The sequence below is a fragment of the Mytilus edulis genome, chromosome 4 (assembly GCF_963676685.1).
Source record: "Mytilus edulis chromosome 4, xbMytEdul2.2, whole genome shotgun sequence".
NCBI lineage: Eukaryota > Metazoa > Mollusca > Bivalvia > Mytilida > Mytilidae > Mytilus > Mytilus edulis.
The window spans coordinates 69,971,325-70,115,503 of record NC_092347.1 but is presented as its reverse complement, the minus strand read 5'-3'; the positions used below and the strand labels follow the sequence as shown (position 1 = coordinate 70,115,503).

The 144,179-nt window shown below is 31.6% G+C and overlaps 4 protein-coding genes across 7 annotated transcripts; 2 read left to right on the top strand and 2 right to left on the bottom strand.

Moving 5' to 3' along the window:
* Positions 1-2,232: 2,232 nt before the first annotated feature.
* LOC139520374 (cartilage matrix protein-like) lies at positions 2,233-27,640 on the bottom strand. Of its 3 annotated transcripts, none has more exons than XM_071312960.1 (7): positions 26,659-27,270; positions 24,543-24,600; positions 12,060-12,635; positions 11,702-11,716; positions 7,150-7,803; positions 5,862-6,455; positions 2,233-3,837 (listed from the first exon to the last, which is right to left on the bottom strand). In XM_071312960.1, exons 1-7 carry the CDS (start codon positions 26,704-26,706, stop codon positions 3,296-3,298), a joined length of 2,487 nt encoding a protein of 828 aa, XP_071169061.1. In that variant the 5' UTR covers positions 26,707-27,270; the 3' UTR covers positions 2,233-3,295. The 3 variants fall into 3 exon arrangements, with proteins under 3 accessions (XP_071169061.1, XP_071169060.1, XP_071169062.1); XM_071312959.1 differs by having other exon boundaries at positions 11,702-11,719; positions 26,659-26,955; XM_071312961.1 differs by lacking the exon at positions 11,702-11,716 and having other exon boundaries at positions 26,659-27,640.
* An 18,795-nt stretch (positions 27,641-46,435) lies between these two features.
* Positions 46,436-58,359, top strand: LOC139520372 (cartilage matrix protein-like). Its single transcript, XM_071312958.1, has 8 exons — positions 46,436-46,701; positions 47,146-47,185; positions 47,387-47,962; positions 54,520-54,702; positions 55,348-55,389; positions 55,705-56,304; positions 56,659-57,174; positions 58,134-58,359. The coding sequence occupies exons 1-8, from the start codon at positions 46,663-46,665 to the stop codon at positions 58,139-58,141; spliced, it is 2,004 nt and encodes a 667-aa protein (XP_071169059.1). The 5' UTR covers positions 46,436-46,662; the 3' UTR covers positions 58,142-58,359.
* Positions 58,360-63,255: 4,896 nt separating this feature from the next.
* Positions 63,256-87,786, bottom strand: LOC139520351 (tetraspanin-36-like). Its single transcript, XM_071312920.1, has 7 exons — positions 87,628-87,786; positions 84,495-84,686; positions 83,737-83,811; positions 82,941-83,030; positions 79,082-79,228; positions 69,703-69,786; positions 63,256-65,954 (listed from the first exon to the last, which is right to left on the bottom strand). The coding sequence occupies exons 1-7, from the start codon at positions 87,685-87,687 to the stop codon at positions 65,859-65,861; spliced, it is 744 nt and encodes a 247-aa protein (XP_071169021.1). The 5' UTR covers positions 87,688-87,786; the 3' UTR covers positions 63,256-65,858.
* A 3,738-nt stretch (positions 87,787-91,524) lies between these two features.
* LOC139520349 (ATP synthase subunit alpha, mitochondrial) lies at positions 91,525-104,043 on the top strand. Of its 2 annotated transcripts, none has more exons than XM_071312918.1 (10): positions 91,525-91,682; positions 92,686-92,761; positions 93,564-93,730; positions 96,677-96,850; positions 97,697-97,863; positions 98,298-98,446; positions 100,283-100,434; positions 101,989-102,321; positions 102,984-103,128; positions 103,636-104,043. In XM_071312918.1, the coding sequence occupies exons 1-10, from the start codon at positions 91,623-91,625 to the stop codon at positions 103,866-103,868; spliced, it is 1,656 nt and encodes a 551-aa protein (XP_071169019.1). In that variant the 5' UTR covers positions 91,525-91,622; the 3' UTR covers positions 103,869-104,043. The 2 variants fall into 2 exon arrangements, with proteins under 2 accessions (XP_071169019.1, XP_071169020.1); XM_071312919.1 differs by having other exon boundaries at positions 91,584-91,682; positions 92,686-92,831; positions 93,345-93,730.
* The last annotated feature ends 40,136 nt before the right edge of the window (positions 104,044-144,179 follow it).

Sequence of the window (144,179 nt, the reverse complement as noted above, 5' to 3'; positions counted from 1 at the left end):
AGATTTATGGTATGATTGCAAATAGATTTCTCTCCATCCTAGTCACAATATGATGCTCCGTGTTTAAGACCCTACCTTGACCTTAAATTATTAACTTTTTATATATTGATCGGTATATGATATTTTTGCAGGATTTGGTTTACGAGCTTGTGTTGTATACTTCCGTAAGCGTTTGCCAGGTCTAAATAAGGATAGTCAAATCGACTGTTTTCTCTTTTGGTTCCTTCATAATCTTTGTTAAATCGCTTGTATGTTCAAAACACCCTGGTAATCCTTGTACTCTACCTTTCTTAACTGAGGTATCAATATAGTTGTATAGTTGTAAATATGTGTAGCCCGCTTTGTCGAGATTGTCAGACAAACCTTTCCATCAATGTTGAGAAGTGATATGGTTCTAAACTGTTTAAGCTGTTAAGAATCTTCCTCTTATGTAATAAAAAAACACCATCTGATTTTACAACTCATATAGTCACAGATTTCTACTCCTTATCACTTTGAAAAGTCTCTATAGTTGTTTTGCGAGGTTTTGGCAGTTCTGATAAACTTTGTATGGAATACCGTGTGGTCTTGGTGCCGATGCTGCTGTCGTTTTCTTTCAAGTTGACATCATTTTATGAACTTTGTGTTCCGACATTTCATACTCTACTGTTGGCTCATCTGGACTTATCAATCTTTGTCGGTCTCCAAGATCTTGCTCTTTGTCTTTCGGCATCGCTGTGGGTATCTCCTAAATAATGTCCAACCTCTTCTTTTTGGGCAATCGAATTGGCCTGATCTTTCATCTCCAACATCTGTCTTTACAAAGCCAAATGGATTTATAGCTGTAAATTGAGTTCTCTTTTGTGCTCCTTCCTTAAGTTCTCTGTTCTTCCCAGCGTTTGTACTCTTTCCTTGTTGACATCTCTTAGTTCTTTTAATACCTCTCGTTCATGTATCTGCTTATTGTAGGACTTTGTTAAATTGCGTTGGTCTCTCCTCAGTTTGGCATTTCGCTTTTCTGTTCTCTTTCATTGCTTGACGTTTACCTTTTTCTATTCTTCTATTCTAAACATAACTTTCACCATTGCAAAGATTAAATGGACAACAACTGTCATACTCTTGACTTTGTACCGAAATTTTCTTAAGTAGAAAATGATGGATTAAATCTGATTTTATAGCTAGCTAAACTTCTCACCTGTACGGCAGTCGCATAAAATTCCTTTATATTGACAACGATGTGTGAACAAAACAAACAGACATACAGAAAGAATTGTCAAAAATAGAGGAACAGCAGTCAACATTGTGGAATCTTAATCATTTTAAAAACAAGAAACACAAAAAGGCATATAGATAAAACATATTAGCCAAAATGAAAGATAAGACTACAAAAATTGTCATAGAACAATAAAACAATGACAGGATGTATAAGTACAGAAACATTACAGTGGTTGTTGTTTGTTGCTGTATGCCATATCCATTTAGCGTTTGTTGTTTGGTATATAAATCAGGCCGTTGGTTTTCTCGTATGACTTGTTAAACGTTTTATCATATCAAGCTTTATATAACTTGCAGTATGGATTTTGTTTTGTTATGGAAAGACTTACAATGTTTAACATTTGCATCATTTGTCTCTGGTAAATAGTAGTTTCATTGACAATTATACCACATTTCCCTTTTTATATTGAGTATACTTAACCGATTGTTTTAGGTCTGCAATGTGTAAACGTCTCTGTACCAAGTCAGGAACATCGCCATTCGTCGTCTTTGTTCATAACTTAGTGTGTTGACCTTTGATGACCTTAATTGGTATTGAAGTCACCTACTTGGTAGTCTCTGTTATTTTTATTCCCGACTCAGGACAATTTAGAGTTTGACATTTGAAATAGAAAATTTTCTGTGGTCGAGGACAAATGTAAACCTTTATTTCGTTTTATTGTTTAACAAGTTGTTGTGGTCTCATTTTTTCTCTCTTAGATTTTGAACATTTTACGATAAAAAATAGCAATATATATTTTTACTTGAAGTTCATATAAAAATGATTTAAAATTTTACATCAATTAAACATACAAAATCGTTTACAACATAGTTAGATATTTTGATTGATAAATTTTATTCATAGCAAGATACAGTAAGTGAAACTAAATCATTTGTCAAAGCTGTATTGATGTGTTGTGTTTAACACTCGTAAAGTGTATAAGGGCAAAACATTAAAGTAAGATTCAGCTATCACTCGAAAAAGATTAACTTAAAAGATTTAACATAAGATTTTTAATACTGAAAATCTGTATTGTCATCATATTTCACAATGATGGTTTAGTCAATTAAAACAAATCGTTATACAAAAATAAACACAGCGTCCTATATATACATAAAACTAAAAAGTACAATTATGGATCAAGTATAATACACCAAATAAATACTCGTATTACCAAACTAATTTTACCTGCTTGGGCGTTTTCTAGACAAGGCCTTAATATAATTATATTTGTTAAGATAAAAGGCGATTTGCCATTGGGATATGAATTGTTAGATTCACAATCATCGGTAATACAAAATTAAAAATTTTTCAGTACTGGTATGTTACATGTAACAACTAGTACACGGTCTGGAAAATACCTGTTACGTCATTTCAGTAGGATTTCAAATTGATGTACGATTGCATAAGTTTATATTTTATTATCTCATCAAGTACAGATATAATGTAATTGTACCAAAATACTATATTCAAAAGAGAGCTATCACGCATATCAAAACAGTTAGAAAATCAAAATTGGTTGTTATGATTAGAAGAATATTGGGGGGGGGGGGGGGGGGTTGCCTCCCTTTTTTCCACACGAATACACTTTCCTGGATAAGAAAAAAGAATACTAAAAATAAACACTTACATTTAAAAGGGTTAAAGAAAGTTAAGAATATGGATGGTCTGTATCCTTAAAACTGAGTTTATTCACACCATGTTTGAACGTTAACAATGTTAACAATGACTTGTGTTTTGTCTATTATAGGATCTCTCTTTGCTGTGTTGAGAGAAAGTCCCAACTGCACAGTTATTTGCATTTTTTTTAAACTTGAAGGAATCATCTAATACATCAATGACTGCCCTTTATAATTAATATATAAATATGTACATCAACGTAGAAACCATATAATGTTTACATCTTTGATTGTCATGTTGGTAGATATCTTTATCTTACTATTGCGTCTTACGTTAAAAAATATCGAATAAAACAAACTATTTACATTTATTTTTTTACAAAAATAGATAAAATTACTATAAAATCACATGTTTGCTTCTACAAATAAAACACCTGTTAACTTATCCAGCTGCAATCATCGTTGTGCATAGTTTGTCAAGCAACTTTGATCTAGCTCGTAACAAGTTCGAGTATCTCGGTACTTGTAAAAAGTAGTCATGTTTCGGATACGAACACAGATCTCCAGCTGTATCTGTAACCTGCTTGTCTCCGATTCCAATTACCATAAGCTTATAATCAATTCCGTCTTTTATCACACGAACTGCATTTTCAATACTCTCTGTACTGTCATCGACAAACAAAACTCCTAATTTCTTGGCACCTTCTCGGTTCGAAAAGCCCGACTTCATCTTCCTCAGCAAGTTTGGTACTCCCGGATAACTAATGCTTGCAAATGCGGATAAGTTTCTTGTTGCAGAAATTGGAATATCTGTAATCTCTGGACAGTTATCCGTCAATCGCCCGATCTGTAAATTTCCGTTTGAGAAATTGAGGCTGTTCAAAACATCATGGATGAAAAAGTTGATCATTTGAGACTTTCTACTTCCGAGGGCAAAGGCATCATAAGAAAACAAAACATCCAAAGGACCAAGGTCGTTACACACTGAAAGTAAAAATAAGTAATGTTAATCAAATAACAAATACTAATCGATTTTATGATATAATAATTTTTATTTTAACTTAGCCGAGTATGAATTCAAAAACTGTCGATCCGCTTCCAATTAATGATTATCAAAGCAAAGCAAAATTAGACATTTTTTACAAAGCAAACAAATACTTCCAACAATTCTTATTTTTAGGCGGGTATCTTCGGAGACATTTTACAAGGTGAATTTTACTCGATTTTGTTAATTTTTTCGGGTTATCATCAAGTCACTGAATCAACTCCTACAATACAAAATCTGGGCTAAAAATGTTTCAAAGACGACGGTCATATTGATCATAAAATTTAATAAGTGATTCTAAAAGAAACCACATGATACCATCAAGAGGTTGACTATGCTGACATTTACAGGAACAGGACCTAGATATCTTTTGGTTATTTTGTCGTTGGGATGCTGTATATGTATGTCCAACATTTTCTTTTATGTTCCCAGTCATTTTTTGTTTATCCAATTTAGAAAGAAAAAAATGCTACACAACCATAACATATTATTTTTTCATGAGGTAACAATTTGCTTTAATCCTATCATCCTCTCGGCAATGTGTTATCTAATTTAACTTTTTTACATTGAACGCTCTGCTATTAATTGGTTTTAAATAGAGGATAGCATTAAAAAATGTAACCCGCTTATTCATGTGCGAGTAGATTATTACCCTCGTATTAACAAATAAATGACTGGCATATGAATCAAGTTTATATGAAGTCTTTAATCAAAGAATAGTAAACTTTACGTAAGTTTTAAGGTTTATCAATTATGATTGAAGAAATAATAATGAGAGACTTAGCTAAGTGATAAATACTTCCATCGGTCGATATGGTTCATTATGCCATAATTAATTTCCAACATTTAACATTCTGATGTAATATGAATGATTATATTGAAAATAAAGATGAATAAACTTTATGAAGATGTTTATGCCATAGTTACTGCAATTCTGAGTGGCGAGGTCAAGAAGTAGCAAAACAAAATTCTAATCTTTTTACCTTTCTGTTAACACGTAACTTCCGCGTACACAGGTGTTCGAGAAATGAACGCATTTCGAAGATTTTTTATTGTGTATTTCCAACACTTTTTATACCGAAAATTCGTAAATGTCCAGCATAATATTCATGTCTAATTTAAGCTATGGAAAAAGGAAAATGTTATAAGTTGTATTTAGCTCATCATTTCATATATCATGATGTCATGAAAAATCCGAAATGTTTTAGAATCTGTTTTTGACTGATGGACTGTGTTTCACAAGTTGCGATCTATCTGAGTGGTTGAAAATATCGCATTATTTGATTGATTTGATTGATTGAAAGATTTTAAGTGTTACTTTGGTCCTTTAAACTACCAGTTTTAGAAATATAATTTCTTCAAAATTACCCGTTTTATTCTATATACGTATAGCATTCTAAACTTTTTTTTAAATTACAAATTAAAACAAAAATCAGTATGTAAAGCGATCATTATCTCTATTTGATACTGTAACATCATTACTTTGCATATCCTTAGTGGTACAAGATTTTCTGCAAGCCCCCACATTTGTTTTCTAACGTCCTAGCCTCTTTGTTATGACATTATCTGACGCGTGCAATGTTTGATGAGTGTAATGATTACTCTACTCATTTATCTTATGTTTTGTTTTGATTCCTTTACACAGAACAGAAAGGCAAAACCGCGCATGGGGATTGGGTAATACTGTCCATTGAGATAATCCAGAAGAGCAAAAAAATCAGAATCTAAAATTTTACATTAGAATAAAAAATATCAGCACAAACGCTAAGTGTAAAAATTTGATATAAAAGAAACAGCATCGTTTGACGAATGTGTGCTACAATTATAATTTCAAACAAACTCTTTTTTGTGATTATGAAAAAACCTAGTATGTCAACTTAGAAACTACTAGTACTCTTAAACTATTTTTGTTTAACTTAACTAATTTAGACATTGAAACAATTCGGCTATGTTTGAGTCTTACCTGGTATATTGCTAGGCTGGTCAGGAGCAACACTACAAGCTGTGATTGCCAAGAAATCTTTAATAGTACCAAGAGCTGCATGCGAATCTACATGGAACATGAACTTCTGATCAGGATCATTGGCTATTCTTTTAAGTTCAGTCTGGTCCACCTTTTTACCGATTCCTACAGCAAAAAGATGTATTCCAGCATCTCGGCATAGATTTGATTCTTTTTTAGTCTGAAGAGGCCTTCTGGATACACCATCTGTCAACACAATGGCTAATTTTACCGCTCCTTCTCTAGTAAGTCCAGGCCCGAAGCCATATTGTCGTATATAACGTAGAGAGTCAGATGTATTGGTTCGTCCACTGACGTATTGAATTGCGTTTACTTGACGTTTAATTTGCGATTTTGAAAATCCAGAATTGATCATGACTATTGGATGAACCTGGGTACTATATACGACCACACCAACTCTTGTGTTTCCGTGGGTGACATCTAAAATGTCTATAACACTGTTGACAAAAGCCAATTGCTGTTTGAAATCTTCAGGCCAGATGCTATTAGAAGCATCCAACACAAAATAGATGTCGGCGTCCTTGCCATCGCAATCTAATGGATAGAAAAAATAATTCATTGTATTAAAAAAAAGACCCAATATGTGCCATCGTTTATTGCATGCTAGTATTTCTTATCACATTGATTTTCTATCATTAAAAATTATTATGGACCACAGAGTAGAATGCATGACTGTCTAAATGCTTCTGAAATATTCGAATACTATTGGTAGTTTGTTTTTTTTATCTTTAAAGTATATCGGCAGCTTTTTTTAATTTTTTTTAATTTTCTAAAAAGTAAGATAATTGTAAGAAACTGTCATAATTTTTATGAAAAGGATGAAGCAAATATGTTTCTGAAGGTTATCATGGATGTTAATTTCCTCTCTAGATTTAATTATATTAACTGAAACTCAATCTTAAATTTGTATATTTTTCGTCTATCAAAATTTGTAAATGTAAACTTGATCTGACATCTTAATAAAACGTTCTTACTGCTTTTAATAACATTAACGGTACCAATTTGTCTGTACCAGATGCATATTTCAACAATAAATGTCTCCTCAGTGATCATCGAGGACAAAATATTTGAAAATTTTAAACATATTTAAAGAAGAAAGAGCTTATAGCCCTAAAACGACAAAAAAAGTATTTTAATAAGACGGAAACAATATTTATCATAAAATGAATTTTCTAATAAAAACTACGCAGTTTAATGTGTTTTAATTCTTTGTGTCGTAGAAACTTACATGATTGTGCGGGTACATCTCTAAGCACGTAGTTTGACATAATTTGAGCTTGATCTTCAGTTATAGGTTTTAATGAGTATGCTGCTAAACCTCTTTGAATATCAATAGGTAATGGCGTTGTCTGTCTTTGTCCCTGAAAAGGACCTTCTTCATTTCCATTCCACTGCACTGCACTGTTATTGCTATTTTCTCCAAATCGTACTGAAATTTGCTGATGTATATTATCAGGAGTTGTGCTTAAACCATTTAACGTTGGTAATGTAGCAAAGGCGTGCTCTGGATTTTCATTTGATAGTAATATTGTTCTTTGGTGATCTTGTGAATCAGGTTGAATATTGATTTGGATAATATTTTCGTCTTCGTCATTGGTAGTACTATTTGTCGCTTTTGGTATCGTCTCATCATTTACATTGGAAGAAGTTGTAGTAAGATACCTCTCTACTTGAGGCGACCGAGTTAATATATCCCATAACACTTTGGGAGATTCGGTAATGTTTTGCCCTTGACCTTTCTGCGATGTAGGGGATGCTCGATTCGTCTCCTGTAGAGTCAAATAGGTCAAAGGCTGTAGCAATAAAACAGATGGAAGTGTAGTTGCGGGGGTTGTTGTTGATGTTGTAGGCGGTTGAGTAGTCTTTGGTGTGATTGCACCAGCTGTAAAAAAAAAAGATATTATAATACAATAAAACATATCACAAACTGATATAATTTTAAATAACCCAGACAAGAACAATAGAGCATGCTATTATAAAATAAGAATGATTTATTATTGAAGTTTCATCAAACTTCTTTGAATTTCAGACATTCTCTCGATTTTACAGCAGCTGTAATTACTATTTGATGTAATAAATAGCCAAAAATGTGTCATGACGTCATAAATTGAAATAAGATGTCTGACGTCTGACATATATTGCATCAATACATTCTTTAAATATTTTTAATAAAGTATTTGGTCAGATTTAAATAATTTGTCTACGAACTCCTACTTACTGAAATATATATAACTTTTTGTGATGTTTTTGTACAACTGCAGCCTTGATCGTGTCTATTTATATCGCAAATCTCATTCATTCATTTAGAAGATACACATACAGGTAAAAATAAACAAAATTGGGGGAATAGCATGAGCTCCAAAAGGAGCAAGACAGGATAAGCGTCTCCTAATATGCAAGCGACAAACTCACTCTTTGTATAAATGTCTAAATAAGAGATAAGACACAACCAGTTGATTAACAGCTCAGGCTGGCGAATCTTCTTGTTTCTAAAGATATAATTAATGCGACAAAGGTCTACCGATATTCAAATATTGTAAATCTTTTAGGAAGAGAAAAATCAAGATACCAGATGTCAGGGAATTGCATGAACTTCATACGGAGCGAGACAGTGTGTTTTGATATTGTAAGCGTCTCCTGCTATTCGAACATCACCCGCTATGCGTATTCACATTCAATCGAAATGTCACAATCGGCAAAGTTACAAATCAAGCGACCTTATTGGTATCAAAATATCTAAAACACGAATACATGTCGCTTGACAGTTGAAACACAGACACATCTATTGGGGAAACAATTCATGATGTTTTTCGTAAAATTTATGTAGTTTTACTTCATAACTCTGTTGGAACAGTTTTTGTGTAAGGAACACACCTCTTTTGATGTAGTCCGAAAATTTTAACAATACACACGCGTAATGTATAAATTGAGATACGAAAACGGCATATAATAGGGCAGATTAAATATTACTACTGAGAAATGGGAGATTGACAATTGGGGAAAACTCATTAAAGATACCCTGTTGGAAAGTTGAACCATTACGTCTGTAATAAAATTTTGTGTGAATTCGTTTACATGTGGCAATATTTAGGAAAAGATAACGATATAATGCAGACCTTCTTTCATGGTATCAGCTATAACCCCAACTGCATTCAGATTTATGAGGTACAGGCTCTCACTGTGATATGGATTAATGAGTAACAGGACATCATCATTATATCTGATTGTGAAATTAAAGAACTTAGCGAGACGATTTTTCTGTTTGTCTTTGAAAAGGTTCTGTGTAAATTGTGCCTCGTACTATGAGTATAAAAAGTAGGAACCCATAATTGATATCCATAGAAATACTGACTAGCTGTTAAAGTTTCAATCCCCAAACAATACAAATTTGTTTTCGATAAACAAATCCAACGTTTTGATGATATGATCTTCGAATAATTTGCTGTAGGAATCAGTTTGGTTCTACTAAAAGTGATATTTTTGATAATAAGAAATTGGAATTTTTATCTACAATTTCCATTTATGTATAGAACGAGCTATAATAGTATAATAAGAAGATGTGTTCGATCATTGAAGTAGTATTGTAAAGCGGGGGGAAATTCAAAGTTTTGATATACATTTTTGCACTGTAAAAATGTAAAGGTTGTGATTAAACATTGTGGATAACTTCTTTTAATTCTGTTTTGTCTGTGACCAAGTCTATACTGTACTTGCATTACAAACAATGTATATAATAAGAGTCCAATCTAAATGTCTAGATACGGAAACTATACTGGGATGATGAAGATCGAAGTAATAACAACTCAGTTTTCAAAGAAAATTGTATATCAATCTGGTTTTCATCTAAGCCAAACAGCAAACAATTAGAATACATGCATGTTTAAAAAAAATTAAACTAAATGAAAAACATGCATCAAATGCCCCTACTTAAGTTGCAGATTATCTTCAAAGACTTCAATGTTATTCAATTTACATTAAATGTTTTCTTTAAATTAAAATATTTATTTTGTAGATTGTTGTCAGTGGAATACGTAGGCGAGTTTACTGCATTAGATTTCGGTAATGCATGCTACTTTAAAAAAACAAGATCAAAAGTAGACACTAACGGATAGTGCATATCCCCTTCTCCAAAACTAAACTAGAGGCTCAAATTATCCTGAATTGCTCGCCTACATTGCTTTGGTTGTAAAGAAAAATAACACCGTTATCAGCTGTGCTACGACTTAGAGGTTTTCCCAATCAAATATTCTGGAAAATTATTTGCCTTTAAGTTTCGAATGACATTATTTCGATGGCCACATAGTCTTTTTATAGTTGAAGATATGATTACACATCGAGATTCGATGGAAACTAAGTACCAGTGATCAACTTTAAATATGAATTATTTAATATTAGTTTGCTTTTGACGGGCATGTTTTTTTCTGATTGAAACCAAATTAGGATTGCGTTTAGAGGACTGTCCATGTATCATTCTTGTGTGTTTTGAATTTACTGCATGTTTTAGAGAAGAAAACGTACGTGGAAAACATTACGAACGATGTAGAATTCGGACGGCAGTGATAATTAAAGTTCGCATGGTCTTTTATTAGGCCAGGTGAGCTAAAAAAAATACAACATGCTTTATATCATGCTCAATTAAACAGTTTTAACAAAATAGTTTTTGTCTTCTTTTTCCGCCAGTATACTTTAGATACCTACACGTATTTGATCTAGACAAATGCAAAAGGGGAGTGTTATGCGCACATATAACTTTTTTTTTCGCATAACACATTTTTAAACCAGTGAAACAGAATGTTATAACAACTGATAAGTCATTGCCATGTGTAGTAATTTGATCATGTTTTTTTATGTATTTCTCGAATTCGTTTTGTGAGCATCTAGATTTTTCTTACGGATTTCATTTTACTTAAAGTCATAAGAAACGAGTGACCAGTGAAAAATAATGTTCTTCCAATTCTTGAACCAATGCATACAAACATCATAAACTTAGTCTTCTGTGCACGAATTTATCATTTTTTTCGTGTAAATTTCGTATAATCATTAAATATTTTTCAATCGGTCAGTGTTGTTGTGAAAATATGACAGGTAATTAAAGTTCGTGTTTTGAAGCCGAAGTTTAACGATTGTCACCTGTTTGTCAACAATCGACAAAAAATCAACAAAAAAGCATGGAAATTGAGCACGTGTTTAACAAGTAAGTTCAGATAATAGTTCATTTTAAGGATATCCATGCGTATTGTGATCACCGGATTTTTACGAGATGGGTCACACTGAGGTCACTTTGCATACGGAAAATAAGTCGGGGGAATTGCTTCCTGGAAGGAAGCAATTAAAATAAAGTAAACTTCTTCTAAATATGAATAAATTAAAGAATTTTCTTCAGAAAAAAGTATATGTACATAAGTTTTACAATGAAAACTATCCATTGAGTTATAAAAAAACGTATGCATTATTTTTTTTTATTTGAGGTTTCTTATGACTTTAAGATAACCATGAAAATCTTTGTTTCAACAAATGAAACTAGCTAAAGTTTCAGAAATGCTTCCATTTGAACCCCTTCTTTTGACGAAAAATCAACAGATTGAGCAGATATTCATTAATTTAAACGTATGTATCAAGTGGTCTTTCTAAAAAAAAGCTACAAAAAATAAATAAAAATTGGATGCGTAAAAATAAAAATAAACAAATTAAGCAACCAAACAGCAAAAGAGGTCTATAAATAATAAGTTATGAAACTAACTATAAAAAGAATACTGGTACGTTAAATGAATTTTACTCACCTTGTTCAAGAATTTCTACTTGAAGATAGATGGAAGTATGATTAATAGAAGATACCCAAATTTGAGTAGAAACGTTAAATAGACAAAAATAAAGTAGAATTTTATGTATGTGACTTGACACACTAACATTCTGTATTTTTAAACCAAATTTAATCTTGATGAAATATGAAAAATGTTGATGTTATGAGTTTCATTTATAAGACAATTATAAACGCTATCAAAGTAGAAATGGACTCATGAAATATATGAATACTAGAATTGCACTCAAGCTGCAAATAGCTTATGCAAATAATAGAATTTAATGGAAAAATAAAGTAAACTGTAAGTCTAAGCAGCTCATATATTAAAGTTTCCTTACCAACGCACGTGCTTGTAGGAAGTTTGTAGTTAAGTCCATCCAGTGCTTTAAAATCCCCGACTTGGAATACAAAATGTTCGTCTGGATCACTTGCTACTTCTTTAAGTTCTTCGATATCTGCTCGTTTTCCCACACCTATTGTAAAAAGTTTAACCCCTGCTGCTTTCACTTTTGTTGCTTCTTTTCGAGTTGCCCTTTTGTCTTGAGATCTACCATCACTGATGATAATGGCCACGTGAGTTGTGTTGCTTCTTCCTCCATACCATTTTTTGAACATATGAGTTCGTAAAAACCTCAAAGCTTTTTCTGTTCTCGTTTTCGATCCATGTTTATGGGGTATCCTTCTTATTGCTATCCTTAAAGATGGAAGATCCATATGCGAACGCAAGTAAAAACGTACCCAAAATGTTTGTGCATACAGTATCACTCCAACTCTTGTCTGTTTCGGTCCAGGTCCAATGTCGAACTTGCCAACAACTTTTTCTATAAAGTCCAACTGACGTGTAAAGTCCTGATCCCAAATACTTCTAGAAGTATCTACGAGGAAAACCAGATCAACCCCTCCACATGCTAGTGCTGAAAATATATCGAAAGAAACATTAGTTTATAAAATAAAATAAACGTTGTTGAGTATGATCTAAGAATTAATTGATAAATAAAAATCATAAAAATTAGATTTAGTTATATTTAAAAAAAAAAAAGAATGGTCGTATTGTTTGTATCGGTTAGACATTTCATATGCAGTTAACATGAATTTTTCAGTCAGATGTTTTCCGATGATTCTGTTTTTTTGTCTTTGCAGACGTTCATGTAACTTCATAATATTCTGAAAAGAGACTTGATAGGTTGTAATTGACCGTAAGCAAATGGTAATGAATTTTAACGAACTGGGTATTCTGAAAATTCACTGAAAATCTGAATATGACTTTCTTAATTTCCCTCAAAGAAAAACTGCCTACCCTTTAAAAGCACCTGAATTCAACTAGATATTCAGTGAAGCTCATGTGTTGGTTAATAGTTGTTTTGTGTTTGCAAACATTACTTGTGTTTCATCTTGATTAAAGTATGGCCATGGTCTTGTTTGTTATTTTATTTCATTTGGGGTTTTTTATCATCTTAAATGTTGTCAGTAAACTTCCATCATTATAATCGTTTATTGGTTAAAACATCACGTTCATCATTGTCTGTATGCCCTTTTGTGTTTCTTTGATGAATATGGCGTGACTCTGTGCTTGTTCATCACGTCGTTGTGTTGTGTTTGTTAGCATGTTTGGTTGTTTTAATAGTGATTGGGTTGATGATAGTGTTGGTTGCTGTGCCCCTGTTTTTAACATGTTTGCATTTTGTGTTTTGTTTTGTTCACACAAGTTTATATGTTTAAATTGCTGTAGCAAGTCAGGAATATGTTGTCCATTTGTTGTTGTGTTTGAGCTTGTGGTTTTGCCAATTGATGAGGGACTTTCCGTTTTGCGTTTTCCTCGGACTTCAGCATTTTTTGTGATTTTACTTTTTTCCAATAATACCGGGTACACACAAAAAAAGTCTTTACATGGAATATAATTTAAACTGATTTTCAACAAAATTAGCTTACGTTTAGTTTGTCACTATTCTACAGAGAAACTGAGACATTGTTTATAAATAAACACTTAAAGCATTTATAGAATGACACATTAATTGATATTTGTTTTATAAGGGGAACATATATAGTTGTTGTATTAAAGGGGTATATTAAGATGTTTGTACTTTACGGAAAGGTTTGTAAAGCAAAATGAGACAACATTGATTACTAAACAATATGCCTCATTACATAGATCAAATCAACAGAAAGTACTTTTCGATTAATTTTAGCAGTAAAACAATTACATTGTTTATTTCTAGTTATCTGATGGAGACGCCAGAAGAAACATTTGGTAATTTTCAACGAGAGTTGCGTAATCTTTGTATATACCATTACCCCTGACTATCAAAGAAAATATGTAGATTTGCTTCTATTTTTATTTTTTATAACTATTATTACTTATACCATATTGTTTCAACAATAAACACATTTCATTATAAAATCGGATAATTTATTAAGCATAAGAATTATTAAATCCACTTCTTCGTCATCTGGTAATGTATGCCGTCATTATATGCCTATTGATCTATTCCTATAAATTCCCCTTTAGTAATGCAAACACGTAAAGTAGAGGGGGATTAGTTTACATTTTCAAAGATTTCCATGTAATCATTTTTCAATAAAAATATATGAATGGTTCGTTCAAAGTTCGCGGAAATATCGAATTCAAGTATAAATCCACTTAAACACTTCTTCATTATGGCAATGCATCACGTTACCTTAAAAAAATCTGAAGTACATGCTTAACTCTAACAATAATACGACTAAATGATGAGGAAGGCAGTTGGTTAAAATCATATATTATAGAATTCCTCTTACTTGTTTACATATAAAAGTAGTACTTTGCTCTTGAAAAGGGTATGTAAACCTTGAACTCCTGAACTTTTAATGACTTCCCTATTGCTATTGTGATTGAAGAAGATAATTAGTATCAGTAAAATCCATTTCAATACTTGACATCTCTAGTAAATACACTAAAAACATCCTTCTTTGCTGTGTATCTATTTTCAAAAACTTAGCTTCAAATTTTTCAGCATGCATGGCTGATCATGTCTCTATGTGTGCTTATTATTTTCATTATCAATTGGGGCCTCGGTGGCCAAGTGGTTTAAGTAGTTCTACTACTGTTTTCACTAGCTAGGAAACACTGGGGTTGTGAGTTCGAACCCCGCTCCTGCGGATGCACTCGAATCTTAATTGACTAGGATTGTCAGTTTTCCAATCGAAGGTCGGTGATTTTCTCCGGGAACTCCTGTCTCTTTCACCCATAAAATCTGACCGCCACGAAATAGCCTAAAAGTGGCGCTGAAAAAGGGGCGGGGCCGGTAAAACACCAACAATCAGTCAATCAATCATTATTAATTTATAAGTGTTATCTTTTTTATTATCCTTATTATTATGATCATTATTTTTTTTCTATTAGCTTCTTATTCGGTTTCCCGTGCATGCATCAAATGGTTATTGACATATTACCTCATTAAACTGTTGGTGTTTTTTTTATGTAGCATGCACTATGAAATTTCGCTCGTCGTTCTTTGCATAAAAAAATGACCGTTTCTATATATTTCAACAGGCTTTTGGTCATGTAATTCTTGCTGTGATATTAATTAATTGGTATGTATTAGTTTTCAAATTTCTGTTCTCGATCGAACTTGATAAAATTCATTCAAGAAACTCTACTAATTATACGTTTTATAACTGGCTTGGTGGGTTCTACCCTGTAGTTAAAGTCATAAAAATGGAATCTATCTGTTAATCTTAAAGTCATAAGAAACCTCAAATTAAAAAAAAATAATGCATATGTTTTTTTTATTACTCAGTGAATAGTTTTCATTATAAAAATTATGTACATATACTTTTTTATCAAGAAAATTCTTTAATTTGTTCATATTTAGAAGAAGTTTACTTCCAGGAAGCAATTCGCGACATATTTTCCGTATGCAAAGTGAACGGAAGCGTATTAGGGACATAGTAAAAATAAAATTGGCAGTGAAATTTTTTTTCAAAGTCGAAATTTTGACATTTCAAATCTTAAAATTTCGACTTTAACTCGAAATTTTAACTTTCCTTATCTCGAAATTTTGACTTTCTAACATCTTGAAATTTCTACTTTTTAAAAAGTCGAATTTTGACTTTTTTAAAACTCGAAATTTTGACTTTAGAAAAAGTCGTAATTTCGACTTTCTTAAAACTCAAAAAGTAAGTGTTATTTAAATATGATTTGCAATTTTCTTGTTAGCACTGTATTTAGAGCAACAGATGTTAAACGTGTAAAGCCAGATTGAACGAACAGTTATAAGCAGAAACATACTAAACTTTGAAGTTTGTTGATGTTTATATGTTGGTCTTATTCCTCATGCGAAATTATGTAATAAATAGGCAAAGTCGTTTGAAGCTTTAAATGTTTGAAGTTTCGAATTTCTTTAAAATATTGTACCGTTGTACAAATATTTACAATACACAAATGATGGTATATTTTATTTTATCATCTTGGCTTCCACAAACAAAACATTATATATCCTGAGCTCTTTTATGAAATGTTTCATACAGAATATGTGATTTAATAAATAAAAGTAACAATGGAACTTGCCAATAAAATAAAAAACCTAAGCCTTTTTAATATATTTTTTTTCAATTAGGATTAAGAACAAGAATGATGATAACATGTTTTTCTAATACTTGCAACAGGATGTTGAAAAGGCAATCATCCATTGCAGATACTCCCTGTCATATATATATTGTATTTGTTCTATTTGTATGTTATTAGAAATAGTCAGTTGCTTCCTGAAGATTTACTCCGAGCATCTCGGTTTCCTTTGCCGATTTCAAAGAAATAAGGCGAATAAAAACTAAAAATTGATGTTAAAGAACAAAAGAAAAAAACTTGAATGTTGATTATTTGTGGATGACCCAGTAAAACACTAATTATTGGCAATTTTGTATGGGTATATTTTGTACTAGATTCTATAGATATCGTGAAACTTTGTAAATCTAAGTTTTTTATCAATTACTTTGAACATTAAAAAAATCATTTTTCGAAAAATATAACGGTTGAGGTTTAAAGGAACCATTAGGACATAGTAATTCAAAATTTTAATTCTCAGATGTAATTTTTTTTTTAAATTCCTACGGTCAAATTAACGTCAAGAAAACATCCGTATGTTTCATGCTTTGACTTTGAATCTTCATTTATATAGAAACAATTGAAATTAATTATCTTTATTCAAATTCCTGGCCAATAATAAGTGTGTTTCAAATATGAACGAAGTGGACACTCATCACTTCTTCAATACTCTCAAGTGTGAAAGTATAGTAATCATTGTCAATGAATCATTGTCTGTTCACTAACTTATGTCTGACAAAATGTTCTTGAATCATAAGAAAATTTGTTATCAACACTATATTGTCTATAAATTGGTCACTATGACTTGTTCGTTTTCGCAATCTAATTACTTTTACACTCATCTTGGAAAACCGTAATCACTAAAAACTAGAATAAACTAGTGGGTTTGATAAATAATTTAGAAAATTAGCTTAGTTTAAAATTTCTTTCTTTTTATTCTCAAATAAATCATAAACATGTTGAAACCTACTTGTAATTCTATTATTTGATGTATTGTTGATAGTTAGATTTAAGAACATTTTGATGTAACATAGTTAATGTTTTACATTATTTCAATTTAAGATATATATAAATATAAGTGTTTATTGCAGAAATATATTAGATTTAAGAAATTTCACAGTTTGACATTGTAAAAGATACAAACAGTTTTACCAGGGTAACCACAAAATATTAAGTTTTGAATCGGATTTTTTATTTTTGAAATAATGTCCTTGCACTTGAAACATTCTTTGCTCAACGAAAATAACATTGAAGGTTAAAGCTTTACTATTTATACGGAAAACAAAAAGTTAGTCATATGAAATAAATTTCTAGCGATTATAAAGTTATAGAATTTTTTAAGCCAATGCATGCATGTAAACTAAACAAGTCGTTTGTGTGCGATTTTATATTTATTACGACTCCTTCACGTTTAATCTAAAACTAATATTTCATTTCTCTTCTTGATTTGTATTTGAAAACTTTGGCTGCTAACTGTTGTTAAATTATATGGTGTATTCAATTTTCATTCACAATTGATTCATAATATATTCTTACCACGTGTGTTTACCTAAGCTTTTATTACGGTATATACCCTTCGCTCTTGCGATTTAAGTTGCCGAATTTCCAACGAATGGCGTAAGAATGGTTGAGGTAACTGCATACGAAAAGGGTGTGTGTAAATTATAGTATGGGAAGACAATAATTCAAAAAACAGATAATTTTCCAAGCTTTAGATCAAATAAAGGATATTCTTTTTACAGAAGTCTATGTATAATTGTTTGATAGTAAAAACAGAGCTATTTAAGAATATAAAACCTATTCAACTTTTTGTTTAATTTCAAATATCATGTGACATAAAGTATTTTAAATCAATTTAATGTCGTGTCTCAACATCAAAATATATTTTACGGCTTGTGGAAGTCTGTCTGTCTGACAGTAATCAGTGGCGGATCCAGAACTTTTCCTAAGGGGGTCCGCTGACTGACCTAAGCTCCAGTCATGCTTCAATGATTCCCTATATAATCAATATAAATAAATTTTTCCCACGAAAGGGGGGCCCGGGCCCCCCAGGCCCCCCTGGATCCGCTTATGGAAGACAAAATAACTCAATGTTGTCACACAATCGCTATATGCGAATCATTTTCTTATTCACATATAATCTTTTTGTGTTCGATATCCTTGATAGAATTTAGAGAAACAGCGTATCAAATTATTATGAGGGCATCCAAACCTAAAACTAAATTTCAGAACTTTTTAACTTATAACGAATATATATTATCTTACCAAGACCGGATGAAAATATATCGTCTACACCCAAAAACTGAAGGATTCACAGTGAAAAGACCGAAAGGAATAAAATCAGTCGTAGCAACAGATAACAATGAATACCCCCTCAAAACTCATACAATCTAAATATTTTTCCCAAACTGCAGAGTTGCAATCAGGTGCTAATTTGCGATTCAGATTTTTTCATTGGATTTTAAGACATTTGTTATTTCCTTTACTTCAGCAAAAGATTTTTTTTATGGTTTTACAATAGTTTCTTTATAAGAGCTAGTTTATCATTATTAACGCATGCTTTCTGAATCGTGCACTATCAAGATTGCATTATAATGAAGGATAATAGAATATGTCTACACAAGACAATCAGATGGATATAAAAAAGAAAATTATAACCTGGATCTTATTCCCCCTTTTGATATTAAAGCTGTCTATAATTGAAATCCGTATCTATATTTGATTTCCAATGATTGAGACTTTGTTTGATATGTTTGTGTGGGTGCTGGATGATTAAGATTATAAAACTTATCTTTGTTTTTCACTCTTTTCTAATAATATTTTCATTTGATTTACCTACAGATTAAACGCTTATTTACTCCGTTGATAGATATAAATATTGATAACTGATTTCTGGTTTATAGACAGACACTTTGTTGTTCTATCCTTGAACGTTCCTGAAAGGTTATAACATGCCAGATGTATGTTAAAAGTTGAAGAGGTATTCAAAGTATTGAGGTATTTTCCGCACAAATAGTTTCCGTATTCTTTTACGTTAAAATCACCTGATTTTTTTTTTTGCACAGTGTTTTCAAAATAAGTGTTTTTCATATTCAAAATGACGTAAATCTCATTAAAACTGTTAACTGTTTTGTATGAGTCTTAGAAACACTGGAAGGATAAGGTTGAGGTATATCGAACACTTTAACTTACATCTAGAAATTGACAATGAGGGTCGGTTGAAAACAAAACTTTACGACAAAAGAGATGATTTCAGCTTTCCAATTGTGAACTTTTCATTTCTAAGTAGCAACATTCCAGCAGCACCTGCATACGGGGTATATATCTCCCAATTGATACGATATTCCCGTGCTTGCATTTCCTATCATGATTTTCTTGATAGAGGGTTACTGCTCACAAGAAAGCTATTAAACCAAGAGTTCCAAATGGTGAAGTTGAAATCATCCCTTCGTAAATTTTACGGACGCCATCACGAGTTGGTTGACCGTTATGGAATAACCGTTTCACAAATGATATCGGATATGTTCCTTACGTCGTAACTACAATCCCCTTCCCTTTCATGAATGTGACCTACCGAATTAGACTATTTACCGGATTTGTAATCACATAAGCAACACGACGGGTGCCACATGTGGAGCAGGATCTGCTTACCCTTCCGGAGCACCTGAGATCACCCCTAGTTTTTGGTGGGGTTCGTGTTGTTTATTCTTTAGTTTTCTATGTTGTGTCGTGTGTGCTATTGTTTTTCTGTTTGTCTTTTTCATTTTTAGCCATGGCGTTGTCAGTTTGTTTTAGATTTATGAGTTTGACTGTCCCTTTGGTATCTTTCGTCCCTCTTTCTTTAACAGTTGCGTACCAAATACAAAGCAGTTTACATTTAAGAGTCTTTTGGTTTATACTAGCGCTACAAATGGCTAAAATACTACAATTATAGTTACCAATATTATTAATACCAAACTAGAGGCTCTAAAGAGCCTGTGTCGCTCACCTTGATTCATTACAAAATTGTGTTTTGGTGTTAGTGATATGTTTGTTGATCTTACTTTATTGAAAAATCTTGCTGCTTGCAATTATCTCTATCTATAATGAAATTTGCCCAAAAGTGACAGTGGAAATTTACAAAATTTATGAAAATTGTTAAAATATGACTACAAAGGACAATAACTCCTTAAGGGGTCAAATGACCACTTTGGTCAAGTTGACCTTTTTGTAGCTCTTGTTTTGCTGTACATTATTACTATTTATAGTTTGCCTCTATCTATAATAATATTCAAGATAATAAACAAAAGCTGCAAAATTTTCTTAAAATTACCAATTCAGGGGCAGCAGCCCAACAACAAGTTGCCCAATTGGTCTGAAAATTTCAGGGCAGATAGATCTTGACCTAATGAACTATTTTATTCACAGCAGATTTTCTCTAAATGCTTTGGTTTCAGAGATATGAGCAAAAAATTGCATTTTAACCTATGTACTATTTTTAGCCATGGCGGCCATCTTGGTTCACGGGCGGGGTCATCGGACACATTTTTTAAACTAGATATCCTAAGGATGATTGTGGACAAGTTTGGTTAAATTTGTCTAAGTATCTATAGAGAAGATTTTTGTAAAAGATTACAAAAATTTACAAAAAAAACTGTTAAAAATTGACTGTAAAGGGCAATTACTGATTAAGGGATCAACTGACCATTTTGATCCTGTTGACTTATTTGTAGATCTTACTTTGCTGAACTTTATTGCTGTTTACAGTATATCTCTATCTATAATAATATTCAAGATAATAACCAAAAACGGCAAAATGTCCTTAAAAATACCAATTTAGGGGTTTCAGGGGAGAAGATTTTTTTAAAAGTTAACGACGACGGACGCAAAGTGATGAGAAAAACTCACTTGGGGCTTCGGGCCAGGTGAGCTAAAAAACACTTTTTTCCTATCCTAAAACGAGCTTTGAAAGTAAAGAAAAATGATCGACGTGACATGAAATATATTGCACGAAATTTAACAGGAAATATGCTTCAGTATAAATATATACAATATTAGGTCAATGTCAGAAAAATATCATACTTTTTTTGTACGCATCTTAGAAATTGGGGATTTTTTTAAGTCGAGGTTTACCGCGCCCTTTTCTGTTTAGTGCCGAATATATAAACAAATGATATTTTTCTGACATTGATCTTATATTGTTTTTATAAGGGCAGCTGAAAAATATCTACAAAAATTCATGAAAATGTTAACTTAAAAAACTAGAACGTATTTTTTTTTATCCTTAAATGAATCTTAAATTGCGAAGAAATGTGAAGTGATATGAAATGGACATTGTACGAAATATCCCTTTGTTACTATATTTGGTAGATGAAGACAACAGGAAGTTTTCTAGTTGCAGACGTCATTCAATTCTAAGGACGGACAAGTTCGCAGTATTTTTTTCTATTATCTCAATTCGGTCAAGTGTTAATTGTTAATTGTACATTTACTGATAAGAATTGAAGCATTTGTTCATGAATCAGAAAAATCAAGGAAGTTTATGTAATGTGCATCAATAATTTTAAGGACGGACAAGTTCGCAGTATTTTTTTCTATTATCTCAATTTGGTCAAGTGTGAATTGTTAATTGTACATTTACTGATAAGAATTGAAGCATTTGTTCATGAATCAGAAAAATCAAGGAAGTTTATGTAATGTGTATCAATAATTCCCGTTTCATAAGTTTTCTCTGAAATTGTAAATTTATACACATACTTAATATCTAATAAGTGATGTTTTAAGTGATAGAAAAGGGAAAGTCCAAAACACGATCGCTTTTGATAAATCACAAGTGAATTAGTTATTTGCAATTCACTTGAAAATCCAACGCACACTTCCACGACACAAAATAAAAGGGCATTCCTGAACAATCATAAGTCTGTTATTTTCCGTCAGAGGTTCAACCTGAACAAAAATGACGAAATAGACCTTGCTTCAATCTTATTGATATCAGAAATTAATTAAGTATCGATACAACCAACCGTTTATTTTCAAGTCTGCCAAACAATCCACGAAACCGCTACCAAAATTATTTACTCCTATTTGTATCAGCACACAGGTTTCGAGGTTCCTGTGAAACTAACTACTCAAGAGGCTGTGTGAATTTAACCGATTGTAGAGATATGAAAAAAATGGAAAGACTGTTAAGAGTAGATACACCATGCGGTCATTGTCTCGTAAAGTAGTAAAGACACATTTGGCTTTTTGCATTTCACACTATTATTCTTAATTTTAAACTTTAACAGATGAATATTGCGTCATAATTAAAGAATGGTCAAAGCAGATACAACAAAGACTTTACTGATTCAGAGTTGCAGCTTACAAGAAAGGTATTCATCATAGGTTCTTTATAATTCAATTCAATTTATGCTTTTATAAAATTGATTGAACGTTATGGACTAACTGGTTACAGATTAGGTGCTCCCTTTCCCTCGTTTGTGGCATCACCGAGTTCAACATCATACCTATTGTTACTTGCAGTGAGCAATACGTAGAATGCCACTAACAGAGCAAAAATTGCATGTCCTTCCGAAATACCTGCGTTCATCCCATTTAATTTCTTTTTTTGTGGGGGGATTCACATTTCTCGGACTTAAGTGTTTTGGGTTCAGTTTTATGAAATGTGGATTCTTGTTTGTGGTTTCATCATCTCAGTAGTCAGTTTATAAGTCCTGGCCTAATTTATAACTTGTACAGTTTTCGTTATTAAGTATTTATTAAGTAGCTAAGGTTTAAACATTCCTAGTATTATAATGTTAGATTTAAAATTTGGATAAGTTATAAATTATAATGATAGGTTAATTTGGATATTGTATTAGATGCATTTTGATCGTATAGCTCTTTATGTATTTTATATGTCTTCTTCATCGGTGGCTTTCAAATGGTTTGAACATTTCTGATGAAGGTAAATCACGACAAGCATTTCGGACGCACGTAATGCAAAGGTATATTTATTTAACAAGCAAGAATCCGAAAGTGTACATGAATATGTGCAGCAGCCTCGTTTGACTTTATACCTAGTAGCATATGATAGAGAAATTAAGTAAATCAACATGATAAGAGACACTTTAATCAACAACTATGGTTATAAATGTCTCATTTTAAAACTTTAGTTTCTATTACTATGTTCTTGTGTAAAACTGTATTAAAAAAAGTTTCAGTACATCTGTTCTATTTAAAGTCCCGTTTCATTTTATATTTATAGACATATATTACATTTTCTCTTTTGTTATCTGTTCCTTCTGATGCATATACTAATTGTATTGCACTTTAAAGATAAGTGTTTTACAAATTGATGATAATCGTAACAGGAAAACCAATTTGATAGCAATTGAAAATAACAATTGTCAAAAAGTGTTATGTAATTATGGTAATGATATCAACTTCACGAAATTTGTTTACTTACTTTAAATAGCCTTGACCTTCAACCATGAGCTTGTAACTTTTTTTCTTAATTTTATTGCATTTGATAAAAATGGAAAAGCTATAAACGTTTTATGCCAGTGGGGTGCATTCAGTTAATGATTTAAATGTTCTTTCATTTAACCGCTGTACAAGGTTTTTCAGTATAGCAGACAAGCATGAAATTGAGAATAAAAAAGGGGAATGTGTCAAAGAGACAACAACCCAACCAAAGAGTAGAAAATTGTCCAAGGCCACACATGTTCTTTCAACATAGCGGGAAAAACACAGTCGGATGCATGCTTCAGCTGGTCCCTAACAAACGGTCTTCAAAAATAAAAATGTTCATTTAGTAGTAAATTGTGTATTCACCGAAGAAGACATTACTCACTTGTTGTTTTTTTTTGTGTACTAATTTTGTGACTATTTGTTTTAAACTATCAACGAACACTCGTCTCTACAGTTTTACAGTTTCAAAAACATCTTTATCGCATCGAGTCTTCGCAAGCTGTAAATAAATTGAAGAAGTCCAACAAAGATCAGGCCAACAAAACAGTGTCGCTTTTTAAAAACCACATAGTATTTTTAATGTTTTTACCACTCAAGAGAGTTTTGAAATAGACATTAAATGTGGGGTTTTTCTTTCTAATACTTGACTATTTATAACATATGGGGATTTTCTAAATACTTAGTGATTTAGATATTTTCGAAATGGCCCGTATATGTTTCCAAGAAATTGAGGTAATACTGTATGCATGCGATGAATTGATATACGCTTTGATATTAATGAATGACTTATATTGTTGAAAATTATACTTACTTGGAGGTATTTTTGATTCTGGTCCTCTTAACAATAGCATTTGTTCTCCATTAACGCTCTGTAACATAAACATATACTTTGAAATGGACATAGAAACTATCAGTATAAAAACATAACATTTTTTACTTGCCTTTTGAAGTTTGAATAGACAATTTTGTGCAGGGGAAAAACATAAATCATATATAATACCGATTCCATGCGCTCAACAAATATTTCTAAATAACCAAATAGGAACGAAAATCCAACAATATAAAAATACGAAATGTTTTAAATCTTCAACAGTGTTTTAAAATCTTTGCTTTAAAATATAATTATATATAGTTTACGACATATGATTTGATCCTAGCTTTACGAGTATGGATATCATTGAAATATAGTCATTAAGAAATGTCCATTTCTTTATTGACAACTAAGATCACTCTGTTGAAAAGTTTGTTTTTTAATAATACTTCAGCTGATCAAATAAGTAAGTTTTGATGTGTTGTGGTAACTGTGGTGTTGTCTTGAAACTGCATTAGAACTGTTTCATTTGCATTAAAGAGCATATTATAAAGGATATCTGGCGCTGATTAACAATGCATCAGCGGTAAGGTGTAAACCTATGGTAAGCCACAGTCAAATTCTATAACAGACATCTCTGTTTTCATACCAATTAACACATTCACATTTTTAACCAGATTTTCACAGGTGTTTTTACAAATGTTATAATAGTGGTAATTTGAAAACTGTTCATTAGACATGATATAACTACACTGATATCTATAGCTATGAATACGCTAAGTCATCTTATAATGTAACCCAGAAAAGATATTAAGTAGGTTGATGATGTTTCCTTTTGTCAGCAACAAAGGGTTTCTGAATGATACAGATAGTATTGCTAATTCGTTTATTCGATTCTGGGTTTTTTTACAAAAAAATATGTGCCTTAAACATGAACTCCGCCAATGTCTGCTCTTTAACATGCTTATAAATGAATGCATAATAAATACCAGGGGGAAAATGTACGCCAGACGCGTTTTCGTCTACAAAAGACTCATTAATGCCACTCGAATCCAAAAAAGTTAAAAGGACAAATGATGCACTAAGTAGGAGAGCATTTCGAGCATATGTTATCTGTCCCAATTTTTACATTCACGGTATTTATCTGACAAAATGTTTCAATGTTGTTTGGGAAACAAACAAATTAATAGTTTACAAAATTGAGAATGGAAATGGGGAATGTGCCAAAGAGACAACAACCCGACCATAGAAAAAAAAAACAAAAAACAAAAAACAAAAACAGCAGAAGGTCACCAACAGATCTTCAATGTAGCGAGAAATTCCCGCACCCGGAGGCGTCCTTCAACTGGCCCCTACGCCATACTAATTTCCAAATTTACACGTAAGAAATACTTCCGTATTTGGTTTGATTGTAGATGACTGACAGCGGCACATGTTTCTTGCGTTTTAAGTTTTAAAATAATTAAAAATTCTATAAATCAGCTTTAGATTGGGGAAAGCGAAAAGGAATTGTGGAATTGGAAAAAGAATTCTGACTGCTCCTTCAGGAGAAGAAAATTTTTCGTGCAGATCTTAAAATGAAATTTTTTCAATGCTGTAGTATTTTCCTACTTTCTAAAGAAGCTAACCGCATAGGTTCCCACAGTGTTCATTTTATTTCTATATAATCCTACCATTAATGACGTCGAAAATAAGATATTATAACCAAATCGTTGTGCATTAACATAATATCGTTTTCTCATGATTAACAGCATGCTTCATTTATTGATAATAATAACATAGGTCAAAAACGAAAACACCCTTTGTTACAATTCTATTATCATTTTAAATTGGTTTGTATATTGAATAACATCTTTACTATGAAGATGTATTTTTGTTGCTCTCTCTGTTTCCCTTTTTATTGAACTATTAACAAGATTGCACTGGGTCATTCGAAAGAAAAAAAATAGTTTTGTTTTCAGTAGTAAATGCAAACTATAATATAAGTTCCCCATTTCCTTTTTCAATTTTATGTTCACAGAAAGTCAAATACGCAATTAAACTGTAAAATAACAAACTTTAATCGATGGTAATTTTGAAACGAAATAAATTATCAAAGAATTACTGTGATACTTACGAAAAAATATAAAAATACAATACATGTTGACCACACTTTAACATCCATTTCGGTGCAAAAGTTATATAAGTAATTGTCAATTGTATATAATCCAAATATACATGTATCTTCACGTTGTCATCCGTATATCTAGTTTTTACGTTAGCCAATGAAAGCAGAGCTTATTTTTCCTTTTTTTCAAATATCTGATGAAGAAAATATACTTTTCCTACAATTCAAATATTGTATTTATCCATTCGTATTAAACTTGTATCTGATAATTATCATATAGTATGGGTGTAGTACCTCTTTATATTTAAGAGGCAGGTGTCGATTTCCTTCCGGTAAATATTATTTTAATACGGAAAATCATTACTGTTCTAGAATCATTACGAAATTCTGGAATTTGATTCGCCTACGTCAACCAATTTGTCCGTTGTCGTGGCTGATGATACACCCTTTCCTCGGAATTCAAACTTTAACACTTTACAAATTATTATAAAAAAAAGAAATATTGCACAAATCGCACAAGTGCAATTATGGTGTCAGTAAAATAAATAAAATCTCAAAAAATTCACTTCCAAGCGCAATATTCAAACTATCCTATCTTAAGCAATTTGAATAGATAACAATAACTAAAAATTATCTTTTCTTTTGTAATTTGCTCAGTCGTAAGATGCACTGGATCATTTAAAGTTCTATAGCTTTATCTATCTTTATCTTATTATATAGTATGATAGAGTACCACCAGTCAATACATTGGCTTAATAACAAAACAAGTTCAGACGCGGTTTCTATAAACAAATGTAAACATACAACATTTGAGAATCCGATGTATGACATATAAATCTGCACGGATTATATAACGGGAAGGACTATGATACCTTTTGTTTTAAAACTCGGTTAAGGTGCAGCTACTTGTTTAAGTTAAGGCTACAACAATCGTATGTTGACATCCTGGTATCTTTTGGTTTTTGCTTTGTCTCGTAGAGTTGATGTCTCAAAGCTGATATTTTTATGATAATGTAATTGATAGTGATTTGGTCTTCTGGCTTGCTTTTCTCTCTCATTTGAATTTTATTTTGTTGTTGACTTCAAATTCGTCGCCTTTTTCATGTTGTTGAGATCCTGAATCTTTAGTTTTCTATGTTCGTCATTTTTCTTTTTGTTCGTGTTTTTCTAATTTCAATTCTATATTGTCCCCCTTTTTCTAAAAACCTAAAACCCTATCACTCTTAAAATATCGAACATCTCCAGATAGAATCATAACTACTTGGTTGCGTCTTAATCTGTTTTAATCTCATTTTGGAATAACAGCATAGCATTAATCTCTTTACGTGATATTACAAAATTTGACAGAAATACAGCTTTCCTAGTGTTTAATGTAGATATAATTATGAACATACTTTAAATATAGGAATTTAGATTAAGTTTTAATAACATTGTTAGGGATTTTAAGTGCAAAGCTAAGATTATTAAAGTCAAGGTGTTTTAACGCAAAGTCTGAGTAACTTTTAAATAGAACGGAAAAAAAAGAATAATAATTCACAAATTATCACGTTTGTGAACTGACCTTGCAGATTTATTGCTTTGCTCGTATTAAGTAGAATTAATCATTGGATATTATAAGAAGTATAAATAAAGAGAGACAAGGGAAATGAAGGAATCAAAGGTTGAGAAATAGTATCATTCTGTGATGATGGCTTAGTTTTTTAAAGTAATGGTCCGTGCCGGTATCAGTAATAATTTATTAAGGTACTAGAAATCTGTTTGACCTTTTAGTAGAATCTTGAACATTTGTTTTTAGGACATTTTATTCATTCCAGAGATCAAAGTCTTCATATCTAAGAGTAGCACCTAGCAATAGTCACCAACAGAACTTTATGAGAAGCTTGATAATTGTAATTTTCTGATATGAGTTTTCCTTTTCTGTGAAACATAATATCTGCGTATGGTGACCTTGTATACATTTCACAGTTTTTTTCGTTTCTCATAAAGCGCTTCTATTGGTCTATCTTATAAATGCTTTGCCGGGATTACTAGTATATAAAACATAAACGGATACAATCACTGCAAGAGGTTTATAGTCGAAAACTAAGAATTACTCGATTTTACTGTTTTTAAAAATTGATTGTAGTCATTTTCCGATGTTAACTCTTTAATATAGTCTAAGAATTTGGCTTACAAATAAAGACTGCAACAAATGAACATATCCATGGTAATTTTTTACATCCATGCAACTTAGTGGTCGATGATAATAACAATTAACGGCTATAACTTTTACTACATTTGTAATTTGAACCCTTAGTACAGTATTTTATGTCCTCATCGACCCATCGTAGACAAATTGGCAATAGGACACATTAATTCTATTAATCAGACTCTAGTATACATTGTCATCTCCTTCATAGACACTTTGTTATTCTGTATTTGTCAGACTTTTGATAAATTACCTGTTCAACACAGTGTACTTCTATTCGACCTTCTCACATACCTTGCATGTTCATCGAATTACCTAAGTACATAAAGTCTTAGATTCACAATTCGGATATGCATTACCCATATTGTACCGAGTTCCCAAACTGCACCGAGTTCTCAAATTGCACTGAGTACACAAACTGCACCGAGTACCAAAAATTGCACCGAGTACCAAAATTTCTATCGAGTACCCAAATTGCCCACATTGAACAAACATAGCAGCAGAAATCTTGCTAAGTTTTCTGAGAGACTAAACAATTTGAAATTTTGTAAAAAAGTAAAATCTAAGGAAAAGTCACCATGCCAGTTCAACAAAAGTTCTTCTTTTATAAAAGGGAAAATAATATATGTCACATTCATCCATTTAAAAAAGGAATAGTAAGAATAGACTCATGTCACATTATTCGAAATCTTTGAATAGTGTGTGTGACTTTGTTACCCGGAATCAACAACTACCTGCAAGTGATCAGTGTGCTTGAGTTTCTTATTTATAATATATTTGTTGATTCTAAAAGTAGACCTTTTCAACACTTTGTCGGCATTCGTATTGGAACTAGCTGTGCGCTTCTCCTACCCGACCTCTTTTTTCTTTTCGTGCGAGTCAGAGTTCCTTCAAACACTTGTAGAAAACAAGAACATCAAAGAAGCCAGATCGTTTAATTTCACAATGATATTTTTTCCATTAACATTCTAAACTTGATTCTGATTGAGTTCCATTAATATATTCGTTAGAACTATAGATTAAAGAACCAGCAGAAACGGCTTCTTTCGCCTAATTTTTAAACGTATACCTCGTTTAAAACATAAGCGACCAACTTAGTACCAGAATATATTACAAACGATTTTAATTTTGAAATTATCAATAATTCTTACCTACATATGGGATATGAATTTACCAACTCATTCGGTATTCAAGAACTTGCAGTTGCTACTCAGACTTTATAAATCGTCAGCTGTGTTTGAGCAAAAAGTTGACGAATCAGAGTTATGTCACAGAACGTCTCGTCCTGTTTAAAGTTCATTAAAAGATACCAAGACCATGTTGATAAATATTCCGTATCAACTTTACAAAGTCTTTGTCTTGAAGTATAGTTTCTAGGTACTGATGTTGTCTGTCATCCTAATTACGTGCTATATAGTGATCTATTATTTGTTTTTGTAAACTTTTACTTGTACTGTTTCATCTTTTTTGGTATCCATTTGACGTGGCTCGGTACTTATATATCCCATCATTGTGTGATTATGCTCTGGAAAATAAATGTATTCTCGTCTTTCGTTTTTGTCTATGTGCTTTGTCTATATATGTCCTTTCGCTTTTCTTTGTTGACATATTTGTTTGTTTTATAGTGATTAAGGCTATATCATAATGCTCTTTGCTGTACATACCTATTGTGGACATTTTTATCCAATTATGTCTGTTTGTTTTGTACATACACTGTTGTCAATATAATAGCATTGTTTGCGACTGTCATACAAGTGAAAGGTTAAGCCACCTATAAAACAAAGTTAAATCAACCATTTTCTACATCAGAAAATTCCTGTACCATTTTGGAATATGTCAGTAGTAATTGTTTAAGCTTTTGATTCTGTCATTGGATGAGGGACTTTCAGTTTTGAATTTTTCTCGGATTTCGATACTTTTGTAAATTTACTTCTGACACACATATTCCATAAGTATAAAATCCTCCGAACATTCATCAAAGTTTCCAAGATGGATAAACTTTTGTTATGATATACAATTGGTAAATTCTTACACTCATTATTTGAAAACATTAAATATTCATTTAAAAAAATGAAAACACGTTAAATAATTCCATGAGTCCGACGCACTTTTTGAGATTTTCTTTCATTTGGAACGATCAAAGCCCCTTAACAGCACGAACCAACTAACGACAAAAACGAAACAGAAGGTTCTCTTGAAGGTCAACTTTGCCATTGGGAGTTGAAACCTGAGTTCTTTATAACTTCAAAATTTATAACGGCCATTTATTATAATTTATGTCTAAGATTTTACTACTAAGATAATGATACCTTCAGGGACTGATAGTCCACCGACAGCGATATCGACTAGTGTCTTTTCTTATTATCCTAAATGATCATTAGATCCTTTAGTGAAGATTTCATTTTGGTATCTGTTTCATTGAAACTCCTTCACATATAGATTGAATTATTGATTCAGAATATCAAATACATTTTATTAAGGTTATCCAACCATAAATAGATTGCCTTATGTAGATTTAGCAACACATTTCGGAATTTTGAGTTCACAATGCTCTCCGACTACGTACTTAATAATGCATTTTACCCCTTTTGATTCTAGTGTCACTGATGTGTCTTTTGTAGATAAACTCGCGTCTGAAATACAAGATTTTAATCCTGGTACATTAGATGACAATTTTTATAGAACTGCAATTATATTAAGTGTTCAACGATTAGGAACGAAAAATAGCCACATCTTCTTTTGAGTGTGCTTATAAGATGTGCTAATAATCAAGACATACCACGTATGTGCATAAATTCAAATACATGTATATCCTGCAATTATGCTTAAATACCTATCGGTTGTAGTCTATCAAAATCATCATATTTTGTTATTATGTAAGTTTGATTGAAATGCAGTCAAGTTCGTCAATGTGTAAAAAATACATCATAGATATATCTGGTTCATCATAGATGTACATCTATGGGTTCATAAAGCAGATAATATATCGAAGTTTTTGCTTGTTTAAAATGCATATGCTGTCTGAAATATTGGCTTCTGCTTTGATGCATTAGTAACAGACTGATATCCTTAGATAGGTATGAAGTGAAACATGTTTATTTGTTGTTGTTTTTTTCCTCAAGGATTGTAGTTCTGATAAGAAGCAATGTTCTTGTATACAATGTGTATTTAAAAAAATTAATTACAGTTACATACCTCAGATTTAGATTAGGACAGAAAATTAACATTTAAAAGGTGCACCAAACTTAATTACTTTGGAATTAACCATAACATTAACTAAAATGGTACCAAAATAAAAGTTCCATGACTGACAACAGTAGTTTACCGATGTCCAAATTTTATAAATTCGTCAAGAGAATACAAACCAAGGTATAAACAAGAATATGTCCCAAGTACACGGATGCCCCCACTCGCACTATCATTTTCTATGTTTAGTGGACCGTGAAATTGGAGTAAAAACTCGAATTTGGCATTTAAATTAGAAAGATCATATCATAGGGAACATGTATACTAAGTTTCAAGTTGATTGGACTTCAACATCATCAAAAACTACCTCGACAAAAAACCTTTACCTGAAGCGGGACAGACGGACGAACGGACGGAAGGACGGAAGGACGAACAGACCCACAGACCGGAAAACATAATTCCCCTCTACTATCGTTGGTGAGGCATACAAACCTGAGGGAATCGCATTAACTCCAAATGGTGTGTGACCGGCCTTGTCGCCATGCCAATCAACGTTCAGTAAAAATGTCTATCAGGGAATGTATATAATTGATTATTTACAATATTTGAGTGCAGATACAAGCTCATCGTAACGGTGATCCTATTTGTGATGACAACCGGAAAACCTATGTATTGTCTATAGGAGCAGTTTTGTGGGGAAGGAACAAACCCAACTCAAAGATGTATAATATCATCAGTTAGGTCTAAGGATAGCAAGACTATGTAGTTCAATATTCATTCAACCCAGTATGAGCTACAAAAATATAATGCTTTAAAGGTTGAATTAGAAAAATTCTTTACAACCACTGGGTCGATGCCACTGCTGGTGGATATTTATTTCGCCGAGGGTATCACCAGCCCAGTAGTCAGCACTTTTGTGTTGACTTCAGCTATCATTGGTATGTTCATAATTATGATTTAGAATTTTTGAAATACTAAGGCTTTTCTACCTCAGGAATAGATTACCTTAGATGTATTTGGCAAAACTTTTAGGAATTTTTGGTCCTCAATGCTCTTCAACTTCAGACTTTATTTGGCATTTTAACATTTATTTATTCGAGCGTCACTGATGAGTCTTTTGTAGACGAAACGCGCGTCTGGCGTAAAATAAAATTTCGATCCTGGAATCTATAATGAGTGTATTTATCTTGTTCTAATAGTCAAATACATGATTCAACAAACTGATAAATTTTGTAATTCTTGTCAGACAAGTCTGTTTTTATTCAGATTAAAAGGAAAAGATTATTTCGAGACCCTACACATTGGTTTTTAGCAAACTGTTGCTTTCAATTTTTTTGGTTTGTGCGTTCTCGATGAAGATAGATCTAAAAAAGCTCTCAATACATACGAAATTTATAAAGTGTTATTTTCATTAATATGCAATGCAAACATCCTTTGTATATATTTGATTGCCATTTTGAATAATGGAACAATGCACAAACATAAGACACAGTAGCAAATGTTGGCGCATCAAACACTTTTAAGAACATATTTGATGTGTATCATTTATCAAATCGTTTAAAACATGATCTATATATGATTGGTGATATGAATGAATGACAGGAGCGTTTGTTTGGAAGCTCGTATGCAATTGCTTTGTATATAGATATAGGAAGATGTGGTATGTCTGCATGCTCTTGTACAATTATGCATTTATCTATTTCATAACAAAACAAATGAACAGATTTTTTTCTCAGAATAAACGGAATCACACAAGAGAATTAAAAAGTCAAGGAGACTGTTACAAAATGATTCATCAATATTTGGACTCATGATTTAACTAGTTTTTAGTTTGTATATTTACGAGAAACACTTCAGGGAAGTTGTCTGTGGTTTTCTCATAAATTTATGACGACTCCTGATTTAGTTAGTTTTTAGTTTGTATATTTACGAGAAACACTTCCGGGAAGTCGTCTGTGGTGTTCTCATAAATTTGTGACACAAAACATATTATGAAAAACCCAAGATTTAAAGGTAATTAACGAATTGATGAAATCGGATTTAAGTGAACAGAATATTTTGTCAATCTGAAGCATAACACTCTCCTGTTTTCCAAATATAAAATTGCAAGCATAAAATTTTAATTCAGGATTTAATATATACAAACATGTTTCCTTTAAAGTCATAAGAAACCTCAAATTAAAACAAAATATGCATATGTTTTTTTATAACTAAATGAATAGTTTTCATTATACAACTTATGTACATAAACTTTTTTCTGAGGAAAATTCTTTAATTTGTCAACATTTAAAAGAAGTTTACTTATTTTTAATTGCTTGTTTCCAGGCAGCAATTCGCCAACATATTTCCGTATGCAAGTGACCTGAGCGTGAACCTCCTCGTAAAAATCCGGTGATCGCAATACACATGGATCTGTCATTAAAATAAACAATTATCTGATTATACATGTTAAACACGTGCTAAATACCCATGCTTTTTGTTATTTGTTTACTATAAGGTGACAATTGGTAAACTTCGGCTTCAAAACACGGCATTTATGAGCAGCCATATTTGTTAAATCATAACAGACAGAGAAAAAAAATGACGATTATACGATACATTTGAGTAAAAAATGATAAAATCCTGCACAGAAGACTAAGTTTATGATATATACATGCATTGGTTCAAGAATTGGATAATCATTATTTTTCACCACCCACTCACTCGTTTCATATGACTTTAAGCATAAGTGGAATATACATGTATGAAAGATCAAAAAGTACTACATTAATTGACAACATGAAGTTGTCCGTTACATTAGGAAGTGCGGGGATAATCATTCAATGTCTCTGAACAAACCAATTGAAAACACCAACCAGTGCAATTAAAACATTAGTTTTTGACAGAAGCAGTAACGAATATTATATCAGATGTTTTTGCAATTGATAATGCAGATCTTAATGCAATTCAATTTGACAGGTACTATCATTGTTAAATAATACGAAATGGAATGTGATGAAATAGTTAAAGTTAACTATTATTTCAAAGAAAAATATTATTTTCAAGTAACGAGTATGAATTTGAGATTGAAGCGGTTAAATAAGGTAACCCACCTATTTCTCATTAACATGTTGCTTTTGATCATGTTAGTTTTAATCTGGAAGATTTTAGACTGTCATTTATATTTTCGGCTAGATCTTATTGACCGATACGATACATGTAATAACTAATCACTTTAACAATGTTACTGTGAAGACATTTTTATGAATAGTCAAATGTTTGGTGGAAAGTACACTAATGGCAAAATTGTATTTTCATATTTTCTATTTTCTGAGTAATTCAGATCAATTGTTACAGTTACTTTTTTATGTTTCTATTTGGAAATTTAGGCAAAGACGAGGAACTGGATTTCCTTCAAGCTGCTAGTTTACCAAAATTATATAACAACTTTATATTGATGTATCTATCAAATATGTTCTATAAATATCCTTACAAATGATTACTTTCTACTTTATTATCAGCTACAACCAGGCTTCAGACTTACGTAACCTAAGGGCGGTATAAGTCACTGGATGTTGATACTAAAAACTTCCAAAGATGATAAGAGTACATACAAAGCAAGCTCCTATAATTATATTTAGAAAAAAAAAGTTTAATTTCCTCGCCCTTTTCTGTATTATTCATCGTTTAATTTATCATCAGATTGTAGCCTTATTTATTACGTTTAGTTCAACAGATAAAGCCGCATCCAAGATTGGAACTAAATAAATACTTCTCTACTATATCATTTTAAGCAGGGCTTCTCAACGAGAATGTTGAAGCTAACCAATTTTTGATTTCAACTTCACGTTCCGCTGAAAAGTTCAAAGTATAATAACTCTGTTGAATGTATCTATCGCATTAACCTACATGTATGGTTGAATCTGGTTCATATCTTGACCATATATAAATATTTATACTGTTGGTCAGTTGAGAACTAAACTCAACGACAAAAAATTACAAATTCTATTTTCCCGTTATAAATTTTTCTATTTAGATTATACAGAAACATTCCAATAGTAATTGCATTTGTAGTATATTTCTCTCAGTTGAAATGATATCCATGAGCTTCTTATCATGAATTACTTATAAGAAAGTAGCTGATGACAATGACGTTTATTGATCCAAAGATTCTTTAAATAATGGTAAAGGAAGAAATACATTGTTAGGGGGAAATAAAAATGACCCTAATAAGTTTTACCATCATCTTTCCCCACCTGCATTACAAATTAGGCTTACTGTTTGTGCAATATAATATGTATGTAACTACTATATTTCATATATATTTCATTTTATTTTGGTGAATCAAAGGCAACAATCTGCATTTCTTTGCTAAAAGATATTGCAAATAGGGATTTGAAGATGTCGGAAATTTCCCAAAATTTATGGCAAAAGAAATTTTTTAATTTCTTAGGAAAAAGTAAAATAACTTAAATACCGAACTCCGAGGAAAATTCTAAACAGAAAGTCCATAAGCAAATGGCAAAATGAAAAGCTCAAACACATCAAACGAATGGATAAAAACTTTCATATTCCCGACTTGGTACATACATTTTCTAATGTAGAAAATGGTGGAGTAAACCTGGGTTTATAGCTAGCTAAATCTCTCACTTGTATGACAGTCGCATAAAATTCCATTATATTGACAATGATTTGTGAACAAAACAAACAGACATAATAGGTAAAAATGTGAACAATAGGGGTACAGCAGTCAACTGTGTTATAGTCTTAATCACTAGAGTGATACCTTTTATGAAACCATTCACATGTATTTATCACAAAATCAAATAAAAGTCATTGTCTTTTTGTATTCGTTAAATTGCATCGAAAAGTTCGTGAGAAAAAGTATATGTTATCATTAAAATAATTTATGGATTTATGACCGGTATGGATATTACAAAATAGACTGTCACACTGAAAATAACCCGTGCATTATACAAAACCTATCTTAATGTTCATACAAACCAACTTTGAAGGCAATATAATTGTTTAGCTTACTAAAAATAAATTAATTCCATTGCATAATATTTTTGGAAAACAACTGTCATATACCTGACTTGGTACAAGCATTTCTTTAAGTAGAAATGTAGAACACGCACTATTCTTGTTTATGTTTAGTTACCAAAGGACAATGGCTTCACATTGTATCTAATATATGAAAGGAAGAACGTCACTGCATCTAATACGTTTTACTTTCATCATCTCAAACCTTTTTTTTCTTTTGATTTATCATTTGTGTGCCTTTGATTGTCTTAAATTAACTTGAGATGAATGCCAGCACTAAATCACCCTCAGTTTTTGTTGATTAATTATAACCGGTGCAGTTCAAGGTAAAGTTTAAAACTTTCTTTGAAGAAAACTTATAAAAGAATATAAAACTGAGTAACTTCGTTTTACGGGATCTCCTACCGAACAATAAATTTTAATTGTTTTTAACATTTGCATCATTGGTGTATCGTACGTTCATCGTCTACAATTAATAAGTTAATTATTATCTTTTCATCTTAAACTTCCTCATTGGAACTTTCAAAAGGGAAGAATCAAATTGAATATGCTTTATATAAATGCAGCTTCATCTGTGTATGCTACAGCCCAACCACCTTGATTATTCCAATACTATTTGATCTAGTGTAAGTTATAAACATCTGATCTGTTTCGGAGCCTAGAAGCTGTTGACTGCATAGTTTGCTTAAGGCGCGACCTGTCTTTGTCTTTATCAGAAAAAGAGTAAAATAACAAAAACACCGAACTCAGGGGAAAATTCTAAACGGAAAGTTCCTAAGCAAATGGCAAAAGCAAAAGCTGAAACGCATCAGACGAATGGATAACAACTGTCATATTCCTGACTTGGTACAGACATTTCAGAATTACAATTTATCATTATTATTGTGTAATCATTTCTAAGGGAAACACCATAATTCCCTTAAATTGGTATAATTTATGAACTAACAGTGGGTTCAAAGAAACATCTTAAATCGTTTTCTCACGTTTTGTATAGGATTTGGCTAATAGTCATGTCTTGGTTTGATCATTTCTTCACCAAAATTGTACCAAGTTAGGAATATGCAGTTGTTTTCACCCATTTCGTTGATTAATAACGTTTGATTTAGTAAGTTTTAATGTACTTCACTTATTGGATTTACCTTGTTCGGTACTTTTTTTCTTCTTCAACGTTTGTATTAGATTTTGGATTTTCAAATATTTTGGCCTCGACCAACACTAAGAGACATGCGTATCTAGTACAAATGTAAAGTAAAATGTGTGCCATTAATGTAAGTACTACCACTGGTTCGATACCTCTATTGCTGGAATGTCTGTCGCCGAGGATATCACCAGCCCATGATCCGGTACTTCTGTACTGGCATGAAAATACTGATTTTTATTCATTGAAATTTTATGTTATAATATTTTTGAAATTGTTTTAAATTAAAGAATATATCTTCTTCATGCAAAGCTATGATTCCTTGTGTAGATTTGGTGTATGTTATGTCTTTTTTTTATTGAAATTTGCTGATATAACAATTTAGAAGTCATTTTCAATTATGGAACATACCCTATTGGTTTGATCAGCCCTTCGACGTTTGTATAAATTTTAGATTTTCAAATATTTTCGCCTCCAGCATTACTGCAGAGCCATAAATTGTAAAAATGCACATCTGGTGCTGTAATATTGATAATGTTAATTTTATTATAAGATATATTAAGAATATTAATGTTCTGGGTGTTTTGTTTTCTTTTCTACAGATTTTAAAATATAAATATTTATAAAAACTTGTAAGGCGTGGTAGTTGTAGTTCTATATCTAAGCGTTTAAGTATCGATACATGTTATAGATTTGGGATATTATTACATCTCTAAGTGAATTAAGTAAAGATATTTGAAAATTTCACATTTATGAATAAAAAAAACTATTTTTGCCTCCGATTTTGTAACTCCGTCTTTTAACTGTTGTATCATTCAGTGGTTTGAGATATTAAAATTGAATTAAACCTTTCTAATTACTTGAGAAGTATAGGGTTTAATTAGGTCTCTGTATAGAATATATATAATCTGTGGTATCCCGATTCAATTGTGTCCCACATTCAGGGATTGTGTTATCTTAAAGCTGGTTTTAATTGTTGTATGTTTAAAGTCAACATATAACAGCATGTCAATTGCTAGCTGAAAACCTGACAGAACTTTTATTATGATAATCTCGTGCATCTCTTTTGATTACATAGTTTTAGACATTTAATAAAACAGGTTTTTGTGATAATCTTCACCAGTTACTGCCAAGATATGTGAACAATCTTCATGATACGTTAATAAAGAATTTAATAGTAGCTTTACTTATAACTAAGTAAACTTAAATAAATAGATATGAATGAAAATACATTTATTGATATATTTCTGGATATAAAAATCGCCTTTTACATAATTTACGTATTTTTCATGTAGTGTTCAGTCCTTTTTTGTTGTTGACTAAATTATACTCTTTATATATGTATACCATATCAGTTGTTTAACTTGATTGTCAATGAGTGACTTGGCACATTCTCTTTCAAAATTTCTTCTAAAATCGAACAAAAAGTAACTTTTTAGAAGCTAGTACTTCGGTAATGTCTTTCTTTTTTTTTTTTTTTATCAAAATGACATATTGACTCTAAACTTTCTGTTCATAGATAATGTAAAAGTTCTGAATTAAAGTTTCAAATTCATAGAACAATTTTAACACGTCAATCTGTCTTAGAATGCTATTGGTTGTTTTATTTAGGCTCTTTTGATTTGTATAAACCACGTCAATTTAGCATAGTAGTCTTTATATATATTCATGTTCTAATTAGATTATAGAAGACATTTATGTGAATTTTTTACAAAAACCAAAAAAAAACAAAAGAAAACAATTGCTTATACAATATATGAAATAGACAAATACCTGTGTAGATATTCCACGGGAAATGTTTTTCAAAGCACTAGTGTTAACCTACGTATTTTCGTTCTAGACAATCTTTCTTCATTCTCTATTTTTTATCACACAAACTTTCAAACCGTTTGATTTCGTACTATCTAAACGAATATCATTTCAAAAAGATGTGTCGTGTGCGCACTTAAATCGATATGATATGTTTACATTTCCACATGTATTGTCAAGAATTTCAATAACGGCCGGGAAATAGACTATCAGGCCATAGACATAATTTAGTCATGTGACCGTGACGTCATCAACGTTTTTCATGGTAAATTTCTACAGTTTAAAATGGAATTTAGAATTAAATTATAAGAAATGACTCTAATATTTTTTTCTTTCTATTCGAACTAACATAAAAAATGTGGTGCACACTGTAAAATATCCCGCTACGCGCGTTATTCAGTGTGCACCAAATTTTTATGTTATTTCTTCATAGACAGAAATATATATATTATATATTAACTACTTGATTTGATATGCATGATTATTACTAATACAAGACATTACAATCCTATTGTTCATATGAAAATTATATATGGAAGTTATTGAAGTTACATAACTTGGTTTTTTCTTTCAAAGTAAATGAATCATGGTTATCTTGATAACATTTTGCAATACTTTTTTTGATAAGATATTTTGGCGCATTGATGAGTTTATCGAAGACATGCAGGGCTGCATCTTTTTACTGTATTGTTGCAACTTAAAGATTTCTTCGACATTTATTCTAATTTATAGCCATCTTGTGTTTGTTAATTGTGTATGTTTCGTATGTTTTTTGAATAAACTGGATAAACTCATAAAGGTATAACTACAGATATTTCTATAAGTTTTTTACTGTTTTTTCTGATAAATACATATAAAAAACAATGTCTGCATCAAAACAAAGAGTATATTATAATGACGATCTTGACAAACATGGGATTCTAATCATTAAAGTTCATATGGTTGCATACCGGATTTTTAATAAATTCATGATTTCACTGTATGTTTTAAAATATTTTTTTATTAAAAACTTTTTATTTGTTGATTATTGAATATTTGTTATGAAAGGAAAGAAAAGTGTATGATACAGTTTCAGAGCGCACGGCACGTGTTTATGGAATATCATATATCGGATACACTCGAGACCAAACGACACGGTAAGTCAATAGGGACAAAAATGTCCGGCCGCGGCTCGACAGCGGAGAATGTCAGATAGTCGTCCCTCCGACCAATTGCAGAGAAAAAAATAACGGAAAACAAAAACAAATTAAATTGAGAATGGAAATGGGGAATGTGCCAAAGAGACAACAACCCGACCATAGAAAAAAAACCAAAAAAAAAAAAACAGCAGAAGGTCACCGGTTAGTTACATTTGTTTGTTTTTATAGTGATTAAGATGATAAGACAATGTTGACTGCTGTACCCCTATTTTTTACATTTTTACCTATTGTGTCCGTTTGTTTTGTTCACGCATCGTTGTCAATATAATGAAATTTGATGCGACTGTCATGCAAGTGAGAGGTTTAGCTAGCTATAAAACCAGGTTCAATCCACCATTTTCTACATAAGGAAATGCTTGTACCAAGTCAGGAATATGACAGTTGTTGTCGTTTGATGTGTTTGAGCTTTTGATTTTGCCATTTGGTTAGGGACTATCCTTTTTGAATTTTCCTCGGAGTTCAGTATTTTTGTGATTTTACTTTTTTTTTAATAAAACATAACTAAAAAAAATCTGTTAAAAAACTATAAGTAAGTCGATGAAATTTGTTTTTGTTTTTTTATAATGTTTCTCTATTTCCGTTAGTTTTGATAGTATCGCAAATTACGCAACATCCTTTTAGAATCACGATAAAATAGAAATAAAAATCTAATTGGAGATTAATTTAATATTAATATTCATTTTAATGGATTTTTTATAAAATTCTGTTCACAATCAAGTAAATCGATGCCTATCATAATTATAACTGCACTTTTATTGCATGCAATTTGTAATAAGCTTCGATCGAAGTCGAATTCTGTGAAAGTAAAAACTATATGAATTTACTACTCAATCAAGAACGTGCATGGTGTTTGTCAAATTCAAAATTTGAAAAACAAAGACTGCCCGAACTTCAATAGTCAACAAATTCTTTAATTATCAATTTCATACTTTGAAGCTCTCAGACTATTGAATGTTAACTTACTCAATTATGACAAACTACATATAGAAACTCTGTGTTTGAATTGCTCTGTATTATTTTATGACCAAAGAGAGGTAAGTAGACCAAGAACTGCGGTTTAAATGCAAAGTTTACTGTGTAGCATCCTACTTTACATTCGATCGACCATTTTGTGCTTGAGTCGAATGAATTTGTACACCATTATTGGAAGAGTTATTCTGCTAAAAGTTTGTGTGTGTGCGGGGTGGGATGATTTTTTCCATTTATTAACAACTATCTTTCAAGATTTCAAAACAAAAAGACGAATACAATTATTGGCGTTACTTTTATAATTATGTTGTACAGTAATTGTAGGAATTATGTTTGTTTTATGGAATGATATGTTATGAATATAACGTAAACGTAATTTACCGATTTCAGTGCACACGACATGTCGTCTGCTGAGACCTGTACTTATAATACGTCCATCATTTTGTTCAAGTCTAAGACCAAGGCGCTTGGGTATTCGGTTTTTTTTTGGATAAAAATATTCATTAAAAGTTTATACCACTCATCTATCATTACTGCGCATGACTTATCTAGTTACGAGTTAATTGACAAGTTCCGATACAACTCCTCATTTTACTATGAATAGTAAAATGAGGGGTTTATGCGCAGTAGTAATAGATATGTGGTACAAGAAAAAGAGTTTTTATTATACCGAACAAGATATGATAGTTGTTTAAGACGTGAAGAAGATTGTTGTTCTTATCATAATAATGATACCTCCGATAATCATGATGCCGTCCATAAAACGTTTGTAGGGATGACTACAGCTTTAACAACACGAAAGATTGGTTTAACATAATCCTTTAATCAGTTATAAACTATCAGATAATCATGGTTGAAAATGCATGGTCTAGAATATCGTATCTGGAAGATATATATGTATTCCACATGCAGGTGTTGATAAAATGTTGCTCTAGCTACCTAAGAACGAAAAGTTCACAATTGGAAGATCGACATAATATCTTTTTGTAATAAACTTATTTCTAACCAAACCTTCACTCTTAATTTTAAGATGTAAATTTAGGCGATAATAGTTTACTTATGTTTAAATATTGTTAATTGATTAAAAACAGACAAATCAAGGTTACAAATAAACACTGAAGGAATTGTATAAACTTCAAAAGGAGCGCGATCAGATGAGTCATTATGTTACGCGTTTCCTGCTTTGTATGCATCAGCGCTATGCATATTCATACTCAGTCTAAATGTCATAATTGGATATATGACACAATCGGTAAAATGACAGACCAGACGACTATACTGGTATGTAAAGATTAAAGACCGCGAAACCACGTCGCTAGTGATTTGAGATACCGACATATCATCGCTCATAGATGCTTTCAACATAGCTATAAATAGTTTCCTATTGTGAAATTTTAGCTTAGTATAGACTTTTATGGCATGTGGTTCATACATGACACAAAACAGTTATCCTGTCAACGCACCCGGTCTCACTCTTTTTGCATTCATGCGATGTCCTAAGTTTGTATTGTCTGCCTTGATTTGTATCTCCTTAATTGGCACACCGGTATATACATTAAGCATAGATACCAGGATTAAAAACATTACACCAGACGCGCGTTTTGTCTTCAAAAAACTGACTAATGGCACTCGAATCAAAAGTTAAAAAGGCCAAATAAAGTTCGAAGTTGAAGAGCTTTGAGGACCCAAAATTCCGAAAGGTTTTGTTAACAGTTTATTTAAATACATGACCATATAAATGATAATTTATGTCAACACAGACGTGCTGAAAACTGGGCTGGTGATACCCTCGAGGAGGAAACATCCACCACCAGCACTTGCATCGACCCAGTTGTTGTAAATAAACTCATCATAGATACTGGTACTAAAATTGTATACGTCAGACGCGCGTTTCGTCAACAAAAGACTCAGCAGTGACTCTCGAATCTAGATGTTTGATATGAGATAGAAACATTGTCAAATTACTGTTGCCTCCAATTTAGATAATTTTTTGTTTGTATCAGACTAATGACTAATTCTTTGTTATAAAGTAAAAGATATTTATACTACATTTATTTTTTATATGAATCCGGGTTGGACTAATCCTATCAACCTTTCTTCAAGTTTGAAAATGAGGAATGGTAGTGTATTTGGTAGAGAAATTAAATGTTTTATACTATTAGACGAGTAAAGAGAATTAGATGGAAGTTATCTAACAGATCTTTGAAATTTGTCAGTATCCACATCCGATTCACTAAACAACAAGAGAAGATACTTTCACTATAACTATGAAGCCCGATTTTGATAGCTAATAGAATATATGTTAATAATTTGGAAAGAACTTTCAGGGAACATTTGGCAAACCCAGTAATATTACGTTGTTTGTTGGAAAACTAATATAATTTGGATATTGAGTACAGCAAATAAGATTCAGGTCTTAATATTTGGTTGAAATTACAAAGGAACATAGAAAAGACCTATTGTTAATCAGGATTGAAATTCTTTTAAATTCTATTGATATTTTCTATATATCTACTTTATCAAACAGTTTTATTGAATTATGTAATATATATAATACAATTTATTCTGAATTTAAATATGCATACACTCTAATCATATAAGGAATAATAAAATATTATAAATATTTCTCTTAAAGTATTACTATCGTAATTGTCAATCTAATACTATGTTACTAGTCGGTTCTTTTCATGCTTGTTCATCGCGGTGTCTGTCTTTCCTTTTGGTGTCTTTTCCATTCCGGTATAAGAAATGCAAAACGTATTGGTTGTGAACTGTAGAAGGAAATGATTTGCAGCATAGGTTCCAACTTTACCTTGCTTGGTTGTTTGAAACGGATGCCATGATAAATAAGACAATTTAAATGATACTTCTTGTTTCCCGGTATTTTTGGCATGTAATCAGTCATTTAATTATGCTAATTTTTAAAACATTGTGTGTCGGAATTTTCTAATGTTTTCTTTAAATGTAATATAAACATATGTAACATTGTTACTTATATACTATCTAATGTGTCCGCCAACAAAAAAAAACACAATTTCTGAATAAAGCGTATATGCTTCTAGCATTATACATTTTATAAGATATAAGAATTATGCAATTATAAAGATTGTAAAAAAATACTTTCCTGTATACAGAAAATCTGGTAATTTACATACAAAATCCTGTAAGAAAATCCATCAAGATCCTTTGTAAATAAACAGGCAGAGTTTACAAAATTAACAAAACAATCAAATCAACGTCACAGCTAAATTTCATCTGTTATTAACAATCCCCCCCCCCCCCCCCATGAGATAAGCTTCTATGATAACTTCAAAGAACAAACCATTGGAACGACCACTAAAGGTAGACTTATCCAAATAAACATTTAGCATTAAACGTTATAGCAACTAAATGATCGTGAAAAGTGACATGTCTACAATGAATGTTAGAATGATAATAGAGAAACTGAAGAAGTCCAGTGGTTGACACTTTAAAAAGGTTTAATTGATACAAATTCAATGTAAAGATTTATGTTTTACTTGGCCTTATCATAAGTGCTCTTATCATGTAATAGACAAATACGGAAAAAAAACACGTTTGTTAAATAAAGAAAAAAGAAATTAAACAAAAAAGGGCACAGCGATTTGTATAAAAATTCCGACAGGGGTGTATTTTATTGATTATGAAAATGATTACCAAAATTAAATTCTAAATGAATTGCCGAAGAAGTGACCGAGGTTGATAGAAGTATTAATAGTTATCAAAGGTACCAGGATTATAATTCAGTACGCCAGACGCGCGTTTCGTCTACATAAGACTCATCAGTGACGCTCATATCAAAATATTTATAAAGCCAAACAAGTTCAAAGTTGAAGAGCATTGAGAATCCAAAATTCCAAAAAGTTGTGCCAAATACGGCTAAGGTAATCTATGCCTGGGATAAATAAATCCTTAGTTTTTCGTAAAATTCAATGTTTTGTAAACAGGAAATTTATAAAAAATTATCCTTATTTTTCAAATTTATACTTTAGGTTTACTTACCTATTTTTTTTAACATATGAAAAAGTCACTACCTTTGAGTATTGTAGTTTGATGCCAATATAACGTTAACTATTAAAACAAGTAAGTGACCAAGATAAAACATAAGGACCCTTCTTTAGTGACCATCGTATGCCTTATACGGAAACTTCCTCTTTATAGTTTGCTGATAACATTTTTGTGGGTTTTTAAGTGATATAATTGCTTTAACATTTAAAAATTAAATTCAATGTGGTTTTACATTTGAAACCTTTCCACGAATAAGATCACGATCCCGCCTCCTCCGCAGAGTTAACCTTCAGTGACATACATTTTGATTTCCTTGGTAAGAACATAACACTTAAAATCAATTACATACTTGAAATTTTATTAAAACGTGTTAACAAATATTGCGTATCGAATTAATGCATTAGTTAATCATTTCATTACTCATGATTAAGTCTATAAAAGATTTGACATTCGAAGTATTGACAGCATGATTTAAGATGGCTTTTCAGAAAGCAGTTATTAGTTTTGCTATCGTGGTAAGCTATGTTTTTATTTTTTATTAAAAAAATAGTTACAACTGTATCAGTTGAGGTCATTCAATGAGCATTTTGTGTACTTAAACTTATAATTTTTTACTTTTTACACATTGTGACTTAGATGGAGAGCCGTCTCATTGGCACTCATACCACATCTTTTTTCTATATTTCATGCTAACATATTTCAATTTCTTAATTTTTCTTATTTTGTTGTATTACTGAGACCTGGGATAAAAAATGAACAGGAAGATGTTTGATTTAACGCTTCTTTCGTGAATAATTCAAGTTCATATGATTTTGTTTTCTGTTTTGAAAGCCGTTTCCAAAGTTCAGTAACTAAACAAATGTGAAACAATTTTCAAATAAAGACTTTGTAACTACCGTGTACCTGAATTTTATATATAAATTAAACATAATGTAATAAAAAATTATTATATATTTCAGATATGCATAATCTACCCAGGCTGTCTTACCCAACTTTTAGGTAAATATATATTACGTTTTGTCTTTAATTAACAAATAAGGTTATAATAGTAAGTATATTTCAAGTCCTTGATACATTCATTTCAAAATAATAAATGATTTTTTTGGTAGTATTTCTTTCCCCATTTTATAATGATTTAACATCAGTAAATTTTGCAATGATCTGTTTTTTTAGTTTTTAATTGGTTTTTTTCTCTTTTAGATGGCTGTGATAATCGACCAAAAGATATTGTCTTTATACTTGATGCATCTTCCAGTATATGGCCAGTTGATTTCCACACACAACTCAAGTTCCTTCAAAACTTAACCAAAACGTTTAATATTGGTCCATCTGATAGTCAAACTAGAGTTGGGATTGTTACATTCAGCAATTCATGGAAAGTCGAATTTAATCTCAATGAAAAAATGAACAAACCAGACTTAGCCAAGGCCATTCGACGAGTAAGACATCTAACTGGAGGAACAAACACCGCTGACGCCATCAATTTTGTTGCAGACAACATGTTCCTTCCTGAAAATGGCGCGCGTCATAATTCTACTAAAATAGTGGTAGTTATAACCGATGGAGAAAGTTACTACAAGGACAAAACAGCAGCTGCTTCTGAAAAACTTAGACAAAAAGGTGTAAGCGTTTTTGCTATAGGCGTTGGATCTCAAATTGATTTAAAGGAACTAGAAAGCATTGCAAGTGATCCTTCTGACAAATATGTGCTGGAAGTTTTAAGTTACAGAGGTCTAAAGAAGATTGAATCTATTTTACGGCAGAGAACCTGTGAAGGTAAGATTATACGCTGAAATAATTTTATATAGTTGATGCGTCAGAAGCGTCTTTCTCGATTTATTACAAATTTATAATTGTTTAACTGTTAACAGGGAAGCGGCTAAGAAGAATACTTTCAAAATTGAAGATTATTAAACATATACTTATTTCAATTAATTGATAGTGTGCTTGAAGAAAAAAGTCTTGATGGTAGAACAAAGGGGTCTTCTTCTATCTTTTAATTCTTACTTATTCACGGCCGGCACTCGGCTAACCGAGAGATTGGTCGGTTAATCTATATTGAGTATGCGGCTATATGGGCGATTGGTCTGTTAATCGGGTTGGTTATACGTCTGTTAAGAGTAAAACACTTAATTTAATGTTAAACTCTATTAAATATACAGATTTTTGGCATGTTATAAGAACCAAATCAAAAAAAGAAAAGTGTCTGACAAAATGATATCTATCATAGTACTTTTTGCACTTGTAAAAACATTTCTTAATCTGCGCAGTTTTCAGTAAAACTAAAAGGCGTCGCGCAAGTATGTAGTATTTATGCTTATACACATAGCAATTTTTTAATAAAAGGTGAAACAAACAAATTTAGATATCATTTAAAGGACAAAAAATAGTACTGTGTTTCTAAAAAATAAATTGACATTAGTAAATATTTCATAATTGTAAAATAACGTGAATAATACCACGTTTTAGTGAAAATTATGGGAATAAAGTCTGTTAATGGGTTGGACAATTGAAATTGTGTCAGTTAAGAGTTATTTAGCCACGAAAATAATTTTGCTACCTTTATATTTTCCCCTTGAAAAATTTAAGAATGAGATGTTCCTAAGTAAACAAAAATGACAATACGGTGCCACAGTATCCTAGAAAGAGCATTTTTATTTTGAATTTCTTTGCATTTTATTGAAGGGTGTGTCACTTCAATATAGCTAAATGGTCACATTTAAAAAACATTTTTAACTTGTCTCAAATAGTCTCAGTTCCTACTCGAGTCACACAAACATCTTCCTCTTTGGTAGACCATATTTATAGCAATGAACCACATAATATTCATTTTATATCTGTTCCGAAGTATTCTATCAGTGACCATTATCCAGTATGCATTTCTCACAAAAGAGGGTTAAAATCGAAAAAGAAAATTCATGAATATATTACGTTCAGATCTACTAAACATTTTAATGAAAATGATTTTGTCAATGACATATCACAGTGTTCATTTAATTGTGTATTAGAAATTGATGACCCCGAAGAAGCACTGTTGTCTTTTTTGAATATTTTTACTAAAGTATTAAATCATCATGCTCCACTCATTAAAAAGAGAGTAAAACGTTTGTATCAAAATGAGTGGATGAATGATGAAATTCTAGATAGCATGAGAAAACGTGATTTTTATCATAAGAAAAAAGATATGTATAGTTATAGACTTTGGAGAAATAAAGTCAAATATCTCATCGAAAACTCTAAACAAAATTATTATACCAATATCATAGAACAAAAAAAGAACAACAGCAGTAAATTATGGAAGCACCTACATACTGTCAGCGGTACCGACAATCATACCAGTATAAAAATCATAAGTGATTGTAACAAAAAGGAAATTTTAGAACCAAAAGGCATTGCTGATGTTTTTAATGCTTATTTCACAAATATCACAGATAATCTTAATATAGATCAAAACATCGACAATTCTAGTAGTTGTTTTAACAAACTTGGTGATTTTATATCGGGTCATGTACCAGATGACGTGTATTTTTCTATACCACTTATGAGTAATGATTTTGTGTGTTTACAACTAAAAGCACTAGATGAATCAAAAGCAACAGGCCTTGATACCATAAGTGCAAAATTTTTAAAGATGTCTTCTCATGCTATTTCACTACCACTTTGTCATATTTTTAATTTGAGTATCAAAACATGTATTTTTCCATCCTCATTTAAACTGGCAAAAGTCATACCAGTTTATAAGAACAAAGGCTCAAAACAGGATGTTTTTAATTATAGACCAATTGCAATTTTACCACTCATTTCTAAAATCCTTGAAAAACATGTGAAAACACACTTAGTAAAATATCTTAATAAATACAAGTTATTGTATAGAATGCAGTCAGGCTTTCGTGCAAACCATTCTTGTCAAACTGCTTTAACAGCTTTAATAGATAAATGGCTTAAAGCCATTGATGATGGCGATCTTGTTGGAGCAGTATTTCTAGATCTAGCAAAAGCCTTTGATCTTCTCAATCATGAACTGCTTATTCAAAAATTAAACAAATACAAATTAGCTTATACTTCATTACGTTGGTTTACATCATATTTGGCTGACAGATATCAGAAAGTATCTATTTCAAATACATTTTCAGACGTACAAAAACAAAAAACGGGTGTACCTCAAGGATCCGTATTAGGACCGGTGTTGTTTTTAATTTTTATTAATGATCTTCCTTTGTCTAATCCTAATCATAACACCGATTTATTTGCTGATGATAGCACCATATCAGTCATTGGACAAAACAAAAGTTGCATCAGTCAAAAACTTAATACGGTTTTACAAGATATTTTTCGCTGGTGTGATGACAATAAGATGGCTGTAAATGTATCTAAAACAAAAGCTATATGCATTGGATCTAAACAAAAGCTTTCCGTTACATCAAATGAAAACATTAATCTTGCTTTAAATGGACAACAAATTATAGAAAGTACATGTGAAAAAGTTCTAGGTGTTTTTATTGATGCATCTCTATCTTGGTCTTCTCATATCGATTATATAATCAAAAAAGTTAACTCTTCTTTAGCTTTACTAAAAAGGATAAAGAAATATCTAAATCATAAAGCTAGACAAATGTACTATAACGCTTACGTTTTACCTCACTTAGATTATTGTTGTTCAATATGGGGAAACTGTAATAACTTTCTATTAGATAGTTTACTAAAACTGCAAAAAAGGGCAGCAAGAATAATTTTAGACGAACATGATTACACCAAACCTTCAAGAGAATTATTTCACGAATGTAACATTGTGCCAATCACACAAAGAATACTTTATCACAAATCATTACTAATGTATAAGGCAAAACATGGCTTAGCTCCAGAATATATGTCCAGTCTTATTGTATCAGCTTCTGCAAACCAAAAATATAATACGAGATTTTCATCCTCAGATAATTTTATTATTCCAAAACCAAATACAGAGTTGTATAAGTCTAGTTTCTCGTACAATGGACCAAAAGTGTGGAATGCTCTTCCTAATTCAATAAAAAAATCAAATACAGTATCCGAATTTAAACATAAATACAAATCTATGTACTTTTAACATTACCATCATATTTTTACTGTAATGCCATATCATAATTGTTTATTGTATTTTAAATTGTACATAATCTTTATTTAATTTATTATTATTGATGCATTGTTTATTTGTAATGTAATTATTATTGTATTAAGAGAGCCTTATTGAAAATTGGTGTAATCCAAATGAGTTACTCTCTCTAAATAAAGATATTATTATTATTATTATTATTATTATAGCGTGATATGGATTGGTCTCTGGAATATGCATGAATTTTTTATTGACGTTTTCAATCAGCAATAATATTTGTGTCTGTTCGAAGTATCACGTTATCAATTCCGAATGAAAGTGTCTTTCTAATACAACACAGGATACATATAACGTGTTCCTTGTTCACATATGAACATGATAATTCGTCAGTATCATCCAATTTGTTCTTTTCTTCTATTACTTAATCATATGTTGTTTACAAATCACTCTAAAGAGGTAAACGGAAAGGAGCGAATGCAGCTACATTTGTTTATTTTAAGTTTTAATTCATTTTGTTCCGTTTAGTTCCTTTCTACATAAGTGCACTGAGAGGAGAACTACAGTTGTCTATGGTGGCCGGTGAAGTCCATTTCGAGTTTTCGCGATTTCGCCTTTCATATTCTATTGGGCGAAAACGCGAAATCGCGAAAAGGCGAAATCGCGAAGTCGAAAACGAGAAATCGGTTTCGCGTTTTCGCGTTTTCGACTTCGCAATTTCGCGTTTTCGCCCTATAGAATATGTAAGGCGAAAACGCTAAAGTGCTAAAACGCAAAATGGCATTAACCTGCCACCATAGTTGTCCGCATGTAAACTTCTAGAATTTGTCACCAATATAAGTACATCGCAATAGTTACTGTTTCAACAGCCATCGGTGTTTCATGTGTGTATTCTTAAACAAGTATTATTTTTCTCTCGTTTTTAGCAATGTATCACTCTCTACTGTCCTTATATTATTCTATATTCTGCGTTTCCATCCAGATTCTCGTGTATACCATGAGGGTCCGGATTGGGGGTAATGTTAATTTCTGTATTCTTTAAATTATTATGCCATTTTTTCCTACATTTTATTTATCTTACTTATTATTCTTTCTTTATTTTTCATATTTTGTCATCCCAATATATTTTACTTACTGATGTGAAGTTACATTACGACGTTTATCTCTGATTTATATACTGGTTACCAATGTAGATGACAAATTTGTGTCATTCATGACAATTAAACAGAATCAACATGATATATGCGATCATTCTTCGATGAAATTAATGTTACTTTAATATTACACTTTTTTAAAACCATTTTTATCAATTTTCAATTACATGTGTTGTTTCCGTATATGTTATGTTTCATTGCTCATGTGTTGTTTTTGTATATTTTAGCCGCTCGTCTTGAGCCTACTCATTTGATCCGATAACACCCCATATAGCAATAAAATTATACTTTTATTGCCATTCATAACTCTTAACAGACCAATTAACAGACCGGGTTTTATACATCCGACCCATTAACAGACCAGGTTTTAAATAAAGATTGATTTATGTCACCAAAATACAGATTTTCGTGTAGATTTTCACACAATGATATCAATAGGGTGAACAAACATAATGCCTTTCTTTTTTCGATGTTCAAAATATTGAATGCAAGTAAATTTAACCAATGTGTCATTTTGTGTACATTTTATGTGTGTAAAATGTGTATAAATTTATTGATGAGTAACCCGCCTTTTCATTTTATAGATCGTACATCGAAGCTAGAAAAATAATAATTACACCACTGAATTCAGTGCATTGAATAGTTTTGTTAGACATGAATACTTTTTATGATGAAAATATATTTAAAAAGTTATACAATGAAACATGCTAAACTTTCAATGATTTTCTCGATAACACCTGATTAACAGACTTTAGCCAACCCGATTAACAGACCAACCGCCGATATAGCCGCATACTCAATATAGATTAACCGACCAATCTCTCGGTTAGCCGAGTGTCGGCCGTGTTATTGGTGTTTTACTTCTGGTGATTTTATTTCTTTGAATCTTCATATTCGGTTTTACTGAAATCAAAATTACACACCTTTTTTTCTTCATATCAAGGAATAATTTAATTTTGGAAGTAACGTGTCTTCTGATTGGCTGACGTTATTTTGTTATCAGCCCATAGACATAATTTAGTCATGTGACCGTGACGTCATCAACGTTTTTTCATGGTTTTCTACGGTTTAAAATGGAATTTAGAATTAAATTATAAGAAATGACTGTAATATTTTTTCTGTCTATTCGAAATAACATTAAAAATGTGGTGCACACTGTTAAATAACCCGTTACGCGCGTTATTCAGTGTGCACCAAATTTTTTTATGTTATTTCTTCATAGACATTCTTTTTTAGAAAATTGAATCAGCTTTTCAATGTGGGTATAAGCTTGGTTTAAAGTGGCAAGACATTAAATAGTTTTTTTTTACTTTTCGTTTTTGTCTCCTGTTGGTAAATAAAGCTTCTTTGATTTTATGAATTTTGAATGTTTGATCTTTTGGTTTTGGGCATTCTTAATGAAAGGTTTTACAAATGTAGCACAACAAACATGATACCTTTTGCTTTACTGACTACATATTCGTAGACAGTTTTGACTTTCCTTTTTTGCTGTAAGGCTCCGATGTATTTGTTGATTATTTCCTTTCCAAATCTTTTGGTATATATTTATATTCCTGGTGAATATTGACCTAAAACCCTTGCAAAGCAAATCGTCGCTGGGCTGCTAAAATGTCGTATATGACTTTTTTTGGCTAAAAATACTTTTTGACAACAATAGTCTGGGCGGGAGGAAATCTTTGGTATAACAAAATAGCATGCAGTTAGTCCAATAAAAATGTGTGACATAAGACATATTACAAAATTGCCAATGTCAGCTGTTTGAAAATTTTGCTTCCAAAATGTCGTATGAAAACTTAAAAATCTTTGTAGAATGGCTTTGGGAAAAAATAATTGTACATTTCTTTATTTCTGTGAAAATAATTTGAGTTCTTGGATAATCCAGAAATGTCAAGGTTTTCATTTCACTGCTATTTACAAAAATGTTCAAGTTCACATACGACATTTTGGAAGCATGCATTTGGCCAAAATTTTCAAAGCCTGTTTGTGAGATATTTTTTTCTTGAAAAATTTGTAATTTACAACACTTTAGAAGCCCAGCGACGAAATGACTTTTAAATCGTGTTTCCTAACGAAAATTTATTGTTTTATTTTAGTTATAATGGCATCAACAATCGCCACAACAACGCCAGCAACGATTTCTTCAACCCCAAGAACAACAATAAAACCTTCTACAACCCCAAGAGCAACTATGAAACCTTCTACAACGACAACAACAGAATCTCCAACTACAAAAGAGCCTTTAACAAAACGTCCAAAAATTACAAAAACAACACCAGGTAACAGCATTATTTCTATTTATGAATATTTATATTAGCTACGGGGAGTTGATGAGGCAAGATATTTTCCATAATGTAAAGGTTCAGCTGAAAGGTCAAATCACAAAAATACCGAACTCCGACGACAATTCAAAACGGATAGTCCCTAATCAAATGGCAAAATCAAAAGCTCAAACACATCAAACGAATGGATTACAAATGTCATATTCCTGACTAGGTACAGGCATTTTCTTATGAAAAAAATGTTGGATAAACCTGTTTTAAAGCTAGCTAAACCTTTCACTTCTTATCATTGGATTATAAAATTACGTGCACGTAAAATTATTCATTTAATGATAATAATATATTATTGTTTTAAATTATCAACACATCTTTTGGTTGTTGTGCTTTCTAATGAGTTTTGGTCTTGGTGTACTTTACGCAGGTAGTTCAAAAATGACCGTTTGTTAGATCAGAAATCATATTGAAGGGGTTTTTAAATAGATTTTATATATATATAAAGGTATTCATTCCTTACTTATAAAATATACATTTTATACGTATTCATCTCTGTTAAAATGCTTTGAACATGTTAATGTTTGCCAATATAATTGAACCTGTTATCTATAACTATTAGAAATTAAAATTGTATGTGTTCTTTTGTAGCTGCTGAAAAGTTGCAAGCAGATAGTGAGAAAATCACTAAAAGTACGTATCATTATAAAGACAAGTTTACATTAAATAATGATACTCAAGTCACAACTTGATCATTTTGTTCCGGAAAAAGCATTACCAGTTAAACAGACGTGTCTATTTGTGAAAAATGTTTCATTCTGAAAATTCAATTTAGCTTTTTTCAAAGTGAATATAAAAAAAACATGAATAATTATTGATAATATCGACTTCCCCTGTTTGAATATACACTGCAGTTCGGTATTTTTGTTAACCATGGCATGTTTTTAAAGTGTCCAATATTTTGTCTGTGATCACATTACATTTTGACTAGTTTTTTCAATTTTTCAGACTGTGGTGGGAAACCTGCTGATGTTTTCTTCCTCCTTGATACATCCGGAAGCATTCTTCCCTCGGATTTTAAGAAACAGCTCGACTTTGTTGGAACCGTTGTAGGAATGTTTGACATATCACCAGATAAGACCCGAGTTGGTGTATCAACTTTTAGTCATGAATACAATCCTATGTTTGGACTAGAACAATACCACGATAAAGATTCATTGTTGGGTGCAATTCAATCTGTACCGTATAGTGGTGGTGGAACTGATACCGGGCATGCTTTAAAACAACTACGTGAGCGTGAATTCTCGCGACAATTCACGAGACCGAGTGTTGCACATATCATCATTGTTCTCACAGACGGTTTATCCAGATTTCCAGATCAAACTAGAAAACAAGCTGCAATGATAAAGAAAACCGGGAGTTATGTTTTTGCTGTCGGCATTGGAAACAACATAGATCAAAATGAATTATCAAACATTGCTAGTTCTCCGGATAGCAACAATGACAAATATGCTTTCCAAGTCACAAACTTTGATGGTCTTAGAACATTAAAAAACATACTTGCAATAAAGACATGTGAAATTGCGTCATTTCAGCGAGATGAGAGAGGTAAGAGCTAAGATAAAAATCCAATAACGTGTGTTTCTTATAGAGGGCCCATTAATGTATGTGCGAAATCAATACAATGATTACCACATATAATATTTTAATTCATATAAAATTGTATATGATATTCTATGTTCCTCTTTTTACATATGTATATATTGTACATCATACATATATAAAACAAAAATGTTAAATTGTGGCTCACATAACATCAGAAATCCTTTAGTCAAACTCTTGAAATTTTTATTCATATAAACTTGTATTTTAACCTGTATATCCTTGGTATATACATATTTAAGTTAAAAGATGATGTACTAATCATGTCTTAATATAACTAAAATATTTATTTTTTTGTAGTTTGCCGGACAAATAAAACCAGTGACATTATGTTTGTTTTTGATTCGGCTTATTATGGATATAAGATGTCTAACTTAATTCTGGACCTGATTCAACAAGTTTCCATGTATTTGGCAACAACTGGCGGTAAGATTAAAACCGGAATACACTCCAATTCTTGTTTGAAAGATTCCATTAGACCACTGTCGGCTAATCCCATTGAAGAAGTTCAAGATTATGACACACTTCCTCAACTGATCACGGACTTGCGTATCAAACAGTTCATGTCTGCAAATGGAGGTCGAGGAACTTCAACTAAAATGGCTGTAGTGTTTGTTGATAACACTCTTTCAAAGACTGCTGAACTTCAAGTTTTGCGATCGAAATTTCGAAAAATAAACTTTATTTTCGTTCAGACAGGAAATGAAGTCACGGATAATAAGCTGCAAAGGATTGCCGGGAAAGCATATTACGTAGTTGAGCTACAGTCTGATAGTCACGCTACAGTTCAGCATCTTAATACCCTACTCTGTGAAGGTGAGGCTATTATTTGATATGAAACACTTTATATAAAATGCTGAATGAGTGTTGGAATAAGTCAAATCAATCCCGTTATTTCTGCAAAAGCGTAGAAATTCATGCATATGAATAAAACAAACGTTGATGGACGAAAATAAGATAATATCAATGAATTTTAATCGTAAGTTTTTTTTATGGGGAAACCGACTCATGTATCCAAGAACGATGTTATGTGTGCCTTTGAAATGTCACCTTGTGAACGATCAGGCTTAAAATCTGGGTGTTGATCAATGATCATCTAGTACAAAACAGTGTTCATATTCATATCACACTCACATGTTCTCGTCCTAACAGGAATGTTGTATGTTTTCCATATAATTCATACTTTTGCAATGAGTAAATTTATAAAAATGACCATATAATTGATATACATGTCAACACCGAAGTGGTGACTAACTACAGAATAAAAACGGAACACGTAAATCAACCTGGGCCAGCACATAAAAACAGCACAGCCGAAACACGCATTGTTTGTCACCCGACTAGATCGACGCACAAAAGTGACGTCACAGGTAAATTTATTTCAGTGACAACTCAAATCCTAAAAAAGTATGGTAAAGGCGTCCTATAATATTCAGAAAAAAACATTGAACACCTATAAAGAAGCTAGTGCCAATACACCTTATCGCTATTAGCCTTATCGGCCGGCTGACCCGTCCGCTTGAACTTTTGACGCATACAACAATCACTTTTCCATTGTGGCGTCAGATATTTTGTTTTATGACGTCAAATTTTTACGGGAACCTGTGTGATATCCAGTAATGGCGGACAAATAGCGATAAGGTGTATAAGGCACGAACTCATTGAATATGTGTGAAATTGATATAAAAAAGAAACAATGACTTTCAAAAATAACTTGCGACTTTACGAATTCATATTCTATGATTACATTTCATTATTTGAATTTTCTTTTGCAGGTATATAAATAGAAAGACAAAAGAAGACTGACAAGTTTTGTAAATCCTCCTCCTGCTGTGATGTGTTATTGTTTGAAAATAAGTTACTTGCATTTGTATTTATATTGCTTCTAATCAATGTATGCATGTATGGACATCTTTTTTATGATTTTAATTTTTGTTCACATATCATCATTTCCCATTTTTATCTTACATTTTATCTATGATAATAAAATTGAAATGTGTAGTATTTGTAGTTGGCAATGATGTATCAAATAATTTTATCAGATAATCAATCAACTCATTTTTAATTTGTTTTTTAAAACAGTTATATGTCAATTGGTAAACCAGGGTGTGGTTAAGCTATACCCTGTTGCAAAGACCAAATGTATGCTCCTTTTTATCCAACATTCCCTCCATTTTCAGAACCCTAAAGTTTTTACTGGGGTATTTAGGATATGGACTCCAACACTGATATTGTCTAAGAGTTAAATCCATGCTACATAATGACATGCGCTTGGATGCGCTGGAGTATCAATACTCCAGGTACATTTGTTTCGTAAATAGTAGATCTTTCGTAGATGGATTTAACTGACTAAGAATTATTCTTATAAGCGAGGGGCGGGAGTTTGTATGGAGATTATGTTTGTAATGTTCAAATAAACCGACTCAAAATATTTTTTTCTAAAATATTCTAACTTTTTGATTGATTCATAATTAAATCTATTGCAATGCAACATTTCTGCATGCTGACTTTTTCCAGTCGAAATTCTTCTTTTATCTTTATCGTACCACTCTGTTATCTCTGAACTTAGACATTATTCCTGTTATCCGATTACAGAATTATTGATTGATGGTAAGGTACTCTAAGTAAATGAAAACAAGATGTAAAGTTGCACATCATTGTGATATGATAGGTGTTGTTCCTAGTTGAATTCCAGAACACCAGGTAAACTATGCATGTAAAAACAAAATGGTAGTTTATAGGGTTTGGATGTTTAAACTGCATTTCGAAAGATATTTCCTAGAGAGAACAAAAATAGTACAACTGTCTCCTGGGAGTATGTGGTAATGTTCGATAAAATTCTTTTAGATTTCGGACCACAACTAGCTTTCAAGAATCAACTGGGTTTCAAACTATGAGTAAAACTAAATTATCAATTACCAATTTTGACTCATTAAAAATGTTAGTATGTCTATAATACTGATTTGAAACAGAAGGTAGCTTGTGGTGTTTATATCACGGGGTGTATGATATCCACTTTCCTGTTTATGAATTGACAGGAAAAAACTAATCTACAATATCCGATTCTAAATAATATTGCATCTGCAGATATTGAGTATCTGGCGGATGTAGACAGGATATACCTACCCTTGTATTAAAATTGATACTATAATCCATAACCACTTACAACATAAACACTTGACAGATTGTGTTGTTGTTGACCATGCTTTTCTGATATATTTGATAAACTACGTATATGCTCTGCCTCACTCTTGATTTAAACATCATACTAAACATTGTTTTTATTTGCCACAATTTTTCATAGGGAAAAGCTTGAATTAATTAAAAATATTTACTAAATCTTTCCTTTAGCGGGTGGATAAGGGCATAGAAATATGTGCCCATGCATGGGGGTATTTTTATTCAGTAGTAAAACTTGTGCTACCAATATGCATCCGTTTGGATATGCGGAAATTATAAATACACCGCAATGTCGAGGGACAGAATGTGGACGTAAACGCACTTTACAGCTAATTTCCTATTGCTTGCAGAGTAAGACTTTGGTTAGCTTGCTTGCTTTGTTTGTATATTACCGATTGTAATTTGGATAACTTTCAATCAAATTTAAATATATTTACTTGTTTAATAATGCCAGTCTATATTTTTGCAGATGTCAATCTTAATTACAATAATTGAGCTAACATTTATACTAACAAAGCAAGCAAGCCAGCCAAATTTTTACTCCACAAGTATTAGGAAATTAGCTGTAGTAAACCCTTGCAACAAGTCTTTGAGGAGTCAGTAATTGGTTTGTTACAGAGCAAAACATATACTTTTTTTCCTGCAGTCATCCAGGTTAACCAAATTACACGAATGTGCATGAAACATTTGTAACTGGACATTATGCAAACAATAATCATTCAATCATTTCAATCATTAATCTTTTAACTTGTAGCCATTTGTTTCTTTAAAATCTTGATAAATTCATACAAGTTTAAAAGTACAGTCATTCACATTAAATATAAATTGAGTGATGCAAATTGGTGGACAACGGTAATTACTGAATTTTTTATTAAATATTCATATTCTTTAAAATACAAAAGGTGGTTTAAGAGTAATTTCAAAATGTGGACTTTCTAAATAAATTTAACATTAAGTTCAATTGTACATGCCATGGTTTTATGTATAAAACTGCCAAATATTTACCCTTACCAAGAACTTAACTGCAAAGAGGAATAATTTCTTTTCTTTAAATGCCAGAACACCAATTCAGAATCCCTTTGCATCTCTTCAACCAAATTTTCAATTTTCAAGGTTTATAGATATTTCACCATTAGTTTACGTTCATAGAAACCGGGTTAATCCTGCATTGTACATGTATCACCTTTCAACATACCATTTTCAACCAATGTTTAAAGTTGCAAATAACCAATGCTATGAAGGTAACTAGCACTAAATAGAGGCTCTAAAGAGCCTGTGTCGCTCACCTTGGTCTGTGTGAATATTAAAAAAAGGACACAGATGGATTAATGACAAAATTGTGTTTTGGTGATGGTGATGTGTTTGTAGATCTTACTTTACTAAACATTCTTGGTGTTTACAATTATCTCTATCTATAATGAACTTGGCCCAGTAGTTTCAGTGGAAAATGTTAGTGAAAATTTACAAATTTTATGAAAATTGACTATGAAGGGCAATTACTCCTTGGGGGTCAATTATTTTGGTCATGTTGACTTATTTTTAGGTCTTACTTTGCTGTACATTATTGCTGTTCACAGTTTATCTCTATCTATAATAATATTCAAGATAATGAAAAAACGCAAAAATTCCTTAAAATTACCAATTCAGGGGCAGCAACCTAACAACCGATTATCCAATTCATCTGAAAAAAAACCTGCATTTTACCCCTGTTCTATTTTCAGCCATGGTGGCCATCTTGGTTGGTTGTCCGGGTCACGGGACACATTTTTTAAACTAGATACCCCAATGATGATTGCGGCCAAGTTTGGTTTTAGTTGGCCCAGTAGTTTCAGAGGAGAAGATTTTTGTGGAAAATATTAAGATTTACGAAAAATGGTTAAAAATTGACTATAAATGGCAATAACTCCTATAAGGGTCAACTGACCATTTTGGTTATGTTAATTTATTTGTAAATCTTACTTTGCTGAACATTATTGCTGTTTACAGTTTATCTCTATCTATAATTATATTCAAGATAAAAACCAAAAGCAGCAAACTTTCCTTAAAATTACCAATTCAGGGGCAGCAACCCAACAACGGGTTGTTTGATTCATCTGATAATTTCAGGGCAGATAGATGTTGACCTGATAAACAAATTTATCCCATGTAAGATTTGCTCTAAATACTTTGGTTTTTGAGTTATAAGCCAAAAACTGCATTTTACCCCCATGTTCTATTTTTAGTCATGGTGGCCATCTTGGTTGGTTGGCCGGGTCACTGGACACATTTTTAAAACTAGAAACTCCAATGATGATTGTGGCTAAGTTTGGATAAATTTGGCCCAGTAGTTTCAGGAGAAGATTTTTGTAAAAGTTAATGACGACAGACAACGACAGACAACAGACGCCAATTGATGAGAAAAGCTCACTTGGCCCCTCGGGCCAGGTGAGCTAAAAATAACTCCTTTTTTTTCTGGAAATCATAAATAAGTGCATCATGGAGCACATTTCTCCACATTTTTAATGCAAATTCATGGACATGTAAATTTTGGGTCAAATGGTCTAAATTTATTTCACTTTCACCAGAAATTTCATTTCTGCATATTTGTTGGTAGGCTTAAGTAAACAATATAATTATTTCATATTTTTTCATGTCAGGGCCTTTAATAGCCCACAATATAGTACGTTTTTTTTCTCATTTTTAATTCAAACTCCTGGTCAAGTAAATTTTGGCTCAAATGGTCAAAACATATTTCTCTTTCATCAAAAGTTTTATTAAATTTGCAAATGTGTTGGTAAGTTATGTTTAAGTTAACAATATAACTGTTTCATATTTGTTCATGTCCGGGCCTTTTATAGACGACTATATGGTATGGTTTTTTCTCAATGTTAAAGGTTGTATGGTTGCCTATAATTGCTTATATCTACTTCATTTGAAATTTGCTGGATAGTTGGCAATCATACCATATCTCCATATTTTTATAATAAAATCAAACGCACTATTTTTTGTCAAAGCAAGGACTACTTTTACAAACATTCTAAAAAGGAGTGGGTGAATTGGTGGTCTGACACCTAAATTAAGAATACAGCTTTCTACATGTTTTGAGCTTAAACACATCACTGAGTTCCATTAGAGTATCTGGAGTTTTGACCCTTTATATATTCAAGTGATAAAGTCTCATGTTCATTAATGCTGATGCAGCGTAAAGCAATCACCAATCAGTCACTCAATCATGACTGTCAATCAAAAGTGACCCCATAAAATCAACTGTTATGGTATGATATGTACCACTTTATGCTTCATATTTGCATCATTTCTCTGTAAAATTGTAATTTTTAAGAAAACTAATGCTGAGTTCACACGTATTTCGATTCGATTTGCATTAACTAATTCGAATTAGTTTAATTCGCATTCAAAACGTTTTACGTCCTAAGGTAAATTCTAATTTGAATTACAATGCGCGTCAAATTCGCTTTACTGTCCAAACGACGTTTACTTTTAATTCGTATTAACAAAAACGTATTTCTAATTCAAATTGGGTAATTCAAATTAGCCAATTCGAATCAATTCGAATTCAAAAAGAAGAGTGTGTGAATGCGATTAGCGAATTTGATTCGCATTCGATTCGAATTCAATTCGAATTAAATGTCCGTGTGAACGAGGCATTAATTTACAATTCACATCGACTAGTTCTGGTTTATAATTTTCCTTTCTGGGCGATAAAATGTATGACAAGAGTTTATCACAACATTTTTTTTTATTCAAACACTTAAAAAGCCATACAAATGGTTATCAAAAACAAAGTAAAAGTGAAGTGACATATACCGGTATAAATAATAAATATCTGCAGATTCAAGTACATTAAATACATTCTACAATAAGCAATATTTGAATAAATATAAAATAAACAGAGAAAAAAATGTGTCTTGTAAATTTGTAATGTAACATAGGGCATTTTTTCAATACAAAATGAAAATACATTAAAAGGGGGACTACCCTATTTAAATTTTCTGATCTTTCAATCTTAACAATAGACTGTTTCACAGTTTTATACCACTGCAAATTTTCTACGTCTTATAATAACAGGTTTATTATTGTTTTATTGCTGTCTAACTGATGAATATTCTTCATCTCCTTTTATTAATATTTACAGTTTATAAATGTCATTGCGACATTGAAACCTTTACAAAATAACTCATGGTAATCAAGTATTTCTTTTTAAAGGTCAAAAGATAATTCTTGTAAAAGTAAATTAAAGTAAGAGATATAGTGTAAACAATATAGCAACCAAACAACATTTAAAAAAACATCTAGTGGTCACTCAGCATATGGTTTACATGTACATCAATAGACTCTTCAAACTTGACTATACCACAAGTAAAGCTATATAACTTGTGTAGACAAATTCTGATTTAATTTACCAAAGATCTGCCACTCAGAAAACTCTTTAAGGATACCAGATGTATATTGACAGCTAAGTTGGATATGCATAGTTAAATTCAAAATAACATAAAAAATGTGGTGCACACTGTTAAATAACCCGCTATGCGCGTCATTCATTGTGCACCACATTTTTTATGTTATTTCTTCATAGACAGAAAAAATATTACAGTCATTCCTTATAATCTAATTCTTCCAATGAAACTGACGTAAATTTTGAAAAAACTTTGATGACGTCATGGTCACATGACAAAATTGTGGCTATTGATATGATAAACAAAACGACATCAGCCAATCAGAAGACGTGTTACATCCAAAATTAAAATTATTCAAATATAAATGTCAAGGATTTTATCAGATATTCAAATAATCTTGTAATCTTTAAATATTTTTTAAATGAAAAAGGTGTAAATGTTAAATATATGAAAAATCTAGAGAGAATCATTTCAGCAAAAAAATTTAATGGCTTATTATCTGAAAATAAGGACACAGACTCTGTATTTTTTCTGCTTTTTTTGTTCCTTTATTTACACACTATCAATTTCTAAATGTCTTTTAATTAGCTTATCATTTTGAAATAGAGAAGCGAACTCCTTTTTTAAAATTAAACTATAATTTCTAATATGAATGATTTTTATCACACTTTTTCAACTATGATGCATATAATACAAGCAGAAAACAATATGCAATGCAAATAAGTTTACAAACAAACAAATATAGCTGCTATTTAATAATTTGCTAATAAACAACCATAACTTTTTTTTATACTATTTACATTCATGTATCCATAATTTTAACAAATAAGTTACATAGCACTTTCAATAAATTTTATAAAATGACAGTATTAAGGGACTCGTCTTAAAAAATAAAACAAAGTATAATTCATGGTTTGGTGGGAGGTTGTTTTAACTGTTATATTTGATGAAATCACAAACATTCAATGTAACTCATGTTAACTATTTAAGTATTTTTGAGAAAATCCATTTGGAATCTGTATTATCTGTCAGATCTTCGAATAAATTAAAAAAAAATATTTTGAAAAAAGTTCTTTTAAATCTTTCTTAGAAACTTTCGCAGATCAATAAAACAAATGATATGCATACATAACATTTCGTTGAGATTCTTGTATAATTTTTACCACAAGTGTAAACTTAAATCTACAGTCCAAACCAAAAATATGACCGTATATTATCTAGTTCCAAAAATATAACAATTGACAAAATTCAAAGTATCAACATATCCCACCTGTAGATAAATAGGCTTACTGTTATTTAACTAGATCCTTGTCATATATATTATGCATATTATATTATGTGCTAACTTATACATATATATATATATATATATGTTTTGAAAAATCTCAACATGTATGTGGTAAACTATTTTCTACAACTTTTCAAAATTATTTGTCAATTTCAGATGAAGACACATAGAAAATTGTAATAATGAAAATATTTACTCAATAAGAAAAAAACAGAAATTTTGTGCCATTATTGTTCTAGTATTTATTAACAGTTTTTTTCACATTTTTCATAAACTGCACCAGTTCTAAAACCCTTTTACCATCTAAAATCTCTTTCTTCTAGCTTTCTTGATACACTTTACTAAACTATCCTAAGCATTGCACTTCCATAGTAACAAACCAATCTGCATATTTAAATGTTTTTGGACACATTCCTTAATAACAGAGTTATCATAATTATCACAGTAACACAATGAGTGTAAAAAAACAATGACACAGATGTCAATAGAAACTAGTAGAAATAAGTACTTCTATAATAATTGTTTCCATGTGAACCTAACTTCAGTTAAGTATGATAGTCTATGTATCCTCTAATACACACAACTGATATGATGTGCACATGCACAGCTGTGATGTTGAAGAATTACAGTAGAGATTCTCATACTCTCAGACCAGAGTTTGGTCCTCCCAGTACTTCATATCGTACTTCCTTTGATCTACAGAACAGGATGCAGCTGCATATCATGCCAAGGATCTGAAAAAGTGCAATTTACTTTAAGAATGGATATAAGAGACACCTATGTACATATATTTTAATTCTGTCACAGTTAAATATAATGCTGACCAATGGAACACACTTTTCTCTACTAAAAATCTATTTTATTGATTTTGCAATCTCTTTTTTCTATTTATAAATGTCTATCCATTCTATTATTTGAGAATTGTTTGTTCAAAATATGTAAAATGTTAGGAAACTAATGAAATAACAACAAATCAGTTCAGCTAAAAAACATCAAGTAACTTACTGGTTTTGTACAGGTGACTCTTTTTAAATAATTCATCAATGGGAGACAACTCAAATTTGAATGAAGTAAAACCTTGTATCTACTTTTACTTTCTTCACCTCTTATTGAGTGATAATTAGGACAATTGCTTGATTCAAAGCTGATTATAATTAATTGATTGATGTGTAAAGGGCAGATTATTAAAATATCCAACCAACTGATAATTACCTATAACCAGGTGCTCCGCAGGGCGCAGCTTTATACGACCACAGAGGTCGAACCCTGAACAGTTGGGGCAAGTATGGACAAAACATTCAAGTGTGATACAGCTCTGAATTTGGATTGTGATCAAATTTTTGACATTACATGGTTTTTTTTTTACACAAAACAAATGTCAAGATTTTACAAATCAATTGAAGATTTCTTCTTCAAACTTTTTAAATCTAAAATTAAATAGTTGACACAGCATAGGTTTCTGACACAGAATGAATGTGGTCTAATGAACTTAAAAGTTTTTTTTTGCCTTTGAACAATTCACTATGCTGTTGAATATTGATCCTCTCAAAAAAATGTTTGAAGAAATTTTCTTTTTATTTATGAAATCTGAAATGAGAAAAATTTAACCCCCCCCCCCTTTTTTTTCACATCCCCGTTTCCCTTTTTCCAAAACTGATATCAATTCAAATTTCTAATGGAGTTTGCAACAATAACTACTCTTTTAAATACATCATAAAATATTAAAATGTAAAATAAAGTGCTTGTTATCACTGAATGGTAAAGATTGGTTGGTAGTAAAAGTGAATATACATTGTTTATTGTATAAAACAATAAAAAAAATTTCATCAGCAACATTTTATATTGGCAAATTTCCAATGAAGTTATTTACATAAAGTTATTGGCAAATAAAAATAGAAAATGACATCATAGTCATGTCTGGCAAATGTCCAACATACATTATCTAAAGACATTTTAGATAAGATAAGGAAAAAAAGCTTCATCAGCAACATTTTATATTGGCAAATTTCCAATGAAGTTATTTACATAAAGTTATTGGCAAATAAAAATAGAAAATGACATCATAGTCATGTCTGGCAAATTTCCAACATATATTATCAACTACTATTCTATGCAAAGAAAGATAACTCCAATTGAAAATTAATTGCTATTGCACAATATTGTGCAATTAGATATTTCTTGCTATTGTGCAATACTGTGCAATTGAAAATTTCTTGCTATTGCACAATACTTGATATGGAATCCTGATTTGGACCAACTTGAAAACTGGGCCCATAATCAAAAATCAAAGTACATATTTAGATAAAGCATATCAAATAAGCCCAAGAATTTAATTTTTGTTAAAATCAAACTTAGTTCAATTTTGGACCCTTTGGACTTTAATGTAGACAGACCAATTTGAAAACGGGACTCAAAATTAAGAATCTACATACACAGATTTGGCATATCAAAGAACCCCAATTATTCAATTTTTGATGAAATCAAACCAAGTTTAATTTTGGACCCCCATTTGGACCAACTTGAAAACTAGGCCAATAATTAACAAGAGGCTGTCACAACGACAGCAAACCGGATTTATTAACATTTATTTGTGTCCTGGCAATATCACAAGAACCATTACTGATGAATGCTGAAAGTGAAAATAGTCAATATAAAATTTGACCTCCATTTGTCATCAGTATCAACATATTAAAATTTGAAAAGCTTAGATTGAATGATTCATGAGTAAATGCAACAACGTGAATGGAAACGCCATTTTACGATCTTTCAAGAACCATAACTCCTGAACGGTAAAAGTCAAAATCGTCATTATTGAACTTGACCTCTATTTTGTCATCAGTAACAACATATATAAATTTCAAAAGCTTTGGTTGAATGGTTCATGAGAAAATGCACGGACACGACTCGAAACACCATTTTTCAATCTTTCAAGAACCATAACTCCTGAACGGTAAAAATCAAAATCGCCATTATTGAACTTGACCTTCATTTAGTTGTCAGTAACAACATATTAAAATTTTAAAAGCTTTGGTTGAACGGTTCCTGAGTTAATGCACGGACATGACTGGAAACTCCATTTTTTAATCTTTCAAGAACCATAACTCCTGAACGGTAAAAGTCAAACTCGCCATTATTGAACTTGACCTTCATTTAGTTGTCAGTAACAACATATTAAAATTTTAAAAGCTTTGGTTGAACGGTTCATGAGTTTATGCACGTACACGACTGGAAACTCCATTTTTCAATCTTTCAAGAACCATAACTCCTGAACGGTAAAAGTAAAAATCGCCATTATTGAACTTGACCTTCATTTAGTTGTCAGTAACAACATATTAAAATTTTAAAAGCTTCGGTTGAACGGTTCATGAGTTAATGCACGGACAACATTTGATACATACATAGTTAGATTCGGCATATCAAAGAACCCCAATTATTCAATTTTTGATGAAATCATGCAAAGTTCAATTTTGGACCCTTTGGGCCCCTTATTCCTAAACTGTTAGGACCAAAACTCCCAAAATCAAACCCAACCTTCCTTTTATGGTCATAAACCTTGTGTTTAAATTTCATAGATTTCTATTTACTTGTACTAAAGTTATTGTGCGAAAACCAAGAATAATGCTTATTTGGGCCCTTTTTTGGCCCTTAATTCCTAAACTGTTGGAACCAAAACTCCCAAAATCAATCCCAACCTTCCTTTTGTGGTCATAAACCTTGTGTCAAAATTTCATAGATTTCTATTCTCTTAAACTAAAGTTATAGTGCGAAAACCAAGAAAATGCTTATTTGGGCCCTTTTTGGCCCCTAATTCCTAAAATGTTGGGACCACAACTCCCAAAATCAATCCCAACCTTTTTTTTGTCGTCATAAACCTTGTGTTAAAATTTCATTGATTTCTATTCACTTTTACTAAAGTTAGAGTGCGAAAACTAAAAGTATTCGGACGACGACGACGACGACGACGACGCAGACGACGAAGCCAACGTGATAGCAATATACGACCAAAAAATTAAAATTTTTGCGGTCGTATAAAAACAAAGTTATCGATCCTTCAATAAGGGTACATGTGTATTGTCAATGTCAAAGTTTGCAATTTTTTGACAGGTGTGAAACATTTCCAGTTAACAAACTAAACTTGTGCTGTATAATACTCTCTGATCAAAGATTTAGTTAAAAACACCGCAAAAAATCCTTTAGTAATATAAATCATTGAATTCCAATGACAAGACTTCAGAAATACGTTGACTTTTACTGAAATTTGAGCCAAGAAATTTTAACTGTTTATATCCCCAATCAAACCAAAACACCTATTTTATCCTCTAATGTACAGTGTTCATCTCTATAGTCTAAATATTATATTACCTACGCTATTTTATCCTCTAATGTACAGTATTCATCTTTATAGTCTAAATATTATATTACCTACGCTATTTTATCCTCTAATGTACAGTGTTCATCTCTATAGTCTAAATATTATATTACCTGCAGCACTGCAAAGGATACTGACACTCCAGATATGTATCCAAGGTTTTTAGCAAAGATGCTGTTCAATTCATCATAACATCCCTACAAAATAAGATTAATATGCTGTTCAATTCATCATAACATCCCTATACCAGGTGCTCTGCAGGGCTCAGCTTTATACGACTGCAGAGGTCGTACCCTGAAATTTGGGGCAAGTATGGACTCCACATTCAAGATTGATACAGCTCTGAATTTGGCTCGTGATCAAAATTTTGACATATATGGGTTTCTGACACAAAACAAATGTCAAGATCTTACAAATCTATTTCAAAATATTGTGCAATTAAAGATTTCTTCTTCAAACTTTTAAAAAATTTGGAATTTGAGAAATTTGGAAAGGAAAATTGAAAACTACTAACCCCCACCCCCTTCTTTTTTGAAATTAGTCCAAAACCTGACATTTTATTATACATAATTAACGAGCAGTGTAAGGGAGGTAAATCCGAACATACCTAACATTGTATGTTAAATGTTTCTAAATTACCTCCCTCATACTGCTTTTAAATTGTCTTCATTGTCCATTGACCAGAAAAACCTAGTTTTCCTCTTTTTTTGCCCCTAATTCCAAAACATTTTAAGCCATAACCCCCCAAAGACAATACTATCCATCCCTTTATGGTATGGAAACTTGTGGTACAATTTCAGAGAGATTCATACACTTAAAGTAAACACAAGTTATTGTTTGAAAACTACAAAAATGCTTATTTTGGGCCCCCTTTTTGGACCCTAATTCCTAAACTATTAGGACCATAACCCCCAAAATCAATCCCGACCTTCCTTTAGTGGTATTGAACTTCTGATAATAATTTATAGAGATTTATTCACTAAAACTTAAGTTATTGTCCGGAAACTAAATGCGTCTTCAGACGCAGACAAAGACCAAATGATAGCATTATATGACGCAAAACTTTTTGCAGTCGTATAAAAATATAATTAATATGCAAAGTATTATGTAACCAGATGCTCCGCAGGGTGCAGCTTTATACGACCGCAGAGGTTGAACCCTGAACGGTTGGGGCAAGTAGGGACACAACATTCAAGCTGGATTCAGCTCTAAATTTGGATTGTGATTAAATAGTTGACACAGCATAGGTTTCTGACACAGAATGAATGTGGTCTAATGAACTTAAAATATTTTTTTTGCCTTTGCGCAATTCACTATGCTGTTGAATATTAATCCTCTCAAAAAAATGTTTGAAGAAATTTTCTTTTTATTTATTAAATCTGAAATGAGAAAAATTTAACCCCCCACCCCCATTTGTTTTCACATCCCCCTTTCCCTTTTTCCAAAACTGATCTCAATTCAAATTTCTAATGGAGTTTGCAACAATAACTACTCATTTAAATACATCATTAAATATTAAAATGTAAAATAAAGTGCTTGTTATCACTGAATGGTAAAGATTGTTTTAATTTATCAGTTGGTAGAAAAAGTGAATATACATTGTATATTGTATAAAACAATGATTTAAGTTGATTCAACTACTATTCTGGACAAAGAAAGATAACTCCAATTGAAATATTAATTATATATATTGTAAAAAAACAAAGATTTAAAGGGATAATTCGCGAATTTTTACTTATCAGCTAATTATGTCCATAATACAATAAAAAACATATTCACCAAGTTTTATCTGGATATAAACAGCAATAAAGGAGAAAATTAAGAATTATTAATTTTATTTCTTCGAACTTCCTGACTTATGTGACGTAGTTTAAGTCTTTAAGCATGCCGGGAGTGGAAATAATCTCATTTTAAATCTTAATCGTTAATCATCTTATAACGCTATTTAAAGCGCATAGACGACGTTTGGTGTAGCTATTAACCAACTAATAATTAAGATGGAACAGCGCTCAGCTTGAAAGTAGAATATACGATTTATATTTTAATATTTTCTGAAATGATTATAGTGATACAAGTAAATCATATAAAATATTTTTTTATGATTTTTTTTCTGACGGATATTTTGAACTAACATGTATAACTGGTAGTGTTTTAAAAATGCATGTTTGTAATTTTTACCTTTTACGTCAGGCTAGTAAAAATGTGCTGCTAGTACATTTGTAGTGTGCAAATACGGCCCTGCAAATACAATGTGTATTGTACTTTGACACATAGTGACTACCTGTTGAATGCGTGGTTAAATTCAAGTTAATTAAAAGATTAGCATTTTGTATCTTTTGATCTTTACTCAGTGAATTTAAGCCGTCACTTTTCTAGGTGTGAACATTTCGTATGAATGATGAATCTTAATATTTTTCATGAGTTCAGTTTAATTTAAATATATTATTGACGCTGAATATTTTTTTGTTAAAAAAAAGAAATACTGAATTAATTTAATTAAATAAATTTATGAATAATGATGTAAAAATTCTAAATAAGAATCGGTGACCTTGAATTTTTGAAATAGATAGTAATTACCAATTGCAGTTTATATAAGTGGGTCGTTCAAAGCGATCTTCTTTTTTTTTTTAAATATTCAGGAAGTAATGTCCTTATCAAAATAATTTAATTCTCACCACGCAGCTATTTGAACGAAAATATCAAAAATGTGACAGAAAATTTAAAGGCCAACTTTGTCTTACTGAAAGGGAGGGAGAGCTCCAGACGTACTTACTAACAGACAAAGCAGGCTTATGGCTTATCGTCAGTTACATACAAGTAAACGCAAATTTTCTAATAGGCAAAATATTTCGTAAATGCGCCTGCTCATATCGGAAATAGGACAAAAAAGTATGAAAGATAGTCATCCGTAATCTCTCGGTTAAATTCTCTAGGATTTACTCCAAACAATGTTGTAAAATGATGCAGTATGTTTTTTCTTTCTTAAATTATTCATCACAACTCAAGACCGCATAACGCAAATTAAACATTTGCTAAGCAAATAAAACAAGCTGACAAAACATTATGTAAGCTATTGTGTACAAAAGCATCGGCGGATCCAGGGGGAGTGGTTCCGGGTGTTGGAACCCCCGTTTTCTTTTGGCCGATCAATGCATTTGAAGTGGGACATATGGTTGGAACCCCCCTTTTTTAATATGGCTGGATCCGCCCCCGAAAAGTAAAATTGAAATTTGAAAAAAAAAAAAAATTTTACATGGTACAGTACTAGATAATCTTCTACACATGAATTTTGAAACAGAAGTCAAAATTAATAATTTAAGGTCTTATTATTTCTGTCTTTGCACCTGTCAGAATTAATCAGCCTGTAGATATAAATTTTACATTGTTAACAGGATGTATAATACACCTGACAGCATTTTCGATGGCACTTTTACCTGTGCACACCTGGGTCAAACAGCTGGGAAGCGATGCATGTACCTGAATTGCGTAATGTCACCAGTTTATTAGCCTGTAGGAAGTCACTAGAATACCTGAATGTGACACTATTACATGACCTCTGGCAATAATTCAAAAGATCGTCGGTTTTCATATTAAAAGTACCCGAAATCAAGGACGTGTCTAATATACGTCCTTGCCGAAATGAATAAAATCTATTACATATAAAAGTTTGTTTTTTTGACAAGCATTTCGAAAAGTCTAAAGCCGCTACAGATACCTTTTAATCTCATTAAGAATATATTTATGCTTTTACAACTTCCAAATTAGTGTCCGCCCTACTAGATGTATTCCTTTCTATTATCTTGTTATCATAAATTTAGAAAGAAAAAATACTCCTAATACGATTGACCATAAATCATTACAAACTTCGCTAGCCTAGCTGTCCATATTTTATATCCCCAAACTGCTCAGCCTTAACTTGTAGGACTACGCAACTGCGTTGACCTAGTAGACAGCTTTATCTATAAAGCATAACAAGGGGGCGGTAAGAAGATCTATTAAGATTCCACGCGAATCGGGGAAGACATATGCTCCCATCTACCTATCACCTCTTCAACCTTTTACATGGCACAATATGGAAAAGAGGGGGGGGGGGAAACAGCATCTGTAATTATACTACATGTAAATAAATAAAGTCTTATTTTTAAACCATTATCATATTAGACAAACGACCCTTTAAATGTTTTACGTAATTTTTTATGTATATGCATAAGTTTTTTTGCACCTAAAAAATATATACTTCATTGAACTTGTGAATTTACGACAGAATGACACAGAACAAAACGTCGTAATTCAGTTTCGAGTTTATTTTTCTTTAAACGAGAAAACGTAAATTAATTAATTCTTTTTTGGTTTGTTCTTGAAATATTATTTTTAAAGCAAGTTTTAAACAGAATTTATTAAATAAATATCAATGACATCAAATAATTGTTATAAAATCAAAATGCCAAAGTGGCTAAGTACCTTAAATGGCTTCATTGTCCCTAGAAATATGATTGCATGATTGAAATAAAATATCTTTTTATTTTTAAGGCTTGTAAACAAGTTCACAAACTTAAAATGTAATAAATAATATAATATTTGAAGATGTTTTTCCTGTATATATTCAACAATTTTTTTGTCTGTGACTTTTTATCCATGTACTAAACTTCTACTTGTAAACAACAAAATCTGTTACTAATGCATGAATGCAGAAATACTGAACTATATTAATCTGACAATTTCCTTTCAACCAGTCTTGGAACGAAATAGCAATAAAAACATTCATGAGAAAAAAATCATAATTACTATCAAATTTCCATCGAAACAAGATGCTTCAAAATGGTCTGCACACATTTTCTTGAACTTGTTGTGAGTTGGTTGGTGTTATGTTAAGGTTAATCATCTACGTCTGGTACAACTCTTTCTTTTTTTGCAGGATCTGGGAAAGTGTGTAAGCTTATGCCATGTGAACTCCGAGTTGAACATCCGTACGCTTGACAAGTCATTTTGATACTGAATATACGATATGCCATGCTTGTTTTTTGGATTTGTGGTATTCAGATATTTTATTCAAATATACTCATCACGTGACAATTTGAATCGGAGATGCCGTCAAAATGGCGATAAGTCGAGAAGTGATAGTGGGATTTTAATTTTTATTTTAATCACTTATCTAGAAGAATTGAACAATAATTTTAATGAATATATGATTATTTATATCAAATAAACATAATATAAAATTTTCATTTTTTTGCAAAGTTTCCCTTTAAGTTGATTCAACTACTATTCTGGACAAAGAAAGATAACTCCAATTGAAATTGCAATTAGATATTTCTTGCTTTTGCGCAATACTGAGTAATTGAAAATATTTGCTATTGCACAATACTGTGCAATTGAAGATTTCTTGCTATTGCACAATACTGTGCAATTGAAAATTTCTTGCTATTGCACAATACTGTGCAATTGAAGATTTCTTGCTATTGCTGAATACTGTGCAATTGAAAATTTCTTGCTATTGCACAATACTTAATATAATAATTTTGGATCCTGATTTGAACCAACTTGAAAACTGGGCCCATAGTCAAAAATCTAAGTACATGTCAGGGACTAAACTTAACTGTTTTTGTCTAGGGGCCAGCTGGGCCCCTAAGATATTTTTTTCAGGGGCCCAGTTGAAATTTTAGGAGCCCAACCAATCTTTATACAAAAAGACTAAATGAAAATAACTTTTTATATACTTACTAACAGTGTTCCAGCTTGAATCTCAGGGCAGAAGGGTGCTAGTGCTCCTAAGTAAGGAGTTTTATAAATAAAACAGGTGAGATGGGAGAGGATTATATTATTTTGATGCAACAATACATTGCATATATTGCAGAAGCTTAGAACTGTTACTTTTTTTCTCCATAATTGTTAAAATTAAAAGCATTTTATAAGTGCCCCCATGTAAGGAGGATCATAAATACAAGAAGTAAACTAGAGGCTCTAAAGAGCCTGTGTCGCTCACCTTGGTCTATGTGAATACTAAACAAAGGACACAGATGGATTCAAGACAAAATTGTGGTTTAGTGATGGTGATGTGTTTGTAGATCTTACTTTACTGAACATTCTTGCTGCTTACAATTATCTCTAGCTATAATGAACTTGACCCAGTAGTTACAGTGGAAAATGTTAGTAAAATTTTACAAATTTTGTGAAAATTGTTAAAAAAAAATTACTATATAAAGGGCAACAACTCCTTAGGGGTCAATTGACCATTTTGGTCATGTTGACTTCTTTTTAGGTCTTACTTTGCTGTACATTATTGCTGTTTACAGTTTATCTTTATCTATAATAATATTCAAGATAATAACCAAAAACAGCAAAATTTCCTTAAAATTACCAATTCAGGGACAGCAACCCAACAATAGGTTGTCCGATTCATCTGAAAATTTCAGGGCAGATAGATTATGACCTGATGAACAATTTTCCCCTGTCAGATTTGCTCTAAATGCTTTGGTTTTTGAGTTATAAGCCAAAAACTGCATTTTACCCCCATGTTCTATTTTTAGCCATGGCGGCCATCTTGGTTGGTTGACCGGGTCAACGGACACATTTTTAAAACTAGATACCCCAATGATGATTGTGGCCATGTTTGGTTTAATTTGGCCCAGTAGTTTCAGAGGAGAAGATTTTTCTAAAAGATGACTAAGATTTACGAAAAATGGTTAAAAATTGACTATAAAGGGCAATAACTCCTAAAGGGGTCAATTGACCATTTTGGTCATGTTGACTTATTTGTAAATCTTACTTTGCTGAACATTATTGCTGTTTACAGTTTATCTTTATCTATAATAATATTCAAGATAATAACCAAAAACAGCAAAATTTCCTTAAAATTACATATTCAGGGGCAGCAACCCAACAACGGATTGTCTGATTCATCTGAAAATTTCAGGGCAGATAGATCTTGACCTGATAAACAATTTTACCCATGTCAGATTTGCTCAAAATGCTTTGGTTTTTGAGTTATAAGCCAAAAACTGCATTTTACCCCTATGTTCTATTTTTAGCCATGGCGGCCATCTTGGCTGGTAGGCGGGGTCACGCCACACATTTTTTAAACTAGATACCCCAATGATGATTGTGGCCAAGTTTGGTTTAATTTGGCCCAGCAGTTTCAGAGGAGAAGATTTTTGTAAAAGTTAACGACGACGGACGACGGACGACAGACGACGGACGACGACGACGGACGCCGGACGCAAAGTGATGGGAAAAGCTCACTTGGCCCTTCGGGCCAGGTGAGCTAAAAAGGAAGTACAGTCTTGATTATGTTCAAATACAAATTTCTCTGATTCTTCTTTAAATGTATGTTCATGGTATGAAACAAAACAGTTTTTTTAATAAAGCTTATAATATTTAAATTATTGCCACCAGAAATGTATTATAAGATTTGACAATAGTTATTTCCTGCCAAAATTGCCTCCCTTCAATTTTTTTCAACTTCCTGTTGACCTGACGATATGGCTGGTTTTTTTTTTTAATAAATACTATTTCAATCCAAGCCATCCTCTAATAGTGTTGATCAAAATATATTTTGCAATAAGTTTAAATTGAAGATTGGATATCAAACTTAATATTGGGATATTTATTTACGTGACTTTGCGTTTTGTTTTTACATTAAAGTATTTTTTGTAAATAGCGATTCAGGGACAAGTTACTGTCTAACACAGGCTTGCAATGACTCCGAGGACAATTAGAAAACATCCCTTTTGCGATGTTTATTGAACAGTTTAGGAGAAAACACTATCCAATAATGAAATAATCGTAGAAAATTTAGCAGAGTTAAGAAAACATGCTGATTGAAGGAGGTATATGACATATTGTCACTTCGGATTGAAAACATAGCTGTTCGACTTGGTTTAGGTTATTAGAAAGAACCTACTGGTTTTTGGAAATATTTTATATTACTATATCGCTTTGAAAAAAAAAAACAGGTTTCCTTTTGGGAACAGTCTTCGTTAATATCGCGGGGCAAATAAATTAAAAAAAAGGGAAAGGGCACAGGGGATTTACTTCAAATTTTTTACAGTCGCCAGCTGGGCGATCAGGATGACTAAATATATTCGCCCAGCCGAAAATCTGGTCGCCATGGGCGACCGTTAAGTTTAGTCCCTGCATGTTTAGATTTAGCATATCAAAAAAGCCCAAGAATTCAATTTTTGTTAAAATCAAACTTAGTTTAATTTTGGACCCTTTGGACTTTAATGTAGACCAATTTGATAACGGGACCAAAAATTAAGAATCTACATACACAGTTAGATTTGGCATATCAAAGAACCCCAATTATTCAATTTTTGATGAAATCAAACAAAGTTTAATTTTGGACCCCGATTTGGACCAACTTGAAAACTGGGCCAATAATAAAAAATCTGAGTACATTTTTAGATTCAGCATATCAAAGAACCCCTAGGATTCAATTTTTGTTAAAATCAAACTAAGTTTAATTTTGGACCCTTTGGACCTTAATGTAGACCAATTTGAAAACGGGACCAAAAATTAAGAATCTACATACACAGTTAGATTCGGCATATCAAAGAACCCCAATTATTCAATTTTTGATGAAATCAAACAAAGTTCAATTTTGGACCCTTTGGGCCCCTTATTCCTAAACTGTAAGGACCAAAACTCCCAAAATCAAACCCAACCTTCCTTTTATGGTCATCAACCTTGTGTTAAAATTTCATAGATTTCTATTTACTTATACTAAAGTTATTGTGCGAAAACCAAGAATAATGCTTATTTAGGCCCTTTTTTGGCCCCTAATTCCTAAACTGTAGGAACCAAAACTCCCGAAATCAATCCCAACCTTCCTTTTGAGGTCATAAACCTTGTGTCAAAATTTCATAGATTTCTATTCACTTAAACTAAAGTTATAGTGCGAAAACCAAGAAAATGCTTATTTGGGCCCTTTTTGGCCCCTAATTCCTAAAATGTTGGGACCAAAACTCCCAAAATCAATCCCAACCTTCCTTTTGTGGTCATAAACCTTGTGTTAAAATTTCATTGATTTCTATTCACTTTTACTAAAGTTAGAGTGCGAAAACTAAAAGTATTCGGACGACGACGACAACGACGCCAACGTGATAGCAATATACGAAGAAAAATTAAAATTTTTGCGGTCGTATAAAAATATCTGTGTCTAATTTTGATTCAATTGTACGTTTGACAGGTACAAAATGTAACATTTTTTTTAATTTACAGAACTAAGAGATAACTTTTACTCTCTTTTAATTTATCCTTCTTTTTTCAAATGCAATGCCTTTAATAGCCTCAAATTATTTCAAAATCGTGTAACAAACTAACATCTTTGCAAAGGATTCTACCAATGGTGGCCTTGAGCTGTTTTCAAATCTTTGGTCAGGTTGTTGTCTCCCTTTTTCCATTCTCAATTATATTACTCATTACAATTTAAAATATTTCTTTTCGGAAACATTTTTGTGATGAGAAGCTTAATTTAACTTATCCAAATTTTACCTGCTGATAGATTTTCTTGCTGAAAGGTGAACGATCAGCTACTGTGCAGTTCTTCATCATGCAACAACTTTCTGGGACGGTTTTTGTATTGTTCCAACCTTTAGAACTTCTCCAGTCTGTTGCATTCTTTACTCCACAACATTTAAGCTAAAAAAAAATACATAACCTTCTTTGAACTTCCAGTTTTTCATTACCTTATTTTAAATAATTTTAACAACCTTAAATGTATGCCATTTCAATTTATATTCTATGTCTGCTTTAAACACTTATCATATATTTGCATGTGATATATGATTTTTTGACAGCTACTATGACAAATTATGACCTCGAAATAGTAAATTGCAACAGTGTATTATGGGTTATAATTGATAATACATACCAGACTCTGGTAAATAATTTAATATCAGTGTCTTCCCTAGAAAATTTCTCATGCATGGCAGGGGCGTAGCTACCCGGAGGCACGACAGCACGTGCATCCACGTCGTTTTCACAAAAAAAAAAAAAAAAAAAAAAAAAAAAAAGGCAGAAGAGAACTCAGATGAGAGAGAGATGAGTTGGTCAATTGGAATCGGAGACTGTTGGTGTCTTTTCCGTCTATCCCGGATATTAGTTTGACAACCTAGTTACAAGTGTTGATGAAGCTGTTCATTCAGAAAAGATCGTAGCTCCGAAGTTGCGTGCACATTGATTCGGCATGCAAAAAAAAGAAATGGCAAAATAAAAAATTATAAATTGAATGTTAAAGGAAACACCTATGTTGTCACTATTTTTAACTGATGAAATATCATTAGATAATGACATTTGGTTTCAAAATAAATTTTTTTTTTGGAGATTATGACAAAATCGGAAGGTTACTTGTATCTTATACAAGATTTTTACTTTTGAATTTGTAATACTCAGTCTATTCTAAGATATGTAGTTTTGGAGCACATTTTACAGTGTACAGTTCATCAGTTTGGAATGAGATGTATCAATCGGCATTAGAATTATCAGATCCCTTCGATATCGTGGAAAATATGCCGAGGCGATGTGGTTGACAGACTACCGGAGCCAATCACCCTGCAACCACGCCAAAACAGTATTGGAAAGTCTATTATTTTTTGCGTTCATAGACCATATGATAAGGCAACTGGAGAGTGGAGTCGCGTCAAGTTATCAGAAAATCCCTTCTTTGTGCTGTATCTCACGGCTTCATCGTGTTGTAGGAAATATCACAAACGAAAAAATCTCAATATTTTCTGAAACATACGAAACTAACCTAGCATGTAATTTTGACGAAATTCAATTGGGAGGTCCCTCGATGCCGAACACGTACGCTGGTTTATAACATCTCGCGAGTGCTACCCTGCCATGATGGCCCTGAGATCAAATGTACAAATGTACGATCAACAATGAACAACGAAAGTTACATAGCATTACCATGATTACTGCATGTTCATCGGCATTTCAGTGTGAATGTTGACAAAGTAATAGAGAAGTTGGTTTCTGCCCAGACCCGAAGAGCAAATTTTGGACAATTTTGAGTAAAGATCAGTAAATTCTGTATCACAAATATTTGTTGTTTATGTATTACTATATTCAGAAGATTTATTAATAGTTTTACATTGATTTCATAAATTTTTATCTACATGTAGCTCCTCTTTTAACCGTCCTCTGACCGAAAACTGAAAAAAAAAAAATTCTGCATAATAGGGTCCCAAAATTTTTTCGCCGAGCGTAGCGAGGCGGTAGTTGCTTCCACATCATTTCTTTCTAGCTACGCTACTGCATGGTGGCTCCATGGTGAACTTGCAACATGGCGCGCGACGCTTCTTTTTTCAGAACTATTTTCACTACATAATGTATACATATTAAAAGCCATATACCAATCTAATTGTTTTATTAAAGTTACAGCAATTCATACAAATCATGCAACTCTAAAAGTATTTATCACAGATGAGAGAAATAAATGAAAGCCCTGGAGTTACAAACAATAATAAAAATAATCAAGTCTGCAATAATTATTTACAAATTAATGTCAGGTACACATTATTTTGTTGATATTTTCCTCTGTTTTAACTTTCTAAGGTCTAATGACTGCATGTAGTGTCCAGGTTGATCAATCAGTTTTGTGGTGGTTATTTGTGTTGCTGATACAAGAGTTTCAATTAAGGTGAAGTCAATATCTGTTGTTTGGAAGCTAAGCTGACATTTTACATGTTTTATTTCATGAAAATTAACTAACGATTTCAATACAACCCTCTTTGATTTATTTATAACGATTCATATTTTAAAATTCCAATCTTGCCTAAAGTGAAAGAGCCCCACTTGTGATCACTTGTTTAAAAACGGTAAATGGGGCCGCTAATTAGCTTGTGACCCATTGAAATAAAAATAGAACAACACAAGTTTATTAAAACAAGAATGTGTCCTCAGTACACGAATGCCCCACTCGCACTATCATTTTCTATGTTCATTGGACCTTGAAATTGGAGTAAAATCTCTAATTTGGCATTAAAATTAGAAAGATCATATCACAGGGAACATGTGTACCAAGTTTGAAGTCGATTGGACTTCAACTTCATCAAAAACTACCTTGACCAAAAACTTTAACCTGAGGCGGGACAGACGGACGGACGCACAGACCAGAAAACATAATGCCCCTCTACTATCATAGGTGGGGCATAATAAAACAATTATTCCGTAAATTATCAAATCTTATAAATTTTTCATAAAAAGACCGTCTTTTACTTGGCCCGGCAATGTGTATTCTTTGATAAAATCAATCAACCGTGACTAATCTAAAAATATCTTTTTGTTATGACCAATCAAAAAATAGTTTATCGACTTTCTATGACCTTCTATAAACTGTTGAAGTAACTGCGAAAATTATTTAAAAAATTATATGTTGTTCATTCTCAGTAAAATTACGTTAGTTTTTTAAACTAACCTGACCAAAATTAAACATTTTTTAACGATCTCTGTTAAACAATGATGTCAAAAACTCGTTTTAAAAGTTAGCCAGGGCACAGGTAAAAGTCAATTTACAGAAAAGGTTAAAACTTTTTTTCTTTTTTTTCTTCACAGAAAGTACTTGAGCATTGGAGATTAATTTGACTATTCATTTATTAGCTATACGGCAACTTCTATTATGTAACTGAAGTCTAGAAGTATAACGAACTAATTAAGAATGTTGTAAAATCCCGGCACGCGCTATGTGATGCATCCAATTATCAGACGGATGAGTTTAAATCACCTGTGTTTGTTACTTGTCACTTCACTTTCAAAATATCGATTATGAATATATTACACAGCTACGATTTTCATACATAGCGGGATGCATAGCGGCAATGATGAAAGCATGGCGGTCGAAATTGTTGCGTAGCGGTACCGCTATGCTTGAATAGCCTAGGGAAAACACTGAATATATGTCAATAATCATCAGTCCTAAGCTTTCCACTTATTGCACTGTTTTGAAAATGTTTTATGTAAATAGAATAAATGTACATGTATGTTTTCACATTTCCCTGGTGTCATCATCTCTAGATCTCCACACTATTGAACATCAGCATTTTCAGAGTATTTTAAAAAATTGTCATTTTGGAAAATTAATCATTATTTTAAAAGTGTAATGCTAATTTCTCCTTCTTCTTTATTGAAAAATATACATGTACATGAATGTCAAAATGAATTACATATTTTTCTTGTTTGGTTTTTTTTTTGCATCTCTGCATGGAGATATGTTTCATTTTTTGTAGAGCTCTGGTAAAAAAAAAGAATGTGACCACTGTATAACCATCATCCTTATCTCTTTTTTTTGTTTACTTATGTATGAATATGTAAACAAACATGTCTGTCATGTCTGTCATGTCTATCTTACCTCTTTCTGTACATAGTCCATCTGATCTTTCATGGTACCGTTATATTTCATAAGGGCATCATCTAAACCATCATTGACAGCCTTTCTAACCTAAAGTACAGTAAATAACAAAGCTTAACAGTATGCTTTGTCAATTCAATATGAAACACAAGGTGAAAATGTTCTTATTTAGTATCATATGATCATTATTAGTTAAAATCTTTAAGCAGAAAAGTATTGCTTAATTGTTTTTTGTTATATAAATAAATATGTATTTACATGTAACTTCTGTTGTTGTACACATATAATAAATACATAACATAAAGGAAACAGCGTACAAATTGTAAATTTATGAAAAAAGCAACTGATGATTAACACCACTTTTAAGCACGGCATTTAGGCTATTTCGTGGCAGTTACTTTTTATAGGTGGAGGAAGCTGGTATTCCCGGTGAAAACCACTGACCTTCAATAGGAGAACTGACAATCCTCGTCAATTAAGATTGGAGTCGAGTAAACCCAACACTTTATGCAAAATTACAGTATGATTATTTAATAACTTATTTCAAACAATATACTTAGTAATGCATATCGGTCATTATTTGTAAACTTGCTCTCAACACATAATTTCAAACATTAATTTTAAGCTGACCAGCATGGTTTTTGTTTGTTTGTAAATACATGTAGATCCATCCGATATTTTCTAGAATGTAAATGGATCGATCTGTCGTAAGAAATTTACTCTCATTTTCATAGATTGAGGATTATCTGTACAGGTTGATGATTTTCATCCTTTTCTTCCCTTGATAAATACTTACATCCTCTCTAAAGCCATAGGCAAGACCTGCAGCAGTTACTTCAGCACACAGAATAATCAACAAGACAGTAAACAACTGAAATATATAAAATAAACATCTTTACTTCATCTATTTAGAATCAACATTATTTTGAAAGGGGAGACATGACTTGTGTCATGTGGTCGTAGACAATACATGTACATGATAACCATGATTTTCAAGGAGACAGATTTGTAAAAGCAAATTGCTTGTTTCTGAATCCTTAATATTATTTCATTTGTATAATATTGTTTAATGTTGATTTATCTGAACAAATATCATTTAAACTAACCATGATTTTGTATGTTCTTTTTGACATTCTTCTGTGCAAATGATTGGGTGTTATTTAAATGCAAAAACATACATTTGTACAGTACTTTTGTTCTTGTCAATTACTTTTTTTTTTTTACCCAAGGCAAGATCATCTGTCAAACTTTTTTTTTAAATCTATAAATAAGATATAAGAATGTGTGACACAACATAAAAATACATAATTTTGTTACCTATCCATATGTATTTGCATGTATATTATCATTGTTATTGTTTGTTTGTTACATTTGTACCCATCATGAATAAATGATTGAATTTCTTGCTCTTATTTACAAACAGTTACCCACAATGTATAAATACATATATAGATCTCTGAAACCATAAAAGAGTTCTGAACTTTCCGACATGTATTTTACAAATGTAACATTATACAGAACTCTTTTAACCACTAATTAAGATATAAAACTTACCACAGCCAGTAAAATTTTATTTTCTTTACAGGCTGCAATGCATCCAACGATACCAAGAATGAACATGAAGACTCCAGCTGCTAGTATGATTGATGCTGGAATCAACGTCAAATTGGCTGTTGTCAATTCATTGTAATGGTGGTAAGTATTGTATACCCATCCTCCTATGAAGAAGAGTCCTGCTGCTGCTGCCTAAAACCAGAAATAAATGTTAATTAACCGTACTGATCAAGATCATACCAAGTACTGTACCTGCAAACTAACATAGATTTATTTTAATGTTTTTAATATTTTTACACCTATAAGAAGAATCAGATATTTTATTTCCAATTATGGGCTCCAAAGGGCATAAACATTACAACATCAATAATTTTCATAATACAACTTATATATAACCATTGCTTTCTTGTTAACATACTTGTATGACTGGATATATAACCAGAGGTTTGCACAATTTTTTTTAGAGTTAATGTTATTTGTTCCTGCCTGCACTTATTAAACTCTTAATTATTCGGCTTTCACGTGCCACGCTTAGAAAATTCAGCCAATCCTGCTTCACGCTTTGACCCCAATGAGACCCACCAGGGATTCCTTGCAGGGAATGATGAGTAATATATTTGAAAAGTCGGGATGATCAGGTTTCATTTCTCAAAAAGGTGAGTTGGGTACTAGGTACATTGTGTTACATTAGGTCCGAGACCACCATTGTCGTCCCTTGATTTTCGTTGTTCACAAATATAGTCCCTAGTGTTGACAGTGGGTTACTTGCCATTAATTTTTATACCCCTTCCAAATTTATTTCTCCATGTTCACTGCCTCAAATTGCAAGAAGGGGGTTGAAATTACACTGTAAAAAAATTTGGGTCCAGAATTTTAAAGGAAAGTAGTGATTTGGTCCAGCTGAAAAAGGTTGAAAATGAGCACTTCGGAAGCTGTCAAAAGATTTCAAGACGCCCTAAACATAAAATTGGCCATATTTTGAGTTAGAGGCGATGAAGTTTTCTATAAATTTGATATAATTTGTCCCAAAAGTAGTACAACACACTGTAAAAGTTTCTTTGAGAAAGCGCAGGTGGGATTTTTTTTATTTTCATTTATGTTCTAAAAGAAATGCACTACGAATTAATTGTGTTCTCGGACCTAAGAGGTGAAATCTGTAAATATAGAATTTGTACTCTGGCAACTTCCCTAAATGATTTGATGGTGTCAACTTGTCAAATAGCATGAAACTAAAGGATTTAAACTTTTATTTTATAGAATTTCTGCCAAAACGACCAATTTTGACATTTTATGGTCAAAATAGGCATTTTATAACTTTTTCAATATTGATGCATAAATGGCATCCTGACTTTCTATCTGACAGGTTTTTATGTGTCAATATTTGTGTTTCTATGCCTTTACCTGCTTCTTTTACTTATTTATGAACTCTGAATCTACAGAAAAGAAGTTTATCTCAGATAAAATGTGCAAAATGTGTTGTATGAATGACCCTTGTCTAACGCCTTGTTTGGATGAAGGCAATAGTGGGGAGCTTGGTATATAAAATTTGATGTCCATATTAGAGACTTCACTAAATTTGTATCAAATGCACTTTACAATGTCTATTGTACCTGTTCCATTTCACATACTATATTTCTTTTCTTCTGTAGGATAGCAAGTGGTTTAAATATAAGCCTGTTGAGAATAAATTGCATGAAAGTTTTTCCCTAAAAAGGCAAAAATCTTTGTTTCAGCCCATACTGCTTGTAAGAAAAGTTATTTGCAAGAGTCTTTTTGTGCTCAGATTTGTTGTATCATGTCACATGAGTATAGAAATGATAAAAAAGACACACATTTTTATTTTTTATAGCCTCAATATGCATTTTTAAATGTAAATATGTGACACGGCCTTAATTGACCCTAAATTTTTTCCAGTCTTACTTGGCCTAAGACCCTTTTAAACTAATATGATATGTTATTTGTAACTTTTCTTTCCATTTAAAGTACTTTAAATACATATGTAAGGATTATTTATAACCAAAAAGCTTCACAAATTTAAAATTGCTGGAAAATATTACATCTTCATGTAAGGCTCCACTTCATTGAAAAACCTGAATTTTTAGGCGCAGGCTCATATAAATTTGACTTATGAATAATTATGCCAAGTCTGATAAATCAAATGAGTACTCTATTGCTTTTAGTACATGATAAGTTATATATTAAGGCATTTAACAAGTATTTTTTTGCAATATTTAAATTTTTAAAGCCCCAAATGTTGATAGTTGAAATTTTTCAATTTTAACGTCAAAATTTTACACGCAAAGATGAGTATAGAACTAAACTTAATGTCTATAATATACATCCTATTGTCATGAAACTTTGTAAGTAGTGTTATAATACATTAAGCTTTGTTCATACCAAGTTTTTTTAAGATTTGTCTACTCTTTCTACCCTATTAGGTCCGAGACCACCATTGTCGTCCCTTGATTTTCGTTGTTCACAAATATAGTCCCTAGTGTTGACAGTGGGTTACTTGCCATTAATTTTTATACCCCTTCCAAATTTATTTCTCCATGTTCACTGCCTCAAATTGCAAGAAGGGGGTTGAAATTACACTGTAAAAAAATTTGGGTCCAGAATTTTAAAGGAAAGTAGTGATTTGGTCCAGCTGAAAAAGGTTGAAAATGAGCACTTCGGAAGCTGTCAAAAGATTTCAAGACGCCCTAAACATAAAATTGGCCATATTTTGAGTTAGAGGCGATGAAGTTTTCTATAAATTTGATATAATTTGTCCCAAAAGTAGTACAACACACTGTAAAAGTTTCTTTGAGAAAGCGCAGGTGGGATTTTTTTTATTTTCATTTATGTTCTAAAAGAAATGCACTACGAATTAATTGTGTTCTCGGACCATTATACATGTTATATGTAAAAATCAGAGACAGGTGTCAAAGTAGTCCGAGATTACTCTGAGGTCCAACGGCTGTTTTGACAGACAAGCTGGGGCCGAGGGACAGCCGTTGGACGTCAGAGTAATCTCGGACTAGTGTCAAAGTAAAATAAGACCAAAATGGCAAAAAAAAATATTTGTGAAAAAAAAAGAAAATTGTGAAAAAATGCAAACAAAACGTTACTTGTTCCTGAGCACTTTGCTTACCCAGAATACTAAACTGACAAGTATGAGGCAAGCCTTAGATGTAATCGTACAAAAAGCCATGGTAAACAACTAGATAAACAAGATCTTCGTCAAAACAAATTCTGCAATGACAGTGACGAAATCGTCATATGACAGATGACGTAATAGTCTTTAAATAATCTGTATTTTTTGTTACATCTTTAATGAAAGATTAAAACAATAATAAAGCATATGATAAAAAAAATTTGACCTAAAGTTGTATACACGAGTTAAATAATTCAAAATATTTCATATATACTTTGAATGATTTTTTTTGGAGACTATCTTCAACAATTATTTTAACAAAACGAATTTATAAAAGAGATTTATGCGAGGTCCTTAACGTCAGTTGAATCTGAAAAAAAATATAATAGAACAACACATTCTACAAAACTGACATCTAGGGTATCAAAGATTAAGTTAGCAAATTAGCGGAAACACGGATTTGTATAGTAAGACTATACAGTAAATACAAATCATTGGCGAAAAAATGATAAAACATCTCTATATTCAGTAAGCCAATAGTAGATACAGTAGTCTGGGATCCTGGGCGGCTCACTGCACGACAGTAGACACGAGAGTAAACCTATCGAAGAAGTATAAGTTTGGGTCCGAATGCCAGGCTAAATAGTTTGAAAATAGCTATAAAAAACAAAAACTCCTTAAAGTGCTCGATCTGGTCTTCACGGGACTAGTAATGGAGTTTTCCCGAGCATATAATGTAAAATCTACAAATTTTATATTCTTTCAGGACCTCTTTATGGAAACATTCCGACCAGCAATATCGAATCTTCAAAATATATTGGAACAGAAAATTCATGGAAAAGAATAATGAACTCGATCGATCTGTACCAGCGCGCTACTTAAATAACGCCCTTCATAGAGATGGGGGAGAGATGCAGAAGACTTGAAAATATATATATTCCTTCAAAATCTGCTTGTAAGACATTTTAGAGTCGAAACACCACATACCATATAATCAACATCCAGTACGTACTTACCGAGTGTTCTGGACGGTCGCATGTTGATAAATGTAACATACAATATAAACCGTCAAACACAAATTTAGTTATATGAACTGTGTAACCCTGAGCAAGAACCCCCTCCCCCTAAAACTATTAGCTGTTCCAAGCACTACCTTATAATGTAAAAGAGACGTTTCTGCCAATTAAAAAAACTATTATCAAATAAATTAAAATAATAATTATTTAAAGGTCTTTGATACACAGTGGTCTTTGACTTATAGGTGTAAGATGTAAAAAAATGTATTGATGTGTATACGACAAAATATACGGAGGAACTAGAAACGTTAAAAAATTGGATATATGCGTTACCTAACTTGCTACAATTACCTTTCTTTTATTTCTCTCTTACTCATTTGTGTGTTTACTAAAAGCTGCCAGTATACTGATTGTTCTTGGAGAAATGTCTTCCCTCGAGGGCCTTCCTCAGCAAGTATGAGTATAATGGAAATGATTATCTCTTAGATACAGCAATAAAATGTTTTCACTTGAGTGGTATACTTGGAAAGAAGCATACGTAGCCAGTATATTTGCGTTACAGAATGCACAATACCAGACTGATCATCTACTAGTGTGAAATGACTGCTGACACTCACACCACTGTACTCTTGAATATCTTGAGGTTTTTGTTAAAGGCTTACTGAATCTGTTTTTACTTTTCTTTTGTATCATTATGTTTGTGTACAATTTGGGTGGAATGATATTTCTTCAAAGTAAAATTAAATGCACTTTAAATGGCTTTTAGTGCATGTAGTCTTTTTTTTCCACTTCAAGCATCAGTAGAATATGTCGGCACACATTTGCGTATCCAGGGGGGGGGGGGGGTCCGGGGGTTGGAACTCCCCTTTTTTGGGCAGATCAATGCATTTGAATGACAGCATATAGTTGGACCCCCCTTTTCTCTGGGTTGGGACCCCCTTTTTTTATTGTTCGATCCGCCCCTGGCACATCCCAAATAATTTATGTTCGCAAAATGTTACTAAAAAAGAGTTATAATATTATAAGATTTCAATCGACTATAACACAGCTAGGTGATAAAAAAAAATGGTACAATATACCCTTCCGATGCAGGTTATCTACACCGAATTCCTAGTTGCCGAATGATATACCGTTGTTTTTGTTATCCAAGCCAGGTCATGATGTGGCGATGTATCTATGTTACCCCAAGTAGACAATGTATTTATTTATCACAAAGTATCAGCAATCACGTTAATTTTGTAACATTCATTCTGCGAGTTCTCAGTTATAGCGTACCCAAATAAAAATTTAAAAAATCCAATTATTGTATGCTTCAATGCCTCGTCCTATTGTCTTGCCTGAGAAGTCTGACTGTTTCCTATACAAGTCTTTAACGCTATATGTCCTGCATGGTCGATGGAAACTATTAATTGCCAATAAACTGCTCATTTCTAACAGCGCCCGGGGAAAATATATAGATATTGTATTGGCATAAGACAACTTTGTGTCGATGAAATAAGTTATGCACATTGATTTTTTTTAATTTTCAGACAAGTATTTTGCAAATTCAGGTAATTATAGCAGAGTTAGCGAAATCTTTTTTCCCCTGGTGGTCCTTGAAGAAAATCTACTGGTCCTCACTACTAATTCTATTGAAAAATACTAAAATTCTGTCAGTCCTATGCAAAACTTTGGTGGTAAAATCCTGCCGGGACTGACACTTTTCGCGAACTCTGTTATAGACATTTGTAATAAAGCACAAAAACAAGTATGAATGTTTCAATTTTAACAATAATATATGAGTACTATTTCGAAAGACAGATAATAATGGATCACAGTTTATGCTAAAAAAAGATTCAGTATAAAATGTTAGACATCATAAGACATGTTTTTCAAAAACGATATCAAAATGAAAAATGAAAAAACAACAGTGTGTACAGTTAACGATTGTTTTGAAATCTGCAATGGTGACTTTTACGTCCAAAAGATATGGCTCTCAGTCTTGACACGGGTCAGCCATTTATCGTCCCCTTCCAACGGACTATCATCGTTTCTCAAGACCATTCTCGCAAATGGTGTCAAGGGAGAGCAGCGAAAATTCAGTCTTTGAATTTTTCGCCCAGGAACGGTCAGTCATTAGTTTTGTATCTTGTGTTTTGCACACTGTTATATGTCTATTTGTCTATTGGTATTTTTCAGGGCTTTTAAGCCATGACATTTTCAGTTTATTCAGTTAGACCGGAATATGAGTTTGAATGTCCTTTGGTATCCTTAGCCTCTCAGTTTTAGTCCCCGCCGAGATGAATGATGAGAACAACTTATATTCAACGATTTTCCGGCGATAAAGTTTAATTAAAATCTTGGTATAAACGACATCAATTCAATATCATTCTTTGCTTCATATTCCATTGTTCGATCCTTATAAATCTTGAAACAAAACAAAAAAACAAAAAAAGAATGCGTGTTTTGTCCAAATTCAACTCAACACTATAAAACTTTTCCCGCAATTCAGGCCTAGATTAAATGAACATGAACTTGAGACAGTTAAATTTGGCATAATAATTAGCTGTCCGGGGCAATTTTATAGCAAAGCTATACCAAGAAGGTATATGAAATTAAAAATCATTGACTAAAGGCCTTTAGTCATTTAATAGCTATAGGTCATGTACTACACATTTAAAATTTAACTGCGATATGATGTGACAAGATGTGAAACAGTGTATTCAAAACTTCCGAGAAACAGATGATTTTAATTTATTGAGCAAATAACATATAAAAAAAAATGAACAATTATAGTTTATGGCCTCTAACAGTTAAAACTGTCTTATTTTGGGGTTGCTATCATGCTTTGAGTTATTGATTATTGATTTGTATTACTCTAAGTTCGTTCTGTTAAAGTCGTAATTTCGAATAACCTACGGGTTTCTCCTTGTCAAGTTCACGGGTCTACATTCGGCCATATTCGTCGGGCACAGACGAGAAACACACAACATAAACATGCTTTCAGCCCGATTAGCATCATCTATAGCTCGACAGCTTCCCAGGGCTGCAACAAAGGTTAATATAAATATTTTTTATGAGATTAATCGCCAGAAACTAGTTGCAAGTGCATTACTTTCACCTGTATTTTTATTATAAAAAGAGCCGGTTATGTTTATCTGACCTGATGACTTTCAGAGTTTTGGTACCAATGTAGGATTAACAGTACTTTTATGATGGTCTGCTCAATTTGCTTAAGTGGACATGCTGCATTTCCCAATGCACAAGTTTTTAATTGAGTGGTATCGCAATGGTTGCAGGAATAACAAACGGCCTTTTCAAGGTCAAAGAATCCTTTCAGTTTCTTCAACTTAACCGCAAATTTAATGTATGGCTTTTAAGTTTACTTTTCGAATCTTTTGAGTAATTTTATTTGGTGATGGATGTAGCTGTCCAAGTATGAAATGTCCATAACAATTGTAGAAACTACAAAGAGTAATAACTCTCTTCTCCCCGATTATTTGTTTTTTTGGCAGGGGGTACATGTTCATCCATAGACTATATATAGTCTACAATAGAGACATTTTGAGATAAGTGATGCATTCTAGTTTACATTTCACAGTTTTATTCAAATTTCATGAAAATATATAGCTTATGTCATAAAAGATATCTGACTTGGGACATGTCTGAACACAGAATTTTAAAATCTTAAATTAAGAAGATACCACTACTTAAGTCATCAAAGATGCGTATATTATTGCATGTAGAAAAGTACATGAGACACTGACATTTATTTCCAAGTCTCACCAGAGGCACTTGAACAATTGCGCAACACAGTAAATAATCCAGGTCATTGAAGGACTAATGAAAACCTAAAGGAAAAATTTCCATCAATTCCACATTCATAGAGGTAAACACATTTTGTGTTCTCCAGATACTTTTTCCAGTGATATTCAAAACCAAAAAAATATCTTTGCTTATTTTACATTTCTAATTAGCTTTTCCGTACTATTTTAACTTCATATATTCATCAGATTAAATGTCAGAAAACATAATATGTATGTTCTTGTGTTTATTACAGGTTTGCCGTCATGCCCTGGGTGCTGGCTGTGTTGCAACTAGAAACATCTCTTCTTCATCTCCACTTTACAATACAGGTATTTTTTTATCTGATCAGTTAATTAAAGAATCTGTTTGAATACCTTCCCAGATGGAGTTGTAACATGTGTTTTATAAAGGGTCTAATTAGTGTGTTACGTTGTATCTAGTCATCATTTTGTTCTGAGAATAATTTTAAATTCTGTCACATCCACCAAAGAATACAACAACAGATAAACACAATTTTATTATATTATTAATATATTAATTTAACTTCTTTAATTTAGATCCTTACATCATGTACATGATTATCAGGGTTCTCACTAAGGCGAGTCCATGAGTCCTGGACTCATCAAAATCTGTCTGGACTCATCATTTTCAAAACTAGCGAGTCCACAGATGCATCAAGATAGAAATATTTTGTATAACATGTATAAACTAAACACAGTTAAATACAAATATCATCATTTTATAGCAAAAGTTTAAAAGTAATCTGAATTTAATGTCATTTCATTGCTCTGTTAGGCCATGGAGACTTAAATATTACATTATATTGCAATAAAATATCTTCTCCTTGCTGTTGGACTCACCATGGCCAAAAATGATGAGTCCCTGGACTCGCCTTCAAAAATCCTTAACCAGAACCCTGATTATAAACAGTTTATTTCTGATACATTCATTTGAATGTTTAAACAAATAGTGACGTGTTAATTTGGTAAAATTCGTCAATCTGTATTTTAACAAGTATTTTTTAAATGAGTTGCTCATTAAATATTAGTTTGGTTTAGCAATACTGTGAAAAGTATCTAATATTTGCTGTTTAACATTAAGCAATAACAAATGGAACATTTTTTTGCTCAGGAGCAGAGGTGTCCTCAATCTTGGAGGAAAGAATATTGGGACAACAAACACAGACAAATTTAGAGGAAACAGGAAGAGTATTATCAATTGGAGATGGTATTGCTCGTGTGTATGGTCTTAAAAACATCCAGGCAGAAGAGATGGTGGAATTCTCTAGTGGATTGAAGGTAGAAATTTAAATATTACTTTACTTTCATAATTAGGCATGTATCTGTAATAAATCTTCACCTCCAATATAGGAGATCAAGGAAATCCTCATTTAAACCAAAACCCAAATAAAATCACACAAAACTGTACATGGTAGATTTCTGACATTATCACATGACTTTTCTGTTTTAAATGGAAATCAATGCAAGAAAAAGGGACTATCTTGGAAATAAAGTATTGTGAAAGTTTTAGCATTGATAAGCACCTTTTGTAATGGCTTAATATTTGATTATTTGACCTTAATAAGTTTTTTTGAAAACATTCTTATGTGTAATAAAGATAAAGTTTCTTACAAAAATCATACATTGTAGTTTTCAGGTATTGAAAATAAATTGTTTTCAAGATTGTTAACAGATATAAGAAGATGTGGTATGAGAGCCAATGAGACAACTCTTCATCCAGTCACAATTTATAAAAGTAAACCATTATAGGTCTCAGTACGGTCTTCAACACGGAGCCTTGGCTCACAATGAACAGCAAGCTATAAAGGGCCCAAAAAATACTAGTGTCAAACCTAAACCATTCAAATGGGAAAACCAATGGTCTAATCTATATAAAATCGAGAAACACTTATGAACCACATCACCAACAACATGAATAATAAAAAAATTCAAATAATGCAGTAAAGTTCTGAAGGTTTTATTCCTGCTTGACAATAATATCTTTCGATCATCTGACACCAATATCAAATATTACATCTACACTTGAAAATGCATACAAAACTGAACTGTGAAAGCCAATATCCATGGCTTTCAATATTTTTATACGACCGCAAAATTTTTCAGCGTCGTATATTGCTATCACGTTGGCGTCGTCGTCGTCCGAATACTTTTAGTTTTCGCACTCTAACTTTAGTAAAAGTGAATGGAAATCTATGAAATTTTAACACAAGGTTTATGACCACAAAAGGAAGGTTGGTATTGATTTTGGGAGTTTTGGTCCCAACATTTTAGGAATTAGGGGCCAAAAAGGGCCCAAATAAGCATTTTCTTTGTTTTTGCACTATAACTTTAGTTTAAGTTAATAGAAATCTATGAAATTTTGACACAAGGTTTATGACCACAAAAGAACGGTTGGGATTGATTTTGGGAGTTTTGGTTTCAACAGTTTAGGAATTAGGGGCCAAAAAAGGGCCCAAATAAGCATTATTCTTGGTTTTCGCACAATAACTTTAGTTTAAGTAAATAGAAATCAATGAAATTTAAACACAATGTTAATGACTACAAAAGGAAGGTTGGTATTGATTTTGGGAGTTAAGGTCCCAACAGTTTAGGAATTAGGGGCCAAAAAGGGACCCAAATAAGCATTTTTCTTGGTTTTCGCACCATAACGTTAGTATAAGTAAATAGAAATCAATGAAATTTAAACACAAGGTTTATGACCATAAAAGGAAGGTTGGTATTGATTTTGGGAGTTTTGGTCCCAACAGAATAAGGGGTCCAAAGGGTCCAAAATTAAACTTTGTTTGATTTCATCCAAATTGAATAATTGGGGTTCTTTGATATGCCAAATCTAACTGTCATGACTGTGTATGTAGATTCTTAACTTTTGGTCCTGTTTTCAAATTGGTCTACATTAAGGTCCAAAGGGTCCAAAATTAAACTTAGTTTGATTTTGACAAAAAATGAATCAGTTAGGTTCTTTGATAAGCTGAATCTAAAAATGTACTTAGATTCTTGATTATTGGCCCAGTTTTCAAGTTGGTCCAAATCGGGGTCCAAAATTAAACTTTGTTTGATTTCATCAAAAATTGAATAAATGGGGTTCTTTGATATACCAAATCTAACTGTGTATGTAGATTCTTCATTGTTGGTCCTGTTTTCAAATTGGTCTACACTAAAGTCCAAAGGGTCCAAAATTAAACTTAGTCTGATTTTAACAAAAATTGAAATCTTGGGGTTCTTTGATATGCTGAATCCAAAAATGTACTTAGATTTTTTATTATGGGCCCAGTTTTCAAGTTGGTCCAAATCAGGATCTAAAATTATTATATTAAGTATTGTGCAATAGCAAGTCTTTTCAATTGCACAGTATTGCGCAATGGCAAGAAATATCTAATTGCACAATATTGTGAAATAGCAAATTTTTTTTTAATTAGAGTTATCTTTCTTTGTCCAGAATAGTAAGCAAGAAATATCTAATTGCAAAATATTGTGCAATAGCAAGATTTTTTTTTAATTGGAGTTATCTTTCTTTGTCCAGAATCAACTTAAATCTTTGTTATATACAATATACAATGTATATTCACTTTTTACTACCAACTGATAAATTAAAATAATCTTTACCATTCAGTGATAAAAAGCAGTTTTTTTGCATCTTAATATTTTATGATGTATTTAAATGAGTAGTTATTGTTGCAAACTCCATTAGAAATTTTAATTGAGATTAGTTTTGGAATAAAGGAAAGGGGGATGTGATTAAAAAAATTGGGTTCAATTTTTCTCATTTGAAATTTCATAAATAAAAAAGAAAATTTCTTCAAACATTTTTTTGAGAGGATTAATATTCAACAGCTTAGTGAATTGCTCTAAGAGAAAACAAAAATTTTAAGTTCATTAGAACACATTCATTCTGTGTCAGAAACCTATGCTGTGTCAACTATTTAATCACAATCCAAATTTAGAGCTGAATCCAACTTGAATGTTGTGTCCATACTTGCCCCAACCGTTCAGGGTTCAACCTCTGCGGTCGTATAAAGCTACGCCCTAAAGCTACGCCCTGCGGAGCATCTGGTTGAGGCTTTTTGACATTTATTGGTTTGCTCAGTTTATCATTAAGTCACACCTCTTCTCTTTCTATTAATCACTGCATTGCATTCACAAAGAATACATTCAGTACAGAAAAGTGATGGTAAAACAAAAGAAATATTTAAAAAATCTTCTCTGAATTAATATTTTCTTTTTTAGGGCATGGCCTTGAATTTAGAAAGGGACAATGTTGGTGTTGTAGTTTTTGGTAATGACAAACTCATTAAAGAAGGTGATATTGTCAAGAGAACTGGTGCCATTGTAGATGTACCAATTGGAAAGGAAATATTAGGAAGAGTTGTTGATGCTTTAGGTATTCCTATTGATGGAAAGGTAAGGCTAGTACAACAGATTATGTTCCTTAAGCTGTCCATGTTCCAGCTAAGCTAGTTTTGTAGGAGCACATGGTCCATCCTTATTTGTTTACAAGACCAATTTCCAGTTTTGTCATAATATCTTTGATCTTTTAAAGCAATAAGATTTAATTGATTGACTTTTAGTTGGGCAGTAATGTTAAAGGGGAAATGTTATCAATTTGCCCTTAATACTGGAGTTAATCAACTTAGATACCACAAGCTAAGGTAACAATGACCATCTCTTGACAGCATGGTTGTCCTTAATACTGGAGTTAATTAACTTAGATACCACAGGCTAAGGTAACAATGACCATCTCTTGACGGCATGGTTGTCCTTAATACTGGAGTTAATTAACTTAGATACCACAGGCTACGGTAACATACAACAGACAAACAATCTGCTTTTCTTTGTCCTTGATCATTTTAATTATACTCGACTGTATTGTCTTGCCTAAAGAAGGTTGAGTAAGTCAGACTAAGATGTGCTTTTTTTGCTTAAATTTTTGATAAGGGAAGTCAATGATATTTGGCATGCAGATGTATTGGCATCAACGAATCTTATTTCCATGAAAATTATTTGAAATCAATTATTGTGTCTATTGACTTTTAAAAATTTGCCTAGTTTCATGTTGTAAGTTTGTGATTAGGTCAGTTGAAGGACAACCACTTATGACGTTTCAAGTGGATATATGATACAAAGTTTTGCATAGTTTACTGTTATTTCCCATTTGTGTTTTGACCTTTGTATTAGGGTATCAAAATTATATACAGACGAGACATATCTCTGTGTCAACAGATTATTGAAAATATTCTTTGTTCCTAGGGACCACTTGGAACAGAAGAAAGAGCCAGAGTAGGTGTTAAAGCTCCTGGCATCATTCCACGTATCTCAGTCAAAGAACCCATGCAGACTGGAATCAAAGCTGTAGATAGCTTGGTACCTATTGGAAGAGGACAGAGAGAATTGATCATTGGTGACAGACAGACCGGGTATGTAACAATGTTGATGTATATAATAAATAATTTAGGTTTGAAATTAAATTAAATAAAATTGTTACTCATCCCATGGTTTAAATCTTTTTTTGAGAATTTCAAATCAACAAGTTTACATTTGTGTGTTCCTTGCACTACATAGACATTCTAATCCAACAACAATGTTTCTCAGATACTTGAAGCATAGATTAACTTTATTTATTATAAATTATGGCAGGGTTCATCTGTCCTTGACCTCATTTACATGGATCATTGATAATGTTAAGTTAATGTGATCTTGTAGTAAAACCTTTCTCACAAAGACTTTCAACATACATTCATCGTCAGTCAAGCAGATGTGACATTTCAGGATGTACACTCCTTAATATTTAATTATCATAATTAATCATTCATTTAATGAAAACGAAACCCATTTATTTTTGTTTTATCAGAAAAACTGCCATTGCTATTGATACCATCATCAACCAGAAGAAATTCAACGAAGCAGGAGACGAGAAAGCCAAACTGTACTGTATCTATGTAGCTATTGGTCAGAAAAGATCAACTGTAGCACAGATTGTAAAACGTCTCACTGATGCTGGTTAGTATTGGGGAAATTATGATTATTCTATACATATTGATGACTGATATATACCAAATACACATCAACACTGGAATTAAAAAGATCCAATGAATATAAAACAGATAAATATTTTAATGCCCCCGGGGTAGCGGAGGGGGCATTAAGTTTTACCCTTGTACGTCCCAAAATTGGTTTCCGTTCTCTAAATTAAGTCTGCCTCAACTAAATGTTGTCAAACTAATACACAATGCTTATAACCACAAAACACAAATAAAGTTTGAATTTTGGTGGCGTCACTTAACCGTTCTAGAGTTATGCCCCTTTATAAATGGAAAAATTAAAAAAAAAATCATTTCCATTCTCTAACTCAACTTTGCCTCAACCAAATGTTATGAAACTTATACACAATTTTACATTTTTTTTTCTCAAAATATCGATGTCATTGTTCAAGTCATTTTTAAAATTGGAGTTATCTTCCTTTGTCCATGATAATAGTTGAATCAACTACAATCAATGCCTTTTACAATGCAATGTTTTTACTTCCACTGATAAAACACAGATCAAGTTGAATTTGGGTAGTGTCACTTTAACCATTATTGAGTTATGCCCCTTTATAAATCGAAAGATTTCAAAATTTTAAGTTTCGGTTCTGTAACTTGAGTTTGCCCCAATCAAACATTATGAAACCTATACACAATACTTATTATCACAAAACTAAGATCAAGTACAAATTTAGGTAGCGTCACTTTTATTGTTCTTGAGTTATGTCCCTTTGTAATGTTGTATGCAAGCGGTGCATCATCTGTGTCCATGTGGACACATTTTCCATTTTTTACAAGTTTTACCCTTGTACGTCCCAAAATAAGTTTCTGCCTCAACCAAATGTTATGAAACATATACACAATGCTCATTACCACAAAGCACAGATCAAGTTTGAACTTTGGTGGCGTCACATTTATCGTTCTAGAGTTATGCCTCTTTACAAATAGAATAATTGATGGATTTTTCGTTTCAGAACTTAAGTTTGCCTCATGCTTATTACCATAAAACTCGAATCAAGTACAAATTTGTGTAGCGTCACTTTCACAATTCTTGAGTTATGTCCCTTTATAACATTATATGCAAGCGGGGGCATCATCTGTGTCCCATGGACACATTCCCCATTTGCTTGATAATGACAATCTTATCAATGTCTAGTAAAGAAACTTATTGAAAAATGTTAACACTATCAAAGCATAAGGTAATGGTTGATTGACAATGTTGACTGAAAAGTCCAGAAAGATATTTAATTGAATAAAAGAAAAAAAACTGAGGCAAAGTTGACCTTATTTAATTGAATAAACAAAAAAACCCTCATGCAAAGTTGACCTTTGGTGGATTTTTGCTACTCTTTTTAGGTGCCTTGGTCATAAAGCTCCTCAGGTATTAAGTATTTATACATCTCTGCTTATAAATTTTTGGGTTTGAGCATTCCTGAAAAGAATTTCTGATACACAAAATTTATAAAGTGTCATTTTCATTTTAAATACTGTTATCTAAAATAAGTCATGTTTTGCAGTAAGGCCAAAAAAAAATAAAACATGTGTTTCCGCTAACCCTGCCTACCCTAACACTTTTAATGCCATTTTTGAACAAGCACTGTTAAAGTCAAGACTGATTCCCTAGTAGTAACCAGCTAAATATTGTTTGTAAAATCAAATGATATTGCCTATCTACCTACCCTATTTTTTCAGCACGTAAGGGGAAACAGGTATTACTTTTTTTGGCCTAATTAAAAGGTCTTTATGATTTTTAAAGTAAATTTTAGATAATTTTTGATTCAAATGTTTGCTGTAATTTTTTTTAATCTTTCAGATGCGATGAAATACACCATCATTGTAAGCGCTACAGCTTCTGATGCTGCTCCCCTTCAATACTTGGCTCCATATTCTGGTTGTGCTATGGGAGAATACTTCAGAGACAATGGCATGCATGCTGTCATCATATATGATGATCTATCAAAACAGGTATAAATCTTTGTCAGAATATTGAGAATGTTAATGATACTTCACATTATTATTGCACACCACTTAGTTCATGCTATCTTCTCAGTTTTGACCTGAACATTTGCCTTTAAACAGCCACACATTTCCAGTCATGAAAGTGACATGATGAATAATTACTATCAAAACACACCCTAAATACCCTCTCATTACAATCAAGGCTAATTAATTCTTTGACAGCTTATTTTACCTGTTCAGGAGACAGGTAAACTATTTAGTACCGGACATTGATCTGTCTAAAAAAAAGTTATTTTCTTAAATTTCAGCGGTTTGCATCTAAATAATTTAGTTAACAAGATTATATTACAAGAAAACATATATTATTTGATGAAAATTTAAAAAGGTAGTAGCAAAGGTTTCAAGTGAATATCGTCAGAACCACGTTGTTTAAACTAGTACAGTCATGCGTATGGGAGCAGTTGCGACATTTATTTATGCATCCGATTTTTCAAAAATGCTTAAAATATCATTGATACCTTTAGGCCAAATAAAAATATATGTGTGGTTCCAGTTACATACAAATAGGGTCGGTAGGTCGGCAATTTTTTTTTTTATGAGTGTCAAAATCCGGAAAAAAATCATGTGTTTACCGAAATTGTTTCCGGTATTATACACGACCCAATCCTAAAGTCCACCATTTTTACATGTGCTTGGATGTAAAATAAACAGTCATGATACATTTTTAGTTAATTTTGTTGCATTCTGTTATGAATTCTTGCAGTTTAGCCATAACACACACTTGTGATGGAAATTCAGATGACAGAAATCTATGAATTTAATTATTTTAATTCACAATCCTCAAAATTTGATCGTTTGAAAATTTATTTTTCAGAAATGAAAAAAAAAGTTCTAGGGTCTGGGATTTTTTAACTAGGGTCGGTCAGGTTACTGGAACCACACATATATTTTTATTTGGCCTTATCTAATGTTCATTTCAAGATTTTCCTATAGAAATAAAGTGGAAAGAGCTACTTTAATAACTCAATCGTGCTTTTTTACGTACATGTATCCGCCTCTGGTCTGAGTTTTACCATTGTCAAGTCAACATCCGGTATGAGGAAAATGTACTTTTCAAAAACAAAATTGAAGTTATGACTGTTATTTTGCACAAATAAAAGAGCCTTAGGCAGATATTAGTAAGCTGATGTTGCACACTTCAAATGTCAATTTAACAGTTTACGTCAGAACATCGAAATTTATATTAAAAAGTCCAGTCAAATACCGTTTTTGTGTCAATCATAATTCATATGATGCCGAACTGATTACAATTGGTTTCCTTTTGTTACTAAGTTTTAAAGGATAAAAATTGGGACGATACAAAAAAAAATGTCATGCTGGCTCAAATATTTTTTGGAAGCCCTGATCTAATGGAATGCCTTCATCTGTCCATTCAAATGACTGAAATTGTATTTAACATAGCAATGGTTGAAGTGATGTTTTTCTTATAGTGCAATATTTTGGAACCATGCGAATAACTCTATAATCAAATAAACTAAATCAAATGATTGTTTGTTACAGGCTGTAGCTTACCGTCAGATGTCATTGTTGTTACGTCGTCCTCCAGGTCGTGAGGCCTACCCTGGTGATGTATTCTACCTCCACTCTAGATTATTGGAGAGAGCAGCTAAGATGAATGATAATCATGGTGGTGGATCTTTGACCGCCCTTCCCATCATTGAAACACAAGCTGGTGATGTATCAGCCTACATCCCAACCAATGTCATTTCCATTACAGACGGACAAATCTTCTTGGAGACTGAATTGTTCTTCAAAGGTATCCGACCAGCCATTAACGTAGGATTGTCTGTCAGCAGAGTAGGATCAGCTGCTCAAACCAAATCCATGAAACAGGTAAAATTATATAGTAAATTTATGTAACTGTAATAAGTAATGGAGCTAATGGCAAGGCTGAATGGTATAGAATAACATGATACTGTGGATTCACTACTATTCGTTGGATACCAATTTTCGTGGATTTCGTGGGTACAGGTGAACCACGAAATTAAATGTTCAACGAATAACAAATTTTCTATAGGCTTGTATGTAGACTTCGGCATAACCACAAAATAAAATATCACCGAACATGTAAGTGTTCCTTAATCCACGAAAATTAATGAATCCACAGTAGATGTAATTTAAATTTGCCCAGGCAGTCCTGATTGTACAGAAATTAGTTTGTGTATGAATTATCTTAAAATACCTGCTATTAAAGTAGAAATTCAGTAATTCCAAGGTTTTATCTGACTTTCACATTTATGAGAGAAGATCAGTTGTCAGTTAACTGCAGGTTGTTTTTTTTATAGGTATAAAAATATTACTAACTAGAAAGAAGATGTGTGGGGTACAAGTCAATAAGAAAGAAACATATCAATAATTAAAAATAAATATTATTTCTCCAAGCTACAAGTCTTAAACATAATTTTTCTTCAAATGGTATAAACTGATGTTAGATATTAATCTTAATATGGTATGTACTAAATATTGTATATTAATTCATGGATGACATCTTATAGGTTGCAGGTTCCATGAAATTGGAATTGGCTCAGTACAGAGAAGTAGCTGCTTTTGCTCAGTTTGGTTCTGATTTAGATCAAGCTACACAAAACTTACTCAACAGAGGTGTCCGATTAACTGAGCTTCTTAAGCAAGGACAATATGGTAAGTCCAATCAATAATTAACCAAGGCGATAGTTTATAGTTATAAATAACCTGGTTGTAGGATAATCATAATAATAATGAAAAAGGCATACATTTCAGCCTCAATATTTTATCAACCCCACAGAAAACTACACAGAATACACTAACAAAAAATATGATTTTACCTTATTTGTAGAGAAATTGTAAAAAAAAGGATCGTAATTTGAAAAGAACCCCTGAAAAGAGAGAAACGAGTAAAAATTGAGGAAGGTGGAAGAATAAATGACCATATCATTTCATGGAACATTGAGTCGGTCTTCATCATTTCATGTTAATTTTAATTTTCTAAATGGAAAATATTATAGACACACAAGGGTTTTGTTGACTTATATGAAAATAATTTATTATACTTTTTAAGTATGATTTTGGTAACTTGAGTGTGACTCTTAGGTTTTATTTTTAAAAAGTAACAGCAACAGCAGTTAGATTTAGTAACCTCTCTTTTATATATCATCTGTTTATTTTCAGTACCAATGCCCATTGAAGAACAAGTAGCAATCATTTATGCTGGTGTAAGAGGACATTTAGACAAATTAGATCCATCCAAAATCACTGCTTTCGAGTCAGCATTTTTACAACACATTAAAGGCAGCCAAAAAGAATTGTTAGCTACAATTGCAAAGGACAACATGATTACTGAAGACTCTGATGCTAAATTAAAACAAGTTGTTCTGAATTTCCTTTCAGGATTTGAGGGTTAAAAGAAGAGATTTTTAGTGCTAATACCAATTTGTACAATGACTATTTATGAATGAAAGTGTGATATCAATATTGCTGTGTGAGTTAGTTATTATTACAACACAGATCAATTCTTGTTTGGACTCTTTAGGTAGTCCGAATGTGTAAAAACAACAAGAATAAAGTTATTCTACATAGTTTCAGAGTTTTTTACTTCATTTGCCTTGTTGGTATCTTACAGTGGTAAGAAGTTAGTTTACTTTCTTTTCCAAAGAAAACAGCTGTTTCTATGTCTTTTGCACACTTCTACTAATCTAGAATAAGATGTTTCCTGATATCATATCAATAACAAAATGTTGAATACAGGAAACTTGTTCATACAAAAAAAATACAAGATCTGGTAATTCATCAAATAATCAAATTGGAGATCTTGAGATTGGCATGCTGAGATGAATGTTGAAATGTTCAAGTTGATCACAAAGAATTTGATTAAATTTCATTTAATTCAATGAACAGTCCATTTAATTCTTAAAATATGTTAAAACAACATCAATCGTACAATAGACTAGAATTGTTTGAATCTGAAGTAAGCTTTATGATCAGCTGTTATTAAAATTAAAAAAGATGTAATTGCCAATGAGAAAAATTTTCACTCAAGACTTATTATGTAAACAACTACCAATTGTGGTTTGGCCTCCAATAATATTAAAGCAAAACAGATATAAGGTAAGCATTAATTCCTATGTATGACGAAATGTGAAACACTAAAAAAAAATATAAAGCTATAATCATCAGCCTCATTTATGCTCAACACAATGTATGAAACAATTATGGCAAGACAGCAACCAACAACCATCACTGAAATGCTGGCTCTTGACTTGGGGTAGAGGTGAAACGGCATAATATAGGAGCAAACTAGAAATTGCTTACAAAGAGCATGTCTCATCATATCAGAACAAATGACACAAGAATGGATCTTGGGAGAACTCTGACCTACTAAAAGCTTAATTTCAAGTAACAACAATTAAAACCATCTTTTCCCTGGACTTAAATATCAATCTATACATTTTCCCTGGACTTAAATATCAATCTATACACTTCCATTGAGTTTAGTGAGAAGCAGTCTGAGGAAAGCATTGCTGGAATATAAGCTAAGACAGGCTATACTATAGCATTTATTGATGTAATTACCATACAAAAAAAAATATTCGAATTAAAAAATATGAATTGACGCTGGTACTTTTTATACAACTGCAAAAATTGAAATTTTTTGGTCGTATATTGGTATCGCGTTGTCGTCGTTCGAAGACATTTGGTTTTCGCACTGTAACTTTAGTATAAGTACATAGAAATCTATGAAATTTTAACAAGGTTTATGACCACAAAAGGAAGGTTTGGATTGATTTTGGGAGTTTGGGTCCCAACAGGTTAGGAATTACGGTCCAAAAAAGGGCCCAAATAAGCATTATTCTTGGTTTTCGCACAATAACTTAAATATAAATAGAAATCTATGAAATTTAAACACAAGGTTTATGAACACAAAAGGAAGGTTGGGATTGATTTTGGGAGTTTAGGTCCCAACAGTTTAGGAATTAGGGGCAAAAAAAGGCCCAAATAAGCATTATTCTTGGTTTTCGCACAATAACTTTCACGGGTAGAAAGGTCGTCATATCGAGGAGCGTTTAGTACAGTATTTTTGTCATAGTTTGGATAAGTTTGACATGACGGTGTTAAGTCTTTTTGATGACAATCAATGCAAAAATGTAAACATTGGGATATTTTGTAAACGGAACTTCTGATCATTAATTCACGCTGGTAAGTACCTTTGTATAAAGTAAATATGTTAGTACATCACAAGTGGTATCATATGGTTATTGATTTACACAGAAAAAAGCTTGCGTATGTCAAAATTTAAAACTTGCTAATTGGTTTATCGTGCATAAAAAAAGTTATTTTCTTACAGTCTGTTACATCACATATATCTTCGTGATATAACACTGCGGTCAATTATTCTGAAAAATACCTACTTTTGCAATCAATTCAAAATTACTGAAATATCTGTGTCATGGTTAAGTTCATGTTCGACATGGTTCAGTTATGTAATTCTTCTCGTGTTTAATAAAGAGTTACTATCAAAATTCACAAAAATCGTTCCATTTGAAACACAAAAGAACATAAAAACGCAAAACAATGTAGTAATATGTTATAAGTAGATGCAATATGATTGCCAATGAGATAACTATCAACCTGAGATCAAATGACGTAGATGTTAGCAGCTATTTGTCATCAAGAGGCCTTCAACATTCAACAATGAGCAAAACCATATTTCTTAGTAAGATATAAAAGGCTGCGACAAAATTCAATGTATAGGAATTCCAATTAGAAAATCATCAGCCTAATTTCTGTCCAAAAGAAATAGCAAAATATGATGCACAGTTACATACGATATTCACGGCATTACAGACACTTAACTTGAGACAGTATATACAAAATATTACGGAGTAAAACATGTTTGCGGGCTCCCCAACCTCTTCTTCGCCTTAACCATGCCACACATGTAAACTCACCAGATCGGGATTAAACAAGAAAATCAAGTAACAGAAACACTAAAGGCACAAATAAATAACGATATATATTTAACACTGTAGTTTGCATTATATGAAACAATATTGAAAGGATCCTTTTTTTCAATATTTGTTTTTTAATCTTTAAATCTTTTATTGCCACAGTCATATTATAAACTTGAATCCAAAAGAACTAATTAAACAATACTGCGTTTATTTATTTCAGAAGCCATGCAAAGTTTGACCAACCCGAAGATCTACTGCTAAACGTAAATAGTGCAATCGTGAACCCATATGATGGATTTGCACATCAAAAATCAAATTTTAAATATATTAAATATTATTTTGTTTTACATATTTTACTGTGTCTGGTGAATGATCGAACCTAACGGAAGGACTTTCCACACATACAATTCAATTCAATTCAATATTTTTTTATTGTCAATTAAAGACGCCCATTACAAGCAGAATAATCAAGATAAATTTAAATGTACATTTGATTACAATGATTACAATGATTATGTTAAACAAAAGAAAATCATAAAAAAAAAAAACCAAAAACATCAATATGTGATATATATATAGTTATATATATCTATACATTTTTTTTTTTTATTTTTATATATTTATAATTATTATTATTATCAATGAGATTGACAAATACAGTTAGCCCTGAAGTTCATATTAAATAAGATCCAATCTAGCTGCGAATAACAGACAAACCTTTGGCAGTAGTGTACCCATAGTAAACATGGATATATAAAAGTAAAATAAAATATTAACAATATTAGCAATTCTAATTAAGTTTCTAGAATTTGTTTTCTTACAGTATTTAAATTATTAATCAAATTACATACTTGATTCAATAAATAGTTATCTTCATTAGACATGAGCCATATAAATTGTGAATGAATGTCTAGATTCTTAAAATTTTTAAAAGTTTTAACTATATTTGATAAAATTGACTCTCTCTCATTTTCTAAAGATTTACATTTAAGTAAAAAGTGTGGTTCATCTTCCACTCCATTTTTACAAAGATTACAAATTCTATCTGTTGCCTGAAGACCTCTGTATCTACCTCTTTCTATTTCAAGATTGTGGTTACTAATTCTAAATTTTGTCATCTGAATTCTCAGATTTCTATTTCCCATAGACAAATAGGGTTCAAAACTTATATTATTTTTAAAAAGTCTATATGTTCTAAGTTTATTACCAAATGACATGCTTTTCCTGTCATCATTTAAAGATGAGTACCACAACTGATTATACTTTAGTTTTAACCTGTTCAAAATGAACTTTTTTAAATTGAATTTCATATTAAAAATTTTAAATAGATCAGTGTCTAAATATTTTGATAGTGAGCTCATAAAATTATACCAACTTTTCTTATTCTGGTTAGATAAGGCCTTGGATACAGAGAGAGCTTCAGACAACAGTTTGTCTTCTGTTTTTTCTAAACGTGATAGGTATAAAAACATATTGACTATAATTTCAATAAATAATGGGTATCTCCCAAGCTCGCCGATCACTGCCATATTTAAGCTTCTTTTTCCTACACCGAGGGAAAATTTACATATTTTAGTATGAATTAATTCAATTTGTAGTTCTTTGCATATTTTTTCAAAATAACAATCTCCTTTATCTGTTAACTTTTTAGAATCAAAAGCACCCCAAATTTCACTTCCATAAGTTAGTATTGGTTTCACTGTGTGGTCAAATACATGTAATAAAGTTTTAATTTTTGGTTTATGGTTTTTAAAGATTTTATAAATTTTGAAAAGAGCTTTAAGTCCCCTTTTATATAGATCATGTTTTGCATCTGTGAAACTTCCAGAGGCACTAAAATTTATCCCTAAATAGGTATACTGTCTGACTTTATCAATAGGACAGTTATTGAAATAAAAATTTGAGTGATTTAATCTCCCTGTACCGTTAAAAACCAAACTTTTAGTCTTTTTAAGGTTTACTTCCAACCCCCATTTTTTAGAATACTGGGATAACTTGTCAAGACACTTTTGTAAACCTTCTGCTGTTTCAGAGAGCAAAACTACATCATCAGCATATAATAAACAGTTTAATTTAATTGAGTCAAGTTGGACTGGGTCACAAGTATTATCAAATATCTCAGGAAGGTCATTTATAAACAATTTAAAGAGGTTGGGGCTTAAATTATCACCCTGGCGAACACCTATATTAGATGCAAAAGAGTCTGTCATGTGAGATTTATCAATTCTCACATTCAGCTCTGTCTTTTTATACATATTTTTAATAACATTATAATATAAATCACTTATACCATACTTTCTAAGTTTGTAGAATAGGCCCATATGCCACACTGTGTCAAATGCCCTTCTAAAGTCAACAAAGCAAGAGAAGAGAAGCTTATGGCCCTTCTGGGTATATTTTTCAATCAGTGTTTTCAAAACAAACATATGATCGCTTGTTCTCTTCTTTTTGCAAAAACCAATCTGTTCTTTGCAAATTATATTTCTTTTTGATAAAAAAGTTTCTAACCTTGTGTTGAATATTTTAGCAAAAAGTTTGCCCAATGAACTTCCAATAGTTATACCTCTGTAATTTGAGGGGTCATGGGTAGGACCACTTTTAAAAATTGGTACTATGAAACCTTTTGCCCATAAATTTGGGAAAGAACCAGTCACTAATATATGATTAAATACTTTTTTTAAACTATTTAATAGAAAAGACTGACTACATTTAAGCATTTCATTTAAGATCATGTCAAAGCCACTAGATTTTTTATTCTTTAATGTACATATTGCTGTTATAATTTCTTGATCATTTATCTGAAAGTCAAGTTCTGAAAATATTTTTTCCTTTTCCATTTGTTTAAAGTTATTAACAAAATTATCATTAGGTGTATTAACTTTGCTTTTATTCAAATCTTTAAAATATTCAAACCATGTATTACTTGGGATGTCAGGGCTTGAGGATTTATTGTTATCTTTAGATAATTCTTTTAGAAGATCCCAATATTTATTAGGGTTATTATCATGTAGGTTATCAAGTTCATTCATGACACTCTGTCTGAATTCCTTTAATTTATGTTTTCTTGATTTTCTATATAATTTTAATAAGGAGAAGTAAGATGTCCTAACAACTGGATCTTTGCTATATTTTTTAAGAAGCTTTTCTTTACTGTCTAATTGACGCCTTAAGCAAGTTAATGACATATCAAACCATTTAGGTTGTTTTCTTTTATTTAAATGTTTTGAGTTTTTCTTTTTAGGTTGTTTTTGTTTAAGAGACTTGTCAGCCACTTCTGTTATAATGGAATTTAGATCAGCAACCAAAATATCAACATTATCATAAGTTTTATTGTTAAAATCATTTATTTTGCTTTGTATGTTGTCTGATGATAAGGCAGTTATAAATTCTTGAGATGAAGTTTCATTCCAGATATAAGTTGATGGGGCAAACTGTAACTTATCATTTATGTTATTATTAATTCTACAATCAATCTTTAACATGACTGAAATCTGGCAGTGATCAGATAATTCTCCAAAAAATTTATGTACTTTAAAAAATGAGATATTTTCCATCAAACTCTCTGAAGATATAAAGTAATCAACAACACTACTGCCATTTGGTGTGAAGCAAGTTAACTGGCCTATAAAGTCACCTTGGACACGTCCATTTAATATTCGCAGACCAGATTGAATACAAATCTCGTTTAAATTTTTACCTCGTGTGGTCAACACTTCATCCATACTATATCGTACTAGCAGATTTTGATCAGGAGAAAAATTTTCAAAACCAGGTATTTTATCTAATAATTGATCATCATTTATAAAGTCTAAAACCTGAGAACCAGTTCTTGCATTTAAATCCCCCGCTATGAGAATTTTACCAGAATCTGAAAATTTTGAAATATCCTTTTCTATAAGTTCAAAAATATCTTCATCTAAGGATTTTGTATATGAAGAGTTGTCTGGAGGATTATAAACATAACATAGATATATATCATCTTTCATTCCAAAAAAATCTCTGCACAATTGCAGCCATATATAATCATTATTTTCATGTTCTAAAAATTTAACACCGGGTCGCAATTCTGATTTTACAAAAACTGAAATTCCCCCTGAACGTTTATATGTACCTTTAGATTTAGGTCTGATCAGATGAACTGGTTTAAAACCATCAAGTGATAGTGATTCTTCTAAAGAACAGTGCGTTTCTATGAGGCAAACAATATCTTTATTACAAATTTCATTTATAAATCTGGGATCACTGTATTTGTCAAAACCTTTGTTTTTGTGTCCATTTATATTCCAACAACCAATATGTAGTTGGGATTTCTTTGTTATTCCTAAACACATTTCTAGCAAAATATATATAAAATAAACCAAATAGAACAGAACCCATGACAAATATTCAATAATTTCATCACTTGCAGTTGACATGTACATGTAGTAAAATATTATATTATTAGTATTAAACTAAGGAAAGTTTATGGTATAAGGGAGATAATCTGATAGAAAGAAAATATCTCACTATTCTCTCTATATTCAATAAGAAAAATGTTTTATTTTTTATTTTTTTTTTTTTTTAGTCATTACCATCACTTGGTTCTTATTTTCATGACCAAAATCTCAATGAATGATTAAAACAATTCTATCTATGATTAATTGACTCTAGATATCAAAATTATAGATCTACAAATTATATTTATAGTTACTAATTTAGAACTGACATTCTTGAAAATAAAAATAAAAATGCAAGCTACTTTATTATAGATACATTATTCAAATTCGAATATTTTATTATATCTAAAAGTATAATATACGTACATGTTTCATTAAAAGTAAGTCTTTAGTGATTTCATCTAATTGCAAGTTTTTTAACCTAAAATGTTCTTACAACTGATTACATCATCAGTTCTTTTTCTTTCTTAATATATATAATACACAACACACCACAATACTATGAAATCATGTTACATATAATACATGATACATGTATTGATATTTTTTTAGTCAAAACAATAGTTCGAAAAAAGGAACTAAATTTAATATGACGTTTTGAAACTATTCATTTGAGGGGGATACATCATTTGGTTAACATTATAATCATTAAAACCATGTCCCCATGGATACATGAAAAAAGGGGGGATAGATGAGTGATCATTTACTCTCTGACTCTGATATGAACTTTGTGTATGGCCATTTTCTCTTTGATATGGCTTATTTCTTTGGTTAGACTTAGAGAAAGACTTCATGCCTGTTTTGATTTTGAACTCTTTCAGGTTGAGACCTCTGCTGTCTTAGTTTTGGGGTTGCAATACCAATGACACTCCTAATGTGATGCTTAATATTTGTTACAAATACACTGACACCTTGGTTTGATAAATGCAAACCATCTGATCCATAAAACTTTCTAATTGGTACATTACCATGACATAGATTAGAGTTAATACAGATTGTAACATTATCATCTTTCAGAAATTTGTATTGTAATGAGATTTTACACTCTTCAATTTTCTTGTTTAATACATTATCTTGTACAGTTAAAAAAGGTAAAGATAATACAATTTTTGCAAATAAACAATGCCTAAGTAGAGCATTAATTAATTCTTCTGTTTTTTGTACACAATCTTCAACTGTATTGTCACGAATGTCATTTGTGAATACATGTAGCACGATGCACTCATAATCATTGTCTAACTCCTCAATTTTGTCCACCATTTCATCACAAGAATATTGAATGTACTTGTGAACTAAGCAGGTATGCAAAAAGTTGTCTGTTCTAATACGTTTTACATGAGAGTTACCAATAATCAGAGCTTTTGTAGATTTCTTGTCTGAGGGAGGGGTTTCCTTTTCTCCATTTTCATCATGATCAGTAGCTGGTTTATCTTGTTCAGAGAGTTGAGAGTCATTTTGTGATCTTTCATTTTGGGATTTCTGTAGTTGAGAAGAAATCTGGCTTATGTTCTTCGTAATATTAGAGTTTGTCTTGACACTCTTATCAATTGATTTGAAAGTTTCTTCTAAGTTTTTATTAATGTTTTCCAGTTCTGAACTCATTGTTTCTAGTTGAGACGCTAACATTTCAAAGACTGGAGCTTGAATTTTACTTTCAAGGGATGTAATTTTGTCTTGTAATGGTTGCAACTGGTTAATTGTAAATTTGTCTTTTTTAATTTGCTCAGCTATCTTTGTAACTTGTTCTGTTGTACTTCTTGTTGAAATTAAATCTTTATTTTCATGCATAACTTGTGCAAGATCCTCTATCTTCTTTTCAACGCCTTTTATGCTTTTTGAGTTGGATTTTAAAGTTTGAAGCTCATGTTGTAGATTATTTATTTTTTCATCTTGATTTGTGTGGTTGAGTGATGTTATTGCCTGAACTACACTATTTTCAATTCTAGAAACTATTTCAAGAGTCTTGATGCTCATGTTCGGATTATCTGTTGACTCTACAGATTCTTTATTTGCCCATTTTTCACAAGTGTATCTTCTGGAGGTATGAACTAGCAAATAAAGTTGATAGATTGGGAGCTTAGTGCAGGCATAATGTGTCCATCCCTGGCACCTATTGCACTGCATCATATGTTCACTGGTTTCAAGTTTACAGGATTGAGTACATGTAGTTTTGCTTGGTGTAACTTTCTGTTTGCTTTCAACCTTTGGATCGTTATTATTGTTGAGCTCTTGTTGTGTCTCATCAGTTTTTGTTTGGACATTTTTGTCTGTTGTATCAATTTGTTCATTTAATGATGCGACTAGTTTAACTGTTGTTTCATTTTCATCAAAGAAGGTGGGATCACTATTTGTGTATACTTCATTTTCCTCTTCAAGGATAGATAGGTCAAGATGTTCCGTTGAACATAATTTATTATTGCAATTGTGGCCATAATCTTTAGGAGATTTTGTTGTAGGGGTTTCATCGTAGACTGGTATTGAATTGCATGTTTTGTAAGTTCCGTCGGCCATCAGAAAGACAATGGCTTGATCAATATTGTGGAAACCTTTAAATACCGCGTGGTGAAATTTATGGACGCTTGCTTCGCACTTGTTCCACAATGTGAAGATACCAGTGTTTGTTCCTTTAGCAACACTGTAAAAGTTTTTTTTTGACATTTTGGTGTGTTTATATACTTATTTGTCACAGGGTTCTGCTCATTTAGCTCATTTATTTTTGGAGCTGAAAAAATTCCGCCATTTACAACCGGAAGCGGAGATAACCATGCTCTTTCTGCTCGTGTTTCCCACTATGGTGCTGGTCTAGTGAACGCTTGCTGTTAAACACAGCATTACTTTCCATACAGATGTAGGACTTATTCCCTTGACATTTTTTTACATGTCTTGCCATTGATTGTCTATAAGCGAAAGCCTTGCTGCATACGGTATATTTAAACGGTTTGTAGTTGCCGCAAACATCGCACATTAAAGGGTTTGAATGTCGTGCTTCATGTTCCGTCAAGGCCCATCTATCTGAGAATTTCGCTGGACAATGAGAACAAATCAGTTGATCCCCGTGTTTTCTCATGTGGCGTGTTAGACATCTTCTTTGGACAATTTTAGAACAGATGTCGCACTGAACTTTAGTTGTTTTTTGGCAAACCCTGTTGATTTTCATTATTGTTTTCATCTAATTTGTCATCATCTTTATGGAGTGAAACCACTGATTCTTCTATTAAATCAGTATCACCAACAGCTTCAAATGACCCGTCTAAAGGAGCAATAAATGCAATTGCCTCTGAAAAATTGTACGAGTCCAATTCAATGCATTTGTGTAAAATTTTGAGCCTTATCGTGTAAATAAATAACAACAAAAAAACAATTATGAATTTGGCTGCGCTTTTTAATGCTAAACATATTTAGTTACACAAATTGAAAAGAAGTTATAAACTACGAAATCATGAAAATATAAGTTTTCAACACAGACACCAAACAGGCATTCATAAGTGCTAACTATTGTGAAAAGAATGGTTTTACACATTTAATTTCAAAAACATATTTACTGAATTCCGAAGTTGCGACTCACCAAAAAAGTCAAGACCCTAGTGACGCGACAAGTTGTTCTATGTCATACCTTACTGTTTTACAATATACTGAGAATAGTTTGATGGTTTCAGATCTCTGGTTGTCTCTGTTCAATTTATTTACCTATTTTATAGAAACAGGCAGATATAGAATTTGGCCAATTTAATTCATCCTATTGTTGAAGAATTCATGTTTGTGTTGTTGGTTTGCTGTCTCATTTATGTATTTCCCACGTCATCTTACATTTGATATTACCTTGTAGATTGAAAATCAAATAAGCAAAAATGATAAAGGGCAAATATAGATAGCATAACAATATCATTGAATGTTCTAAGAAGTTCAAATGAAGTGTACTTGTGATATATATCAACAAACTTACCAACTGTTTCATCTTCGTCCATCTTATAATGCGTTCTGTCCTACTACAAACGATGATTTCTTGTCTAGCCAGGTCAATTAAGGTCGTACACAGTTTAAATGTACATGTAGCAGACAATATAACACGTGTTTCTTTGAATTTCAATCCTTTTTTCAATCACATTTAATAATATACCACGTCATACTTAAAACTAGATAGCAGGAGTTTTTTTTCCAGATAGTATAGAAACTGTTTTACATAAAAAGTAAAATATTTGAAATAATTCAATGATACTATACACGATGCATTTATACAATATTACAAAGATTTTTTATTGATTCCTAATAACAATTGATAAACTTGAACATTATATCGGCTTAAATCCAAAATTGGAGTTGTGATCTTTCATATTTTAAATTCGAACTTTGAAAGTACTTTTTATTGTAATTTCACCTACTAGTATTATAGTTTTAAAACCAATAAGTTTTAAAACTGTTGTCCATGTCACGCGTAACTATTCGGTTTCGTAAATGGTTGAAGACTTATGATGTCCTCTTAATATCCTTTGGTTGGTTTTGTAGTTGGGTTACTGTATCATGGACCTATAACCCCACATCTCCTTTTATTCATCATAAACTAGTTCAAAATTTACAATAAAGAAAAACCAACAAATGAATAGTTTTCTAGAAAAGGAAATGAAAAACAAGAATTACTTTTTGACTGGCTGCCACTTTTGAATAGAAGTCTTTAGCTATTTGGCCAGTGATGCCGCTCATGATATCCCCGGCAGAGTCAAGCATGACTTTGGACATATGGACAAAAGATTATATGTGAAACAGAAGCAATGCTTTGTCTTTTTTTTTGTAAAATTATATCGAAAGCTAGTTTAAAAGAGCAGTGACTTTTACATTTATATTGTAGAAAACTTGCGAAAAGTAACATGGAATTTTTAACATACGCTTTGACGATTACACCCACTAAATTTGGTTAAACAGGCTGTTTTCTTCTCAGGCAGTTAATATATAGTGTAACTTAGTTCAATAACAGGCGCTATCAATCAACTTTTCAGTATTAAAGTGAAACACAAATATATTTATTTCGATCTAAACCATGACAATCTTGACCAAAACCATGACGAATTTCTAGACTCTTAACCGAACCATGTCAATCGCTTAACCAAACCATAACAATTCCGATATCTTGCTTATTCTGCGTTAATTTCGTGAAACAACAATTCCAATAAAGATCGTTTGACCTCCAATACAGATTCAAGCATCGTATTTGCTTTTTATCTGCTCGTGTGAATAGAACTGAGGCAATAGTTTAGGGAAGCAACATAAATTAACCATGTCAAACTTATCCAAACTATGACAAAATCACTGTACTAAACGCTCCTCGATATGACGACCTTACTACCCGTGACTTTAGTATAAGTAAATAGAAATCTATGAAATTTAAACACAAGGTTTATGAACACAAAAGGAAGTTTGGGTCCCAACAATTTAGGAATTAGGGGCCAAAAAAGGGCCCAAATAAGCATTATTCTTGGTTTTTGCGCAATTACTTTAGTATAAGTAAATAGAAATCTATGAAATTTAAACACAAGGTTTATGAACACAAAAGGAAGGTTTGGATTGATTTTGGGAGTTTTGGTCCAAACAGTTTAGGAATTAGGGGCCAAAATAACCATTATTCTTGGTTTTCGCACAATATCTTTAGTATAAGTAAATAGAAATCTATGAAATTTAAACACAAGGTTTATGAACACAAAAGAAAGGGTGGGAGTTTGTGTCCCACCAGTTTAGGAATTAGGGGCCAAAAAAGGGCCCAAATAAGCATTATTCTTGGTTTTCACGCAATAACTTTAGTATAAGTAAATAGAAATCTATGAAATTTAAACACAAGGTTTATGAACACAAAAGGAAGGTTGGGATTGATTTTGGGAGTTTGGGACCCAACAGTTTAGGAATTGGGGTCCAAAAAAGGGCCCAAATAAGCATTATTTTTGGTTTTTGCACAATAACTTTAGTATAAGTAAATAGAAATCTATGAAATTTAAACACAAGGTTTATGAACACAAAAGGAAGGTTCGGATTGATTTTGGGAGTTTTGGTCCCAACAGTTTAGGAATAAGGGGCCCAAAGGTTCCAAAATTAAACTTTGTTTGATTTCATCAAAAATTGAATAATTGGAGTTCTTTGATGATATGCCGAATCTAACTGTATGCAGATTCTTAATTTTTGGTCTCATTTTCAAATGGTTTACATTAAGGTCCAAAGCGTCCAAAATTAAACTAAGTTTGATTTTAACAAAAATTGAATCCTTGGGGTTCTTTGATATGCTGAATCTAAACATGTACTTAGATTTTTTATTATGGACCCAGTTTTCAAGTTGGTCCAAATCGGGGTCCAAAATTAAACTTTGTTTGATTTCAACAGAAATTGAATCCTTGGGCTTCTTTGATATGCTGAATCTAAACATGTATTTAGATTTTAGCTTATGGGGCCAGTTTTCAAGTTGGTCCAAATAATGATCCAAAATTAAACTTTGTTTGATATCAACAAAAAATGAATCCTTTGGGTTCTTTGAAATGCTGAATCTAAACATGTATTTAGATTTTTGATTATAGGCCCAGTTTTCAAGTTGGTCAAAATTGGGATCCAATTAAACTTTGTTTGATTTCAACAAAAATTGAATATATGGGGTTCTTTGATATATGCTGAATCTAACCATGTATTTAGATTTTCAATATTTGGGCCCGGTTATCAAATTGGTCCACATTGAGGTCTAAAGGGTCCAAAATTTAACTTTATTTGATTTCATCAAAAATTGAATTCTTGGGGTTCTTTGGTACGCTGGATCTAACCATGTATTTAGATTTTGGATATTGGACCATCATAGGTAATGTCCAATTTAAGATTTAAAGTTTTTAGACCACATTCATTCTGTGTCAGAAACCTGTGTTGTGTCAACTATTTTTGCACAATAACTTTAGTATAAGTAAATAGAAATCTATGAAATTTAAACACAAGGTTTATGAACACAAAAGGAAGGTTCGGATTGATTTTGGGAGTTTTGGTCCCAACAGTTTAGGAATAAGGGGCCCAAAGGTTCCAAAATTAAACTTTGTTTGATTTCATCAAAAATTGAATAATTGGAGTTCTTTGATGATATGCCGAATCTAACTGTATGCAGATTCTTAATTTTTGGTCTCATTTTCAAATGGTTTACATTAAGGTCCAAAGCGTCCAAAATTAAACTAAGTTTGATTTTAACAAAAATTGAATCCTTGGGGTTCTTTGATATGCTGAATCTAAACATGTACTTAGATTTTTTATTATGGACCCAGTTTTCAAGTTGGTCCAAATCGGGGTCCAAAATTAAACTTTGTTTGATTTCAACAGAAATTGAATCCTTGGGCTTCTTTGATATGCTGAATCTAAACATGTATTTAGATTTTAGCTTATGGGGCCAGTTTTCAAGTTGGTCCAAATAATGATCCAAAATTAAACTTTGTTTGATATCAACAAAAAATGAATCCTTTGGGTTCTTTGAAATGCTGAATCTAAACATGTATTTAGATTTTTGATTATAGGCCCAGTTTTCAAGTTGGTCAAAATTGGGATCCAATTAAACTTTGTTTGATTTCAACAAAAATTGAATATATGGGGTTCTTTGATATATGCTGAATCTAACCATGTATTTAGATTTTCAATATTTGGGCCCGGTTATCAAATTGGTCCACATTGAGGTCTAAAGGGTCCAAAATTTAACTTTATTTGATTTCATCAAAAATTGAATTCTTGGGGTTCTTTGGTACGCTGGATCTAACCATGTATTTAGATTTTGGATATTGGACCATCATAGGTAATGTCCAATTTAAGATTTAAAGTTTTTAGACCACATTCATTCTGTGTCAGAAACCTGTGTTGTGTCAACTATTTAATCACAATCCTTTAGAGCTGTATCAAGCTTGAATGTTGTGTCCATACTTGCCCCAATGTTCAGGGTTCGAATTCTGCGGTCGTATAAAGCTGTGCCCTGCGGAGCATCTGGTTAAGACAATATTATGAAGATCTTCCTACAATGCTGAATTTATCACAAGTTGAATTGAAAAGGTTCTCATTTTTTTACCTCTAGAAAAAACCAAGTAAGAAATATAATGTTCATAAGTTTTGATTTCAAACGGCCAGGCTTTTAGTAGATAGGAAGAATGTTACAAAATTAAAAATAGAACACCCTTTTTTCATCCAAAAATGCAATGGAAGGAAAAGGAAAATCAATTGTATGGACTACAGGAAGTTCTCTTTCTGTATTTCTACACAGCAAACATGTTTTGTGGTATACTAAAATATCACTAAAATGAATTTTATCTTGAACCTCAGATTATTCAAAAAAGTATTTTGTGACATATGTAGCATAATAGAAACTGGGATGATAATTCTGCAGTTGTATCATCTCCTTCTATAGAGTTTAAAATTACAGGTGATCTTAAGGGTTGGATTGAGTTGAGAAATATGGTAATCCCTTGGTTTTTCCAACACCTGCTGTTCAAAAGAGTAGGGCTTCTGCTATAAAAAGTTGCTGTCTCTTGAAAGATTGGGCGTATCTCGTATAGAGATTGTCATGCTCTCGGTGCGGTCAAAGAACCTATGCAATTTTTCTTTGATGGACCCAAAGGTGACTTGTTGCAAGGCTTCATTGCTGTACTTTTTCCTTTCTGATAATCTAGCAAACAGGAACTGATTTCCATCAATGAGGGTCGTATAGGTCTATTTCGTGGCATCCAGTTTTAATTGGTGGAGGAAGCCTGAGTGCCCGGAAAAAACCTATAACACATTTTGCTGTTGTATATTGGTATCACAGCGTCGTCGTTCTAAGACATTTGGTTTCTGGACAATAACTTAAGGATACGTAAATAGAAACCTATGAAATTTAAACACAAGGTTTATGAACACAAAAGGAAGGTTGAGATTGATTTTAGGGCTTACAGTCATAACAGTTTATGAAAAAGGGGCCAAAATGGGGCCCAAATCAGCATTTATCTAGTTTCCGGACAAGAACTTGTGGAGCGGTGTATAAATCTCTCTGAAATTATACCACAAGTTTCCTTACCACAAAGTGATGGTAAGGGCTCAAACCGTTGAGATTTTTTTTTTTTTTTTTTTTTTTTTTGGGGGGGGGGGGTTACTGGTTAATGGACAATTACTTAAGACAATTTAAAAGCATGTTTGCCCCAAATGTTGAGGGTTGCACCTCTGCAGTCCTATCCAGCTGCGCTCAGCGAAGCATTTTATTGATATATATGGCATAGTTGATTATTTGCAATGTATGCATGTCCGTTGATTCTTTAGTTTTCTATGTTGTGTCATGTGTACTATTGTTTTTCTATTTGTCTTTTTCATTTTTAGCCATGGCGTTGTCAGTTTGTTTTAGATTTATGAGTTTGACTGTCCCTTTGGTATCATTCGTCCTTCTTTTATAACCTCATTATCATGGTTAATAGCTTATTATTTTTCGTAAATACTATGATAGAAATATGTGGTATGAGACAACTCTTCATCCAAAATATTTCTCAGATAGTAAAAGCATCTGTTTGATGTCTAACCTGCATAAAACATTTGTTGTCAGTAATGTCCCGCTTAGTGGCATTCATGATTGTGTTTTTCGGTCTGTGCGTTCGTCTTGCCTGTCCCGCTTCAGGTTAAGGTTTGGCAATGCAGTTTTTGAATAATGATGAGGTTGAAGTCTAATCAACTTGACTGAAGTAAGTACACATGTTCCCTATGATATGATCTTTTTAATTTTAATGCCAAATTATAGAATCATTATAGATGAGGTTCACGTATTGCCGTGACATAGTGATATTTATTTAGATGGACCATTCCCCAAATTATCTCTACAATGTATTTAGAAAATTGACTTTGTTTTCTACAGGACCAGTATTCGAAAAAAAGAATCTTATACTAAATAAATAAATAAAAAAAAACACACACACACACTCAGTCAGGGCTTATCTCACAGGCACTTGTTCCTATCCATAGGAAGGTCGACTATCCATACAAATAGAAGTTATATGGATAGTGGATAGAAACAAGTGCCTGTGGCTTACTTGCTCAATGTCTGACTGTTCACTTTTAAAACAACAAACAAGCAAAAAGTTGGCGTAAATTTATGATATCGAAAAGAACTCTATCTTTCTTCTTAAAGATCAATTAAACTTTGTGTTTTGGATAGATTTGGTTTTATTCTATTTGAACTTCGCGGATCAATAGACCACAACCCCTTCGATTCTCTTCTATGATTTGGCGGTATGTTTCAATTGTTCTAATTTTTCAACTCTTCTTAGGGAATTTATTTTAGCTAACACGTTACACTGACTCGAAGCTTTTTTTTTTCACTTGGGATTCGTGTGGATAGTAGAAAAGGTATTGTAATCGACAAGTAATGGACTTTATGGTATTTGTCTACACATTGTAGAAAATTGTAAATATAACGACTTTTTTAACAGTGGGCCGAAAGAGGACGGGGGAGTCCACGCCCAAAATACCTCTGTTCGAAACGAGAGGATTTTACGTTCAGTTCAAGTTTCGTAATTCAGTAATCCATATAAATATTTATACTATTATAATTTGGTCTGGTTATACTAGTCTACTCAGTCGGAAACCAGGTTGAAATAGAACAAAAGAATCGAAGCTCTCTATTAGAGAAGGCGATAAATGTTTACTGTATTGTTTACTGACTATAGTGACAAATTTTTAAAAAGTTAATAGAAACAAACAAAACTGCAATTTTCTTCTCAATTACGAGGTGTTTTATTTCAAAAACACCATTTGCATAAGTTTTCAATTTATCTAGTACATAGTTAAGCAGAACAATTAGATATCAAGTCGACGACATGGGTATCTTTCAAGTTGGATGACAAAAATGCATAACCTCCGATTTTTTGGAAAAAATTACCACGGACGGAAAATATATCAATCTATTAGTTCAGTAATTTTCGTGTCTGCCCTTCCATTATGTGACTGAAGAAAAAATTCCAAAAAATAGGTAACAATTGTATCGAAAAGAGAAAATCGAGTGCACCTTTTTATGTTAGGGCGTGTTTGAGTTGAGTATTTTGTCTTGATATCGTTCAAAGTAAGAATATTTCATACATCGTCTCGCTTCAGATTCTATCATTTTTATATATTAAAGCTACAGGTTGACTTTATAACACAAAAAAATAACAGTACTAAAAGATGAAATATATGGGTCAAGTGAAATACCTATCTAATGAGTCACAAAAACAGGGAAGGTGTGTTCGAATAGCTATTTTTTTACTGAAAGTACTTGACGACAGTCTTACAAGTTGGATGATGAAAATGCATATCTTCGAAAAATTCTAATTTTTTTGTGTGTGATAACTAGGGTTTATAGTCTTCAACCACTAAAAAAATCTAGTCTGCCCTTCCACGAAATATTTAATTAGTTTTTTTTTAAATGTTTATGATTTTTCGAAAATTCCACCTAACAACCGATCAGACAATAGTTTTAAGTTGAATCAATGCAGACAATATCATTAACTGATGCTCATTAGCTAGTTGATACATTTCACAGTGGTGTCTTCAACCTATGCCAACATTTGATAAAAATATATTCAACCTATGCCTACAAACAAAATACAATAGGTGTTGTTATAACAATTATTAATTAATAAAAGGTAAAATACAGTCAGTATATTTAAGCATTAAATATTTGCCTTTAACATTCAGAAACAAAAATAAAGTATTTGCAAAATTATGTTGTAGTAAAAATGGAAAAATACAAAAAAAATCTAAAATGACATAATTGTAAAAATAGAACCTTTTTGTTGAATCAAATATTAAATCAACAATAAAAAAATATTGACTAAATTTTTAATATTAAACAGTTAAATATAACAATACTTGAGAAAAAAATAAGTAAAAAGCTTACATTTGTGCAATTTTTTTGATAATTTGTGTTCATAATTTTGATGTATTTAATATGAAACATACTTCGCGATCAACAAGCAACAAAATATACAAATATACCATACTTCAACAGAAACTTTTTTTAAATCACTTTAATTTGGCAATATAAAATTTAAGATAATATTAAATAGAATGATTTTTTGGTACATTTTTAGGCAGTGACTTTCCAGTGGGACAGTGCACCCTTTATTTACTTTATTTTAGGTTTGAAAAGTATTCCGTGTTTTTTTATTCATTATATTGGGTTGTGAGAATTATAGACATTTTGTGCCTCTAACTTGGAACTCTATCATCCGAATTGATAATTAGATACATGATGTAAGAATAAGATAATTTGCAAAATTAATATAAAAAATGAGTGTAATTTATATAAACTCATTTGTGACTATCCTAAGACCATCATAAGAATCCTCTCGTGTAGTCCTTACTTTGTGACCAACTTAAAGATGTCCAAATTTAGGACTCCTTTGTGAAACCCTCTAAGGACTAGAATATACCGTAAAACTACCCTAAGACATGTCTTACTCTTGAGATAGTTTTGTGAAACTTGCCCCAGAGACTAAAGGAAAACAAAACGACATCAGTTGATTGGACAGATGCAGCACTATATCTTATACCAGAGGCATAAACTACAATAATTGTATTATATGTCTCTGCTTATACTATGACTTTTGAGACAATCATATACGTGAAATTTATCTTATGCTCTGTATGTGTAGGAATTAATAGTGAACATATGTAATAGATATTTTTACATGAGTCAGTATTTATGAAATACACGAGTTTCAATAATGTTGTGTTTCATTGTATTTGAAGGAACGTATTTTAAATAAAATTTAATATTTTTATCATATATTTTTTATTTTATTCATGAGAATGACACTGATAAACTTTTAATATGACTAGATTATTGTTCCTTTAAAAAAAATCATAAAATCCTTTTCTTTACCCATTAATTCATTATATTAATTTTAAACTAATTCCTATATGAAATAGAGATCCTCAACACACACAATTACTTACATTTTCAGTAGTTATAGTACTTGTAAAAGGAATTGTATATTGTGTATACTTTAACGCTAGATTTAAACTGGTTGTAGATTGATTAGCCCCTAATTAATTTATGTTTTTATAACACTTAATCTGTAAAACATTATTCAACCTATGCCAACATTTTTTCATACAATTTTATACCTAAATTTCAAAATGTTGGCATAGGTTGAATGAACCTTCACAGTGTAGATACTATTCTGTACGCTATCCGGAAGTCGCGATTTTCGAAGCGAGAACTTTTTGGATCACATTAAAAATTTGATGGGTATACTGAATTAAAAGGTAAGTTGATCATCTGTACATTGCTTAATGATTAATTCAGCCGACATCGATATTTTCAAATGGTTTAGAATTAAATTCCGCACATTCATTATTCGTATCTTTACCTTAATCAAGAGATTTTCAAGTGCATCACTAAGAAAAATCAGTCGGCGAACCTAAAAACAATCTTTTTACCCTCTTAGTGTACAAATTAACGTAAAAACCTGACTTAATTAACTAAATGAAGTATATTTCAAGTGGTGGTAAAAGTTTCAACCAGATCTTTGAAGCCAGAAATAAGAAAATTACACTTGTTTGAATTTCTCACTGTACGATCAGTCTCGCTTGTATATTTTAAAACTGTATGATCAGTCTTTATGTCACTGTATTCTAGTGATGATTTCAAAGTTATTTACGATACATTAGAAGATGGCATTTTTCTAAAAAAAAAAAACACAAATATATTTCAATACATTCACATCCTGAAAACTTATGAAACATGTTTTAGCTTGATGGGGTGTACTCGACTTACTACATTAAGTATAAGGATGTTTAAATGTTGCTTAAATAAGAGAAAGATTTGATGTATACTAGTATATAAGTTTCAGAAATGTCCTCCGTTATACTTAAAATTGTACAAACACACAGATTTAGTTGTTATATAAAAATGCATGTATTTACACACATTTGAGGCCGTACTGTAGCCTTTAATTGATCACAGTTCCTTCACTTAGTTTAAGATGTAGAGCTGTCTCTTTGACACTCAATTGTACACCACTTTGTCAAGCGGGGGATTATAGTGATAAAGAAGTCCGTCTTTCCGTTCGTCCGTTGGACCAGTACAATATGTTTCGCCGGTTTTGTAAGCGCATCTCCTCATAAACCACTTAATATACATTGGGGGTTCCGGCCATTTTTGAATGGAGAGGGGGTCCAATCTAGGGGAAAAGGGGATTCCAAATATATGTTCCCATACAAATGCATTTATAGTTAAAAAAGGGTTTCAAACTGCCGGATCCCCTTTTTTTGAATCCGTCACTAATATAACTATTACAGCTATTTTCCTAATGTGTGTGGTTTAAAGATTTAGTTGGCTTGCTTGCTTTGTCTGTATAAGTGTTGGCTCAAGCATCCAAAAGTATTATACAAGCCAAAGCCTACCCTATATATTGATTGCAATTGTAAAACTTAATTACAATGCTTGTGCAAACAGTCATACAACCAGAACAAGCAAGCCAACCAATCCTTTAAACTACATGCATAAGGAAAATAACTGTAATTAATCTTATTCGGTTTCCTTATCATAAATGATAATGACTGTATTGTGCACCGTCTATTTCGAATTTTAGTAAAAAATCTTTTATGGGGTTACTTTATATAAGATACGGACTTGAACATTGAATTATGTGGGGGCACCCATCAGGTATTTCCATCACCTCCTAAACCAATCATTAAAGTTTTCTGAAATTGCTCCATTTTTACTCGATTAATGCTTTATGGACCTTCTATTTCTGTAAACTTACCAAAATTTTATCACATGAATTACCCCCCTACGCTAAACTGTCTTTATCCATTTTTTGTTATTTTAAAAGAGACAAGCTTGATTTATGTTATCATCAATTGGTCAACGGCGGACGGTGTAAATAATCTTTAAAAATGTAATAGCTAAACAGATAACTGTAACGATACACTATTACAAAGTCCACAAGCGAATCATGTATTACTTTTTAGGCATTTGATTTTAAATAAGACTGATGGAACAAAAATACAATTATTTTGCCGTCTAAAAAATGCATCAGAAATATATTTGTATTGTCTGATGAAAGTAATTACACGTTAAAGTTCCCTGGATAGTTCATAATATCACATATACACGTATACACCTTCGAATTGCTTTTGTTTTTTCTTCAAAATCACGACTGGTCATACAGTCAAAAAATCTGAAATCGCTTCTAGAATACAGCCAGTTCTAGACTGATCGTACAGTAATTTATTTTGGGATCCTCAAGGAAAACATATTTTTTATGGGAAGTACGAATATTCTACTTAAATACGAAAATAATATTGAAACAGTATATACTTAACTGTAAACTGATGCAAATATTTACAATAAAAGATTATTTGCTTTGTACTACGAGAGCAAACTTGTCCATCGATTTCACTTTTTTCTACCAAGTTGATGTGATGCACACGTATATTTTATATTCTAATGCATGTTTTTGTTACAGTTACTCATATTTATGATGCTATATATACATTGAAGATGTGCAAAGCACTTTGTAGATATAGGAGTAAACAAATGACGAGAAAAACTACCGTAGGTAAAACCGTCCTGTTAGCCAGTTTGAAATCATCGGTTCGAAAATCGCGACTTCCGGATAGCGTACAGAATAGTATCTACACTGTGCATTTGTCTTTTAAAATATAACTGACATATAAGGATCGTATTGGTGCAATGTGGATACATTTATCGGTTTCCAAGAGCAAAATTGGTAGCGCGTCATCGCTACAATGGCTTCCATTTTTACGATTGTGAAAATGAACTGGCGTAATGGGGAGATAATTTTGACGAAGTAGGATCCTGACTGTACTAGTACTTTACCAATGAATTGACTGAACATGGCATATCGAGTAAACCGTATGATTAATATTTTGTGTAATTTGCTAAAACATGTAAAAAAAATAAAAAGACTTCTATATAGACTAAATTTGAGTTTTTTTTCTTTCAGAAACAGGATTTTTGTAGCATTAACCATAAAAAGTTCTTCTCAGAACAACATATAAGAACATGTAATACAATTTAACCGTCTCACTGATTACACAGTGTGGGAACGGAACTGTACGGTTTTCTAATAATTTGGTCATTCGGGAGACTGTCAAGCGGTACTCCGACATTTGCAAAATAACAAGTTGCTTGAAGGAAACTTTGACGAAATCTTATGTTCCTATATAACGTTTCTGCTTCAAGTTTTGATAGCTAAAACATTCTTTATGTAAATATGAACCAATAAAATAATAAGAAAGATATATGCATCAAAACGTTTTCCTTAGAATGGTGGAGCTCCGTGTAAAACGATCAAAATTGTCACACAACAGCGATCAAAAATGTCAAATAAACATCGAAAAATCAATGTTTGCTGCCTGAATTTTCACATGTACCTTTTCTGATATATAGTCTTACCTGTCTGAAAGTTACAAAGCCATTGTATTAGTAGAAATCCAAATATATTCATTTTCTCCATGTCGGATATTTTTATTGACTGTACAATCGCTTGCAAGTTTACTGTAATATCACTCGGAGCCAATCTAATTAAAAACCGATCTCTCATCGCTCCTGTTTCTGATATGTCGCGTGGGAGATCTAACGAAACCCGCTTTGAGGTCACATGTGAGTGACCTCGTAGGTGTGTCTTTTTCGACCAATGAAATTGAGTCTTCCACGATCTTGGAAGTTTAACGTAAGGCAAAGGGATGTAACTCATTTTATTTACGACGAAATCGTCAGTCAAAATAATTCATAAACTTTTTTGATTGGCTTATTAATAGGTCGTCAACTCATTTGCATATCTTTATAAATTCATAACTTTTAGTTCACTCACATGTGACCTCAAAGCCGGTTTCGTTAGATCTCCCACGCGACATATCAGAAACAGGAGCGATGAGAGATCGGTTTTTATTAGATTGACTCGGAGCCTTCCTGTTTATTAAATACATTGCATATGCATTGCATTGGTCGTTTCTTGCTGTCCTATTATATTCATCTATGGTATTTGAAGTGAAAATAAGCACAAAACCAGTCATTTCGACAATTAAGATCTATCAAGGATAAAATTGAGAAAGGAAATGGGGAATGTGTCAAAGCGACAACAACCCGACCATAGAGCAGACAACAGTCGAAGGCCACCAATGAGTCACCCTTTTAAGGTGACTATATCAGAGACAAAAACAAAATGTGTACAATAGATATAAAAAAGAAGGTGTGGTATGATTGCCAAAGAGACAACTCTCCACAAGAGACCAAAATAACACAGAAATTACCAATTATAGGTCACCGTACTGTCGTCAACAATGAACAAAGCCCATATGGCATAGTCCGCTATAAAATGCCCCGAAATAACAATGTAAAACGAAAAAACTAACGGCTTATTTATGTACAAAAAATGAACGAAAAACAAATATGTAACACATAAACAAACAACCACTGAATAAGTATACAAGATAAAATGAAAAGGACAGTACATATGTTAAGAATCTAATCTAAAATAAAAATGAAAATCCTCGTACAAAATAAATATTTAAATATACTGAAAAGATGACTAGATTCTCTGGAAGGGTAATTAGCATATTTTGAATTTTACTTAATATATTATTTACCAGCAATTTAAAAAAAATAATAAATACATATTTGAACAATACAACAAAGAATTTTTCATCGCAGGATCGGGATATTGTAACTTGATATGTACCACAGTTTGTTTGATTTTCCATTGAAAAAGTGTGAGGGTATCAACACATACACCACAGTGTCATATCGACCCTCTGATTGGTTTACCAGAAGATTGAAAAAGGTCATGTGGTGTATGTTAGATACCTCACACTTTTAGCCAGAAACTACAATGTAACACATTTTCTTTCCTGTGATATTAGTTGTGAAGTTTGACACATGTCATTTACCAAATAAAAAAGTGTTTGGCTAGGTGTAGATACACCATAGGATGAACTAAATTTCACACTCGAAAGCAAAGCGTTCTCGTGAAATTTAGTCCCTGCTATCATATGGTGTATCTACACATACCCAACACTTTTTAATTTGGTAACTATTACAAGGAATTCGAATGTGGAATGGTAGTAGCTAACCACTGATCCAGGAAAAGACACGTATATGTCAATAAACATGATATCAAAATAAGAAGATGTGTTTTAATATCAAATGAGATGTCTGTTTATTACCAGCTATAGCCACTGGTAGAAAAGGCTCCAGTAAAATTAAATGTTATCAAGGATGGGAGAGGACTTGTTATCTGAAAGACAGAGAAAACACAAAATTCTTCAACATGATTTTTTTTTATATCAATGTCACGATTCAGGAACTTTTCAATATTCCTAACTATAGCATCCGACAAACGAACGAAACAATTGTTTTTTTTTAGTGAGAACAACATTTTATCAAACCACATTTATATCTTCAATATAAAAATAAGGAGATGTCATATGATTGTCAAAGTTCAAAAAATTAATGGATTTAAGCAACTATAGTCGGCTTTAAAAGGTCCCGACATGAAAAATAAGAATCAATACCTTTCGAATTTAACTGACGGCCTTATTCATAATAAAACAATTTTCGAAAAACATATATGACAGACAGGAACAACGACAACCACTGAACTACAAGTTCTTGACTTGAAACAGGTACATAAAGAATTTGGCAAGGTTAAAAATGTCTGTGCGCTAATTTCTCCCCAAAACTAGCACAGCACAAGATCAAACTTAAAAAAATCAAATGAATGATCGGATCATCATACTATCATTGACAATATCAGACCAGGTGCGGATCCCGCCTTTCTGAAAAAGGGGGGTCCAAACCACGGAACACCCTGAAACGTCCACAAAATATAAAAAAAACCACGAAAAAATGGGGTTTCAACCACCAAAACTTCCTATTCCCGCATACCGGATCCGCTAATGCAGGCTGCATCCATTCAAATAAAAGCTTCAAACATCATTAACACTTTTGAGTGTGGAATTTAGGTTTAAAGAAAATTGATAACAATACCAAATATCTAACAGTTATTAAATCGTAACAGAAAAAGGAGAGAAAAATCATGCCAGACATATATTCTATTGGATTGCAGTAGTTTTTATAAATATTTATATGACAAAAGTGTCATGGAAAACATAAACTGATCATGAATGTGGCAGAAGAGATAGTCGTTAGCATTATCTACTTAAGAGTTATAATTATAGTCATATGCCACTAGAAACTATCACAGCAAAATGCAATGAGTATGTAGAAAAAAGTAATACCTTTGACTAGCTTCCTTGCTAGCTGGAACGTGAAGTCATAAGGTAAAGAAGGATACCCTCCTTTCGGAGTAGTCTAGTTGGCCAAACGATGAACAGAAAAGCTCCAAGCGATTGTACAGGAAGGCTCCGAGTGATATTACAGTAAACTTGCAAGCGATTGTACAGTCAATAAAAATATCCGACATGGAGAAAATGAATATATTTGGATTTCTACTAATACAATGGCTTTGTAACTTTCAGACAGGTAAGACTATATATCAGAAAAGGTACATGTGAAAATTCAGGCAGCAAACATTGATTTTTCGATGTTTATTTGACATTTTTGATCGCTGTTGTGTGACAATTTTGATCGTTTTCCACGGAGCTCCACCATTCTAAGGAAAACGTTTTGGTGCATATATCTGTCTTATTATTTTATTGGTTCATATTTACATAAAGAATGTTTTAGCTATCAAAACTTGAAGCAGAAACGTTATAGGAACATAAGAGTTCGTCAAAGTTTCCATCAAGCAACTTGTTATTTTGCAAATGTCGGAGCACCGCTTGACAGTCTCCCGAATGACCAAATTATTAGAAAACCGTACAGTTCCGTTCCCACACTGTGGATTAGCAACAAGAATAATTTAGCGACATGAAATTTAATAATTCTTTCAATATATATTTTAAATCACTGAAATCAAACAAGAGGAAAATGTAATTAAAACGTGAATATTTTACATCATTTTATTTTGTGTATTGCCTCATTAAACCATATTATTAATTTATGTTTATGCAATGACTGAAGATTAAAGGTTAAAAAAATACAATGTTGAGTTTTGCTGTTCATAGGGTCTTCATAGATTAAAACTTTTCTCTTTAGGGGAATGCTAACAGAAACAAATATTGTTTACATAATTTGGTGAAATACATTTGTCAGGTTCAATTATTTTTTGGTACACAGCCAGTTACTCAAGTGTGAAGTGAGTAGATGTGAGTGAACAGATTAATTACTATAACTATGATCATGTGATCAAAAGGTTAGAATTTGGCTCCAAATTAGTGATATTTAGTTGGATAATAAAGACCTGCATTTTATATTAAGAGGTTTATGAGGAGTTAAAGGTATTTTCTATGTATAATGACAGGCTTCAGTTTGAACGATTTTAAACTGTTTAGATAAAAAAATAGCTTTTAAAGAATCAAAATATTTCACAATTTTTTCATGCAGAATAATCATGATAATTCAGTTCAATGTGACAGTGGCAGATCCAGAAATTTTCATAAGTGGGGGCCTACTGACTGACCTTAGAGGGGGGCCGCTCCAGTCACGCTTCAGTGATTCCCTATATGAGCAACCAAATTTTTTCCCAAAAAAGGGGGGGCCCGGCCCCCTGGCCCCCCTAAATCCGCCTCTGTGTGAAACAAAATGATGTCTTTTAAATGACCAGTCCTTCACATTGGTTTATATATATTGGAGATGTGAAATATCCCTTGCCTCCCCCTTATGAAGCTACATGTTAGTTTATGCTAAATTTTTAACAATTCCTCTTCTGTTTTTGTACTGGATAGGAACAACCTTCAGAAAAAATATCATTGGTCTTTATAGGTGATAGTTCAGGCAGCGATAATCTCAACAGTCTTTTTTAATATTAAACATTTCTTTTCAGGTCTTGGAGTATAGATCGCGCGACTGTCATCTAAATTGGTATTCATGCAGATGCATTTAGGAAAGTCAGACAGTAAAACTTCTCTGGACCTTCAATAATGATCGACCCAATATATACAGGTATACCGTATATATATATACATAAATGTACTATAATAGTCAATACTAAGTAAATAGAAAAAATAACTTTTACAAACACTGTTTTTTGTCGAGCCTCATTGCAACTTCTGTTATGAGGTTTCTGTCTGTCATATGTTCATTGTCATTTTCATGGTGCAGTGTCTTGAATACTAGTACTTGAAAAAAAAGTTCAGATTATTTTTAATATATATTTTCTCTCTTATGAGTACAGAGGATAGCTATTTTTAGTGTGTGTGTACCTTGAAATGTCCTCATGTCTGTCAGACATTTTTCATCTGACCTCTACCTCATTTAATGGATCAGTGAATACAAACAAGGTATTAAATAGTTCATGGTCATTCCATATATTATTAGATTCTGTAAGCAAATTAGGTCTACTATATTTGGTGTATGGAATGATTGTATAAAAAGGTGTACATATCCAATTGGCAGGTTTCATCTGACCTTGACCTTTTTTTCATGGTTCAGTGATTAAATTTAAGTTATCGTGTTTTGTTCTTTCTTTCTTATACTATATGCAATAGGTCAACTATATTTGGTGAATGGAAATATTTTACGATGTATATGTCAGCCTGGTAGTTTTTTTTTACCTTTACCTCATTTAACAGTTCATTGCACAGTGTTATGTTTTTGTTTTTTTGGTCTGTTTTTCTTCAACTATAAGCAATAGGCCAACTATATTTGTTGTATGGAATGATTGTAGTGTTATGTCTGTCTGACAGGTATCATCTGACCTTGACCTCATTGGCCAATGTTAAGGTTTTTTTGGTTAAGTTTGTTTCTTAGATACTATAAGCAAAAGATTACTATATTTAATGCATACATTGATTGTTAGGTGTACATGTCTATTGGGCATGGTTCATCTGACCTTGACCTCATTTTTATGGTTCATTGGTCAGTGTTAAGTTTTTTTTGGTTAAGACTGTTTTTTAGAAACTGTAAGCAATAGGTCTACTATGTCAGTTTCTTGAATGATTGTAAGGTGTACATGTACATGTCAGATGTATGGCCTGTTTGGTGTAATATTCTTGGATCATGTTCAGTTTATGCGTTACTTGTAGTAAAGCTTTATATTTGGGAATATCAACATAAAATCAATGCTTAATTAAGAAGGCGAGACATTTCAGCGTGTGCACTCCTGTTTAAACTTCGACATTCTTTCTTATCCAAGTTCAGGTGGTTTTTAACCGGATTTTTGTGACAAAAATGTCGGTAATTGATTTAAGGATGTACGGCGGGCGACCAGGCAGTCGGGCGGCCGGGCGGGCGGCAATCAAATGTTGTCCGTGAATTAATTCATGAACCGATCAACCAAAGCTTTTAAAATTTTAATATGTTGTTACTGACAACTAAATGAAGGTCAAGTTCAATAATGACGATTTTGACTTTTACCGTTCAGGAGTTATGGTTCTTGAAAGATTGAAAAATGGAGTTTCCAGTTGTGTCCGTGCATTTACCCATTAACTGTTCTACCAAAGCTTCCCAAATTTTAATATGTTGTGACTGATGACAAAATAGAGGTCAAGTTAAATAATGACGATTTTGACTTTCACCGTTCAGGAGTTATGGTTCTTGAAAGATTGAAAAATGGTGTTTCCAGTTGTGTCCGTGCATTTTCTCATGAACTATTCAACCAAAGCTTTTGAAATTTTTATATGTTGTTACTGATGACAAAATAGAGGTCAAGTTCAATAATGACGATTTTGACTTTTATACTGTTCAGGCGTTATGGTTCTTGAAAGATTGTAAAATGGCGTTTCCATTCACGTTGTTGCATTTACTCATGAACCATTCAATCTAAGCTTTTCAAATTTTAATATGTTGATACTGATGACAAAATGGAGGTCAAATTTGATATTGACGATTTTCACTTTCACCATTCATCAGTAATGGTTCTTGTGATATTGCCAGGACACAAATAAATATTAATAAATCCGGTTTGCTGTCGTTGTGACAGCCTCTTGTTAAATTTAATATGACTTTCCTAAATATAATCATTTTTAGAGAATTATAAATAAAATAAAATTTCCGTATATGTTTCCAACTATTCAAATATTTCATACTTATCTGATATTTTAGAGGAACCTTAAACAGATGAGCAGAGCAGAACAGTATTCAATGGCCTTGAAAAGTAAGGCAGCTACATCTAGCTACCAAAGGGAATGAAAAGAACCTCATCTATAACTATATGTGGTGAGTACTTTTTTCCTGGTTAAAATTATACAATATGGTATTATCTTTGTTTTCTTAGATCCTAAAGTTGGTTAATTTATTTCATTTTATATGTTTTCATGTGTATGGTTGTTTGTTCTGCTTTATTTTCTATAGGTTACTTCCAAGATTTGGTCTTGAGGAATGTTTATCTATGTCATTTTATATGTTCATGTGTATTTTTTTTCTTTTTCTTTTCTTTATATTTTTTTGGGTTACTTCAAAGAATTGATATTGAGGTATGTTTATATGTTCTTGTGTATGATTTTTCTTTTCTTTTCTTTATATTTTCTACAGGTTACTTCCAAGAATTGATATTGATTCATGTTTATGTATTTCATTTTATATGTTCTTGTGTATGTTTATTTCTTTACTTTATATTTTCTATAGGTTTCTTCAAAGAATTGATATTGATGCATGTTTATGTATTTCATTTTATATGTTCTTGTGTATGTTTATTTCTTTTCTTTATATTTTCTACAGGTTACTTCCAAGAATTGATATTGATTCATGTTTATGTATTTCATTTTATATGTTCTTGTGTACGTTTATTTCTTTACTTTATATTTTCTATAGGTTTCTTCAAAGAATTGATATTGATGCATGTTTATGTATTTCATTTTATATTTTCTTGTGTATGTTTATTTCTTTACTTTATATTTTCTAAAGGTTACTTCAAAGAATTGATATTGATGCATGTTTATGTATTTCATTTTATATGTTCTTGTGTATGTTTATTTCTTTTCTTTATATTTTCTATAGGTAACTTCAAAGAATTGATATTGATGCATGTTTATCCATTTCATTTTATATGTTCTTGTGTATGTTTATTTCTTTTCTTTATATTTTCTATAGATTACTTCAAAGAATTGATATTGATGCATGTTTATGTATTTCATTTTATATGTTCTTGTGTATGTTTATTTCTTTTTCTTTATATTTTCTATAAGTTACTTCAAAGAATTGATATGGATGCATGTTTATGTATTTCATTTTATATGTTCTTGTGTATGTTTATTTCTTTTCTTTATATATTTCCTATAGGTTACTTCAAAGAATTGATATTGATGCATGTTTATGTATTTCATTTTATATGTTCTTGTGTATGTTTATTTCTTTTCTTTATATTTTCTATAGGTTACTTCAAAGAATTGATATTGATGCATGTTTATGTATTTCATTTTATATTTTCTTGTGTATGTTTATTTCTTTACTTTATATTTTCTAAAGGTTACTTCAAAGAATTGATATTGATGCATGTTTATGTATTTCATTTTATATGTTCTTGTGTATGTTTATTTCTTTTCTTTATATTTTCTTTAGGTTACTTCAAAGAATTGATATTGATGCATGTTTATGTATTTCATTTTATATGTTCTTGTGTATGTTTATTTCTTACCTTTATATTTTCTATAGGTTACTTCAAAGAATTGATATTGGTGCATGTTTATGTATTTCATTTTATATGTTCTTGTGTATGTTTATTTCTTTTCTTTATATTTTTTATAGGTTACTTCAAAGAATTGATATTGGTGCATGTTTATGTATTTCATTTTATATGTTCTTGTGTATGTTTATTTCTTTTCTTTATATTTTCTATAAGTTTCTTCAAAGAATTGATATTGATGCATGTTTATGTATTTCATTTTATATGTTCTTGTGTATGTTTATTTCTTTTCTTTATATTTTCTATAGGTTACTTCAAAGAATTGATATGGATGCATGTTTATGTATTTCATTTTATATGTTCTTGTGTATGTTTATTTCTTTTCTTTATATTTTCTATAGGTTACTTCAAAGAATTGATATTGATGCATGTTTATGTATTTCATTTTATATGTTCTTGTGTATGTTTATTTCTTTTCTTTATATTTTCTATAGGTTACTTCAAAGAATTGATATTGATGCATGTTTATGTATTTCATTTTATATGTTCTTGTGTATGTTTATTTCATTTCTTTATATTTTCTATAGGTTACTTCAAAGAATTAATATTGATGCATGTTTATGTATTTCATTTTATATGTTCTTGTGTATGTTTATTTCTTTACTTTATATTTTCTATAGGTTACTTCAAAGAATTGATATTGATGCATGTTTATGTATTTCATTTTATATGTTCTTGTGTATGTTTATTTCTTTTCTTTATATTTTCTATAGGTTACTTCAAAGAATTGATATTGATGCATGTTGATGTATTTCATTTTATATTTTCTTGTGTATGTTTATTTCTTTACTTTATATTTTCTAAAGGTTACTTCAAAGAATTGATATTGATGCATGTTTATGTATTTCATTTTATATGTTCTTGTGTATGTTTATTTCTTTTCTTTATATTTTCTATAAGTTACTTCAAAGAATTGATATTGATGCATGTTTTATATCACTGTTTTATATGTTCTTGTGTATGTTTTTACTTTTCTTTTCTTTCTATTTTCTATATCTTCCAAGATTTGATATTTAGGTATGAGTTATATGTTCTTGTGTATGTTTATTTCTTTTTCTTTATATTTTCTACAGGTTACTTCTAAGATTTGATATTAAAGTATGTTTTATATGTTTTTATGTATGCTTTTTTTTCTTTTCTTTTTATTATATTTTCTTTAGATTACTTCCAAGATTTGATCTAGAGGTATGTTTTATATGTTTTCATGTGTATGGTGTTTTGTTCTTTCTATTTTCTATAGGTTACGTCAAAGAATTGAAAGTGAGGTATGTTTATCTGTTTCATTTTATATGTTTTCATGTGTATGGTGTTTTATCTTTCTTTCCATTTTCTACAGGTTACTTTGAAGAATTGAATTAGGAAAGTTTAATATCTATTCAGTGGCGGATCCAGAAAAAAATTTGGGGGTGGTCCCAAATGAATATTGAATGGTATGAAAAAGGTTAAAAAATACCTTCGACATTATGGAAGATCATGAATTTGGACAACACCATGCAATGCACATATTCCTAGGTAAAGGAATTTAAAGACATGTAAAACTGATTTTTATTAAAGACTCTATACAATATCTTGCAATCTAAAATAGCACAACATACAACTGTCATCTGAATTAGGCAAGCTGTAAAAAATGTTTAGCTAAAATGTTCCGAATCAGTAAAAATAGTTCTACGTAAAATTGTTCAAAATTTACTAATTTAACAAAGAGTCGTTTATCAGGTCATTCAACATCATGCGTCGCGGGTGTTTCCTTGCAAAGTCATCTATAATTTGTTTTATGTTTAGTTCCAAACTGTAGTGCACATGCATCAACGCAAGTCCGTTTAAACGCGGTTGTCCCATAGTTGTTCTCAGGTAGGTTTTTAAAAGTGATAACTCACTGTTGGATCGCTCACATTCGCAACTCGTCACCCCCATGGTAGCTATGATTTTTAAGATAACAGAAATATTTGGAAAGTTTGTTTTGCAACATATTTTCAGAGCACCGGCTACAATTTCTGGTTTTGAAAGCATTGACTCGCAAGTCTTTTGCCACAAACGCAGTTCGGACGGCATTGTAGATGGACTCGGCAAATCAGTATGGTAAAAGTCTACAAAATGTTTAATTTCATCAAATGTTGCGCTTTGTACAAATGCCGGTACCAACTTCAGTGCTTGAATTGCTGTTGATGTTGGGGGAAGGGAGGGGGAAGGGGGGGGGGGGGGGGGCTCAAAGAGATAGATAAACAAATTTAATTCATTCATAATGATTGTTTTTTCAATATGTACATAAATGAAATTTAAAACCGAGACTCCGTTAGTTGGACAATGCAATTAAATATGGAAATTTCATATTTACCTTTCAAAATTAAGTCAACTTCTAATTTTCATATTGACGAGCTGTTTTGACAATTTAATTACATGTATACAGGTGAAACGCATTGATCCGTATTCTATCATTGCGACACCTCCGGGTATCCAGGTGATCCATAACAAATTAGTGCGATGAAAGGATTAATCTTAAGTGTTAATTTGTTAATTAGCTAGTTATTGAAAAAAATAGACACTTTAAAAAAAATGAGATTCGTCATGGGGGTGGTCCAGTGCGCCGTGGGACCACCCCCTGGCACCGGACCACCCCCTGGATCCGCCACTGCTATTTCTTTGTATATGTTTTCATGTGTATGGTGTTTTTTCTTTCTTTCCATTTTCTACAGGTTTCTACAAAGAATTGAAAGTGAGGTATATTTATCTATTTTGTTTTATATGTTTTCATGTGTATGGTGTTTTTTCTTTCTATTTTCTATAGGTGTATGGTGTTTTTTCTTTCTTTCCATTTTCTATAGGTTACTTTAAAGAATTGAAAGTGAGGTATGTTTATCTATTTCATTTTATATGTTTTCATGTGTATGGTGTTTTTTCTTTTTTTCCATTTTCTACAGGTTTCTTCAAAGAATTGAAAGTGAGGTATATTGATCTATTTTGTTTGATATGTTTTTATGTGAATGGTTGTTTTTTCTTTCTATTTTCTATAGGTTACTTTGAAGAATTAAAAGTGAGGTTTGTTTACCTATTTTGTTTGATATGTTTTCATGTGTATGGTGTTTTTTCTTTCTATTTTCTATAGGGGTATGGTGACTTTCTTTCTTTCCATTTTCTATAGGTTTCTTCAAAGAAAAGTGAGGTATGTTTATCTATTTCATTTTATATGTTTTCATGTGTATGGTGTTTTTTCTTTTTTTCCATTTTCTACAGGTTTCTTCAAAGAATTGAAAGTGAGGTATATTTATCTATTTTGTTTTATATGTTTTTATGTGTATGGTGTTTTTTCTTTCTATTTTCTATAGGGGTATGGTGTTCTTTCTTTCTTTCCATTTTCTATAGGTTTCTTCAAAGAAAAGTGAGGTATGTTTATCTATTTCATTTTATATGTTTTCATGTGTATGGTGTTTTTTCTTTCTTTCCATTTTTCTACAGGTTTCTTCAAAGAATTGAAAGTGAGGTATATTTATCTATTTTGTTTGATATGTTTTTATGTGAATGGTTGTTTTTTCTTTCTATTTTCTATAGGTTACTTTGAAGAATTAAAAATGAGGTTTGTTTACCTATTTTGTTTGATATGTTTTCATGTGTATGGTGTTTTTTCTTTCTATTTTCTATAGGGGTATGGTGACTTTCTTTCTTTCCATTTTCTATAGGTTTCTTCAAAGAAAAGTGAGGTATGTTTATCTATTTCATTTTATATGTTTTCATGTGTATGGTGTTTTTTCTTTTTTTCCATTTTCTACAGGTTTCTTCAAAGAATTGAAAGTGAGGTATATTTATCTATTTTGTTTTATATGTTTTTATGTGTATGGTGTTTTTTCTTTCTATTTTCTATAGGGGTATGGTGTTCTTTCTTTCTTTCCATTTTCTATAGGTTTCTCCGAAGAAAAGTGAGGTATGTTTATCTATTTTATTTTATATGTTTTCATAGGTGTATGGTGTTTTTTCTTTCTATTTTCTATAGATGTATGGTGTTTTTTCTTTCTTTCCATTTTCTACAGGTTTATTCAAAGAATTGAAAGTGAGGTATATTTATCTATTTTGTGTTATATGTTTTTATGTGTATGGTGTTTTTTCTTTCTTTTTTCTATAGGGGTATGGTGTTCTTTCTTTCTTTCCATTTTCTACAGGTTTATTCAAAGAATTGAAAGTGAGGTATATTTATCTATTTTATTTGATATGTTTTTATGTGTATGGTGTTTTTTCTTTCTATTTTCTATAGATGTATGGTGTTTTTTCTTTCTTTCCATTTTCTACAGGTTTATTCAAAGAATTGAAAGTGAGGTATATTTATCTATTTTGTTTTATATGTTTTTATGTGTATGGTGTTTTTTCTTTCTATTTTCTATAGGGGTATGGTGTTCTTTCTTTCTTTCCATTTTCTATAGGTTTCTTCAAAGAAAAGTGAGGTATGTTTATCTATTTCATTTTATATGTTTTCATGTGTATGGTGTTTATTCTTTCTTTCCATTTTTCTACAGGTTTCTTCAGAGAATTGAAAGTGAGGTATATTTATCTATTTTGTTTTATATGTTTTTATGTGTATGGTGTTTTTTCTTTCTATTTTCTATAGGGGTATGGTGTTCTTTCTTTCTTTCCATTTTCTATAGGTTTCTTCAAAGAAAAGTGAGGTATGTTTATCTATTTCATTTATATGTTTTCATGTGTATGGTGTTTTTTCTTTCTTTCCATTTTCTACAGGTTTCTTCAAAGAATTGAAAGTGAGGTATATTTATCTATTTTGTTTTATATGTTTTTATGTGTATGTTTTTTTTCTTTCTATTTGTTATAGGTGTATGGAGTTTTTCTTTCTTTCCATTTTCTATAGGTTACCTCAAAGAATGCTATCTATTTCATTTTGTATGTTTTCATGTGTATGTTTTTTTATGCCCCACCTACGCAGGGGTTAAGAAATTTTGTTATAGCTCACTAGCCCAGGGCTAATTGGTAGCAGGATTTTACTAGCCCTGTTGGAAGAGCTACTAGCCCAACAAAACTGACCTGCTAGCCCGAGTATGACTTACAAATTCAAAGTTTGCTGCAAAATACAATGAATTCTATAAACTTTACAATTTTTATCCGTTGTACAGTAATTTTTAGCTAATTGGATAATCAAAACTATGTCAGCAAAAAATATCCCATTAGCAGATATATTCAATTCGTTGATACATGTGATAATTGAATATTCCTTGACTATTCTGTAATAATGAGTTGACCAAATCCCGATATGGTACAACTCTTGGCCACTGCTATAGTATATTGGTATATAAAAGGATTGGGGTGATTTTTATCAAATACATCATTACGTTTGTGTATTAAAAAAGAATTATGAAATGCTCATATTTGTTTTCAGTTTTAAAAATTCTCTTTATTAAAATAAATCAAATGACCTCAAATATTAAGAGCAATTCTCTGTAACCACCAACCTTTTTATATAGGGGGTCCGGCACGCATAGTCACCGATTTTCATGAAACTTAGCCAAAACATGTGATCATGTAAAAAAGTAAGAAAAATGCCCACCCAAATGTTGCTAGGTCATGGTTGCCATGGCAACCAAGTGAATGAGATTTCCCGCAAATTTTGAGGAATTTAGCATCGAAGAAACAACTACTTTGCAGTCATTCGTAATCAAAACTAGGTTTTATTTAATGATATTTGTAAATATTTTTTAGAAACATGAAACTTAACAAACACAATAGCAATGTCATATATACAAAAATATTAGGGCTGAATATTGTCACAACTGCAGAAGCAGAGGTCATTTTTCAATATAGTTCAGAATACAAATTTTACACATTTTGTATGAAGAAAATAGACATTTTTGCATCCACCTCCATTTAACCTGTGGTTATGAATGAAAATTATCGATGTTTCTCATCAAAAAATTATAACAAAATGTTTGGGAAATTAGGTTCTAGGATGGTTGCTATGGAAACAGAAATGTGTCATTTTTGCCTTTTTACCTCTAAAATTTGGCCATTTAATTAAAATAATCCACAAAAAGTAAATATTATTGAATGACTATGATATGCAAACTATTGGCAATTTAATTACCAATAATTTGTCCAAAGGTCAAAGGTCATTGATGACCTTGACCTTTGACCTTGTGAATATTTATTGAATTTTGAAAGGAAATATAATAGAAAGCGGCTACTACTATACATGGAGAAAATTATCAGGATGTTTGAAGCCACTTTTTATCAACATATGAAAAATAAAGAGTCAAGGTCATGTCAAAAGTGCTTAGCAACCACCCTTATTTGATAAAAAATGTACCTAGCAACCATACATGATTTCATTCAGGACTATATAAACTATTATATAGACTTAACTTCAAAGGTCAAGAGGGTCTCATCACATAAGCTGTAAACACCTCATTCATTTAAAGTGTAAAACTGACTAGCAACCATTTATTTATATTAGGAAAATGCCTAGCAACCATCGATTTATATTGAAAAAGTGCATAGCAACCAATAAATTATTTAGAAAAACTGAATAGCAACAGTTTATTTTAGATTTCATTTGGACCAAAATTTGATTTTTTTTTATAAAAAACACATTTCTAATCCGGAAAAGTAAATGATATAGCAAATTTAATTTCATGAGACTGATAACACATATATACAAAAGTTTAAAAGATTTAAAAAACTCTCCAGAAGACAACCAAATGTTAATTAAAGGCAAATTATTATATCTACAAGAAGAAGAGAAAAGGAATATAACTGCTAAGAGATTGACCAGTTTATTTTGGTTGGAGTTGGCCTTTCAAGCAAAAAAGTTATGCATAGACAATATATTCATTTTCACTCGTTATAACTTATAAGGCTTGATTATTTCATATTTTTCGTCGAAATGTTTTTCATTGCATACACACTGTTTTTGTATTTTAAATAGTTTTAAATGTGCATCTAAATGTACAAAAATGTGTTTTTAGCATGTTTTGGGCAATATTATTTATCTTCAGATCAAGACACTATCACATTCATTTCGTTAAACTTCCATCATCCCCATCACAAAAGATAAAATGCTCTTTCCTAACTTATATAAATACCCTGCATCTATCCATTGCTATTTTTGTATATCAACAGTGGAAGATTAAAAAAAAATATATTAAAAAATACTTTGTGTGCTTAGCAAAAGTTATTTTAACAGAGTCTCAGTGCCAATTGAGATTTAGTAATCGAACAGACTAGGCCAATCAGGACCCCTTTTGGCCCCAAAATATAGAATTAGCTTAAAAAATAAACTCTAACGCTATTTATAAGAAAGTAGAAAGCGTGTGTTAGATAAATATGAGTCATCTTTGACAACACATTGAAACAAGCGTTAGGAAATTAAGCACTTACTCATACAAATGTTGAGACAAGACATGAATTCGATAACTTCCATGTCAGACTAAAACAAAATGAAATGTAATAGCCAATTTGATTTATTTCCATATTTGAACATGTATTTGTAATGACCAAATCAGTTCATATCTTTAACACACACTGATTGATTCAAGTGAAGTACACAATTTTAAAGTGTCTAAAATGTAACATTTTTGGAAAATTTATCTTTTAACTGGACATCTCCACAAACCAGATTTGGACACAATCATCATTAGAGTTATAATGTACTTTAAAAATGTATCCCATGATGGCTTACATGGCTTAAATAGAAGATAGGAATAAAATGCATGTTTAAATTGTCCATCATCATAAAAATTGTTATAAATAGAATGCGTGAAAAGACCTTTATTATTCCGCGTGAAAGGGTCTACCTACTATCTATTTACAGGGGAATTTCTGGCCTGAAATGATGAATGTTAACCTTTTTATGCCCCGCTGTAGCAGACGTGGCATTAAGTGTTACCCTTTCCATCTATTTGCACGTTTGTCCGTCCGTACTTGCCAAAAGTTGGTATCCGTTCTCTTATTTTAGTTTGCCTTAGTCAACTATTGTTTAACTTGCATACCATGCTTATTGCCACATAATACAGATCAATTTGAAAATTGGGTGGCGTCACCTTTATCGTTTTGGAGTTATATGCCTTTATAAACATAATAATAATTGCACTTGTACTATTCTTTGGTTATGTCCCTTTATAATTTTATAAATATGATATGCAAGCGGGGGAGAGGGGGGGGGGTATCATCTGTGTTCAACGGACACATTCCCCACTTTTTTTTTTTTTTTGCCTATCATCTTGAAAACAATAACTAATATAACTTCCCTTTAGAAAGAGAAACATTACATTTAATAGATTATCAGCAGCACTAGTTCTTCTTCGTCGAAATCGTCAGCTGATTTTTATTGCAGTTATTGCCCTATAAAGACTGTGTGTGCTTTTTTGCCTTATATAAAAAATACCATATTATAGCAGGAGGAAACTAGAAATTCAAAAATTATCAACAAGATACGATTACAAATAATTTAATGGTTCAGGTAGATCATGAAAATATACTTTTTGAGACAGAATTTTCTTATTATTTGCTAAAATAAAGATTTTACTATGCTTTTTTTTTAAATATAATAAAAGGGTTGGGTCTTAAACCGTGCTATTTCACAAGCTACGAATCATTGAAAATTGCCTAAATTTGGTTAGATTGTTCTTGAAAAAACCACT

Excerpts from the sequence above, each read along its gene's own strand:
- LOC139520374 (XM_071312959.1), bottom strand. The coding sequence starts at position 26,706 with ATGGATGTTAAAGTGTGGTCAACATGTATTGTATTTTTATATTTTTTC. Across the intron at positions 24,601-26,658 it reads TTGTATTTTTATATTTTTTC|AGCGTTAATGGAGAACAAAT; the intron begins GTAAGTATCACA and ends TTTATGTTACAG. Across the intron at positions 12,636-24,542 it reads AGAATCAAAAATACCTCCAA|CACTAGCATGTGGAGGGGTT; the intron begins GTAAGTATAATT and ends ATATATTTTCAG.
- LOC139520372 (XM_071312958.1), top strand. The coding sequence starts at position 46,663 with ATGGCTTTTCAGAAAGCAGTTATTAGTTTTGCTATCGTG. Across the intron at positions 46,702-47,145 it reads TTATTAGTTTTGCTATCGTG|ATATGCATAATCTACCCAGG; the intron begins GTAAGCTATGTT and ends TATATATTTCAG. Across the intron at positions 56,305-56,658 it reads ATTTCAGCGAGATGAGAGAG|TTTGCCGGACAAATAAAACC; the intron begins GTAAGAGCTAAG and ends ATTTTTTTGTAG.
- LOC139520351 (XM_071312920.1), bottom strand. The coding sequence starts at position 87,687 with ATGGCTTTTTGTACGATTACATCTAAGGCTTGCCTCATACTTGTCAGT. Across the intron at positions 83,812-84,494 it reads ATAAAATTTTACTGGCTGTG|TTGTTTACTGTCTTGTTGAT; the intron begins GTAAGTTTTATA and ends TATATATTTCAG. Across the intron at positions 69,787-79,081 it reads GCAAGAAAATCTATCAGCAG|GGATGTTATGATGAATTGAA; the intron begins GTAAAATTTGGA and ends CTTATTTTGTAG.
- LOC139520349 (XM_071312918.1), top strand. The coding sequence starts at position 91,623 with ATGCTTTCAGCCCGATTAGCATCATCTATAGCTCGACAGCTTCCCAGG. Across the intron at positions 92,762-93,563 it reads ATCTCCACTTTACAATACAG|GAGCAGAGGTGTCCTCAATC; the intron begins GTATTTTTTTAT and ends TTTTTTGCTCAG. Across the intron at positions 100,435-101,988 it reads ATGATGATCTATCAAAACAG|GCTGTAGCTTACCGTCAGAT; the intron begins GTATAAATCTTT and ends TGTTTGTTACAG.